This window comes from Chlorocebus sabaeus, chromosome 12, assembly GCF_047675955.1.
Source record: "Chlorocebus sabaeus isolate Y175 chromosome 12, mChlSab1.0.hap1, whole genome shotgun sequence".
In the NCBI taxonomy this organism is placed as follows: domain Eukaryota; kingdom Metazoa; phylum Chordata; class Mammalia; order Primates; family Cercopithecidae; genus Chlorocebus; species Chlorocebus sabaeus.
In genome coordinates, this window is record NC_132915.1 from 2,213,530 (window position 1) to 2,357,708 (window position 144,179).

The 144,179-nt window shown below is 40.4% G+C and overlaps 2 protein-coding genes across 13 annotated transcripts; both read right to left on the bottom strand.

Moving 5' to 3' along the window:
• Positions 1-21,090: 21,090 nt before the first annotated feature.
• Positions 21,091-98,539, bottom strand: ZNF782 (zinc finger protein 782). 11 transcript variants are annotated; one of them, XM_073021405.1, is made up of 12 exons: positions 98,053-98,185; positions 96,795-96,999; positions 76,100-76,294; positions 74,357-74,784; positions 73,523-73,596; positions 72,601-72,748; positions 58,269-58,874; positions 57,047-57,244; positions 56,142-56,200; positions 50,416-50,542; positions 30,516-30,617; positions 21,091-26,266 (listed from the first exon to the last, which is right to left on the bottom strand). In XM_073021405.1, exons 8-12 carry the CDS (start codon positions 57,186-57,188, stop codon positions 24,411-24,413), a joined length of 2,286 nt encoding a protein of 761 aa, XP_072877506.1. In that variant the 5' UTR covers positions 57,189-57,244; positions 58,269-58,874; positions 72,601-72,748; positions 73,523-73,596; positions 74,357-74,784; positions 76,100-76,294; positions 96,795-96,999; positions 98,053-98,185; the 3' UTR covers positions 21,091-24,410. The 11 variants fall into 11 exon arrangements, with proteins under 11 accessions (XP_072877506.1, XP_072877508.1, XP_072877507.1 ...); XM_073021407.1 differs by adding an exon at positions 69,968-70,161 and having other exon boundaries at positions 73,523-74,784; XM_073021406.1 differs by adding an exon at positions 69,968-72,291 and having other exon boundaries at positions 73,523-74,784.
• A 28,364-nt stretch (positions 98,540-126,903) lies between these two features.
• On the bottom strand, positions 126,904-133,303 carry CTSV (cathepsin V). Of its 2 annotated transcripts, none has more exons than XM_007969868.3 (8): positions 133,058-133,170; positions 132,103-132,238; positions 131,680-131,802; positions 131,436-131,582; positions 130,693-130,917; positions 129,666-129,831; positions 128,846-128,963; positions 126,904-127,317 (listed from the first exon to the last, which is right to left on the bottom strand). In XM_007969868.3, the coding sequence occupies exons 2-8, from the start codon at positions 132,226-132,228 to the stop codon at positions 127,218-127,220; spliced, it is 1,005 nt and encodes a 334-aa protein (XP_007968059.3). In that variant the 5' UTR covers positions 132,229-132,238; positions 133,058-133,170; the 3' UTR covers positions 126,904-127,217. The 2 variants fall into 2 exon arrangements, with proteins under 2 accessions (XP_007968059.3, XP_007968057.3); XM_007969866.3 differs by lacking the exon at positions 133,058-133,170 and adding an exon at positions 133,188-133,303 and having other exon boundaries at positions 126,905-127,317.
• Positions 133,304-144,179: the final 10,876 nt, after the last annotated feature.

The window sequence follows — 144,179 nt, forward strand, 5'->3', positions numbered from 1 at the left end:
AAAAAAATACAAAAAACTAGACGGGCGAGGTGGCGGGCACCTGTAGTCCCGGCTGCTCGGGAGGCTGAGGCAGGAGAATGGCGTAAACCTGGGAGGCAGAGCTTGCAGTGAGCTGAGATCCGGCCACTGCACTCCAGCCTGGACGACAGAGCGAGACTCCGTCTCAAAAAAAAAAAAAAAAAAAAAATTAGAAATGGCAAGTATGGCAAAATGTTAACAATATCTCCTTCTAGATTATGGACATGCTTATTGACTACTTGCTCTTTATGTGTTGGAAAATTTTGTAATACAAAGTTTATAAAGGGACAAATTTGGACTGTCATGTTGCAAGTGTGCCTTTTAGAGCTGCCACAAAAATATATAAACAGTTTGGTGACTAAAGCTGTAAAATGTAACAAATACTAGAAAATGGAATCCATTATTGACATAAAATAATAATATTTGTGATCCTGAGAGTTTATCTCTGGGGAAAAAAAAGAAAAAGCAAGTAAGCTGTTCAGTATTACATAATGCCTGAAGTACACACAATCCCAAATAAGAAAACCATTATCCACAAATTATGCATCTCTTAGAGATGAGCTTGCTTAAACTTTATGTGGTATGCTTCTGAAATCAGGAACAAAATTAGAAACCTCTCAGAACAGTATTTTATGACACTCTTTTTAGTAACACACATACACTCGCACGGTTGATACTAACAGGTTATTTTATATAGCAATGATAAGAATAAGTTCTGATTAGCAAGAAAAAAGATTAATGGTAACAGTAAACTAGTGCAGTATGTGTGAATCAAGGTATAAAACTACTGTTGACACTGAAAAACACTTTAATAGATACTGGAGGAAAAGACTAACATTTGTTTTTTAAAATTCTAATCATCCAGGTTTTCTAAGTATATCTTTTTCTTTTTTATTTTCATTTTTTTTTGAGACGGTCTCGCTCTGTGGCCCAGGCTGGAGTGCAGTGGCGAGATCTAGGCTCACTGCAAGCTCTGCTTCCTGGGTTCACGCCATTCTCCTGCCTCAGCCTCCTGAGTAGCTGGGACTACAGGCGCCAGCCACCACGCCTGGCTAATTTTTTTGTATTCTTAGTAGAGACGGGGTTTCACCGTGTTAACCAGGATGGTCTTGATCTCCTGACCTCGTGATCCGCCAAACTGGGAGACATCCCCCACTAGGTGCAGACCAACACCTCACACCTCACACGGCAGGGTACACCCCTGAGACGAAGCTTCCAGAGCAACAATCAGACAGCAACACTCGCTGTTCAGCAATATTCTATCTTCTGCAGCCTTCGTGCATTGAATTATGAAATTCTTGTAGTGTGTTTGCCAGCTCTATCAAGTCAGTTATGTTCTTTTCTATAATGGCCATTTTGCCTGTCAACTCCTGCACTGTTGTATTGCAAATCTTAGCTTCGGCTTCCTGAGATGGAGTTTCATCGTTCTCCTGAATGATCTTCATTCCTATCCATATTCCGAATTCTATTTCTGTCATTTCAGTCATTTAAGCCTGGTTAAAAACCATGATCGAGAACTAATGCAGTCGTTAGGAGGAAAGAAGATACTCTCTGGCTTTTTGAGTTGTCAGAGTTCTTGCACTAGTTCCTTCTCATCTTCATGGGCTGATGTTCTTTCAGTCTTTTAAGTTGTTGTCTTTTAGATTTTTTTCTTTTTTAAATTATACTTTAAGTTCTAGGGTACATGTGCACAACATGCAGGTTTGTTACATATGTATACATGCACCATGTTGGTTTGCTGTACCCATTAATTCGTTATTTACATTAGGTATTTATCTTAATACTATCCCTCCTCCATCCCCCTACCCCACCACAGGCCCCAGTGTGTGATGTTCCCCACCCTGTGTCCAAGTGTTCTCATTGTTCAGTTCCCACCTATGAGTGAGAACATGCCTATTTGATGACCTTAGGGGTTTGATTTTGGCATAAGGTGGGTTGAGTTGACTGGCTTTGTTACTGGAAAATTTTAGGGGACCAAGACTCACCTCAGGACTCCTGGACTGCATGCTGTAACTCTGGGGGACTTATATCAGGCCCTAGCTTTGTTCTCTGGCTCCTTGACATTTGGAACCTGCTGCGCTGGAGGGGTTGAGGTGCTCCCAGACCACAGGTCACAATACTCTGATGGGAGGTCCCAGCCAAAGCACTTTGTAGGGTGGTGGCAGCAGGATCCATCCTCATTTGCATGTGCTAGCAGCAGTGGCAGTGACAGCACAGTGTGGTCCATGCTCATCAGCTGCAGCATGGTGCCAGCGGGTGCCAGTTTGCGAGCGTCTCTGTGGAAATTCACAGAAGTGGTCATGGTAGTATGGTGTGGGGCTAGGGTGGAGGCCCCTGCCAGCAATTGTGTGCACATTCATGCCAGTTGTGGTGTTAGCACAGGGGTGGGATGCTGATGAGCACAGGACTGTGCACCCTCTGTGTATATTCATGCTGGTGGTGATGGCCACTCAAGGTGGGTGTATTAGTCTGGTCTCGTGCTGCTATAAAGAACTGCCTGAATACTGGGTAATTATTAAAGGAAAGAGGTTTAACTGACTCACAGTGTAGCATGGCTTGGGAGGCCTCAGGAAACTTACAGTTATGATGGAAGGGGAAGCAAACACATTCTTCTTTACATGACAGCAGGAAGGAGAAGTGCCAAGCAAAGGGGGAAAAGCCTCTTATAAAACTATCAGATATCATGAGAACTCATTCACTATCACAGGAACAGCATGGGGATAACTGCCTCCATTATTCAGTTACCTCCAACTCGGTCCCTCCCATGACACAGAAGGAGGAAGAGCCACATACTTTTAAACAACTAGATCTTGTGTGAACTCAGAGTAAGAACTCACTTATCACCAAGGGGATGGTGCTACAGCATTCATGAGTAATGTACCCATATGATCCAATCACCTCCCCCTCCAGGCCCCACCTCCAACATGGGGAATCACGTCACAACATGAGATTTATTTTATTTTATTTCTTGCTTATTATTCTTTTTACAACATGAGATTTAGAGGAGACAGACATCTTGACCATATCACAAGGTATGCCAATAACATCATCAGCAGAAATTTTGGACGCCAGAAGGCAGTGAGTTGATATGTTCAAAATGCTGAAGAAAAAAAAAAACTCTTTCAACCAAGAATCCTATATCTGGATGGAGATATGACAGAAAGATTAATGACTAGATGTTCCTGGTGCTTTTCCCAAAGAGGGAGCTGCAGCTGCACCCTTTCTCCATGGCCTGAGCCGTTATGGTGCCATGACATCTTAGAACTGGAGCCACTGCTGCTCTGTGCTCTACTTCAGGGACCTTAGAAGACATTGTGCCCTTCATTCCCGGGGCTTGCTGCCACTGTACCCCATACCCCCAGAACCTGGGTTGCACAGTGATGCACCATTTTTAAGCTGAGTTGCTGATGTACCCCACTCCCTGGGGCCAGACTACTACAGAGCTGCTCCATCCTCCTGGGTCCCAGTTGCTGCTGTGTCTGGCCTTTCTGGGCATGAGTGGAGTCAATGCCTTGCTGGGAATCAGAACTGTGGCTAAGTGATGCAGCTCCACTTCCTGGGGCTGAGCTGACACAGTGCCCCACCTCTTCAGAAATTGTAGCTGTGGCTATGCTGTGCAGCCCCACCTCCTGAGGCTGAAGTGTCATGGTACCCCATGGCTACCCAGAAACCAGAACTTCAAATGAGCTGTGCAGCCCCCACTCCCCAGGAACCAAAACTGCAGTTGTGTTGTGTGATGGCTCCTTAAGAACTAGAATCACTCCTTGCAATCTAAGCTGCTGAGGTGCTCCACATGGGGAATGGAGTCATCTTTGTGGCACCTGCCTCTTGGGGCATGAACTATAGCTGTGCCCTGCCACTCCTGGGTACTTGCCACCACTGTAGCCTGTCTACCAGAGCCTGGGCTACTATGATGTTCCACCATCCCAAGATTTGGAGTCACTATTGTATGGTGTCCTGTTCCCTGGGGCCTGAGTTGCTGCTGTACTCTGATGCTCCTATGACCTAAATTGATTCTCTGCCCCACACTCTGGGGCCTGAGCCTCTAAAGCACTTGTTCATTCCCTGAGCCATGTCATTACTGCACTCTGCCACCCAAAGTCAAAGTCAGAGCTCATAAACAATTAGAAAACAAAATACAAAATGGCAGCAGTGTATCTTCACCTATCTGTAATAACCTTGAATGTAAATGGACTAAATTCACCAAGCAAAGGACATAAAGTAGCTGAATGGATAATGAAATGAGATCAAACTATATGCTGCCTATAAGAAGCTCACTTTAGCTTTCAGGACTATTGTGTGTGTGTGTTTCTTCTTTCTAATTTGCTCTTGAGGTCTCTCTCAAGAGAGTTGATAGAGACTTTAGCTCTTTTATGATGGGACTTCAAAGGATTTGGTGATGGATGTTTACATTGTACTTTTCTTAGGATACTTCTTTACTCTGGCAGACAGTCTAATGCCTAAGTGTTTGACCTGTGGTCAGGTGTCCCTCTCACAGGAAACTCGTTTATACTGGCAGATGCTCTTGTCTGTCCTGTGTTCAGCTTATTCCTGCCAAGACAGCCACTCTCTAGGAGAGCCCTGACCAGGAAATAATTTATTTTACTGTGTGTTGGTTAGGTGAGACACAGAGGAGGCAACTCAACAAAACACAGGAAGTAACAGAAGTAGTTTATTACTTCCTGACCCCAGAGAGAAGAGGGAAGCATGCCTCATAGGACCAGTGCGAACTGGGGAGCCATCTGGGACATGCATATACAACCAGTAGGTGGGGAGCAAAAGAGAGACACATGGACCTGTGGTTTGAGTCATTTATTGGGGCCCACGGTGTTACCCAAGAAGTTTTCTCACAGAGACTTCTGTTAGGTATAGAGCAATCAGGTAAGAGTTCCACGGAGGAAAGTTATGACTTAGAGGTGGTCACTGCATATCTGTATGGTCCATATGGGGTGTAGGGGTCAGTGGTACAAAGCAAGAACATTGTATCTACTGTCCCGTAGGGAGGTGGTCACTAGGAGGTGGTTGTATAAGGAAGATACCTGTATCAACCATGATGAGGAACAATAAAGAGGCAGAGAACTAGAAATTGTTGCAGGGGTGACTGATGCCTGCTTCTAGTATGAGGAAGTCCAACCTAGATTTAGAATAAATGCCAAAGAAACATAAAATTACAAGAATTCACTAGAAGGACATACATAGGCTGAAAATGAAGGGATGTAAAAAGATATTCCATGCAAATAACAACCAAAAAAGAGCAAGAGCTGCTATACTAACATCAGACAAAATAGACTTCAAGTCAAAAACTGTCACAAGAGACAAAGAAGTTCATAACATAATGATAAAGGCATCAAGAGGACATAATAATTGTAAATATATATGTACCTAACATTGGAACACCAAAATATGTAAATCAAATATTAATGGACATAAATAGAGAAATAGCAATATAATGATAGTAGGGACTTGAATACCCTACTTTCAAAACTGGAGAGATCAACCAGACAGATGATTAACAAGGTAATATTGAACCTGAACTACACATTAGACCAAACAGACTGAATGGACATACACAGAACATTCCATCCAATAGTAGCAGAACACACACTCTTCTCAAATGAACTGAAACATTCTCCACGATAGATCATATGTTAGGACACAAAACATGTCTCAAAAAATTTAAGAAGACTGAAATTATATCAAGTATCATTTCTAACCACCATGGTATGAAACTAGAAATAACAGGAAGAAAACTGGAAAATTAATAAATCTGTGGAAATTAAACAACACACTCCCCAAAATCAATGGGTCAAAGAAGAAATCAAAAGAGAAGTTAAATATATCTTCAGACAAACAGAAATGGAAATACAATATATTAAAACTTACAGGATACCACAAAAGCAGTTCTAAGCAGGAAGTTTATAGCCATAAATGGCTACATTTAAAAAGAAAGATGGAGATAGCCTAACATTACACCTTGAGGGGCTAGAATAAGAATAACTAAAACCAAAGTTAGAAGAAGGAAAGAAATAATAAAGAGCAGAGCAGAAATAAATCAAATAGGAAACAGAGAAAGTATAGGAAAAAAAACCTAATAGCTGGTTTCTCTAAAAAATAAAACCAATAAATTCATAGCATAAGAAAAAAAAAGACTCAAGTAAAATGAAAATATTACAATGAATGCCTCAGAAATAAAAAGGATCACAGGGTATTATTATGAGCAATTACATGCCACCAAACTGGATAAACAAGGGAAAATGGATTAATCCTAGAAAAATACAGCCTACCAATATTGAATCAGAAAGAAATGAAAACCCTGAACAGACTGATAACAAATACAGAGACTGAAGGAGACATTAAAACCTGACAAAGAAAACCCCAGGACCAGATGCCATCGTGGCTGAATTCTACCAAACATTCAAAGAAGAATTAATACCAATCATTTTTAAACTCTTCCAAAAATATAACTAGAAGCAATACTACAAAATACATGTTTATGGTGCCAGCATTACCTTGATAATGAAACCAAAGACAGTGCAAGAAAACTATAGGCCTGTATCTCTGATGAGCATAGACGCAAAAATTCTCAATAAAATACTCACACACTGAATTCAACAATAGATCAAAATGATTATACAGCATGACCAAGTGGGATTTATCTGTGGCATGCAAGGCTGATTGAAGACATGCAAATCAATCGATGTGATACATCACATTAAAACAATAAAAAATAAAAACCACTTGATCTCAATTGATGCAGAAAAAGCATGTGACAAAATTCAATATAATTTCTTGATTATAAGCTCTCAACAACATAAGTATAAAAGGAAATTTCCTCAATATGATAAGGGAAATTTAGGAAAAGCCCATAGCCAACATCATAATCTATGGCAGAAAACAGATAGCTTTCCTCTAAGATTTAAGAAAGATTTCCTCTAAGATGAGGCTAAGATCTCAACACTTGTATTCAAGTAGTACTAGAAGTAACAGCAAGAGCAACCAGGCAAGAAAAATAAATAAAATGTATATAAGTCAGAAAAGCAGAAGCAAAATTATTTCTATTTGCAGTTAACATGGTCCTATACGAAGAAAACTCCAAAGATTCCACTAGAAAACTGTTAGAATAAACAAATTCAGTAAAGTTGCAGAATATAAAATCAAAATACAAAAATGGGTTGCATTTTTGTATACCACTAATGACCTATCCAAAAAAAATTTGAGAACACACAATCACTTAAAAAAGAAAAAAAAAAAAAAAAAAGGAATAAATTTAACCAAAAAGAGAAAGATTTGTACACTGAAAACTATAAAACATTAATAAAAGAAATTGAACACTCAAATGGAAAGATGTATTATGTTCCTGGTACACATACATACAATAGAATGTTATTCACGTTTAAAAAGGATCTTGTCATTAGCCATACATGAATACACCTCGAAGACATTATGCTAAGTGAAATAAGCCACACACAGAAAGAAAAATACAGCATGATCTCGCTTATATGTGGAATGTAAAAACAAAAACAAAAACAACACAGTTGAATACAAAGAGTCAGAGAATACAATGGTGGTTACCAGGGGGTTTCGAGGGGTGAGGAGCAAATAAGAGGAGGTAAGTCAAAGGATACCAAGTTGGAGCAATTAATACTGTTAAAGTGTCCATACTACTCAAAGCAATATACAGTTTTGACATAATCCTTACCAAAATTCCAATGTAATTTTTCAGAGACATAGTAAAAACAATTCTAAAATTCATTTGGAACCACAAAAGACCCCCACAGCAATTGAGAAGAAAAACGGATCCTTGTACCAGATGTTAGTGGAAAAGATTTTAGGTTTTTCCCATGGATTATTATGTTAGCTCTGGGTTTTTCATGAATGGCCTTCATTATGTTGAGCAACTTTTCTTCTATACCTAAACTGTTGAGAGTTTTTACTAAGAAAGTAAGCTGGACTCTGTCAGATACATTTTCTGTATCAATGGAGATGACTATGTGGTTTTTATCTTTCATTCTGTTATTGTGATGTATCACATTGATTGATTTACATATGTTGAACATGATTGCAAGCTAGAAAGACCCTGAATAGTCAAAACAATTCTGGCAAAGAAAGAAAAAGTCGGAGGCATCATACTTCCTGATTTCAAATTCTGTACAAAAGTATTGCAATCAAAACCACATGGAAACAGAAACATTGACCAATGGAACAAAATACAGAGCCCAGAAAGAAATCCAAATATATGTGGTCAACTAATTTTCAACAAAGTCCCCAAGAAATAAACAATGGGGAAAGGATAGTCTCCTTAATAAATGGTAACAGGAAACCTGGATATCCACATGCAAAAGAATTAAATCAAACCCTTACCATATACCATACACAAACTCAACACAAAATGGATAAAAGACCTAAATGGGATACCTGAAACCATAAAGGTCCCAGAAGAAAACAATGGGGGAAAGATTCTTGATAATGGCCCTGGAAATTTTTCTTTGGACATCACACCAAAAGCTCAATCTATAAAAGCAAAAATAAGCTCAATAATAGGCATAGCCAAAACAAACAAACAAAAACAAAAACCAAAAAAACCCCAAAACAAAACAAAACAAAAAAACCCAGCAAAATAAAAAGGTAACCTACAGACTCCAAAAAAAAAAAAAAAAACAAAAAACAAAAACAAAAACAAAATTGCAAACATACATTTGATAAGGGGTTAGTATTCAAAATATATAAAGAACTTGCAAACTCAAAATGAAAAGATAAAGAACCCAATTAAAAATGGGGCAAAGGACCTGAACAGACATTTCTCCAAAGACATACAAATGGCTAACAAGGATACAAAAATGTGCTCCACATCTGTAATCATCAGGGAAATGCAAATCAAAACCCCAATAAGATATCACCTCACACCTGTTAGAATGGTTATAATAAAAAAAGACAAGAGATAGCTAGTGTTGGTGAGGGTATAGATAAAAGGGAACTTCTGTGTACTGTTAGTGGGAATGAAAACTAGGGTAGCCATTACAGAAAACAGTATGGAAGTTTCGTTAAAAATTAAAAATAGAATTACCATTTTACCCAGAAATCCCTCTGCTTGGTATATACCTGAAGAACACTAAATCAGCACTTTGTAGAGATATCTGCACACCAACGCTCAATGCAGCATTATTCACAATAGCCATAATATAAACAATCCAAATGTCAATGGGTAAATGGATAAATTGTGGGATGTGTATACACATACATACAATGGAATATTAGCCTTAAAAATGATGCTGTCAATTGCCACACATGAATGAACCTGGAGAACATTATGCTAAGTGATATGAGCCACATACAGAAAGAAAGATACAGCATGATCTCACTCACTTATATGTAGAATGTAAAAAAAAAAGTTGAATAGAGACAGAGAATAAAATGGTGGTTACCAGGGGGTTAATAGGAGTGAGGAGCAAATGAGAGGAGGTGAGTCAAAGGATATCAAGTTTGCAGATATGTAGAATAAGTCTAGACATTTAATGTACAGCATGAGGAATACAGTCAATAATATGTAATCTATTCGGAATTTTTGCTAACAGAGTATATTTTAGGTGCTATTCCCACAAAAAGAGAGTATGTAAGATGATGGGTCTTTTAATTTGCTTGACTGTAGTACACATTTCACTGTATATAAAAAACCAGGTTCTGTATCATATATATACACACGTAAATAAACAAAAGCTAGAAGCATTTATTACAAATAGGCCTCCCTGTAAGAAATGCTAAAAGGAGTCTTTCAGGCTTAAATGAAACATAGTTAACTCAAAACCATATGAAGAAATAAAAATCTCTGAAAAAGGGAAATATACAGACAATCATACAAGTGTTACTATAACTTTGGTTTGTAACTGTTTTTGTTTTCTACATGACTTTTATGAGACTAATGTTTAAAAAATTACTAGCGTTTTTAGATACAAAATGCATAAATATGTAATTTTGTGACAGCAACAACTGAAAAGTAGTGGAAATAAAGCTTTATAGGAGAAGGTTTTTTGTATGTTGTTAAGCTGTTTTGTATGTATGTTAATTTACGAGTTATAACATTCTATATATTAGACTGTTATAAGCTTAGGAAGGTAATTGTAATGCCCATGGTAACCAGAAAGTAGGCAGAGAATGTCCACAAAGGGAATGAGAAGGGAATTTAAATGTCTCACTTCAAAAAAATTAACCCAAAAGATGACTAATGCAGGAAATGAGGAACAAAAAGCCCTAAGGTATATAGAGAGCAAGTACCAAAATAATAGAAGTTTCTCTTTATTAGTAATTACTTTATTATTTATTATTATTATTTTTGAGATAAAGTCTCTGTCGCTCAGGCTGGAATGCAATGGTGCAATCTCAGCTTACCGCAACCTCTGCCTCCTGGGTTCAAGCAATTCTCCTGCCTCAGCCTGAGTAGCTGGCATTATAGGTGCCCACCACTGTGCCTGCCTAATTTTTGTACTTTGAGTAGAGATGGGGTTTCACCATGTTGGCCAGGCTAGTCTCGAACTCCTGACCTCAAGTCCCTGCCTTGGCCTCCCAAAGTGTTAGGATTACAGGTGTGAGCCACTGCGCCTGCCTATTTGTAGTTACTTTATAAATGTATCAAACCCTCCAATCAAGAGACTTACAGAATGGATTAAACAAGATCCAACTCTATGTTGCCTATGAGAAACTCACGTTAGCTCCAAAGTCACAAACTGGTTAAAAGTGAGAGGATAGAAAAAGATATTTTATGCAAGTGGTAACTGAAAGATAGCAAGTAATATTATCACACAAAATAAAGTTTAAATCAGACATCTACATGAGACAAAGGAGATTATATATTAATAAAATGATTCAATAGAACAAGATGATATAAAAATTATAAACATTTATATACCTAATCACAAACCATCCAAATATATAAAGCAAAAATGGACAGAATTGAAGGGAGAAATACAGTTGTATAATAATAGTTGGAGACTTTAGTACCTTACTGTGAGTAATGAATAATACAACCAGACAGAAGATAAATAAGGGAGTACCTGAACATCACGATAAGCCAATTAGAGCTGACATATACAGAACACTATCCAACCATAACAGAATACATATTAATCTCAAGTGCACATGGGATATTCTCCCAGATGGACTATGTGTTAGTACCCAAATTAAGCCTCAATTAATTGAAAAAAAAAGTATACAAAACCTCTTCCAATACAAGTTAGACGTGAATAACAGAAGAAAAATGGGAATATTCACAAATTTGTGGAAATTAAAACAGCATGTCCTTAAGCAAGAAACAGGTCAAAGATGAAATTACAAGGGAAAATAGAAAATATTTAGGAGACAAATAGGCCGGGTGTGGTAGCTCATGCCTGTAATCCCAGTATGTTGGGAGGCTGAGGCAGGAGGATTGCTTGAGCACAGGAGTTCAATACCAGCCTGGGAAACAGAGAGAGTCCCAGTCTCTACAAAAAATACAAAAATGAGCCAGGCACCGTGGCACACATCTGTAGTTCCAGCTACTCATGAAGCTGAGGTGGGCGGATCACTTGAGCCTAAGAGGTCAAGGCTGCAATGAGCTGTGATTGTACCACCGCACTCCAGCCTGGGTGACAAGACAAGAGACGAGACCCTGTCTCAAACAAACAAACAAAAAAACAAATGAAGATGAAAAAAATTATAAACACTCATGGGATGCAGAAAAAGTAGTAAGGGGGAAATTTCAAGCTAAATAATACAAAAAGATTGGAAAGCATGCTGAAGAGTCTGGCTAAGCTGGACTTAATTTAAAAACTTGTATTCATTTCTTTCAAGAAAAAAAATAGAATAATATAAAAACAAATTACCAGTGTGTTCATTGGAAATGTCATTTGCTGACTCCTTTGTTTAACCAACCTCTATGGACCAGGTGTGACATGCCTGAGCTTAATGCAGGGTACAATTGGATGTGGTCCAGAGCTAAAGTCATACTTCATGTCTGCAGCTGCCGTCACTTACTCTCTTTCAGGCACTGAGGCCACTTTTGCTCTTGGAGACAACACAGAAGGGAAGGCAGGTGCTGAGAAGCACTATTTAGCAACTTCAGTGGTGTAACAAGCCCACCTGCAGAAGCACCTGCCATGATCTCAGGCCACTGCAAGTCCCTGACTACCACAACCACCTGCAAGATGGAGCCCCCTGAGGGGTCACCCTAGATGCCACATCCTTCCCTGTCCTGGACTGTCTCCAAGAAATCAGGTGGTACCAGAAATCCCACGGGCCTCAAGAGCCCTTTCCAGATATGGGTTCAGGAAGTTGCTCAAACACTATAATCTGATCTGCTTCTTTAGATCCTGGCTATTGAGGCTTTGCTGGCTACCTGGTTGGTTGGTTTGAAGACATCAATCTTTATGCTCTCCGTGCCAAGCAGTTACCATCTTGCCCAGGACCTGTGGCTGACATGGTGCTTCTGGAAGACAAGCACTTGGCCTGCAGTCCCAGCATCATACATTATTCATCCTCTTATGGTGATGAGAACACTCAATTTTGCTTTTTCCAAGGATACTACCAAAGCATATGATGCAAATGGAAAAATAAGAGGCTGAGTCCCCCACTCTCCATTAAAAAGATGTATACATAAAGTATTAGTGAGGGAAAAAGGTTTGACAGTTTAAACTGTTGGCAACTTAATGGTTTTTGTTGCATACTTATATATATACCTCAATATTTGTTTTCCTATATGTTGCGACTATTGTCTGTCTTGTCTAGTTTCAGTAATTTTGATATAAATAGAAATTATACTACCAATTGAAATATTGCCTATGTCTCATCACTCTGCTCAACTTCACCTCACCTCACCAGTACTGTCATATCCATATTACTGATAAAAATGTTCCCCTTAGGAATATGAAATGGCCTCTATGAATTGCGTTCAGTCTCCTCTCAGAATCCTTGTTAAAATTCTACACTAACCCAGAAGATGAGTTCTCAAGACCTGGCCCAAGTCATGCCCCCATGAACTCTACACACTGGCAGGTTCCCTTTACTACTTGAAATGATGGTGGTTATTTTTTCAGGCCGTAACATGTGTGAAGAATGCTGTTTTAGTCCATTTTGTGTTGTTTTAACAGAACACCAGAAACTGGGTAGCTTATAAAGAATAAAAGCTTATTAAAACACACACACACACACACACACACACACTTTTAGAGGCTGGAACATCCAAGATCAAGGGGCCACATGTGGTGAGAAACTTCTTGCTACATCATAACATGGCAGAAGGCATCACATGTGAGACAGTGCCCATGAGAGAGCATGAGAGGGCTGAACTGCTTTTATAACAAAGTCACTGTCTTGATAATGAACCCACTCATGTGACAGAGAAATTAATCCATTCGTGATGGCAGAGCACTCATGACCTAATCCTCCCTTAAAGGTTCCACATCTGAACACTGTTGCATTAGGAATTAAGTTTCCAACACATGAACTTTGGGGGGACACATTCAAACAACAGCTGATGAGGGCCAACTCAATTGCCAGTCTCTGAATCCTCTTTTATTTTAGAAGTTGTTGTGATGTGATTCTACTGCCTAGATAACTCAGAAAGCAGTTCCTGTGTAAAATGCATCAAGGGACACAACTGAAATCACCTCCAGTGTCGCAGGGAAACAGAACTCAGGGCAAGAGTGGCCATTATATGCTGAAAAAAGCAAACGCGTGGGTGTGTGCTATCATTCAATACCTGAAATGCTTTTTCTCTAGAGTATTTATACATCTGGTGTGTAACTTCTATCCTGGAGTGTAACAAAAAATACCCAAGGTTGACAGTACTCCAGCTTAGTTCTGGATTCTTAGAACTTCCAGGAGAGAAAGGCTGGGGGTGCACGAAGTCATACAGTAGCTTTTTGTGGAAAAGCAATTTACTGGGAACTCAACACTTACAAACTGGGTTAAGTCATGTCAGCCAGTCAACAGGAGAATAAAAGACTCAGCTTTAAAAATTTTCAGAAACGGTCTCATCAGAGAGTTAAAGAAAAACTGATGCTACTATAGTATGAGGAACTCACACACCCCCATCACATCACAGCTGTATCTCCTTTAGGCCTAATGTATCTTTTTATGAGTTACAATCTTTCTTGAGGTTCTTGTAAGGAACACAGGCCTTTATTTTGATTTTTAATACTGGTAAAATATATAATGGTGATAATTATTACCTATTGCTCACTTATTCTGTGCCACATATTAAGGAACGGACACAGATTAACTCAGAAAATTCTTTCAGAAAGGATTGTAGGTAATTACCATCATTATGGTGATGAGGAGACTGAGACATATTAAAGGAGAACTGACTTTCCAAGGTCACAGCCATAAGGGAAGAAAGGGAATGAACACTCTAGTGACGTCAATAAGCCATTTAGTAAATTGAGAATCTCCTGGGTCTCACAACGTACAGGGGACCCTAAACTCACTTTTATTATTTTAAAAGTTAACTGTATAGCGGTATACTTTATGCAAAGTAGACAAATTTTTAGTATATTTTGATGGGTTCTAAAAACTTGTACAGTTCTGTAAAGATCACCACCATTTATATATGGAACATTCCATCATAATAAAAAAAATCCCTTATTCCTCTAACCAGTGGATCCTCACACACCACTGCCCCCAGCCTTATGCAATGAATGGTCTACTTTCTTTCTATCCCTCTAGACTAGATGTCTTTCCTAGAATTCTATATAAATAGGATAAAATACAGCTCTACCCTCTTGTGACTGGCTTCTTTTGCTCAGCACAATCTTAAGATTTATCAATGTTGCTGCATGCATTAGTGGTTCCTTCCTTGTATAGCTGTATTCCATTATATGGTAATAGTACTGTTTATATATTTTTCTGTTAATAAATCCAATTATTTACAATTTGGGGTTACTATGAGTAAAGATTCTATGAACATTTGCATATAATTCTTTTTTAATTATACTTTAAGTTCTAGGATAAATGTGCACAATGTGCTGGTTATATATGTATACATGTGACATGTTGGTGTGCTGCACCCATTAACTCGTCATTTACATTAGGTATATCTCCTAATGCTATCCTTCCCCCCTCCCCACAATAGGCCCCAGTGTATGATGTTCCCCTTCCCAAGTCCAAGTGATCTCATTGTTCAGTTCCCACCTATGAGTGAGAACATGCAGTATTTGGTTTTCTGTTCTTGCGATGGTTTGCTGAGAATGATGGTTTCCAGCTGCATCCATGTCCCTACAAAGGACACGAACTCATCCTTTTTTATGGCTGCATAGTATTCCATGGTGTATATGTGCCACATTTTCTTTATCCAGTCTGTCACTGATGGACATTTGGGTTGATTCCAAGTCTTTGCTATTGTGACTAGTGCTGCAGTGAACATACGTGTGCATGTGTCTTTATAGCAGCATGATTTATAATCCTTTGGGTATATCCCCAGTAATGGAATGGCTGGCTCAAATGGTATTTCTAGTTCTAGATCCTTGAGGAATCGCCACACTGTCTTCCACAATGGTTGAACTAGTTTACAGTCCCACCAACAGTGTAGAAGTGTTCCTATTTCTCCACATCCTCTCCAGCACCTGTTATTTCCTGATTTTTTAATGATTGCCATTCTAACTAGTGTGAGATGGTATCTCATTGTGGTTTTGATTTGCATTTCTCTGACGGCAAGTGATGATGAGCATTTTTTCATGTGTCTGTTGGCTGTATGAATGTCTTCTTTTGAGAAGTGTCTGTTCATATCCTTTGCCCATTTTTCGATGGGGTTGTTTCTTTCTTGTAAATTTGATTGAGTTCTTTATAAGTTCTGGATATTAGCCGTTTGTCAGATGAGTAGATTGCAAAAATTTTCTCCCATTCTGTAGGTTGCCTGTTCATGCTGATGGTAGTTTCTTTTGCTGTGCAGAAGCTCTTTAGTTTAATTAGATCCCATTTGTCAATTTTGGCTTTTGTTGCCGTTGCTTTTGGTGTTTTAGACATGAAGTCCTTGCCCATGCCTATGTCTTGAATGGTATTACCTAGGTTTTCTTCTAGGGTTTTTATGGTTTTAGGTCTAACATTTAAGTCTCTAATCCATCTTGAATTAATTTTCATATAAGGAGTGAGGAAAGGATCCAGTTTCAGCTTTCTACTTATGGCTAGCCAATTTTCCCAGCACCATTTATTAAATAGGGAATCCTTTCCCCATTTCTTGTTTCTCTCAGGTTTGTCAAAGATCAGATGGCTGTAGATATGTGGTATTATTTCTGAGGGCTCTGTTCTGTTCCATTGGTCTATATCTCTGTTTTGGTACCAGTACCATGCTGTTTTGGTTACTGTAGCCTTGTAGTATAGTTTGAAGTCAGGTAGCGTGATGCCTCCAGCTTTGTTCTTTTGGCTTAGGATTGTCTTGGCAATGCGGGGTCTTTTTTGGTTCCATATGAACTTTAAAGCAGTTTTTTTCCAATTCTGTGAAGAAAGTCATTGGTAGCTTAATGGGGATGGCATTGAATCTATAAATTACCTTGGGCAGTATGGCCATTTTCACAATATTGATTATTCCTATCCATGAGCATGGAATGTTCTTCCATTTGTTTGTGTCCTCTTTTATTTCACTGAGCAGTGGTTTGTAGTTCTCCTCGAAGAGGTCCTTTACATCCCTTGTAAGTTGGATTCCTAGGTATTTTATTCTCTTTGAAGCTATTGTGAATGGGAGTTCATTCATGATTTGGCTCTCTTTTTGTCTGTTACTAGTGTGTAAGAATGCTTGTGATTTTTGCACATTGATTTTGTATCCTGAGACTTTGCTGAAGTTGTTTATCAGCTTAAGGAGATTTTGGGCTGAGACAATGGGGTTTTCTAAATATACAATCATGTCATCTGCAAACAGGGACAATTTGACTTCTTTTCCTAACTGAATACCCTTGATTTCTTTCTCTTGCCTGATTGTCCTAGACAGAACTTCCAACACTACGTTGAATAGGAGTGGTAAGAGAGGGCGTCCCTGTCTTGTGCCAGTTTTCAAAGGGAATGCTTCTAGTTTTTGCCCATTCAATATGATATTGGCTGTGGGTTTGTCATAAATAGCTCTTATTATTTTGACATATGTTCCATCAATACTGAATTTATTGAGAGTTTTTAGCATGAAGGGCTGTTGAATTTTGTCAAAGGCCTTTTCTGCATCTATGAGATAATCATATGGTTTTTGTCTTTGTTCTGTTTATATGCTAGATTACATTGATTGATTTGCATATGTTGAACCAGCCTTGAATCCCAGGGATGAAGCCCACTTGATCACGGTGGATAAGATTTTGATGTGCTGCTGGATTCGGTTTGCCAGTATTTTATTGAGGATTTTTGCATTGATGCTCATCAGGGATATTGGTCTAAAATTCTCTTTTTTTGTTGTATCTCTATCAGGCTTTGGTATCAGGATGATGTTGGCCTCGTAAAATGAGTTAGGGAAGATTCCCTCTTTTTCTATTGATTGCAATAGTTTCAGAAGGAATGGTACCAGCTCCTCCTTGTACCTCTGGTAGAATTCAGCTGTGAATCTGTCTGGTCCTGGACTTTTTTTGGTTGGTAGGCTATTAATTATTGCCTCAATTTCAGAGCCTGTTATTGGTCTATTCAGGGATTCAACTTCTTCCTGGTTTTGTCTTGGGAGAGTGGAAGTGTCCAGGAAATTATCCATTTCTTCTAGGTTTTCTAGTTCATTTGTGTAGAGGTGTTTATAGTATTCTCTGATGGTAGTTTGTATTTCTGTGGGGTCAATGGTGATATCCCCTTTATCATTTTGTATTGCATCTATTTGATATTTCTCTCTTTTCTTCTTTATTAGTCTTGGTAGCGGTCTATCAATTTTGTTGATCTTTTCAAAAAACCAACTCCTGGATTCACTGATTTTTTGGAGGATTTTTTGTGTCTCTATCTCCTTCAGTTCTGCTCTGAAGTTATTTTTTGCCTTCTGCTAGCTTTTGAATGTGTTTGCTCTTGCTTCTCTAGTTCTTTTAATTGTGATGCTAGGGTGTCAATTTTAGATCTTTCCTGCTTTCTCTTGTGGGAATTTAGTGCTATAAATTTCCCTCCACACACCGCTTTAAACGTGTCCCAGACAGTCTGGTATGTTGTATCTTTGTTCTCATTGGTTTCAAAGAACATCTTTATTTCTGCCTTCATTTCGTTATGTACCCAGTAGTCATTCAGGAGCAGGTTGCTCAGTTTCCATGTAGTTGAGTGGTTTTGATTGAGTTTCTTAGTCTTGAGTTCTAGTCTGATTGCACTGTGGTCTGAGAAACAGTTTGTTATAATTTCTGTTCTTTCACATTTGCTGAGGAGTGCTTTACTTCCAACTATGTGGTCAATTTTGGAATAAATGCGATGTGGTGCTGACAAGAATGTATATTCTGTTGATTTGGGGTGGACAGTTCTGTAGATGTCTATTAGGTCTGCTTGGTGCAGAGTCGAGTTCAATTCCTGGATATCCTTGTTAACTGTCTCATTGATCTGTCTCATGTTAACAGTGGGGTGTTAAAGTCTCCCATTATTATTGTATGGGAGTCTAAGTCTCTTTGTAAGTCTCTAAGGACTTGCTTTATGAATCTGGGTGCTCCTGTATTGCATATATTTAGGATAGTTAGCTCTTTCTGATGAATTGATCCCTTTACCATTATGCAATGGTCTTCTTTGTCTCTTTTGATCTTTGATGGTTTAAAGTCTGTTTTATCAGAGACTAGGATTGCAACCCCTGTTTTTTTTTTTTTTCCATTTGCTTGGTAGATCTTCCTCCATCCCTTTATTTTGAGCCTATGTGTGTCACTGCATGTGAGATAGGTCTCCTGAATACAGCAAACTGATGGGTCTTGACTCTTCATCCAATTTGCCAGTCTGTGTCTTTTAATTGGACCATTTAGTCCATTTACATTTAAGGTTCATATTGTTACATGTGAACTTGATCCTGCCATTATGATATTAGCTGGTTATTTTGCTCGCTAGTTGATGCAGTTTCTTCCTAGCATCGATGGACTTTATATTTTGGTATGTTTTTGCAATGACTGGTACCTATTGCTCCTTTCCATGTTTAGTGCTTCCTTCAGGATCTCTTGTAGGGCAGGCCTGGTAGTGACAAAATCTCTAAGCATTTGCTTGTCTGTAAAGGATTTTATTTCTCCTTCACTTATGAAACTTAGTTTGGCTGGATGTGAAATTCTGGGTTGAAAATTCTTTTCTTTAAGAATGCTGAATATTGGCTCCCACTCTCTTCTGGCTTAGAGAGTTTCTGCCGAGAGATCTGCTGTTAGTCTGATGGGCTTCCCTTTGTGGGTAACCCGACCTTTCTCTCTGGCTACCCTTAACATTTTTTCCTTCATTTCAACTTTGGTGAATCTGACAATTATGTGTCTTGGAGTTGCTCTTCTCGAGGAGTATCTTTGTGGCATTCTCCATATTTCCTGAATTTGAATGTTGGCCTGCCTTACTAGGTTGGGGAAGTTCTCCTGGATGATATCCTGCAGAGTGTTTTCCAACTTGGTTCCATTTTCCCTGTCACTTTCAGGCACACCAATCAGACGTAGATTTGGTCTTTTCACATAATCCCATATTTCTTGGAGGCTTTTTTCATTTCTTTTTACTTTTTTCTCTACACTTCTCTTCTGGCTTCATTTCATTCATTTGATCTTCAATCACTGATACTCTTTCTTCCAGTTGATTGAGTCGGTTACTGAAGCTTGTGCATTTGCCACGTAGTTCTCGTGTTATGGTTTTCACCTCTATCAGTTCTTTTAAGATCTCTGCATTGATTATTCTAGTTATCCATGCATCCATTCTTTTTTCAAGGTTTTTAGTTTCTTTGTGCTGGTTACGTAGTTCCTCCTTTAGCTCTGAGAAGTTTGATCAACTGAAGCTTTCTTCTCTCAATTCGTCAAAGTCTTTCTTCGTCCAGCTTTGTTCCGTGCTGGTGATGAGCTGCGTTCCTTTGGAGGGGGAGATGCGCTCTGATTTTTTGAATTTTCAGCTTTTCTGCACTGCTTTTTCCCCATCTTTGTGGTTTTTCCTTTGGTCTTTGTTGATGGTGACATACTGATGGGGTTTTGGTGTGGGTGTCCTTTCTGTTTGTTAGTTTTCCTTCTAACAGTCAGGACCCTCAGCTGTAGGTCTGTTGGAGTTTGCTTGAGGTTCACTCCAGACCCTATTTGCCTGGGTATCAGCAGCAGAGGCTGCAGAAGATAGAATATTGCTGAACATCGTGTGTTGCTGATTCTTGCTCTGGAAGCTTCGTTTCAGGGGTGTACCCTGCCGTGTGAGGTGTGAGGTGTGAGTCTACACCTAGTGGGGGATGTCTCCCAGTTAGGCTACTCAGGGGTCAGGGACCCACTTGAGCAGGCAGTCTGTCTGTTCTCAGATCTCAACCTCTGCGCTGGGAGATCCACTGATCTCTTCAAAGCTGTCAGACAGGGGCATTTACCTCTGCCAAGGTTTCTGCTGCTTTTTGTTTAGCTATGCCCTGTCCCCAGAGGAGGAGACTATGGAGGCAGGCTGGCCTCCTTGAGCTGTGGTGGGCTCCACCCAATTCGAGCTTCCTGGTGGCTTTTTGTCACCTACTTAAGCCTCAGCAATGGCAGGTACCCCTCCCCCAGCCTCACTGCCACCTTTCAGTTAGATCTCAGACTGCTGTGCTAGCAATGAGGGAGGCTCCATGGGTGTGGGATATAATCTCCTGGTGTGCTGTTTGCTAAGACCCTTGGTAAAGCACAGTATTAGGGTGGGAGTTACCTGATTTTCCAGGTGTTGTGTGTCTCAATTTCCTTTGCCTAGGAAAAGGAATTTCCTTCCCCCTTGTGCTTCCCAGGTGAGGTGATGCCTCACCCTGCTTCAGCTCTCCCTGGTCGGGCTGCACCCACAGACCAGCACCAACTGTCTGACACGCCCCAGTGAGACAAACCTGGTACCTCAGTTGAAAATGCAGAAATCACCCATCTTCCGTGTTATGCTGGGAGCTGGAGGCTGGAGCTGTTCCTGTTCGGCCATCTTGGGTGCACCCTTATCTGCATATAATTCTTTGTGTTTCTCTGGGGTAAATGCCTAGAATGAAAATTGCTGGTTGTAGGTAAGGTACTGTTATCTTTATAAGGAACTACAATATGGATTTGTATTGCTATCACATGAACACGCACTTTCTTGCTGACCAAAGCTTTGGACACTGTTTCTAGTATTTATTGGCCAACTATGTATCTTCAGTGAAATATCTATTTTAATGCTTTCCTTTTTTTTTGGTCCATTATAACTGCATTTTCTGTATTATAAACATTTTTTTTTTCTTTTAAGAGACAGAGTCTTGCTCGGTTACCCAGGCTGGAGTACAGTGGCATGATCACAACCCACCACAGCCTCAAACTCCTGGGCACAAGCAATCCTCCCACCTCAGCCTCCCAAGTAGTTAGGACTAGGACTACAGGCACATGCCACTATGCTTGGTTAATTTCATTTTTTGTAGAGATAGGGTCTCATGTTGTGCATGGTGGTCTTGAACTCCTAGCTTCAAGAAATCCTCCTGCCTTGGCCTCCCAAAGTGCTGGGATTACACAGGTGAGCCACCATATCCAGTCAGCTTCTTTTGTTTTCTATCATAAATTTTGTACTTTTAGTGATTTTGTTTGGTTCTGTGATTTGAGTAAGTTTTAAATTATGGTGTAAAGATCAAGTTGCATTTACAATATATAAGTATCATTATTGATACAGTTTGCCTGTGTCTCCACCCAAAACCTCATCTTGAATTGTAATCCCCATAATCCCCACACGTTATGGGTGGGACCAGCTGGAGGTAAGTGGATCATGGGGGGCAGTGTTCCCCATGCTGTTCTTGCGATAGTGACTGACTCTCATGAGATCTGTTGGTTTTATAGCATCTGGCATTTGCCCTGCTGCACTCACTATGCTGCCCTGTAAAAAAGGTGCCTGCTTCTTTGCCTTCTGCCATGATCTTATGTTTCCTGAGGCCTCCCCAGCAATGCAGAACTGTGTGTCAATTAAACCTCTTTCCTTTACAAATTACCCAGTCTTGGGGTTTTCTTCTTACTAGCGTGAGAATGGAGTAATACAATTATCTTAGCATCATTTTTGAAAGGAATTATCATTTTTCCATCAAATTACCCTGAAACATTTGTCAAAAAACAACTGATGACATTCAGTTACAACTCAGAGAAAGAGAGAGCAGGCAAGAGCACTGCTCTCTATCCATGAAACAAGAAAACAGTTGGGAAGGCTTTAACTTTTCTTCAATGCACCAGATGTCTGAGGCCACAGAGCAAAAAAGCTATCTGGAAAACTAGGTGGTTGTAGAGAAAAACAAAGATCCAAGCAGTTGTTTAACTGAGAGAAAGAATGCCAAATGCCATAGAAAGTGACTCCAGCGGGAAAACTAGACAACATGAAGTATCAGGTAGGTAACTGTGGCAGAGAGATAAAAACTATAACAAAATTAAAATGCTAAAAGTGAAAAACACAGTACCATAAATAAAGATTGCCTTCCAAGTGTCCATTATTGTACTCAACACTGCTAGGAAAGAATCAGTGATGTTGAAGATATATATATATATATTTGCTTGTGTATTTGTGTGTGAGACACACACACAGAAAAGAGAGAGAAATTTATTGGTTGACACTGGCTTCTTTGAAAGGAGGCAGTTTAGTAACAATGGCCTTTACTAGACAGACATGTTAGAAGGCAGCAGGAGAAAGGGAATGTGGTATCAGATATTTTCCATAAAAGGTTTGTTATTAATATTCATGTGGCAAATTGTAGCTGATGTCAAAGTAGTTATAAAGCAAGGGGAACACAATTCTCTTATAGTAATGTTGAGGTCTAAGAAACATATAAAACAAATACCTGGTAAGTACCATGCACATATACATACATAAACAATCAATAACTCACAAAACACTCACATATTTGCAACACTGTTTTTCAGTTTATGCAATTTATTTCTTGTTCTTTTTAAGCTTTTTATTATACTGAATGTCTATTAATCAATGTTACATTTCATTAAAAGTTTTGATATTCTATATGAAACAACAGTTCTGATATAGCAATATCTAGATAAAGGCTATTACTTACCTTTCTTAAATTGATAGATTTTCCCCTTGTAACAAGCTCTGATATAAAATATGATAATTTGTTGAAAATTTTACACATTCAAAATTAAATTATCAAATATTTAATGAGATTCTGGGTGTGTGTGTGTGTGTGCATGTCTGTGTGTGTGAAGAATTTCCTACATTTGTTAAAATGTCAGATTTCTGATGATATTACCTGTCCGATGAGGAAGACTTGGGAATAAAAGTCATGGTCATTCAGGATGCTGTCTGAGGTTTGTCATATGTGACTTTTCTGACATACACTGATTTCAGATGTCCTGAAAAATCATACTCGTGAGTTTTATTAGATGAGGGTTGTTGAGTTTCTGTCAGTATCAAGTATACCCAAACCTTTAGAAGTTCAGCAGAGAACACATTTATTTCCTCACTGCAAAAAATCCAACTGTGTACATGGAGGAGAAAACTCCATGCCACAGGGTCCTTCTCTGACCTTGGTTCCTACTATCTTGTATTTTCTATCATCAGAGCCTGAGTCCCAAGGTTTTCCTCCATTCCATTCTAATGAAGGATAGAAGAAAACATTGAGAATTTTGCTGATGTATTTAAGACCTGTCATTGACCTCCATATTCCACTAGCTAGAGGGTAACAATATGACCCCATTTATATGACAGAGCGGTTGAGAAATTTAGGTCAGGTGTGGCATGAGAGAGAAGTGAAAATGATTACTAGTGAACATTTCAATAGTTATTATGTGACATATAGGGATTACCTCTGTGTAAGTTAAAATGAGGGTTGACATGGCAGAAGAATTTCCCACATCCATTAACTTCATTTCTTGTTTAATATACTATGAGGTCTCCATCTTGAATGTATTTTCTGCCATACTGACTTTTCATTAAAGTTTATCACACACTTACTATATTCTAGCTTTTGTCATTGTGTGATTGATGATGAAAGAGTTTTGATTGTCGGCACAAAGTTTTCATTTTTATTACTTTCTCAGAGCTCTTCTGCAGCATGAGTTTTCTGAGGAGTGAGTTCACATGAGTATTTTCTATATTCATTATCTTTATAGGGTTTCTTTGCTGGGTGAGTTCTGTAATATCCATGGAAGACTGTGCTCTGGCTGAAAGAATGCCCATATAAAATACATTTCAACAATTCATCTTCTATTCTTTGACATTGGGTGGGGGCTGAAACTGTAGAGGAAATTCCAGTGCTATGTTAACAGTTCTCTCCTGTGTGTTAATTTATGTATTGTGGGGTTTGATTTCCAGCTCAGAGTATTTTCATATTCTTTATATGCATATGTTTAATCCCCTGGGTGGGCTTTCTGATGTTCTCTAAGGCTTGATTTTTGACTGAAAGTTTTTCCACATTTATCACATTTATAGGGTTTCTCCCCTGTGTGAGTTCTCTGATGTACTCTGAGATTGGATTTCTGACTGAAAGCTTCCCCACACTGATTACAATTATATGGTTTCTCCCCAGTATGAGTTCGCTGATGTTTCCTTAGGACCGACTTCTCACTGAAAGCTTTTCCACATTCATTACATTCATAGGGCTTCTCCCCAGTGTGAGTTCTCTGATGCCCTCTGAGATTTGATTTCTGCCTGAAAGTTTTTCCACACTCCTCACATTTATAGGGTTTCTCCCCAGTATGAGTTCTGTGATGTACTCTGAGGTTTGATTTCTGACTGAAAGCTTCCCCACAATGATTACATGTATAGGGTTTTTCCCCTGTGTGAATTCTGTGATGTCCTCTGAGTTGTGATTTCTGACCGAAAGCTTTTCCACACTGATTACATTTGTAGGGCTTCTCCCCTGTGTGTGTTCTATGATGCTTCCTCAGGCCTGACTTCAGTTTGAAAGCTTTCCCACATTCATCACACTTGTATGGTCTTTCCCCTGTGTGAGTTCTTCGATGATTCCTTAGGCCTGACATATGGCTGAAAGATTTCCCACATTCATTACATTCAAAAGGTTTCTCCCCTGTGTGAGTTCTCTGATGCACTATGAGGATTGATTTATAGTTAAAAGATTTCCCACATTCATGACATTCGAATGGTTTCTCCCCTGTGTGGGTTCTCTGGTGTATTCTTAGGCCTGACTTTGCACTGAAAGCTTTCTCACATCCATCACATTGATATGGTTTCTCTCCTGTGTGAGTTCTCTGATGTTTTCTTAGGCGTGACTTCTCACTGAAGCCTTTCCCGCATTCATGACATTCATAGGGTTTCTCCCCTGTGTGACTTTTCTGAGGCCAAATCAAGCGTGAATTAATAGAGCAGGATTTTCCACATTCATTATACTCACAGGGTTTTTCCCTTATGTGAACTTTCGGAGGTACACTGAAAGTTGACTGGTAGCTGAACGTCTCTGTACATGGGTTATAATCAGAGTATTTATCTGTTGCATGAGTTCTCTGATGCACTGGGAGGGTTGAATTATGGTTGAAACTTTTACCATATTCAAAGGGTTTCATCTCTATATGAACTCTATGACATTCTCTAATATGTGACTTTTGGCTGAAAGATTTCCCTCCTGTTGGAGTTTTGTGAGTGATCCTACAGAAACAATTTCCAGTATCATTAAATTCATAGTGACTCTTCTCTGGATGAATGTTCTGAGGAATAATAAAGGTTGATTTATCGTATTTGTTTCCCCCAAATTTATTGAAATTGTAAGATTTTCCTTTTGGGTAGGTACTTTCAGATGTAACAAGGGCAGCCTTTTCAAGAAAAGCTTTTCTACTTTCATTATATTCAAAATCTCGCCCCAAAGTCTGAATTGTCTGATATTGAATAACGTCCTCCTTATGACTGAGGGTTTTCACACTTTTACTATAAGCAAAAGATTTCTCTTGAGTGTTAGTTCTGCCATCCTTAATACTGATGAGCCGTTTGTCACATACATTATGCTCATGCGCCTTTTCTTTTGAATACTGACAGTATGGGGCCGTCGGGCTGAGACCCCGGTAAGCAGACCCCACAGTGTCACATTTACAAGGCATCATTCTTGCAGGAAAAATGTTTATGTCCCGATTATGTGGTTTTACTGAAATTTCTTGCTCTGTAGTCAATAATTTATTGGTGAATAAAACTTGCCAGAAATGTTTGCCTTGATTTTCTGGGCTCTTCTCTGAGATTTCATCAGGTTGGGAGTCTTCTAAAAATGATAAAATTAAACAAACTTTATGATATTTAATACATTTCTTATGGAATGGGACATACATGTATATATATGCCCTATTATGTATTTGATTCCTGAGTTTCTGGCTCAGTTTCTCAACAATAAAGTAATTTCAAGTATATTCCCTATATTCCCTTTTTAGCTTAAACTTTTTTGTAGTAGAAAAAGAAATGGGAAATGAATATACGTCTGTATTTGGCATCTTAAAATAAAAATTTCAAAACCGAATAGAGAAGAGGATATAAATCAACAAAATGACTGAAAATGGTGTATATGTAAAAGCACTGGATCCTGGGAACAGGAAAATCAGAGAATGGGATGAATAAAAAAAAGATTACCAAAATGAAGTAGATAACAACAAAAATCAATGGATTAGTGGTTTTATCTGAGACAAGGTTTGCCTTAGGAAGTAATGCTAGTCTAGATTCTTATACAAACATAAATTACAATGGTAGGATAATCATTAGCCTACAATAGTCCAGTTGGAGCTCCATTTCCTTTCTACATATCACAAAATAAATTTATAATGGAACCAATTTCCTCATGTTAAAAGAAATACTACTGTAGGCCACATTTTAATTCTGTCTGTATTATCATCAAAGGAACACAAATGTGTAAGTGGAAATGTAAAATTGATGGGAGTTAAAGTCATTTTTCCACCTAGGTTGGATTCACTGCTCTGCCCTAGCTCTGGTGACTTAGTTTATTGTATCAGGGTTGTTCAATAGCGAATTTTTTTTTTTTTTTTGAGATGGAGTCTCACTGTTGCCCAGGTTGGAGTATAGTGGTGTGATCTTGGCTCACTGCAACTTCTGCCTCCTGGGTTCAAGTGATTCTCCTCTCTCAGCCTCCTGAGTAGCTGGAATTACAGGCATGTGCCACCATGCCTGGCTAATTTTTGTATTTTTAGTAGATATAAGGTTTTGCCATGTTGGCCAGGCTGGTCTCAAACTCTTGATCTCAGGTGATCCACCTGTCTCGGCCTCCCTAAGTGCTAGGATTACAGGCATGAGCCACTGCACCTGGTCAATAGTGAATCTTTTTAGATCATCAAATCTTAACTTTTGTCTTTTCAGTTTGCTCACTCTTTTCCCTAAAACTAGCCTTGTCTTTGTCCAATCCTTAATTCTGTTTTCAATCTACTTTTTAACATTACTAGTTTTTATTGACTGTGAGAACCTTAAGGATCATATATTTTAATCTGGACTTAAAAACTTTACACGTATCCTTTATATTTATTTATCATAAATTTCTTGTGTATATTTGACTGCTACTGCCCTACTGCTACCCATATTGCATGCAAAAATGTCAGCCCCAAGGCTTTAAATACACTGCCTTAGTGTCCTAAGAGATATTCAGGAAAAGAAGATTTTACACTAACTGCAGGCTCATTACATGTTCTAGCTGTCACTGCAATAGCCCACAGTCTTTTCTGTTCTAGTCTCAACAGGATATCACCAGTAAATAGTATATTGTCAGCAACAGTCTTGTATTCTTTCTCTGAATCACTCTGCTTTTTAGCCTTAGACCTATGTAGATTCTAGATGCCTTTCAGGCAACGCAAAGCATTTCCCAAATTACATACATACAAAAGGTTTCTTGTGTCTTCCCACAAATGTAAGGAACATTTATTTACAATCTGAAAGTAGTTACTGTCTATATTATTCATTTTAACAAGGGATATATGGATAGTACTCATATATCTGACACTGATGATTTTTTAAGAAAGTTACCATCATTCAAATTAGGGAGTATTTTAAAACTTACCTCACGTCCACAGTTAAATGGCATTTTCTCTTTCTTAGTTGTACGTAAAGTAATAGTTCACTTTTTAATCAATAGCATTAATTATTTTATGCAGCTTTGTTCTCCTTTACAAAATATAACCTTCATTCTGATATACTTTATACCTCTCTGTAATATAAATGAAGACAGTGACTCTTAAAAAGCAGTGTGCCTCAAAATTACCTCCTCTTTCCTACACAAGTGCTCAGACCCAGTGCTAACCTACACCTGATTATTCAAAAGTCTCAGAAATTTGACTTGGGTGTTTGCATTTAGGGATAACGTTTTCTGAATGAATCAATAAGAAATACCTCTACCAAGTGGCTTTGAAGTTAATACACAATATTATTAAAAATACTTACATGTTATATTGCATGGACTCAATATATAGAAGAGTAAAGCAGAGACCATTCTTTTTAGTGGATTATAATCCAGGTAGGAATGGAGCTCATTCAGTAACTATGTGCTCTCTGGCACAGTGTTTCATTTTTTCTTTTTTAAACACATCTATCAAGTAGATTGTGAGTTTACAAAAAGAAGAGATAAGGCATACACTAAAGGATTTCAAACTATACCACAGAAGTAGGAATTTAAATCAAAACTTTAAGTGAGTAATAGTGCTTTCCCCCTTTTTCTAATTGAGATTGTCTATTTTATTCAGTTATTTTTATTGCAAGAACCACTTTTGGCTTTAAAATTTATACTAATATAGTCTTATTTTTATTACATCTTTTGCTTTGCTTAGTTTTCTTTGAAAACTTTCTCACTTTAAAAAACAAGTATATAAGACTAATATAAGACTAAAAGTTTTTTCTAAGCACTGCTTTATCTATATCCCAAAGGTTCTAATATGCATGTTTTTTACCTTTGAAATTTTCTGGATATTGGACAATTTTGATTTTCATTTACTCTTTGATTAAATATGTTTTTAAAGATATATAGTCCTTATTGATTTTAAGACAGACTTTAATTCTTCTCACATTGTTTGCAATTTATAGTTTTAGTGGACAATACTATCTTTACTTTGAGGAATTTATTGATGTTTGCACAAAATACTCTTATATTTCGTCAGTGTCCCATAATCATTTTAAAATGGGTTCATTCTTTGTTAACAGAGTAGAGTTTTGAAAGACACATCAGATTCATTTTTATAAAATATGTTATTTATAATTTTGAGAGCAGGAGTCAGTAAACTTTTTCTGAAAAGGCCAGAGAGTAAATGTTCTCCACTGGGCTGCTCATGTGGTCTCTGTTGCAACTACTCATTTCTACCTTGCAGCATTAGCACATAAATGAACAGCTATGGCTGTGTTCTAGAAAAATCTTTCCTGACCGAAATAGGGAGCAGGTAGAATTTCCCCTGTGTCCTCATTTGCTGAGCACTAGTCTAGGATCTCAGTTGTGATCCTCTGGTTCTGGTATGAAATCAAAAAGGTAAATTAAAGGCCATGCTACCTGTATGTTTCCGTATTTCCTCAGAACACTTGTGTTTTTTTGTTTTGTGAAACCCGATAATTTAGTGCACAAATATTCAAAACTCTTAAATATATTTTAAAGTTGTCTACTTTTAACATATCCTTTTAAAACTGTCTACTTTGGCATTATCAAAATGCCCTTTCTTTTCTCTATGTTTTGACCTGAATTTAACTTTAGTGTTATTGAGTTTACAAAAATAAGAGATAAAGTATAGGATAAAGTATTCCAAGATTATGCGATAGAAGTAGGAATTTAAAGCAAATAAAACCTGAATTATTGTAGTTTATTGCCTTAGCAATTCATAACTGTATTTTGAACTTCTCCAATTATTTTTTAAACATACCTCTTTAACAAAATCTAATAGAATTTTCTCTTAATAAGTGCATTTAATCCACTTACATTCGTTGATATGGTAAATATGTTTGTCTTAATCTATGTTATGCCAGGGACTTGCATAGGTTTTGTATAGACAAGAGTTGATATAGCAGGCCTGAGACTGCTACTCTTAAAAAGACTTTATTATTAGGTCTGCCCTTGGCTGGCATCTAGAAACAAGATTCCCATAACTGCTGAGGAGCTCACTGTGCCAGTCCTGTACAAACAATATGATAGAGAACACCGGTTTTCCATCTCAAAGTCTGGATTTTTGGTACATGCTAGACAGAGGGTGTCTACATGGTTAGCCCGCAACAAAAATCCTGGGCACCAATTCTGGGTAGACAACATTTACATGGGTTTTTGCAATTCCTTGCTTAGGGAACTGGGCTTAGGGAACTGTATGAACTCTCAGAAGCTTACGATTTGTTTCCTATGAACTTTGCCCCATGCACCTTTTATCTTTGCTGATTTTTCTTTGTATCTTTTCACTGTATACAATTCAACCATTATTATGACTATATGCTGAGTTGTGTGAGGAGTCCTAGTGAATCAGTGAACCTTCTGCTCATTGAATTCAGTAACTCACCTGGGGAGTTCCTGCTTAGAAATCCTCTCTCTTTCTCTAATAACCATGGATCTTCTCCTTGTTCCAATGTGAAGATCAGTTCTGGTTTTGTAAAGCAGTACCCTATAAATGGGAAATAATTTAGCATTTGCATTAGTTGCATAGGTTCTACTGTTTCTGAATGTGAAAAAGGTACAGTTTCAGAAGGGGCATATTTAGGGTGCTCACTGGACCTTCTTTGAGGAAGTAACCAAAAAAACCATTTTCTTTCTTTTCTTACTTTTTTTTTAGAGACAGGTTCCCTTTGTCACTCAGGCTGAAGTGCAGTGGTGTGACCATGACTCACTGCAGCCTCAAACTCCTGGGTTCAAATAATCCTCCTGCCTCAGCCTCCTGAGTAGCTGGGACTATAGGTGTGCACCACCATACTCGGCTAATTTTTTCAAGTTTTTTTGTAAAGACAGAGTCTTACTATGTTACCTAGGCTAGTCTCGAACTCCTGGCCTCAAGCAATTGTCTCACCCTGGCCTCCCAAAGTACAGTGGCGTGAGCCACTGCACCTGGCCAGAAAACATTCTCTTATTCTCATAAATGGTCAATCTCCTTGAACCCCTAAACTGCACACCTAAATAACATAAAATTCTAAAATGGCCAATGTCTTGGGTGTCAAGGAAGAGATTTCATGAGGACTTCCATATCTCGTTGTAACAGGGTAAAAGGAACTGACTTACTGCTCCATAACAGACAACTAAAAAACCAAACAAAATATAAAAAATGGTAATTAGGTTTTAGCCAAGAGGCAGCGCAGACAGGGATCCTTGAAAGTAGAGAAACAATGAGGTGAGCCCTGTGATTATCACAGGCTACTTGTGAGAGAGTTGCCAACCCAGAGCAGAAAAAGAGAACACCAAAACAGAGGCTGGCAGACTCGGTAAGCTGATGTGACAAAATTGGATGTTTAAGGAATCCCTGGCAACTAGAATTTGTGGGAGTAAATGCCAGTGAAGAAAGAGCTATACTGATATAAAATGTTGGAGATCTGCAGAAGGGTCTCCTGAGTACTGACTTGTATAAGCATATAAGAAAATCACTCAAGGTTAGGAAAAGACCAGTGAAAAAGAATAGGCTGAAAAATCGCTACAGTGTACCCAAAGGTAGGAATGATCATTCATACCTAGTAATTTTTTTATTGGGTATTAGATATTGTGAATTTTACATTGTGAGTTGCTAGATTTTGTTGATGATAGACAATGATCATCACCAACCAGGGTACAAAAACCTCCTAATTAATGACCAACAGGGTAGAATAACCAGAAGGGTACTGCTTTAGAAGAGGGACCAAATTAATTCTAGACTAAAGTGAGCTCCAACACAACAAAGCTTAAAGTGTATCTTGAAATGATCGAACTTATTCCAAGTAACTTAACTACATCCCAGAAAAGGCTCAGAAATACGTAAAAGAATACAACAAAATCTAGCAACTCACAATGTAAAATTCACAATATCTAGCACCCAATAAAAAATTACTAGGTATACAAGACTCTCATCAAGGAGAAAAATCAATCAGTAACAACCAAACAAGAAATGGCCCATATAGCCAGGCACAGTGACATCTGTAATCCCAGTTATTTGGGAAGGCGGGGCAGGAGGATTGCCTGAAGCTGGGAGTTCAAGACCAGCCTGGGCAACACATAGAGAGACTGGAAAATAATAAACAGAGTTATCTGTGATCTGTGGTTAAATAAATTTGTAGTCTAACATATATGTAATCAGCATTTCAGAAGAAAAAAAGGAAAGGGAGAGAAAATTTTGAAGCAACAGTGGCCAAAATTTGCCAATTGTAATGACCTATATAAACCTGCAGATCCAAGAAGCTAAATAAATGCCAAGAGGAAACATAAAATCACACCCATATACATTATAATCAAATTGCTAAAACCTGCTGAAAAAAAGTAAATTTTATGCAGACAGAAAAAGACATAATATGTGCAGAAGAACAAAGAAAATTAAAGCTGACTTCTTGTTAGAAATTTTACAGTCTGGAAGACAATGAAGTGACACTCTTAAAGTACTGAAAGAAAAAAAATCAACCTAAAATTCTATACTTAGCAAAGATGTTTCAGCCAAAAAAAAAAAAAAAAAACTGAAACAATTTATCAGCAACTGATGTGTATTACAAGAAATGTTAAATTTTCCCAACAGAAGAAAAATGGTACTATGAAAATTTTTGATTTATATAAAAAAATTTATAGAGATAAAGAGCACCATAAACTGGAAAAAAGAAGATGAAAATAAAATACACTTTTCTCATTCTTGGAATTCTTTTCTTTAAATAGAATATTATCTTTCAAGTTATCTTTTTAGACAATATTATTTATTATGGGTTTCATAATATATAAACAGCATACATAAAGAGAAATTCTGCATAATGATAAAGGGAATAATTAATCAAGAGGATATAGCAATCACAAATGTTTTTCCATCTTATAACACTACTTCAAAATACATAAAGCAAATCCTGATGAAACTGGAAGAATAACCAAATCCACAATTGTAGCTGCACAGTAAAACTCCTTTCTCAATAATTTATAGAAGAAGATTACAAATAAATAAGAAGGAGTACAGAAGACTTGAAGAATATTATCAACCAACATGACCTCCATTTATAGAACACTGATCCAAAAGGAAAACACATATTTTCAAATACGTATGAAACATTTAACCAGGATAAATCATATCATGGGCCCTGAAATGAGTTTAAATAAACTTTAAAAGGATTTTAAAAAATCTTGCTCTCCAAATATGAATTAAGTGAGAAAAGAGCAATAGTAAAAAAAAATTTTCAAAGAGCCAAAAATTTAAAATAAAAAAGCCATGTTCTATTAGAAATATGGAGTAGAGGTATTTCCTCCTATCTTTTCTGGTAAGTATAGCTAAAAACTATGGATATTATATATTTAAAAACATAAGATGCTGAAAGGTGGAGAGAAGACAGCAGATTGTTCAGGGACCTCAGGACTTAAGGAATGACAACGATATATTCCCAATTAGAAGCTGGAGAAGCTGGCCACAAGCAACATGAATGTGGAGACAGAAAAAACAAAACAAAACAAAACAAAACATAAAACCCAAAACTTGTACTCTCAAATCAGAGGTTCAGGAAAGAGGCAGCCTAGCAAGACTGAAAACTTTTAGACAACGATTGTTCTTATTTCAGCCAAACACAAAATAAAAAATACATTCTCCACCTCTACTGCTGCCATGAAAGGCCACGTGGGGAACTCAAATGTCTGTGCTCACCAGGCTGGAGGAAGGCTCCCTTACCGCTCCACCAGGGACATGTCAGAGAGGGCTGACTGGGGGCTGAGACATGTCTCCAAGTCAGGCAGTGACAAGGTCCCCTGCCCCCCAGTGTCACTCGAAGCCCCATGGGGAGGAGTAATGAGGTACTCCAGATCCTCCCATGCAGGGTATTATCAGTGAAGGCAAGATGGGGATCCTGAACTGCCACTACCATTCAGCAGTAATGACAACCCCTCCTCCAGGTGCCGACAGAGGCTGAGCAGGAGACCTGGACTTTCAGCCCACCTTTCAATAATAAGGCAGCACCCCCCACCTCCTCTGCCACAGTGGTGTCAGAGAATGCCTGCTACATGAGAAGATTTAATTAAATAAGACACAGATCTTATAATTTCCAAATAGGTTCAATCTAAAATCACTTGTCATACCAAGATCTAAGACAACTTCGACTTAAGCAAAGACAATCAATAGATGCCAACACTGAGATGGCACAGAGGTTAAAAATATCTGATAAAATCTTTAAATAAGCCATCATATAAATGTTTAAACAAACAGTAAGAAACATGAAGCAAAAATAGAAAGTCTCAGCAAAGAAAGAGAAGATATATGAAGTAGATATTTTAGAGTTAAAAAATACTCAGTGGATGGGTTCAACAGCAGAATAAAGAAGACAGAGGAAAGAATCCATGAATTGTAATACAGAAGAGTAGAAATTACCCAATCTGAACAACAGACAGCAAACAGACTAAAGCCACAGGGACCTGTAAGACTACAACGTAATATCTAACAATTGTGTCACACAAGTTTCAGGAGGGGAGAAGAGGGCGGGGCTGAAAAGCATTAGAAGAAATGATAGCTTACCTACTTAGTGACTACCATGAGTTAAGGGATTGTAAAAGGAATTGGGCTGACTTTATTAAAGGGGTAGGACAAAGCTCTTTGTGGTGACTGAATAGTTCTGCTGACTTGACTGTAGTGGTGGTTACACCAATCTATACATGTGATAAATAACACAGAACTATACACCTGTTGTGCCAATGTCAACTTCCTGATACTGACATTGTACTACAGTTGCATAAGATGTAATCTCTTGGAATGCTGAAGCATTTAGGATTTAAAAACTGCTCTTAGGCTAGGCGCAGTGGCTCATGCCTGTAATCCCAGCACTTTGGGAGGCCAAGACGGGTGGATCACGAGGTCAGGAGATTGAGACCATCCTGGCTAACACAGTGAAACCCCGTCTCTACTAAAAATACAAAAAAAAAAAAAAAAAAAAAAAAATTAGCCAGGTGTGGTGGCGAGTGCCTGTAATCCCAGCTACTTGGGAGGCTGAGTCAGGAGAATGGCGTGAACCCAGGAGACAGAGTTTGCAGTGAGCTGAGATCATGCCACTGCACTCCAGCCTGGGCGACAGAACAAGACTCTGTCTCAAAACAAAAAAAAAAAGAAAAAAGAAATTGCTGTCTTTTTGGCAGACTGACATGTAACATCACTCTGTATCAACAATTTTCTGTGCTCTGAAGTCTGCTTTATCTGATATGAACATAGCCAATCCTGCTTTTTTATGGTTAATGTTCCATGGTACACCTTCTTCTATTCTTTTACTTTCAATCTACCTATTATTTTTGAAGTGAATTTTTTGTAGATGGCATATATTTAGGTGAATTTTAAAAACCAACTCTTTCAATCTGTCTTTTAATTAGTGTATTTAGACCATTTAATGTAATTATTGATATGCTAGGGCTTTAATCTGCCATTTTATTTGTTTTCTGTTTCTTCCCTTGAATTTTTATTCATTTTTCCCTGATCTCCTCTCCTGAACATGTTTTTAGAATTCAATTTTTTACTTACCTATGTTTCTATAATATTTTTGAGTATACAACTTAAATTTTTTTTTAGTAGTTACTCTATATGTTAAATTATACACATATTACTTATCACAGTCCACTGTGATAAGTATCAATATTTTGCTAGTTCAGGTGAAGTGTAAAGATGAAGGGACTCTAAGTCCCTTATCTGCTTCCTGTTTATAACATGATAATCTTAAATATTTCCTCTGTATACACTGAGAACCACATCAGAGAATGTTACATTTTTCCCTTCAACCATCAAACGAAATTAGAAAACCCAAGAGGGAAGGCAAGTATATCGTATCTCCCAGCATTTTTACTCTTTCCATTGTTCTTTCTTCTTTCCTGATGCTTGAAAGTTTCCTTTTATGATTTCTTTTCTGTTCCAAGAACTTCCTTCCTTCCATTCTTTCAGGGTAGGTATGCTGGCAATAAACTCTTAGTTTCCCTTCATCTGAGAATGTCTCAATTTTCCCTTCATTTCCAAGAGATACTTACACTGGATATAGAGTTCTGTTAAAAATTCTTTTCTTTCAGCACTTGAAAAATGTGTTCTCGGGGGGCGGAGGAAGATGGCCGAATAGGAACAGCTCCAGTCTCCAACTCCCAGCGTGAGCGACACAGAAGACCGGTGATTTCTGCATTTTCAACTGAGCCTCTGCTGCTGACACCCAGGCAAACAGGGTCTGGAGTCGACCTCAAGCAATCTCCAACAGACCTACAGCTGAGGGTCCTGACTGTTAGAAGGAAAACTATCAAACAGGAAGGACACCTACACCAAAACCCCATCAGTACGTCACCATCATCATCAAAGACCAGAGGCAGATAAAACCACAAAGATGGGGAAAAAGCAGGGCAGAAAAGCTGGAAATTCAAATAAGAGCACATCTCCCCCGGCAAAGGAGTACAGCTCATCGCCAGCAACGGATCAAAGCTTGACGGAGAATGACTTTGACGAGATGAGAGAAGAAGGCTCCAGTCCATCAAACTTCTCAGAGCTAAAGGAGGAATTACGTACCCAGCGCAAAGAAACTAAAAATCTTGAAAAAAAAGTGGAAGAATTGATGGCTAGAGTAATTAATGCAGAGAAGGTCATAAATGAAATGAAAGACATGAAAACCATGACACGAGAAATACGTGACAAATGCACAAGCTTCAGTAACCGACTCAATCAACTGGAAGAAAGAGTATCAGCGATTGAGGATCAAATGAATGAAATGAAGCCAGAAGAGAAACCTAAAGAAAAAAGAAGAAAAAGAAATGAACAAAGCCTGCAAGAAGTATGGGATTATGTAAAAAGACCAAATCTATGTCTGATTGGGGTGCCTGAAAGTGACAGGGAAAATGGAACCAAGTTGGAAAACACTCTGCAGGATATCATCCAGGAGAACTTCCCCAACCTAGCGGCAGGCCAACATTCAAATCCAGGAAATACAGAGAACACCACAAAGATACTCCTCGAGAAGAGCAACTCCAAGACACATAATTGCCAGATTCACCAAAGTTGAAATGAAGGAAAAAATCTTAAGGGCAGCCAGGGAGAAAGGTCGGGTTACCCACAAAGGGAAGCCCCTCAGACTAACAGCAGATCTCTCGGCAGAAACTCTACAAGCCAGAAGAGAGTGGGGGCCAATATTCAACATTCTTAAAGAAAAGAATTTTAAACCCAGAATTTCATATCCAGCCAAACTAAGTTTCATATGTGAAGGAGAAATAAAATCCTTTACAGATAAGCAAATGCTTAGAGATTTTGTCACCACTAGGCCTGCCTTACAAGAGACCCTGAAGGAAGCACTAAACATGGAAAGGAACAACCGGTACCAGCCATTGCAAAAACATGCCAAAATGTAAAGACCATCAAGGCTAGGAAGAAACTGCATCAACTAATGAGCAAAATAACCAGTTAATATCATAATGGCAGTATCAAGTTCACACATAACAATCTTAACCTTAAATGTAAATGGACTAAATGCTCCAATTAAAAGACACAGACTGGCAAACTGGATAAAGAGTCAAGACCCATCAGTCTGCTGTATTCAGGAGACCCATCTCACACGCAGAAACATACATAGGCTCAAAATAAAGGGATGGAGGAAGATCTACCAAGCAAATGGAGAACAAAAAAAAGCAGGGGTTGCAATACTAGTCTCTGATAAAACAGACTTTAAACCATCAAAGATCAAAAGAGACAAAGAAGGCCATTACATAATGGTAAAAGGATCAATTCAACAGGAAGAGCTAACTATCCTAAATATATATGCACCCAATACAGGAGCACCCAGATTCATAAAGCAAGTCCTTAGAGACTTACAAAGAGACTTAGACTCCCATACAATAATAATGGGAGACTTCAACACTCCACTGTCAACATTAGACAGATCAACGAGACAGAAAGTTAATAAGGATATCCAGGAATTGAACTCATCTCTGCAGCAAGCAGACCTAATAGACATCTATAGAACTCTCCACCCCAAATCAACAGAATATACATTCTTCTCAGCACCACATCGCCCTTACTCCAAAATTGACCACATAATTGGAAGTAAAGCACTCCTCAGCAAATGTACAAGAACAGAAATTGTAACAAACTGTCTCTCAGACCACAGTGCAATCAAACTAGAACTCAGGACTAAGAAACTCAATCAAAACCGCTCAACTACATGGAAACTGAACAACCTGCTCCTGAATGACTACTGGGTACATAACGAAATGAAGGCAGAAATAAAGATGTTCTTTGAAACCAATGAGAACAAAGATACAACATACCAGAATTTCTGGGACACATTTAAAGCAGTGTGTAGAGGGAAATTTATAGCACTAAATGCCCACAAGAAAAAGCAGGAAAGATCTAAAATTGACACTCTAACATCACAATTAAAAGAACTAGAGAAGCAAGAGCAAACGCATTCAAAAGCTAGCAGAAGGCAAAAAATAACTAAGATCAGAGCAGAACTGAGGGAGATAGAGACACAAAAAACCCTCCAAAAAAATCAATGAATCCAGGAGTTGGTTTTTTGAAAAGATCAACAAAATTGACAGACTGCTAGCAAGACTAATAAAGAAGAAAAGAGAGAAGAATCAAATAGAAGCAATAAAAAATGATAAAGGGGATATCACCATTGACCCCACAGAAATACAAACTACCATCAGAGAATACTATAAACACCTCTACGCAAATAAACTAGAAAATCTAGAAGAAATGGATAATTTCCTGGACACTTACACTCTTCCAAGACTAAACCAGGAAGAAGTTGAATCCCTGAATAGACCAATAGCAGGCTCTGAAATTGAGGCAATAATTAATAGCCTACCAACCAAAAAAAGTCCAGGACCAGACGGATTCACAGCTGAATTCTACCAGAGGTACAAGGAGGAGCTGGTACCATTCCTTCTGAAACTATTCCAATCAATAGAAAAAGAGGGAATCCTCCCTAACTCATTTTATGAGGCCAACATCATCCTGATACGAAAGCCTGGCAGAGACACAACAAAAAAAGAGAATTTTAGACCAATATCCCTGATGAACATCGATGCAAAAATCCTCAATAAAACACTGGCAAACCAGATTCAGCAGCACATCAAAAAGCTTATCCACCATGATCAAGTGGGCTTCATCCCTGGGATGCAAGGCTGGTTCAACATTCGCAAATCAATAAACATAATCCAGCATATAAACAGAACCAAAGACAAGAACCACATGATTATCTCAATAGATGCAGAAAAGGCTTTTGACAAAATTCAACAGCCCTTCATGCTAAAAACGCTCAATAAATTCGGTATTGATGGAACATACCTCAAAATAATAAGAGCTATTTATGACAAACCCACAGCCAATATCATACTGAATGGGCAAAAACTGGAAAAATTCCCTTTGAAAACTGGCACAAGACAGGGATGCCCTCTCTCACCACTTCTATTCAACATAGTGTTGGAAGTTCTGGCTAGGGCAATCAGGCAAGAGAAAGAAATCAAGGGTATTCAGTTAGGAAAAGAAGAAGTCAAATTGTCCCTCTTTGCAGATGACATGATTGTATATTTAGAAAATCCCATTGTCTCAGCCCAAAATCTCCTTAAGCTGATAAGCAACTTCAGCAAAGTCTCAGGATACAAAATCAATGTGCAAAAATCACAAGCATTCTTATACACCAGTAACAGACAAACAGAGAGCCAAATCATGAATGAACTTCCATTCACAATTGCTTCAAAGAGAATAAAATACCTAGGAATCCAACTTACAAGGGATGTAAAGGACCTCTTCGAGGAGAACTACAAACCACTGCTCAGTGAAATAAAAGAGGACACAAACAAATGGAAGAACATACCATGCTCATGGATAGGAAGAATCAATATCATGAAAATGGCCATACTGCCCAAGGTAATTTATAGATTAAATGCCATCCCTATCAAGCTACCAACGAGTTTCCTCACAGAATTGGAAAAAACTGCTTTAAAGTTCATATGGAACCAAAAAAGAGCCTGCATCTCCAAGACAATCCTAAGTCAAAAGAACAAAGCTGGAGGCATCACGCTACCTGACTTCAAACTATACTACAAGGCTACAGTAACCAAAACAGCATGGTACTGGTACCAAAACAGAGATATAGACCAATGGAACAGAACAGAGTCCTCAGAAATAATACCACACATCTACAGCCATCTGATCTTTGACAAACCTGAGAGAAACAGCCATCTGATCTTTGACAAACCTGAGAGAAACAAGAAATGGGGAAAGGATTCCCTATTTAATAAATGGTGCTGGGAACATTGGCTAGCCATAAGTAGAAAGCTGAAACTGGATCCCTTCCTCACTCCTTATACGAAAATTAATTCAAGATGGATTAGAGACTTAAATGTTAGACCTAATACCATAAAAACCCTAGAGGAAAACCTAGGTAGTACCATTCAGGACATAGGCATGGGCAAAGACTTCATGTCTAAAACACCAAAAGCAACGGCAGCAAAAGCCAAAATTGACAAATGGGATCTCATTAAGCTAAAGAGCTTCTGCACAGCAAAAGAAACTACCATCAGCGTGAACAGGCAACCTACAGAATGGGAAAAAATTTTTGCAATCTACTCATCTGACAAAGGGCTAATATCCAGAACCTACAAAGAACTCAAACAAATTTACAAGAAAAAAACAACCCCATCAAAAAGTGGGCAAAGGATATGAACAGACATTTCTCAAAAGAAGACATTCATACAGCCAACAGACACATGAAAAAATGCTCATCATCACTGGCCATCAGAGAAATGCAAATCAAAACCACAATGAGATACCATCTCACACCAGTTAGAATGGCGATCATTCAAAAGTCAGGAAACAACAGGTGCTGGAGAGGATGTGGAGAAATAGGAACACTTTTATACTGTTGGTGGGATTGTAAACTAGTTCAACCATTATGGAAAACAGTATGGCGATTCCTCAAGGATCTAGAACTAGATGTACCATATGACCCAGCCATCCCATTACTGGGTATATACCCAAAGGATTATAAATCATGCTGCTATAAAGACACATGCACACGTATGTTTATTGCGGCACTATTCACAATAGCAAAGACTTGGAATCAACCCAAATGTCCATCAGTGACAGACTGGATTAAGAAAATGTGGCACATATACACCATGGAATACTATGCAGCCATAAAAAAGGATGAGTTTGTGTCCTTTGTAGGGACATGGATGCAGCTGGAAACCATCATTCTTAGCAAACTATCACAAGAACAGAAAACCAAACACCGCATGTTCTCACTCATAGGTGGGAACTGAACAATGAGATCACTTGGACTCGGGAAGGGGAACATCACACACCAGGGCCTATCATGGGGAGGGGGGAGGGGGAAGGGATTGCATTGGGTGTTATACCTGATGTAAATGACGAGTTGATGGGTGCTGACGAGTTGATGGGTGCAGCACAGCAACATGGCACAAGTATACATATGTAACAAACCTGCACGTTATGCACATGTACCCTAGAACTTAAAGTATAATAATAAGAAAAAATTTAAAAAAAAAAAAAAGAAAAATGTGTTCTCTGTGGTTTCTAATAAGAAATCCACTGGCATGCCAATTCTTTTTCCCCAGAAGCAATATATTGTTTCCCTTTTGTTGCTTGTCAGATTTTTTATCTTTAGTTGTCAGAAGTTTCATAATTATGCTTCTTAGCATGAATTCCTTTGGGTTTATCCTGTGTAGAATTTACTCAGCTTGTTGAATCTCTAGGTTTATGACCTTTGCCACACTTGGGAAAATTTTAGCCATTATTTCTTTGAATTTTTTTTAGCCTTTCCTTATGGGATTCAAATTACACAAACATTAGAGATTTTCTTTCAGTTTCTGGGACTGTTCATTTTTATTCAGTCTAGTTTTTTCTTTGTAAAGAGTGATTCATTTCTATCATTCTGTTATAAAGTTCAGCAATTCTTTTCTCTGTCTACTCTGCTGCTGTGCACATGTAATTACTTTTTAAAAAAGTTTTACTTTAGAATAACTTAGATTTACAGAAAAGTTAAAAGGATGGAAAGAATTCTTGTATACCTTGCTCCAAACTTCCTTCACTGTTACCGTCTGAAATTACCACAGCAGTTTTCTCACGTAATATCAGAAATTCCAATGGCAGTTTTTTCATAACATTATGAAATAAAGTCTACACTTTATTCAGAGCTCCTTTTTACCTAATGTCTTTTTCCTGTTCTACAACTTCATCCAAGATTCCACATTACATTTAGTCACCCTGTTTCCTTAGGCGCCTGTAAAGTAAGTGTTTTGAGGTATTTTGGATCACCTTGACAGTTTAAAGGACATTGTAGAATGTTCTTCAGTTTTGGTTTTTCTGATGTTTTCCTCATAACTGAAGTGGGGTTATGTATTCCTGGGAGAAAGACCATAGAGGTAAAGTGTCTACCATTCTCATCACATCTCATCAAGGGAATATGCCATCAACAGACTTATCACTGATGATCACTTTGATCACCCAGTGGAGGTAACAGATGCCAGGGTTTTCCATTATAGTTATTCCTTTTCTCCAGTATGCATATTATACTTTTTAGAAGACTGTCACCAGGCACAGCTCACTACAGCAGTGGAGAATTATGCTCCACTTCCTCAAAGAGGAGTAACTACACAAATTATTAGGAATTCTTCTATTTGAGAGATTTTCTATTCTCTCTTATTTATTCAATTATTTGTATCAATATGGACTCACGAGTTTTTCATACTTTGGGTTATAAACCAATACTATGTTGTTTATTTTATTGCTCAAACTGTTGCAATTTTGGCTACTGCGAGATCTTTCAGTTGGCTCCCGTGTTCTTTGACGTATCCCCTGCTATGGTTTGGGTATGGTTTGTCCCCATCAAAACACATGTTAAAATTTGATCCTTAATGCAGTGTTGGGAGGTGGGGCTTAGTGGGAGGTGTTTTGGTCATGGGGCTGCATACCTCATGATAAGATTAATGCCCTCTGACATGGTTTGGCTGTGTCCCCACCCAAATCTCATCTTGAATTGTAGTTCCCATAATCCCCATGTGTCATGGGAGGGACCAGGAAGAGACAATTGAGTCATACGGACGGTTTCCCCCATCATATTCTCATGATAGGGAGTTAGTTCTCACGCGAGCTGATGGCTTTATAATGGGCTTTCCCCTTCACTGGGCACTCATTCTCTCTCCTGCTGCCCTGTGAAGAGGTGCCTTCCACCATAATTGCAAGTTTCCTGAGGCCTCCCCAATCATGTGGAACTGTGAGTCAATTAAACCTCGTTCCTTTATAATTACCCAATCTCAGGTGTTTCTTCACAGTAGCATGAGAACGGACTAATACACCATCCCATGGGGGTGAGTTCTTGCTCTCACAGGAATGGATTAGTTCCTGTGACACTGAGTTGTTTAGAGAGTCTGGCTTCCTCAGTTTCACACTCCTGCTTCCATGCAATTTCTTTGCACATGCTTGCTCCCCTTCCACTTTCTGCCATGAGTTGAAGCAGCATGACGTCCTCACCAGATGAAGCTGTCCAATTTCGGACTTCCCAGCCACCGGAATTGTGAGCTAAATAAATGTGTTTTTTTTTTGAAATCACCCAGTCTCACGTGTTATGTTACAGCAACACAAAACAGACTAAGACAGAAAATTGGTATCGAGGAGTGGGTTGTTGCTTTACAAACACCTGAAAATGCAGAAGTAGCTTTGGAACTGGGTAATGGGTAGTGGCTGGAAAAATCTGGAGGGGCAGGCCAGAAAATGTCCATACTGCCATGAATGGAGCATTAAGGGTGATTCTACCTTAAGGGTGGCTCAAATGAAGACATGAAAACAAAGGAAAGTTTCAAACTTCTTACAAATTGGTTAAATGGTTGTGAAGAAAATGCTGATAGAAATATAAACAGTAGAGACCATTCTGCTAAGACCTCAGATGGAAATGAGGAAGCATGTATTACGAGCTGGAAAAAAGGCCATCCTTTTTACACAGTAGCAAAGAAGGTGGCTGCATTGTATCCATGCCTCAAGGCTTTATGGAAGGTAAAACTTAAGAGTCGTGAACTAATATAACTGGTGGAAGAACTTTCTAGGCAGCAAAGTGCTGGAGAAGCTGCATGGTTACTTTCAACAGCTTATGCTAGACTTATAGTAGCAAAGGGATAATCTAAAGATGGAATTGATAATTAAAAAGGAAGCAAAGTAGAAGGAGTACTCTGATACTCTAGGACCAGGGTGGAAGTCAGTTTTTGGTGATAGGAGAGAGCTGCAGGTTTTTTCCATAGTGGTTAGTTAGAGTAGGGCAGTTGTCTAAAATTTTCTCTTTCTGGGTGGTTGCATTCCTGTTCTTTTGTCTACAGGAAGCAGACTTTACTTGGGACTTTTTTTTTTTTTTTGTCTGTGCCAATTGGTGTTTCAGGCTGATACATTAGGCAAAAATAAAACTGAGAAAGAGGTGTCATTTCTTGGGTTCCAATGTCCCTAGCCTGTCTGTTTCCTTCTCTCACTGTTCAAGTCTTCTTAAGTTTTTGCAAATAATGCCTAGTGATTTTAGTTGTACTTAAGGAGAGGAACAGGAGGAAGTATCTGTAATCAATCTTATCTGGAACCATCAGTCTCTAAAACATTCACATTTAAGAACTACCTTTTAAATTTACTGTAATCTTTCAATGTGAAAAACATGCATGTAGTTCAAAAATCCAAACTGTATAAAAAGCATATTAAAAGTCCCACTTCCATTCCTGTTCCAATCACTCACCCTCCACCTGCTGTACTTTATTACTTTCTGATTTTTGTCCCAGTGTTTAATTTTTGCAAGTATCAACAATCACATATATTCCTCTCTTCTTTTCTTACTCAAAGATGGCTTTCTATGGACACGATTCTACTGCTTCTTGTGACTTAATATTTACGGAATATCACTCCTTATTTGTATATAGGCTCTCGCCCTTATGGTTGCATAGTCTTCATTTGTGTGTAGAAGTAACACACTTTTAGCCAATTAGTCAATGATGTACATTTGGGTTGTTGATATTCTATTGCTATTAAAACAATGCTGCAATGAATAACCTTGTGTATATAACATTTTGTGTTTACACAGGTATTGTTGCTGAGTATTGTATATGTTGCTGAGTAAAAACTAATGCACCTGTAATTTTTTTAGTGCCAAAAAATTACATTTCTTAGCAGATATGGTTGATTACTATTTTACTTAAAACCCTCAATGATTACTTATTGCTTAAAAACCAGAATATAGCCTCAATAATATATATTCACTTGGTCCACTTCCACATCCGTACCATATTCCTTCTTGCTTTCTTTGTTCCAGGTGTACTGGTTCTTTTTCAGGACTCTGTACTCACTATCTTCTCTTCTACCAGGGGTCTTTGTGCTTGTACTTTTATCTGCTTGGAATGTTTATATTTCCTTATTTAGCTTTTATTCCTAGACTTCCTTAGAGCTATTCTCAAGCACCACTTATCTTTTTCTTTGAATTTGAAAATTTTCTTTAAAAAAGTAAAAAGAGTTCAGTGAACCTTTCCCCTCATATATCCTTTACCCAGCTTCAAAAAATATCACAATTTTTTTAATAGAAAGGTTTTCTTGGCCTCAGAAACTCTTCAAATCACCCTATGAAAATTAAGGCTGTGCTATTAAGTAACTTGAGAACTGCACTGGTGTCTATCAAAGAGTGGATATTAACTAAACAGTTGTTAAGTTTTAATTGCATTTCTTCAGTCTCATACTGTATGATTGCGGGTTCAAAGAAGAAGAAATATGTCTTCTAGACATAAATAAGAGACATGTCTTAGTAACCTGACATGCAATTTGTGTGATGCAGCTAAAGCAATGCTGAGCTTTTTATGGCACTAAATGTGTACATCAGAAAAGAGGAAAAGTCTCAAATTAATAGTCCATGATCTCACATTTAAAAACTAGACAAACAGCACAATAATCCTAACAGAAGCAAAAGTAAAAAGTAGAAATCAATTAAATTAAAACCAAAAAACAAAAAGAAAAACCAATGAGAGAAAAAGCTGGTTGACTGAAAAGAGCAGTAACATTGTAAAACCTCTAGGAAGAGTGAATAAAAAAATAAGCGAGTAAGAAGACAGAAATGACCAATATAAAGAATAAAACAGGTCTATAAATACAGATCCTAAAGACATTAAAATGATAATAATGGAATGGTCTGAACATTTTTATACATATAAATGTGACAACTTATATAAAATGTACTAATTGTTAGAAAAGCAAAAATACCAGAATTCACCTAATAGAATTAATTTGAATATCCATATACATGACTTAAAGAAACTGATTTGTAAAACTCACCAAAAAGAAGTCCCTAGGCCCAGATGGTTTCACTAGATAACTCTACCAAACATGTAATGAAGAATAAACACCACTTCTATACAACCTCTTCCAGAAAATTGGAAGGAACACTTTCCAACTAATTTTATGAGGCCAGACTTATGCTGATATGAAAACCAGACAATGGTAGTACAAAACTACAGACCAATTTCTCTCATAAATGCAAAACTACTTAACAAAATATTTCAAATAGAATCAAATGATAAATAAAAAGAATTATATGACATTACCAAGTAAGGTTTATTCCAAATATGTAAGGCTGGTTCAATATTTGAAAACTAGTCAACAAAGTCTACTATATTAATGGAGTAATGAAGAAAAATCATGTAATCACAGCAGTATATACATAAAAAGTATTTGACAAGATTCAATATCCATTCATAGTCAATATTCTCAGGAAACTAGGAATACAGTAGAAGTTCCACCATTTGAAGAAGAATATCCACAAAGGACCTGCTAGGATCATTTGGTGAAAGAGATGCTTTCCCCTGAAAGTTGGGAACAAGGCAAGGATGACTACTCTCACCACTCTTACTTTAGACAGTATTAGAACTCCTAGCCAGTGTAATATGGCAAGAAAAGGAAATAAAAGGCATATAGATTAGAAAGGAAGATAGTAAAATGACCCTATATATAGATCACATGATAGCTTATGTTAAAAATCAGAAGGAATCTACAAAAAGCCTTCCTAGAAAGTTCAGCAAGATCTCAGCATAAAAGAACAAACATACAAAAATCAATTACATTTCTATAAACTAGCAACCTTTGCACGCAAACAGAAATTTAAAACACAATGCCATTAACAATTATCCAACCAAATGAAATACTGAGGTATACATATAACATGTACAGGACTTTTATACTGAAAACTACAAAACACTGAAGCAAGAAATCAAGATCTTTTTTTATTTTATTTATTTATTTTTTGAGACGTAGTCTCGCTCTGTCGCCCAGGCTGGAGTGCAGTGGCCAGATCTCTGCTCACTGCAAGCTCTGCCTCCCGGGTTTACGCCATTCTCCTGCCTCAGCCTCCTGAGTAGCTGGGACTACAGGCGCCTGCCACCTCGCCTGGCTAGTTTTCTGTATTTTTTAGTAGAGACGGGGTTTCACCTTGTTAGCCAGGATGGTCTCGATCTCCTGACCTCGTGATCCGCCCGTCTCGGCCTCCCAAAGTGCTGGGATTACAGGCTTGAGCCACCGCGCCCAGCCAAGAAATCAAGATCTAAGTAAATGGAGAAATATCTTGTGCTTATGGATTATAAGACTTAAAATAAGACTCAAAGCAGTAAAGATGTTAACTGTCACAAAATTGAAAATTTATAGCTTTAATTCCTGTCAAACACTCAATAAGATTTTAACATAATGAAATTATTACATTATGTATATGCAAAGGCGAAGTAACTAGAATAGCTAAAACAATATTGAAAAAGAAATATAATGTGGGAATATAACAGTCTCATACAAGTACAGTCAACTGATTTTTGACACAGGTGAAAAAGCTATTCAATGAAGGGTAATGGTGCTGCATGGAGCAAATGGATATCCATAGGCAAAAAAAAAAAAAAAAAATCTCAACTTACACTTCATGCCCTATACAAAAATTAACTCAAAATGCACTATAATTAAAATGTAAAATATATCACAGAATTTTTAAAAATAGGAGGAAATCTTTGGTCCAAAGACTTAGTGAAGAGTTCTTAGATACAACAAAATTTTTACAAAACTGATAAACTGGACTTCACCAAAATTAAAAACTTATGCTCTTCAAAACATCCCACGAAGACGATGAAAAGACAAGTTACAGATTGGTATAAAAATGTGCAAACCACACATCTGATAAAGAACTCATATCTAGACTATCTAATTTCTCAAACGTCAATGGTAAAACACACAAACTTCCAATTAAAAAATGGACAAAAGCCATGAACAGACATTTTACTAAGGATACACAGATGGCATGTGAACACATGAAAAGATATTGATTATCAGTAGCCATTAGGGAAATGCAAATTAGGATCACTATGAGATATCACTATATACCTATTCAACCACTAATATATAAAATAGCAACAATGCCTAGAACTAGAACGGATAGGGAATAACTGGATCCCTCATACATTGCTGGTAGAAATGCAAAATGGTACAGCAACTCTGGGAAATAGTTTGGCACTTTCTTAAAGAATAAAACATAACTTACCATACAATCCAACAATCACACTCTTTGGTACTTATCCCGGAAAAACTTACGTTCACAAAAAATCTGAACATGAATGTTCACATCAACTTTATAATAGCCCCAAACTGGAAACAAACAAAATGTCCTTGAATAGGTGAATGGCTAAACAATGATATTCATATAGTGAAATACTACACAGCAATAAAAGGAATGAACTATGGATACACAACAACATGGATCTCAAGAGCATTATGCTGAGTGAAAAAGGCAATCTCAACACATCAAATACTGTATGATTCCATTTATATAACAGTCTCAAAATGACAAAATTATACAGCTAGCAGATTAGCAGTTAGCAGAGATTAGGGAAAATGTGAGAGACGGCATGGGTGTGACTATGAATGAGTAGCACCAAAGAGATCTTTGCGCTGATAGAACAGTTTTGTATTGCAACTGTGGTGGTTACACCAATGTCCACATGTGATAAAATGGCACACAGCTATTCACACACATTGTGCCAGTGTCTACTTCCTGGTGTTGATACTGTAGTATAGTTATATAACATGTAACCTTTGGGGGAAACGAAGGTGAGGACACAGTTTTTGCTAATTCCCATAAATCTATAATTATTTCAATATAAAAAAAGGTTTCTTAAAATATATGCAAAAAATTAAAAACTGAAAACATTTTCTCTTTAAAAAGAGAAGTTAGAGATAGCAAGAAAAAGTCTATAAAACATATATCTAATAAAGGTCTGAACTTCTTCGGCTAAACAAACAAAAATACTAAAAACTAAATGAAACAAAAATGAGCTAAAGATTTGACTGGTCACTTAAAGAAGACTTATGAATGGCTGAAAAGCATATAAAAAGAGGTTCAATGTTGTTAGTCATCAGGAAAATGCAAATTAAAACCCAACTAGAATTGTTAAAAACAGTAAAATTTTCCAAATAATGGTAACCAAAGAGTAATGAGAACTCACAGACATTGTTCATGAAAATGAAAAACTGTGGAGCCAGTTTGAAAACATTTGGCAGTTTCTTATAAAGTTATAGACAGATAAACTTATCAGAAGACCTGGCAAGCCCACTCCTAGGTACTTACACAAGAGAAATGAAAACATGTTGACACAAAGACTTGTATGTGAAAGTTCACAGCAGCTTTATTCATAAAAGCACCAACTGGGAAAAAATTCCGTATGTTGACCAACTGATAAAGGATAACAAATTGCAGTATATGCCCACAAAGGGACACTACTTAGGATAAAATAATAAACCACTTATACACACATGTGCATAAGTTTCAAAAGCATTATGCTAAAGAAAACCAGACAAAAGGGAGTATATAATTTATGATTCCATTTATATGAAATTGGAGAAAAGGCAAAATTATTACAATCGAAAGCAGACAAATAGCTGCCAGGGGTTGTGGGGGAAGGGATGGAGGGAGGGGACTCACTGCAAAGGGCTACAAAGAATCTTTTGGGGGTGATAAAAAGATTCCAAACCATGATTTGGATTGTAGTAATCAATTGTATACATTTTTAAAAACTCATTGATTTGTACACTGAAAGGTTCTGAATTTTATTTTCTGTTAAATACACCTCAATAAAAGTAACTAATATAAAAAAGGAAAACCAGAATTGCACTGTAGAGGGAGTCACACGGTACGATACGGCGAGAGAGAAAGAGAGGAGAAACAGAACTGCCCTCTGGAGGGAACCTCATGGTAAGCTGTGCTCACCCACTGAGACGAGGTGGCTGTAGTTCTCCAGCATCACATCTCTGTACAGGGTCCTCTCAACAGGGCCCATGTGCTGCCACTCCTCCTGGGTAAATTCCACAGTCACGTCCTTGAATGACACTGATGCCTGTAACAGTGCATTTCTGATTAATCTGAGTGTTCAGAATCAGGGAAAGGAAAATGTTTTCGGAAACTAACTCATTATGTTTACTGTTGAGAATTTAAAACAAAATGCTACAAGGGATTATTATTATGGCCCTAATTCTGCCTTATTCTTTTGAAATGCATAATTAGCACAAATATTTGTTCTCATGCTCTCATTTGTATTTATTTTAAAATTATACACATACATTTTTATTTAATATACTGAGGAAGCTTAGTGCCCTTTTAGGTAAAATTATTATAAATATGATTCCTGCATACATTTCCCATGGTGCAATCTTGGCTGACTGCAACCTCCACATTCCTAGGTTCAAGCAATTCCCCTGCCTCAGCCTCCCAAGTAGCTGGGACTACTGGCGTATGCCACCACACTGAGCTAGCTTTTTGTATTTTAGTAGAGATGGGCTTCACCATGTTGGTCAGGATGGTCTCAATCTCCTGACCTCATGATCCGCCTGCCTCAGCCTCCCAAAGTGCTGGGATTACAGGTGTGGGCCACAGTGCCTGGCCGGGAAGTGAATCTTCACAGGAATGAAAATCTGTTCATTATTATCTCATGCAGCTATACACAGAGATGTGGCATGATATATAACACAAAAAAGCTCAAAAAGCTAAGAAAAAATAATTAAAAGAAATGAACAAAGTCTCCAAGAAATATGAAATTATATAAAATGACCAAACCTAAGAATAATTGATATTTTTGAGGGAGAAGAGAAAAAACTCTAGAAAAATTATTTGAGGAAATAATTGAGGAAACTTCACTGACCTGGCTAGATATTTACATATCCCAATGTAAGAAGGTCAAAGAACTCTTGGAAAATTCACGGCAAAAAGATCTTCACCAAAGCATATAGTCATCAGGCTGTCTAAAGCCAATATGAAGGAAATAATTCTAAGAGCACTAAGATAAAACCATCAGGTAACCTATAAAGGAAAATTTATCAGACTAACAGCAGACCTCTAAGCAGAAATCTTATAAGCAAGAAGGGATTGGGGGTCCTATCTTCAACCTCTTTAAACAGAGTACCTGTCAGCCAAGAATTCTGTATCCAGCAAAACTAAGTTCCATAAATAAAGGAGAAATAAAGTCATTTCAGACAAACACATGCTGAGGGAATTTGTCGTTACCAAACCAGCACCATGAGAAATGCTAAAAACCTAGAGGAAGTGAATAAATTCCTGGAAACATACAACACTCTGAAATTAAATCAGGAAGAAATTGAAACCTTGAATAGACAACAAGTAGAGAGATTGAATCAGTAATTAAAAAATTTGAAAATTGCCAACAACAACAAAAAGCCCGGGACCAGAAGGATTCACAGTTGAATTCTACCAGATATTCAAAGAACTGATCCCAATCCTCCAGAAACTATTCCAAAAGACTGCAAAAGAGGGAATCCTCCCTAAATCATTCTATGAAGCCAGTATCACCCTGCTAGCAAAACCAGGAAAAGATACAACAAAAGAAACAACAGACCAATATCCCTGATGAACACGGATACAAAAATCCTCAACAAAACACTAGCTAACTGAATACAATAGCACATCAAAAAGCATATCATGATTAGGTGGGTTTCACCTCAGGGATGCAGGGATGGTTTAACACATGCAAGTAAACAAATGTGATACATGACATAAAAACAACAAAAAACAAAAATCACATAATCATCTCAATAGATGCAGAAAAAGCATCTGACAAAATCCAGCATGCCTATATAATAAAAACTCTCAAGAAACTAGGCATAGCGGGAACTTACCTCAAAATAATAAAAGCCATATGTGACAAGCCCACAGCCAGCACCATATTGAATGGGGAAAAGCTGAAAGCACTCCCCCTGAGAACAGGAACAAGACAAGGATGCCCACTTTCACCACTCCTGTTCAACATACTTCTGGAAGTCCTAGCCGGAGCAATTAGTCAAGAGAAAGAAATAAAGGGCATCCAAACTGGAAAAGAAGAAGTTAAACTACTGCTGTTGGCAAATGATGTGATCACATACCTAGAAAATCCAAGACTCCCCTGAAAGACTCCTAGATTTGATAAATGAATTCAGTAAAGTCTCAGGGTACAAAATCAATGTAAACAAATCAGTAGCAATGCTATACCAACAACAACCAAGCTAAGAATCAAATCAAGAACTCATTTTCTTTGACAACAGCTGCAAAAACAAACAAACAAACAACAAACGAAAACAAAAAAACACCTAAGAAGATACTTAACCAAGGAGGTGAAAGATCTCTACAAGGAGAATTACATAACCCTGCTGAAAGAAATCACAGATGACACAAATGGAACACATTCCATGCTCATGGATTGGAAGAATCAATATTGTGAAAATGACCATTCTGCCCAAAGCAATCTACAGATTCAATGCAATTCTCATCAAAATACGAACATCTTTTACAGAATTAGAAAAAACAATCCTAAAATTCATATGGATAAAAAAGAGCCCAAATAGCTAAAGCAATCCTGAGCAAAAATAACAAATCTGGAGGCATCACCATACCAGACTTCAAATTATGCTACAAGGCTATAATTTCCAAAACAGTATGGTACTGGTATAAAGGCAGGCACATAGACCAATGGAACAGAATAGACAACCCAGAAATAAAGCCAACTGATCAGTTGACTGTACAAAACATAAACAGGGGAATGGACATCCTATTTCAGCAATCCCCAACCTTTTTGGCACCAGGGACTGGTTTCCTGGAAGACAATTTTTCCATGGACCAGCGGTGGAAGGGTGGGGATGGTTTCAAGATTAAACTGATCCACTTCAGATCATCAGGCATTAGATTCTCATAAGGAGCACGCAACCTAGATTCTTTGCATGTACAGTTCACAATAGGGTTCGCTCTCCTGTAAGAATCTGATGCTGCTGATCTGACAGGAGGTGGAGTTCAGGTGGTAATGCTTACTGGCCTGCTGCCCACCTCCTGCTGTGCCATTCCATTGCTAACAGACCAGTACCAGTCAGTGGCCCCGTGGATTGGGGACCCCTGACCTGTTTAATGGTGCTGGTGAAAGTGGCAAGCCACATGTAGAATAATGAAACTGGATCCCTATCTCTCACTTTATACAGATATCAACTCAAGATGGATCAAAGACTTAAATCTGTGACCTGAAACCATAGAAATTCTAGAAGACAACATTTGAAAAACTCTTCTAGACATCAGCCTAGGCAAAGAACTCATGACTAATACCCCAAAAACAAATGCAACAAAAACAAAAATAAATTAACTGGACCTAATTAAACTAAAAAGCTTCTACACAGCAAAAGAAATAATTACCAGAGTAAACAGCCAACCCACAGAATGGGAGAAAGTATTTACAAACTAGACATCTGACAAAGTATCCAGAATTTACAAGGAATTCAAATAAACCAGCAGGAAAAAAAAATAATCCCAACAAAAAATGGGCGAAGGCCATGAATTGTCATTTCTCAAAAGAAGATATACAAATGTCCAATAAACATATGAAAAAAATGCTCAACATCGCTAATCATCAGGGAAACGCAAATTAAAACCACAATGAGATACCACTTTACTCCTGCGAGAATGGCCCTTATTAAAAAGTCAAAACACAAGGGATATTTGCATGGATGTGAAGAAACGGGAATGCTTATACAATGGTGGTAGGAATGTAAATTAGGACAACTTCTATGTAAAAAGTATGGAGATTCCTTAAGGAACTAAAAGTAGATCTACCATTCCATTTAGTAATCCCACTACTGGGTATCTATCCAAAGGAAAAGAAGTCACCATCAATGAAAAAGAAACCAGCACACATGTTTGTGGCAGCACAATTCACAATTGCAAAGATGTGGAACCAACCTAAGTGCCCATCAACTAAGTGGATAAAGAAAATGTGGTACCTATACACTATGGAATACTACTTAGCCATAAAAAGGAATGAAATAATGTCTTTTGCAGCAACTTGGGTGGAGCTGCAATTCTAAGTAACACAGGAGTAGAAAACCAAACCATATGTTCTCACTTATAAGTGGGAGTTAAGTTATGAGTATGCAAAGGCATAGAGTGACATAATGGACTTTAGAGACCAAGAAGTGGGAGGGTGGGAGGCTAGGTAAAGGCGCTAGGGATAAAAAACTACCTATAAGGCACAATGTATACTACTTGTCAGGCCATGGGTGCACTAAAATCTCAGAATTCACCACTATAAAATTCATCCATGTAACAAGATGAATCCATGTAACAAGAAACCACTTGTACCCCAAAAGCTAATGAAATAAAACATTTTAAAGAAATGTTTTTAAGTATAAAGAAAAGACAGCATTCATTATGATTATTTTAGTCTTGCTCTTTCATTTTAGTTAAGGCCTGTCTTGACTTCTTTTACACCCTGGGATAGTAAAATACATAAAACAAAATGTAAAAGTAAAATGTTCAGAATCTTAGTTGAAAATTTCAAATACATTTTATGTTAAAATTGAAAATTTTTCTAGTTTTAGTAAACATACATTATGAAAACTTTTTCATCTTAATAAATATATCTAAGTACAGTGCTAAGTAAGAAGGCAAGTTGCATCTTCAGTGTCAAAGTGTATTAGCACGAGGATGGCAAGGTGGTGTGAAAATTATAATAAATTTTTATAATTTGTGTATGCAAGGTGGTTTTTAAAATAAAATATCTTAGTAGCTCATTTTATTTTCCTTTCAGTTTATACCGTGTCTCTGTACATTTATAAGTGAATGCATACTGACAAAGACAAATCTTGTTTGATAATGGTTAACCAACAATAAACACTTCCTAAATCTAAAAAAAATAAGCAAAAACACAAATATTAATGATTACAATTTTCTATGAAAATGTAATGACAAAAATTATATTGAGAAAGTACAAATCCAGTATAAGCTTATAAGAAGTTGAGTAATGAATTAATAAATTTATTCAATAATCAAAATCTTCCCATAGAAAGTCTTCACAAGGTCCAAATTCATAGGTGAGTTTCACAAAATCTACATATAACACAATTTTCTCATTTTTCTAAATTATTAGAAAAGAAGAAACAAGAAAAAGTGCCCCATTTCCTTTCATGAGACAACCATGGTACCCTAACTGAACAGGGAAACAGGAAAATACAGTTTAATCCAATTTGTGAACACAGAAATAAAAATCCTGCATTATTACCAAAAAGTGCTAGGAAAACATGTAAGCAGCAAGTTACTACACTCATTAGCAACTAGGGTCTATACAGGAATTCAAGTTACTTTTTGAAAATCCATTATATTATTCACAATATTTATAGACTCATTAAACGACATAGCTATAGATTTATTCTAATAGACATACAAAAAGCATTTAATATAATTCAATGTGCATTCATAACTAAGATGAGATCTTGGCAAACTGGTAACTGGAGGGAACCTACTAACCCTGACAAAGATTATTTACCAAAAGCTGACAGCAAACAAAAGAGTTCATGGTAAAACTGTATATATTTTCCCTCAAGATTTACTCGATCTATTTCTCCTTTTCCATTTAACGCAAGGACCTCATAAATCCATGACAATACAAAGTGTGGAATGAATAAAGAGCTTACCTGAAATGTGTTCATTTTCTGTGGCTCTTGGGAGAGTGTAGAGAACTGTGAAGCCTCAGCTGGGGGGACAGAAAGAGGAGGTCACACGGTCTGGCCTACCTCACAGCTCCTAGATTCACCTCCCCAAATCTCAGCAACCCAGTTGGGGAGCAGCCTTCCTAAGGTAACACGGCCTTTCAGGCCTTGAAAAGGCATGAGAAGCACCACGTAGAGTTGGCTGTCTCTACGACAACTCTGAAATAATTTTGGGGCTTAAACTTCTATTTTTTATTGAGTGAACATAAACTTTTCCCAGTTGATTTAACAATAATGCACATGTGCTTTTAACTCACACAAAGAAATAAAGACAATAGAGGATTAGTTGAACTAAAGTACACCACAGGATAAGACACTATTCTTTCACTAAAATTAACTTAGCAGGCACCATGGTTCACGCCTGTAACCCCAGCACTTTGGGAGGCCAAAGAGGGAGGATGGCTTGAGCTCAGGAGTTCAAGACCAACCTGGGCAACATGGTATGACCCTGTCTCTACAGAAAATAAAAACTTAAAAAATTAGCCAGGTGTGGTAGCATGTGCCTGTGGTCCCTGCTACTTGGGAGGCTGAGGCAGGAGGAGGGTCACTTGAGCCCAGGAGGTAGAGGCTGCAGTCAGCCATGTTTGTGCCACTGCACTCCTGCCTGGACAACAGGATGAGACTGTCTCTAAAACACTAAATTAACAGAAAAATATTCAGTGTGCATCATTTAATTATTTTTCTTAGTAATACTGTTTACCCTTGGTATAGACAACCCACAGAAAGTCTTGTAAAAGAGATGAGATACTTTAAGGCAAAGAGTTTTAGATGTTTTAACTGGGATGTATTTCTCAAAAGGCCCTTTGGATAAGATGTTTTTGGTGACTTACCTGTGAAAGAATGAACGGAACTGTTTTCCTCCTGGCCCTGCCACAAACGAGGGGTCCCTGGAAACTCACTGAACCTTTCATGCCCAATGTCTTTAAAGCTTTCAAAAGAATCAGAAGTAGATAACCACAGAAAACCCTTCATGTATGATCATTCTGGGATACTCCAGTGTCACATACGTGTTAACAGCAGTATGGCATCTGTAAAGAGTAGAGAACAAAGGGACTGGGGGCTACTTTGGGATCTGGGGACAGACTCTCTGGTTACCCCTACCCCCAGACCTCTGCAATGATGTGGCCTTTCCTGAGCAGCCTGTCCCTGGCCCCCACCCAGCTCATTTTGCTCTTCTCAAAGCTGGCCCAAACCACCCACTGTCACCCATTCTGTGGTGGCTTCTGGAGGCTTCACCACCAAGTCTGGCTCTATCTGGGAAGTAGGATCAAGAACTGCTTCTGACCATACACATCTAGGATCTGCTCCTCTGTGGGCTCTTCTGCCTCTGCTCTGAAGCTCGGGAGGAAGGTCTAGGTCTGAGAGGGGTTCTCTTTCAGGTAAAACTGTTCACAGAGGCCCCTGCTTCCCGAGTCGCAAAGGCTGCTCCGTTCAAGGAGCCTGCGACCTGACCTGAGAAACCATGTTAGTGCCAAAAATCTGACTCTTAGAATTCATTATATCAGACTTAAAAGAGAGACACCCTGACGATGCAGAAGGGGCCAAGAACCTGTCTGACCCAAGAGATCTGAGGACACACCAGAAATCCAGACGACATTTGACACATGGTAAGATTCCATCTACATCCACTCCCTGAGTATTTGGGGACATGCCATTCTGCTAAGTGCTGTGAAGGCTGCAATGCTGGTTATAGGCAGGTGTGATATTAGCGCCTGAAACGGGAAATAAATCACACGTGCCCTTGAACCCCAGCTCCCTCACTGCTAGCTTGTGACCTGAGCCTCAGTTGTTATATTTAATGCAGATGTGGTTGTGAGGTTTACATAAGGCACCCAATGAACAGAACAAAGTCTCTTCTAAATATAACAGCAGCAGTCGCTCATGGCTTAGCAGCCTACGGTCGGCTGTTTGCTTTACAGGTGGTGACATAAAGTTTTAAAACAACGCCATGAAGCAGTCATTATTAATACCCTCATTTTCAGATGAGAAACCTGACTCTCATCCAGGTCCCTGCATTCGCCTAGGCTTGCAGGTGACAGAGCTGGAACTTACCCGGGTTTTTCCAGCTCCAGAGCTCGGGGTCTCGATGCAGACGCACCGTCCGGAGATTTCGGGCACGTTGTCGCCTGCGTTACAAATGCGCTTTCCCCTCCCGCCGCCGCTCGCGCCAGGCTCCTGTCCCGCACACCGCGGCCCGCACCCGGCACCTGCTCCCGACCCGCGCTCAGCCCCAGCCGCCCCGGGAGCCAGTGGCCGGGGTCCCTCTCCACCGGCCGGGAAGGCCGAGGGCCCGCCCGGTCGCATCCACTGACACTGGGGGCGCGGATCCCACGAACTTCCCGCTTCCTCTCCCACTCCCGGGCACAAACGCGGCCCTCCCGCCCCAGCTGCGCCCCCTCTACTTTGCGAGCCGACCGCAGAGCTTCCCAAACCGCTTCCCGGGAGTCCCGAGAACTCAAATGAGGCGGCCGGGCTTCGGCTGCACAGGCGCAGAAGGAGCCCAGTAGCCCCATCCCAGAGTGCTGCGCGGCGAACCAGACTCGTTCAGGACTACATTTCCCATAAGCTCTTGCGTCCGCTTTCGCCATGACTCCTCACGTTTCGGCGATTCAGAACTGGCGGGGTGGAGTTTTTATGAAGAGTCTCCTCTCAGGCTCTCTAAGAACAGGGAGAAGTTAAAGGTTAAAACTTTAACGCTACTGACAAATATAAAGAGTAGCCCTCCATTGGTTCCCGGTTGAACCAGCATTTTTTTTTTGCATAAGACTTTCGGAGACAATTGGGAAGCTGAATACGGATTGGGAATTGCAAATATTGAAAAAAAGTACCATTACTTTTGTGAACTGTGAAAAAAGATTAAGAATTTTGCAGAAAAATTGATTTTTTTAAAAAAGGAATCACTACTGAAGTATTTAGCATTGAAATGATATAACTTTTAATTTACTTTACAATTTTATACATTTTCAACCTGGAACCTCCACCTTGTCTCTTCAGAGCCCACCGGACCCTGTCCTGGCGCCCCCAGGCGTGAGGGTTCTAAGGCGGGTCAAGCCCATTGCTGCAGGTGTTAGAGAAAAGCTTTTGGTTTTTTTCCCCTAACATTGCTTCTTGCCGAATTCTCTTATTGTTTCAATATATTTAAATTTAATGTTAATTATCTTAGGTTTCCATGCTCATAACGACTTTTCTTGCTTTTTGCTGATTTTTAAAAAAAAAATCTCCATTGGTTATTGGGGAACAGATGGTGTTTGGTCACATGAGTAAGTTCTTTAGTGGTGATTTGTGAGATTTTGGTGCACCTATCATCTGAGCAGTATACACTGCACCCTATTTGTAGTCTTTTATCCCTTGCGGCCCCCCCCCACCATTCCCCCCAAGTCCCCAAAGTCCATTGTGTTATTCTTATGCCTCTGCATCCTCATAGCTTAGCTCCCATTTACGAGTGAGAACATACGATGTTTGGTTTTCCACTCCTTAGTTACTTCACTTAGGATAATAGTCTCTAGTTTCATCCAGGTGGCTGCAAATGCCATTAATTCATTCCTTTTTATGGCTAAGTAGTATACCATCATATATATACCACAGTTTCTTTATCCACTTGTTGACTGATGGGTATTTGGGTTGGTTCCACGTTTTTGCAGTTGCAAAATGTGCTGCTATAAACATGCATGTGCAAGTATCTTTTTCATATAATGACTTCTTTTCCTCTGGGTAGATACCCAGTAGTGGGATTGCTGGATCAAATGGTAGTTCTACTTTTAGTTCTTTAAAGAATCTCCACACTGTTTTCCATTGTGGTTGTACTAGTTTACATTCCCACCAGCAGTGTAGAAGTTTTCCCTGTTCACTGCAGCCATGCCAACGTCTACTATTTTTTGATTTCTTGATTATGGCCATTCTTGTAGGAGTAAAGTGGTTTTGATTTGCGTTTCCCTGGTCATTAGTGATGTTGAGCATGTTTTCATATGTTTCTTGGCCATTTGTGTATCTTTTTTGAGAATTGTCTATTCATGTCCTTAGCCCACTTTTTGATGGGATTGTTTGTTTTTTTCTTTGATGGGATTGATTTGCTTGAGTTCGTAGTAGATTCTGGATATTAGTCCTCTGTCAGATATATAGATTGTGAAGATTTTCTCCTACTCTCTGTGGGTTGTCTGTTTACTCTGTTGACTGTTCCGTTTGCTGTACAAAAGCTATTTAGTTTAAGTTCCAGTTATTTATTTTTTGTTTTTATTGCATTTGCTTTTGGATTCTTGGTCATGAAATCCTTGCGTAAGCCAATGTCTAGAAGGGTTTTTCCGATGTTATCTTCTAGAATTTTTATCGTTTCAGGCCTTAGAATTAAGTCCTTAATCCATCTTGAGTCAATTTTTGCATAAGGTGAGAGATCAGGATCCAGTTTCATTCTCCTACATGTGGCTAGCCAATTATCCCAGGACCATTTGTTGAAAAGGGTGTCCTTTCTCCACTTCATGTTTTTCTTTGCTTTGTTGAAGATCAATTGGTTGTAAGTATTTGGGTTTATTTCTCGGTTCTCCATTCTGTTCCACTGGCCTATGTGCCTATTTTTATACCAGTATCATGCTGTTTTGGTGACTGTGGCCTTATAGTATAGTTTGAAATCAGATAATGCGATACCTCTAGATTTGTTCTTTTTACTTAGTCTTGCTTTGGCTATGTGGGCTATTATTTGGTTCCATATGAAGTTTAGAATTGTTTTTTCTAGTTCTGTGAAGAATGATGATGGTATTTTGATGGGAATTGCACTGAATCTTTCGATTGCTTTTGGCAGTAGGTCATTTTCACAATATTGATTGTATGCATCCACGAGCATGGGGTGTGTTTCCATTTATTTGTGTCATCTATGATTCCTTTCAGGAATGTTTTGTGGTTTCCAGCAGCATATCAAAAAGACAATCCACCATGTTCAAGTGAGTTTCATACCAGGGTTGCAGGGATGTTTTAACATATGCAAGTCAATAAATGTGATACACCACATAAACTGAATTAAAAACAAAAATCACGTGATCATCTCAATAGACACAGGAAAAACATTTGACAAAATCTGACATCCTTTTATGATTAGAACCCTCAGCAAAATCTGCATGCAAGGGATATACCTCAGTGTAATAAAAGCCATCTATGGCAGACCCACAGCCAACATAATACTGAATTGGGGAAAAGTTGAAAGCATTCCCCCTGAGTACTGGGATGGCAAGGATGCCCACTCTCACCACTTCTATGCAACATAGTACCGGAAGTCCTAGCCAGAGCAGTAAGATAAGAGAAAGAAATAAAGGACATCCAGGCTGAGCGCGGTGGCTCACGCTTGTAATCCCAGCATTTTGGGAGGCCAAGGCAGGACGATCACAAGGTCAGGAGATCGAGACCATCCTGGCTAACACGGTGAAAACCTGTCTCTACTAAAAATACAAAAAATTAGCCGGGCATGGTGGTGGGTGCCTGTAGTCCCAGCTACTTGGGAGGCTGAGGCAGGAGAATGGCATGAATCTGGGAGGTGGAGGTTGCAGTGAGCCGAGATCGCACCACCGCATTCCAGCCTGGGCGACAGAGCAAGACTGTGTCTCAAAAAACAAACAAACAAAAACAACAACAGAAAAAAACCCCAAAAAACAACAAAAAAGGACATCCAGGTCAGTAAAGAAGAAATCAAACTGTTGCTGTTTCCTGATGATATGATCGTATACCTAGAAAACACTATAGACTCCTCCAAAAAGCTCCTAGAACTGATCAATGAATTCAGCAAAGTTTCAGGATACAAAATTAATGGACACAAATCAATAGCTCAGCTCTACACCAACAGCGATCAAGCTGAGAACCAAACCAAGAACTTAAGCCCTTTTGCAATAGCTGCTAAAAAAATAAAATAAAACAAAACACTTAGGAATACACCTAACCAAGGAGGTGAAAGACCTCTACAAGGAAAACAACTTCAGTATTTTTAATGGGTTAAAATGAGAGGCAGCAGGTACAGTGGAAGAAGTCAGTGGGTAGGCATTGGTGTCCAACAGGTACTGGACCTTTGATGGTAAGGCATTGGTTTTGACTTACTAGATTACTAGGTATGATTATTTTCTAGTTTTTGTTATTAAACCTTAAGACTGCTAAGTAACTCCTTCCATTTCTTGTTAAAGATTGGAAAATTTCATACTCTGTTATCTACACTGACTGAATGAAGTTAGAGTATTTGTTCCTATTTTGTGACTACCTTAAATAATACCTATAAATAGTAAACTGTTAGTAGTGTTTTTGCTGTAATTAAATGTAGTAAGACTTATCTTCCAAAGTATAACTGAATTACTTTGTCAAACATTTGTTGAACTTTTTGATTTATCCAAAATTCTATGCTCTGCAGCTGGAGGTAGGAAGAGTAAGGGCCCTCCCTTCCATGGAGAGGCATACTTTCTTAAGAGGGGAACACTCTGCAAGAATTAGTATCATGTAACAGGTGGTGAATTTGACCAAATAGTGTACAAAAACCATTTTTTGGTGTGGCTCCTGGCAAAGAGATTCAAGAGGGTAGACGGAGTCAAGCTTGCTGAAACAAGGAAAGAGAAAAGAAGTATTCTAGGCAGAAAGCAGGAGTGTAGCAGGAAAATGCCTAGGTGCCGGTCAAATGATTCATAGAATGAAATTAATCAGTGTTTGAAATGAATGGAAAGTATTCTCTGAGAGTCTCACTTGAGTAATGTCATGGCAGTCTTATGTAAACATGAAGTGAAAGTTACATTTTTTAAGTTGTCTTTGTCATCTGTTTTTAGGGTGTGTGAGAGAATACTAAAGTGATACTCTTTTTATCCTCCACATAAGAAAACTGGACTAAAGAAACTGATGGCTGGCCGGGCGCGGTGGCTCAAGCCTGTAATCCCAACACTTTGGGAGGCCGAGACGGGCGGATCACGAGATCAGGAGATGGAGACCATCCTGGCTAACACGGTGAAACCCCGTCTCTACTAAAAAATACAAAAAACTAGCCAGGCGAGGTGGCGGGGCCTGTAGTCCCAGCTACTCGGGAGGCTGAGGCAGGAGAATGGCGTAAATCCGGGAGGCGGAGCTTGCAGTGAGCCAAGATCTGGCCACTGCACTCCAGCCTGGGCGACAGAGCGAGACTCTGCCTCAAAAAAAAAAAAAAAAAAGAAACTGATGACTTCCTCCCTTTTTGGTGATCTAGCAGCCCTGGCACACAGTGTCTCTGAATCTAAAACACTTGTTTTGTCACGATATCTCCTGAAATGATACACTTAGGATTGGTAACTTAGTAAATGCACTAGTCTTATATTCATTGCAATAAAATGCTCTTGTACCAATGTTATTTTACAATATTACATTTCATTGCAGTAAATCAACAGAAATAGAAATTCTCAGCTGATTTGTATTACTTAAGAAACAATGAAATCTAATTTTAAACTTTTCTCATTATTTATAAAGGGAATTCATAAAATCCTTGCTAGGTTTGATGATAGGTACCACATTAAGGGTAGCATTTTATAATAACCTTTTCTCAAACATCATCTGTGGAAGTTAAGAGCCTCCAATGGGTTTTCTATAGAGTGTACATGATACCACACTCAGGCAGTTCACGGAGTGTAAGAAATATCTTAGTGCTTTGTCATCTGACATTTTAACCAAGAAAAAAAATACATGTTGATAAGTTTAACTTCTACTTCCCTTTCCCTTCAGGTATCTACTGAGCATTTTTTGAAAAATATAGTTCATGCTCTACAATATTCCTTGATGACAGCACAGCCAGCCAGCCTCATCTTAAACAATGACAGTAAAATCGTGAGTTTAACTATAATGTCAAGGGACAGACCCCTTATTCTAAAATGATTTCAGCCATTTGGTTGTCCTTTTCAGCAATCAGTTTAAAAAATTGGAATCAACTATATATTGATATCTAGATTCTAAATATTAAGTATCAATTTCTCTTTTAATCTTAGATGTCATGGTAGAAGGAAAAATCGGTTAGCAAATAAGCCATCCCAGAAAAAGTGTAGCCATTTATTTGATACCATTTGCCTTAGACAATGTTGAACACAATGAGAAGGAGAGGTTCCCTTTGTGGAATTCTTTTTGTGAAAAAATAGTTTTTAAATGAATTACAGGCCTGAATCAATGTGTACGACTTTGGATACTAATCTTTGAAGAAGGAACAGCTTTTTCTCTTAGCTGGCACCATTGTGTACCTGCATTTGAATTTCTCTTCTTGTGCATGAGCACCTCATGGGCCACAATCAAAGGTGCACTTTGAGAGCACCCTCAGATGAAGTTTATTTTAAAAGGAACAACAACCAACAACACCGCCAGCTCCACTGGGGTTGTCCAGACTGTATCATCATCATCTCCTTGGATTGTGAGTGTTGATTTTTATAACACAGTTTGGAAAGTGGTAATTTAGAATATTAATGTCTTTAATTTTACTTTTCATTCTATGAACATAACAACTTATAAACAATTTTGTTCCTAATGCACTCGGTTTTATCTAATTCAATTGTCAGTAACTTTTACTTTAATTAAAAAATGACAAGTTTACACTCATAAAGTCACTTTCCTCTCTCACTTTTAACGATAGTTGCGATAAAATTGTGTTTCAGCAAAAAGTGGACTCAATCTCTGTCTCAAGTGCAGGGTTTTGGGACCTATTGAGTAATCACTAAATGTCTGTCTTCAGCCAGGTCTATAAATTCTTGTGGAAAAAAAAAATCACTCTACTTTGGCTAGAGTCCCTGGCTTCTTTTGAATTCAAAATATTTTGATATGTTAGTATATAATTCAAAAGTAGTTTTAAGGATTAATCTTGCTCAAATAAATTTCATGCTTTTATCTTCATTATTCTAATTTTTAGAAGTCCACTTTTGGAAGTAAAGTAAGTTTTAATTTGCCATCAGCAAATTTGAGAAGTGATCATTTGGTATATTGACTATTGATGAAATGAAGGTTTATCAAGCAAATTAATAGGGCAAAATGCCTTCAAGAAAAGATTCAGAAAAATGTTTATCACGGGTTAGTAGTGCATTGTTGTCAGTGGGACACGTGGAACTCACTGGGATCAGTTATGCCAGGTTTTTTCCAAATATATGTCTGCAAACCCATGTATGTTTCCACCTCCACCTTCCCTCTATCTCTAGGCACTGAGAAGTCTTTTAGGAAAAGAGGGATGGATGTGAGACATCTTTATTATTATTATTATTTATTTTTATTTTTATTTTTAGAGACGGAGTCTCACTCTGTCGTCCAGGCTGGAGAGCACTGGCGCGATCTTGGCTCACTGCAACCTCCGCCTCCTGGGTTCTAGCAATTCTCCTGCCTCAGTGTCCTGAGTAGCTGGGACTACAGGTGCACACTGCCTTGCCAGGCTAACTAGTGGTGGGGTTTCACCGTATTGCCCAGGCTGGTCTTGAACTCCTGAGCTCAGGCAATCCACCTGGTGAGGCATCTTTATATGGAGGAAAGCATCCCAGAAGATTCTGATTTTAATCCCAACTCAATCATTCCCAAACTTTGCTGTACATTGAAATCACCTGGGAAGCTTTTAACACCAACCCTGTGTCCAAGGTCATACCCAATGCTAATGAAATCAAAATGTCTCATGTTGAAAGTGAGGCAGTGACTAAAGCTCCTCAGGTGATTTTAATGTGCAGCAAAGTTTGAGAGCCACCACCTAATTTGAGTTTAGGATGACAAACTGCTCCTATTTGGTGGGACCTTGGGCAAGTCAGTTTTAAGGGTTGTTATCATTATCTGTAAAATGAGTGTGGATTAAATGTCATGTAAGGTCATGGGTCCTTTTCACCATTTAACATCAAATTCTGTGTTTCTAAAGTTATTTCAGAGATGAAAACTACTTGAAGTACTATAGACATATCCATCTTAAATGTTACAGGCTTTTTTAAAAGTGCTAATATTGTATAGACCTACTATTGAAATTCAGATTTGCCTTCCCTCAATTATTTTGAGCTTCACTCTAGATGCTGAGGGCAAATGGAAGCACATAACTTATGTAAGAGAACCTCTTGTTTTCTGATACAAAGCATCTGTGGATAACTTAGGGATACAGTAACATACCTGAAGAGTTGTATCTGTTCAGAAATATTTCACTTCAACTAATTGAAAGTACCTGCCATTAATATTATACTGTGTAGTGTTATACTGCTTTGTTAGCACTGCTTATTGTAGGATCGCTGTACCTATCGTTGATCTCATGCGTACTTAGGTTTACTAATACATGCTGGTTCCGACCCGCAGACCCTGGCTGAATGATGGATGAAGGAATGCACTCAGACACAGGTATCCAGTGAACGAGCGGGCTAGGAGACCAGGCCACTCACAGACACTGAGGAGGGTGCTGTAAAGAGTCAGCAGCCATGGCCATGACAAGCTGGCGCTACTGGCATTTATTCAGCACAGATTTAATGACAAAGGCTTTGAGTCAACACACTTGTGGATAATTAGCATGGTCACCCTCCGGGAGACAGCAGCCCTGCATGCAAATAATCAAAGGTCAGTCTTAGGACAACATGAGAAAACAAGCTATTTAGATAAACTCCTCTACCTTCCCTTGTTATTTGCTTTTTACTGTTAACCCAAGGTAAGAGGATCAGGTTGCCTTCAGCCATAACCCTTTCCTAAAGCTTTTGCAAAAACTTCTGGCCTTCCAAGAAGGTTTGCATTTTTCCTATAATTTTCTCTTATAATTTCTCCCACCACCCTGACTGAACTCCTACAAATACATTTACTAATAATTATACAAAAGTGATTTCAAATACTTTTATTTGTTATAAGTTACTTTTATTATGTATTTTTAGGGAAATAGTAAAAAATGAATGTTTAGGAGATAGTGAACTAAACTAAAATGCAGGGCCTAACATCTTAGAAAACATAACTGTATGGCTTAAATTTAAGCATATGTACACATAGATATAAATTACATGAGTGGGCATGGTGGCTCATGCCTATAATCCCAGCACTTTGGGAGACTGAGGCAGTTTGATCACTTGAGGCCAGGAGTTTGAGATCAACCTGACTGTCATGGTGAAACCTTGTCTCTACTAAAGATACAAAAATTAGCTGGGTGTGGTGGTGCACATCTGCAGTCCCAGCTACTTGGAAGACTGAGGCATGAGAATTGCTTGAACCTGGGAGACAGGTTGCGGTGAGTTGAGATTGTGCCACTGCACTCCAGCCTGGGCAACAGAGTGATTCTGTCTCAAAAAATAAATAAATAAACAAAATAAATTGCATGGCATGAAAGGTTTTGTAGGTAGAAGAACATATAACAGGGAAATATGTTACTGTTTATATATTATAATCATCAACAAAAACACGTCTTCTAACAGCATATTGCCTAGCATTTTGGTTCTCATATTTTTGCTAAAGCCAAAAAACTAAAACGGGAAAGTACCCTCATGATACTGTTCTGAACTAGAAGATTTTAATTTCAGGGCCACTAGGAGAGTTCTAAAAAACTCGCCACTTAAAAAAATGTCTTCAGGCCTAACAAATGATAACATCTATTGTTATGAATACTTTTTCTTTCCACAGTGTCACCATAGCAATACACTATTACATCAGATACAGGTGACCTTTTAAAAAACCTGTCTTGTTATTCCAGCTAATTACTTTGCATGATATCAAGCTCAGTGTTAAGTCACAGCTATAGACATCATCAACTGTATTGTGCCTACTAAAATATTGAAGCAAATTATTTGTGTTTTCTGTGGTCCTTAAGACTCTTTTAATTCTTAAATTATTGGGAAACCCAAAGAGTATGTGTTTATATTGATTATATTGATATTTATTGTGTGAGAAATATAAAATTGACTTTTTTCAAAATCTATCTTTGGTTTAGATTTCACAAGCTTACCACTATTGATATTATGAGCTAGATAATGCTTTGTTGTGAGGACTGTCCTTTGCATTGCAGAAAGTTTAACAGCACTGATGGCCTTTACCAACTAGATGTCAGCAGTAACCCATTACCCAGATTGTGACAACAGAAAATATTCCTTGAGAATGATATTGCTAACATAATTTTTTTAGGAAAAAATACTTTTCTTTAAACGTTGAGTAAAAAGTATGTCATGTATTTATATTATTGAAAATCTCTAATGTTGAGCTTAATAGAAGACAGCTGGATTCTCTTTCTTGGCAATTTGTTTCAAAGAAACAATAAGATGATGTGGCCTCGTGCAAATATGTAGTTGATAAAAGGTGTATTTTTAATTCTTTCAGACAGTTGTGGGTATTCTTTAATATTAAACCAAAACTTTACAAGTGCTAGTTTGTTAGAGTGGCATTTTACATATTAATAAATGTATTCCATCAATGTTCACTGATCTTTCTTGCACGATAAATGGATCTTTCCTTCCATATTTGCTTTTATAATAGTATGCATAAGTTATTTGGAAAATATTGGTTTATGTTTTATTGTGTCAAAAACTCACTTTTGTTAATATAACCACCAATCTTATTTTTAAAAGTCTAAGTATCGAGAAGCTGTCATGCTTACGGTTGAAGGAACAAGTTTTTCAAAGTCCTCATGAAAGCCTGAATTTTATCATTGGGAACAAAGACTTATTTTCCTTGGAGTGACAGCCTCATTTTGTTTTTGAGAATGATAGTTGTGCTTTTTTTTTAGACCAAGTCTCACTCTCTCCCTTGGCTAGAGCGCATTGGCATGATCTCAGGTCACTGCAACCTCTGTCTCCTGGGCTCAAGCAATCCTCTTGCCTGAGCCTCCTGAGTAACTGGGACCACAGCCGTGTGGCACCATGCCTGGCTAGTTTTTTTGGTATTTTTGGTAGAGACAGGGTTTCATCATGTTGCCCAGGCTGGTCTCGAACTCCTGACCTCAAGCAATCTGCCTGCCTTAGCCTCACAAAGTGCTAGAATTTTACAGGCATGAGCCACTGCGCTGGCCCAGTTGTACTTTTAAATAAAAATGATGTTCCATGAAAAAAGTGATTATTCAGTTCACAATTAAATCACAAATTCTTTTTTTAAATGCAAGCATACTGTAGTAAGCAGAAGTGCTTCTTGTTAACTTTCCACTTGTTTAGAATATTAAAAAGAAATGTTAAGATTTAACAACACCATTAATTTTTACTGCTTCATCAAAGATATTCTTAAGAAATTCAGGCTATCTTTTTTTTTTTTTTTTTAGCTGTAAGGGACAGTACAGAATAGAATGACTACTAGTACCACTGCCTTGATTTATGCTGAGAAACCAGCAGTTTTACACACTTTTGCTTTTATACAGTCACGGCAGCATCAGTGAAAAAGCAGGCAATGTCTTTGTATTACTTTCACAATTTAAAAAAGTTTTCTATTAGGTTTCTCAGGGTGAATTAATATTATTATCAGAACAGTTTTGACCTCTTAGGCTTTTGGAAAAGGGTCTTGGGGATCCCAGAGGTCCACGGAGCACATTTGGAGAACCACTGGTTTATCAAATAGGCACGATGCATTAGTTTTACAAAGTTTAAAGCTCATCAAAGACTGGCTTCTTTTACAATAAAAAAGCAGATGAGTTTTTAATTCAAACTACTGGAAATAAATAAATACTTCATGAGAATAGGCTACAGAGATCTAAGGAGAAAGAAAGCTAGGAAATCCGAATCACATTCACATTTATTAAAGTTCTAAAGACTTTATTGCCCACCACTACTGCTTTATAAAACGTTCTTGTGTTTCAATGTATGGTTAGAAGAGTGAAAAGAGATTTGGTTTACTTCTTTAGCATCCAGTTAGAGTTGAGGGGAGAAGGCACCTGCTGTGCACTAGAATCAAAGCCCTCAATGGGCACTGGACCAGATACAGTCCATTTTCCAACAGCTGCAAGTCATTTGGAATGCTAAGCACATGCTGGAGGGAAGCAGGAGTGGTGCTTCCAGATGCAGAGAGATAGATGATGCTGGAGGGAAAGCTGGATTGGAAAAGGGAGAGTTTTGAACATGGACATGCCTTTAGTCCTAGCTACCTGGGAGGCTGAGATGGAGGAATTACTTGAGCCCAGAAGTTTGAGGTCAGCCTGGGCCACATGATGAGACCTGGTATCTTAGGAATATATAAAATAAGGCTAGGTACAGTGTCTCATATCTGTAAACCTAGCACTTTGGGAGCCCAAGGTGAGAGGATTACTTGAGTGTAGGAGTTCAAGACCAGCCTGGGCAATAAAATGAGACCCCATTTCTACTAAAAAAAAAAAAAAAAAAAATCAAGAAATTAGCTGAACATGGTGGCACATGCCTGTGGCCTCAGGTACATTGTAGGCTGAGGCAGGAATATCACTTGAGCCCAGGAGGTGGAGGCTACAGTGAGCTGTGTTCATGTCATTGCACTCCAGCCTGGGCAACAGAGTGAGACCCTATCTCAGAAAAAGATAAAGTGAACCGAAAATGGGCCTGTAAGGACTATGATCATTGAAGGGACAAGCTGCCAGAGGAGTGGCTATGAGAGCAGGAGGAAGAAAAGCAGCAGAGGATGATAAAAGGAGAAAGAGTTCAAGATAGGAGAGGCTGTGGTCACAGAGCTAAATGCGGCTAAGAAGTGACTTATTTCCTGAACACTCACTGGATGCGGACTCTCTTCTAAGTGCTGGGGTAGAGGAGAGGACACGTGGATCACAGTTCTTGCTTTTATGAGCTTATGTTCTAGTAAGAACGAACTTAACTATTTTTTCAGGTAGTATCAAATAGCGGGATAAAGGGACACAGAGTGATTGGGGGCTATTTTAGGTGGAATGATAAGGAAGAGCCTCTCGGGAGAGCTGACATTTGAACAGTGACCTGACTGAAGCAAGGATGGGAAACAGTGCTGTCTTTACAGGCAAAAAGATGACTGCCAAGACAGAAATGCGTTTTCATGTGTGTTTGAGGAATCAACAGCAAGGTGACCAGCATGGTCAGAGTGAAGATTGAGGGGAACAGCAGAGATGAGGCCCCACAGGCGGTGCCATAGCTCATAGGGCCATTTGGCTTGCAGGCCACAGGAAGAAATTAAGGTTTTACTCAAACTCAGTTTGATGGGAAATTCATGGTAGATCTCGAGCAGGGGAGTGCCATGCTTTAAATGAGGAGGTTATGCTGACTGCTTTGGGGACTACAGGCCATAGTGGAGAGGCAGAGAAGAGGGTTAAGAAGCAGCTACGGTAATACAGGTGAGCAGTGACAGATTATGGCTCATGATCAGACCAGGCCGACGATCAATGAAGGTAGACATAACAGGCATTGCACACAGATAGGAGCAGGGTAACTAAAATGCAGGTATTTGGCCCCAGCACCGAGGCAAATGGCAATGTATGAAGAGCTCCAGTTTGTCAGCATGATGGCACCAGAGGCCTTGGCAGGAGGAGCCTTGAGAGAGTCATGTCAGCAGGGCAGGCAGTGGAGGTGAAGGAGAGATGGAAGCTGAGGAGCTGGCGTGAGGGCATGGTGCTGTGACACCAGTGAGAGGACACACTTAGAGAGTAGTGGGGAGTGGGATGGGAACAAAGGAAACACAATTTGGGGGAAATCTGTGGTAGAGACGAAGAAAATCTTCAGAAAGAGGTGATTGTGGGAACAGTGTTCTGCAAAAGTGAGGTGGGATCAACTGCACTGAGGGAAGAGTTGGCGTCAGTGGGAATAAAGAATTCTGTCTCAAACTGACACAGAAGAGCACATGGCATGGATGAGTGTCAGCAGGTCAGCAGCTTAGCAGGAAAGGGGATGGGAAGCAGAGGGCTTGCTAATGTTGTTCCAGTGCTCTCTAATTCCTGTACCATTGATCCCAGAAAGGGAGGTTCATTCTTGAAATACTTGAGCCAGATGTGGTGGCTCATGCCTGTAATCCCAGCACTTTGGGAGGCCAAGGCAGGCAGATCACCTGAGGTTGGGAGTGCGAGACCAGCCTGACCAACATGGAGAAACCCCATCTCTACTAAAAATACAAAATTAGCCGGGTGTAGTGGCACATGCCTGTAATCCCAGCTATTCAGGAGGCTGAGGCAGGAGAATCGCTTGAACCTGCTAGGCGGAGGTTGCGGTGAGCTGAGATCGGGCCATTGCACTCCAGCCTGGGCAACAAGAGTGAAACAGCATCTCAAAACAACAACAACAAAACAAAACAAAACAAAACAATACTTGACAGCACAGAGTTTGGGAGAAAGGGAGCAGAATCTCTGTAAAATGTATTTGTTTTTGAAAACATATTTGAGTTTGGTAGCTTAGATCTGGCAATGTTCTCCCATCTGATAACCACCAGACAAGAAATAAACTTGCTTAAAATAAGCTTTTTTCCTTTCGTTTTGACTTAAAGAGTTAAGTAGCTCATGGATATACGCCTCTGCAGAGCACCCTCTGAGTGGCAACACCTCGCAGCTCACCTTTAATCTTTACTCAGCCGTCCACTTTGCCCAGTTCTTTGTAGGGTAGATGTTTGATAGATGTAAAGTGATTCATGAGACTGTCTCACAAACTGCTTGGCAGGTTTAGAGGAATCCCAGGGACACAGACACTGGCAGCTGTTTCCACCTTAAAACCAACAGAATTGTGTAAGTTGCAGATGATGTAAGACAGAGCAATGTTTATGATGTGATCACGAAGATGTGAAAAATAGGGGCTGTGAGAAGGACCATTCTTTATATACGTGTGTTCCTTATCAAGCCAGCAACTGAATTTGGGGAATGTTTTACAATCCCAGAGACCTGCGCCTGCCGTGCTGCTCTGCACGGCAGCCACTGGGAGGCTCTCTTGACCAGCAGTTTAAGTTCGTGCTCTATATAGAAGGGTGTTTTTGTGAAAAGATCAACATTTGCTCACTATCACATGGGTTGAACATATTCAAGCTTGACGTACTTGTAAAGTTCCCATCTGCCTACCCGCTAGGTTGAGACATTACATGTGGTAGGTATTTGAGGATTTACTGAATGACTTTAGTCCACACTGGGCCCGTGTGTGTGCTGCCCTTTATGAGTGTGAGGGTGACAACACTGCCTCTTTTCATGACGCCCTTGGCTGAGACGTACCGTCATTCTTGTGACCAAAATTGGCCTGTACATTTCTATGGGCAGAGTAGGTAGCAGAAGTATCTGACCTATGATTGTGATTCGGCTTCTTGCTCTGCCTGATCAAGCAAAGTCTCTGGAGAACAGAAGAATAAAAGGCAGGTACTTTCTGGTCAAAACCAGAAGAAACTTGTCATTCCTAAGAGTTCTTACTACAGCACTCAAACTAAGCTGAATCAAAGGCCAGTGCTCTATTTTGCAGATTTACATAGAAAGATTTGTAAGTTATGCTGATACCGACATTTGTCCAGCCAACTGGAAGAGGATCGTCTCGTCAGCCATTTCTCTTGCTGTGGAGCGATGACCAGGAGGTTGCTGGGAGTGAGAAAAACCGCAGGCTCTCTGAGAACATTTCATCTGATGACACGTGAGTTTGTAAGGTTTCTGTGAACTTTCTGATCATTTTTCAATACTTCTTTTGCTCCCCTAAACTTAACACTTTAAGAAATAGTTTTAAAGGTTACGTTGTACAGATGATGGAAATGGACATAAAAACCACATCTTTCTATCAGCTTTAGAATAACAGTTCATATTTTTCATCGTTCATTGGTAGGTCTTGGTAAATTGCTCTTATAATAATCTGCTCATAAATTGAAAAGTATTTTTCTGGTGATTTTTGGCAATTATCTTCCAAGTATACTACCAGAATAGTACTGTAAATATCTTTATGGCTTTCTAGGGGCTATCTGCAAGTTCCGGTCTCTCTTTAAGGAGCACATGTCTGGCCTTTGAAATAATTGGCCGCTGACAGGTCTAGGGCCTCCAGACTATGAAAAATGTACAGCTTCACCGAGTCATACATTGTGTATTTGCTCTTGCCGGTGTTCCCCCTGCCTTTATCTGGAGATCTGCTTTATAGAAACCTTGACATACAGAATAGCCACAGATCCCTGTGCCCCTGTCCTCTCCCCCAGGAGTGTTGCCTGTGTTTAGAGATCAGGCTGATGAGTTAGAAGCTCTCCACAGGCAGTCTGAGAAATATTGCATTGCTGGACGTCACCCAATGCTCACCTCACTCAAGAGCTTCCTAGGGCACTCATACGACCACAACAGCCCTTTGGGGTCCTTGAGTTACCTGTGAGAGTGCAGGAAATCTTGCTGAGTCATGGGGTTGCTCACAGATATCACCAACTGGACACAGAAGCGTGAGCTTCATGGGGTCTTTCTTCCAGTCTGGCCTCATGACTGCTGTAAAGGGAAGGGCCTTGGAGCGGGCAGGCAGGGTGAGCCAGGGAGGCATTTTTAGCAAAGGCTCTCAGAGTGCCCACTGGACAGTGAGAATGGCTTTGTGGGTGCCGCTTAGGAAAATATGAAGGAACATCTCGTATGAAGATCAAGACCATGACAGGCAGTGGCACGAGGTTTTGTTTGTTTGTTTGTTGTACATTTGCCTGTAGGTAAAACTGTCGTTGAGAATGTATGCAGCCACAGAAGTGGAGCCTGATGGCTGAGTAGACATCTCTGCCAGTTGTGCTCGTCACAGGAATAGCCTCGGCAGAGGACCTGTGGCGAGGAGAGAGTCGCATGCTTGGTGGAGGGAGAGGTCAGCAGCTGTGGGACTTTGCCCTGAACGCAGTGCTGCCTTGTTGTAGCAGAAAGCAAAGCAAGGCTGCACTCATCCAGTGCTCACCCACGGAGGAAATATTTAGACTAGTGCTAGCCAGAAGGGAATTGTTTAATCCCAGTGGTTGGAACTTGATAAAGCTGATAAAGTTGTGGAAAGCCTGGCTACTGCAGGATAAAGTACTCTTGGTCCTTAATAAACCTGAAAGGCTGTCTAGGCCACAAGGACTGCAACTCTTAGGCAAGTCCTAGTGCTGTGCTGCGCTTGGAGCCAGTGTATTTGGGGGCATGTGACCTAGAGAGACAGCAGCTGGGGCGGCTATGGAGTGCTTGCCCACCCCCCCTCCAATCCTAGACAGTGCAGCTCGCAGCTCTGACAGCGACCTCCTCCTTCTGCTTGAGGAGAGGAAGGAGGAAAAAGGACTTTGTCTTACATCTTGGATACTAGCTCACAGTAGGAGCGGGCACTGGTCAGAGTCATGAGATCCCCATTTCAGGTCCCAGCTTTGGGATAACATCTCTAGACAAACTCTGGGCCAGAAAGGAACCTGCTGCCTTGAAGGGAAGGACTCAGTAATGGCAGGATTCGTCACTATCTGACTAAAGAGCCTTTGGGCCTTGAATAATCAGCAGAGGGAATCGGGTGGTACATGCCATGGGCCTCAAGTGAGACTCAGACGTGCTGGCATCAGGTGTCACCGGCACATTCCCAGCTGTGGTGGCTATGAGGAGAGATTCCCCTGCTTGAGAAAAGCCAAAGGCAGAGGAAAGAGGATTTTTCTGGAGCTTAGACACCAGCTCAGCTACAGTGGAGAAGAGCACCCCGTGGGCTGTTGGAGTCCCTGATTCAGGCCTTGGCTCTTAGATGGCATCTCTAGACTTAGCCTGGGCCAGAGGGGAGCCCACTGTCGTGAAGAGTGGGTTCCAGGCCAGGCAGTATTCGCCACAAGCTGACTGAGAGCCCTCAGGCATTAAGTGAACATCAGTGGTGAGCTGGCGGTAATCCACACGGGACTGTGATGACGTTGTAGGTGGGAAAAGACTACCCTGCCTGGGGAAAGGAGAGGGGAGAGTGGGAAGTGATTTGCTGGGTAGATTCAGTGCTAGCTCAGCCAGGGTAGAACAGAACACCAGGTAGATTTCTAAGGTTTATGACTCCAGCCCTGGCTTCCAGACAGCACCTTTGAACGCATCTAGGGACCAGGGGAGCGTACTGCACTGAAGGGAAGGACAGAAGCCTGGCTGGCTTCACTACCTGCTAATTGGAGAGCCCTGGGGCCTTGAGTGAAACAGGTGGCAGCTGGGTTGTTGTTACAGTGGGGGTCTTGGGCAGCCACAGTGCTGTGCCGGCTTCAGGTCTGACCCAGTGCTGTCCCAGTGGCCACAGGGGTGCTTGTATTGCTCCTCTCCCAACTCCAGGCACAGCACAAAGAGAGAGAGACTTCATTTGCTGGAAAGGAAGGGAAGAAGTGAGTCTCTGTCTGCTAATCCAGACAATTCCTCCAGGTCTGATCCAAGACTGCCAATGTGCAAAAAACAAACAAAACTGGAAGAATCACATTATCTTATTTCAAATTATACTGTACAGCTATAGTAACAAGAACAGCATGGCAATGGCATTAAAAATAGACACATAGACCAATGGAACAGAATAGAAAACCCAGAAACCAATTCATACATCTGCAGTGAACTCATTTTCAACAAAGGTGCTGAGAACATACAATGGGGAAATGACAGTCTTGTCAATAAGTGGTGCTGGGAAAACTGGATATCCATATGCAGAAGAATGAAACTAGGCCTCTATTTCTCATCTTATGCAAAAATAAAATCCAAGTGGATTAAATATTTAAATCTCGGCTGGGTGCAGAGGTTTACACCTGTAATCCAAGCACTTTGGGAGGCTGAGAAAGGAGGATTGCTTGAGCCCAGAAGTTCAAGACCAGCCTGGGCAATGCAATGAGATTTTGTCTCTATTTCTTAAAATTTTTTTTTAAAAAAATATTTAAATCAAAGACCTCAAATATAAAACTAAAATAAAACATTGGGAAAACTCTCTAGGATATTGGACTGGGCAAATATTTCTTGAATAATATTTTATAAGCACAGGCAACCAAAGCAAAAATGGGCAAATTTGGTCACATCAAGTTAAAAAACTTCTGCACAGCAAAGGAAACAATCAGCAAAGTGAAGAGACAACCCATAGAATGGGGGAAGATATTTGAAAACTATCTACAAGGGATTAATTACCAGAATATTTAAGAAGCTTAAATAACTCAATAGAAAAAAATCTAATCATCTGATTTTTAAAATGGGCAAAATATCTGAATATACACTTCTCAAAAGAAGACACAGTTCTCAAAAGAAGGCATGGGGGCATGGGCCTGTAGTTTCAGCTGTTTGTGAGAATTACGTGCAAACATTACTTAATCCCAGGAAGTTGAGGCTGCAGTGAGCTGTGCTTGTGCCACTGCACTCCAACCTAAGTGACAAAGTGAGACCCTGTTTCAAAAATAAAAAAGGCATACAAATGACAAATAGGTATATGAACAGATACTCAACATCAACATTATTGATTGTCAGAGAAATGCAAATCAAAATTACAATGAGGGATCATCTCACCCCACTTAAAATGGCTTTTATTCAAAAGACAGGCAATAGCAAATGCCGGTGAGGATGTGGAGAAAAGGTAACCCTCGTACACTGTTAGTGGGAATGTAATTTAGTACAACCACTGTAGAGAACAGTTTGGAGGTCCTCAAAACTAAAAATAGAGCTACCATATGATCCAGCAATCCCACTGCTGGGTATATACCTAAGAGAAAGGAAATCAGCATTATCAAAGAGATACTTACATTCTCATGGATATTGCACTAGTGTTCACAACAGCCAAGATTTGGAACATCCCGAGTGTCCATCAACACATGAGTAGCCAAAGAAAATGTACATATACACAATGGAGTACTTACTATTCAACCGTAAAAGAGAATGAGATCCTGTTATTTTCAGCAACATGGATGGAAATGTTAAGGGAAATAAGCGAAGAAAGACAAACTTCACATGTTCTCACTTACTTGTGGGAGCTAAAGTAGAAGAATTGTTAGCAGAAGCTAGTAAAGGTAGTATGGGCGATGGGGGAGTAAGGAGTAATGGTTAATAGGCACACACATAGTTAGAAAGAATAAATAAGATCTAGTATTTGATAGCACAACAGGGTGACTACTGTCAATAATTATTTAATCGTACATTTTACAGTACCTAAAATAGTATAATTGAACTATTTGTAAAACAAAGGATAAATGCTTGAGGTGTGATGGATACTTTATTTACCCTACAGTGACACATTGTAGGCCTGTATCAAAATACTTTATATACCCCATAAATATATATGCCTACAATGTACCCAAAAATTTTTTAGAAGACTGTCATTCAGAATTACCACACTGTGGGTTTACAACTGAAGCGAGGCTTCTTGTGACTAAGAAGAGACTAGTGACGGTTGGTTGCTGTTGAAATGGCTGCTAAATTACCACTTTGCTAATAGTATATAAACTGAATTGTCATGGTGATACTGCTAATAGCCATTTTAGCAAAGAACATAACAGCAAATGAATTTGAAACAAATAGAAGTACTTTGAAAGTTGCAGAAGCTAACATGCCTTTAATCACTACAGTTGTCATCAGTCTATAAACTGGTTTCTTGAAGGAAGCAAAATTCATAATTATGAAAACATAGCTCGCTGTAATGGCAGCTAAATTGTTCTCAAAACCTGCAACTAATCTGGCAGCAGGGGGTGACTCTAGCTCTAGTTACAAGGTCAGAAAATATACAGGGAAATGTGCAGGTTTCCATAGATGTGAGCTCCAGAAGCAGTGGTGGCAGAGGCCAGCTCCAAGACGCCCAGTTCTACACAATGCTGTTTGTGAATGCAGAAGCACCAGGAGCTATGCTCCGAACACGAGCAATGTTCATGATCTTTGGAAACTGAAAAGCATTACAACAAAGTACTTAACGTACATTTATCTTGTCCCTCTGCTGTTGATTATTTATAATGGTCTCTTTTTGACTGTAATTGAACCATTTAAAAATTAGTGTCTATCAGATTTTTCTTAAAACTTTTTGACATGTATTTGTCTTGTTAGAATATATTTTCTTTCAGGAACGTTACTAATTATCAGAGACATGCAACTGAAAACCACAATGTGATATGACCTTGCTCCTGCAGGAATGGCCATAGTTTAAAAATAAAAAAAAAAATACATGTTGGCATGGATTTGGTGAAAAGGGAACACTTTTACGCTGCTGAGGGGAATGTGAACTAGTGCAACCACTATGGAAAACAGTGTGGGGATTCTTTAAAGAACTAAAAGTAGAACTGCTGTTCAACCCCGCAATCTTTCACTACTGGGCGTCTACCCAAAGGAAAATAAGTCATGAAAAAGACACGTGCACATGCATGTTGATAGCAGCACAATTTGCAATTGCAGAAATATGGAGCCAGTCTAAGTGCCCATCAATGAAGGGGGAGCTAAAGAAAATGTAGAATATATATACCATGGAATACTGCTGAGCCATAAAATAGAATGAAATAATGGCCTTTGCAGCAACTTGGATGGAGCTGGCGGCCATTATTCAAAGTGAAGTAACTCAGGAATGGAAAACCAAATATCATATGTTCTCACTTATAGGTGGGAGCTAAGCTATGAGGATGCAAAGGCATAAGAATGATATAATGGGCTTTGGGGACGTGGGGAGGAAGGTTGGGAAGGTGGTGAAGGATAAGATTACATATTGGATACAGTGTACACTGCTCAGGTGGTAGTTGCACCTGAAGCTCCGAAACCATCCCTAAAGAACTTATCCATGAACCAAAAACCACCTGTACCTCAAAAACTATTGAAATAAAATTGAAAACCATTATTGGTAAAGAAATATATATATATATGCATACATACATATACACATACATACACACATACATATTTGTTTATACATAAATATATAAAATGTGTATATATATATTTGTATATATAAACACATTTAATTTAAACTGAGCAGCTCCTATTCAGAAAATTTGCTGTGCCTGTAAAGGGTATGCTATTCGGCCATGTAAAAAACAACAGAAAACTGAGAAGATGTATATCCTGTAGGCATAATGGTTTTCTTTGATAACTAAGCCTCTATTAATAAACATGATGATTCTATAAAATACTGTATTTTACACAATTAAAACATGTTTTTGGAAAAACATAAAAGAGATTATGAAGTACATATATTCCTATAGTAAATTAAGTCCTGATTAGCTGATTATGAAAACATTATGTGATTTACATTTCTATAGCCTTATGGTTATATGAATAGGAAATTAATGCTGGAAGGAGATTCAGTCAGGTTTTCAGTTAAATGAGAAAACCACATATCTGCTTATGTCTTAACTGCTCTTCATTACCAGAGAACATCAAACGTTTGTTGACTTAGCCAGTGGGTAAAACATTAAAACTTTAAAACCAAGAAACCAAATGTGCTGTTCAGGTATTAATTATTTTTATACAATTAAGTCTTTACAGGAATTACTGTGCAAGTGGTAAGATTACTCTAGTTTATATTTATTTAAACATTGGACAAAGTGCTGGATACAGTGACTCCCATCTGTAATAATAACAGCACTTTGGGACACCAAGGTGGGAGTATCACTTGATCACAGGAATTTAAGGCCAGCCTGGGCAAAAAGTGAGACCCTGTCTCTGCAAAAAGAATTAAACAACAACAACAACAACAACAACAACAACAACAACGACAAAACAGCCCAGCTCAGTGGCATGAGCCTGTAGTCCCAGCTACTTAAAAGGCTTAGGTGAATGGATCACTTGAACCTGTGAGTGTGAGTCTGCTGTGAGCTAGGATCACGCCACTGCACTTTAGCCTGGGTGACAGAGCAAGACCCTGTCTCTTAAAATTAAAAAAAAAAAAATGAGAAAACACCTTTGGCCAGGGCAGCTGAATAATCATGTGGCAGAAGGCTGCTCCCAGCCTATTCTTCTCTCACTGCATTCAACTCATCCCGACATTCTCTTCTGACCGGGGTGAGAGAGGCTGACCACCTTAGTTTCATTTCCAACTCAGGAGAAACATTGTGTGATACAGTTTGGCTGTGTCCCACCCAAATCTCATCTTGAATTTCCACGTGTTGTGGGAGGGACCCAGTGGGAAGTAATTGAATAATGGAGGCGGGTCTTTCCCATGCTGTTCTTGTGACAGCGAGTAAGTCTCATGAGATCTGACGGTATTATAAGGAAGAGTTTCCCTACACAAGCTTCACTCTTTGCCTGCTGCCATCTACGTAATGTGACTTGCTCCTTCTTGCCTTCTGCCATGATTGTGAGGCCTCCCCAGCCATGTGGAACTGTGAGTCCAACCAACCTCTTTCTTTTGTAAACCGTCCTGTCTCAGGTATGTGTTCATCAGCAGCATGAAAACAGACTAATACACGGTGTAAGTCCAGCACCCTACCAAAAGGCGTATTATAAAATGGGTGTAGTCTGGCCAAGATGTCTCTCTTTGATCTTTCTGCCTCCCTGAGTTTAAAGAGTATTCCTGCCCTGTAATAGTGACAGCTAGTAAATGGCATCCACCATTTCTGTCATCTGATCACTATTGTGGGGCCTTGTGAGTGAGCATGGGGTCTGAGTTGTGCAGCTGCACTAAGGGAACTCTGAAGAATGAGCCCTATATCAGCAGCACAAGTGCATTAGAGGCTGTCACCTTTCTGCTCATCCCAAACTTGGGGTGCTGGATGCAGAATGGACTGCAAGCAGCTGTGTGCCCTGTTTGGACATTAGTGTAGGAATCCAACTGCATAGCCTTCATTTGTTTCAAAGCAGAATTTAGAGCCATTCTAGTAGCTCAGCATGATATTTTTAAATAAATGGAGAAAAATTTTATTAACTGACTTAACAAAGAAATTACTGCCTATTAAACTCACATAGTATTGTTTAAAGGGTATCTACAAAATTCTAACCTCAATGTTTTCTTGCAAAAGAAGTGGAAATAAGTAGATAGACTCTCTCAAAGAATCGCTGAGAAACACAAAATATTCATAAGTAGTATAAGTTTTACATAGGTGCATTTTTGAAGATTATACAATAATCAGTTTGCATCAGCCCTTCCAGTTTAGGAATACGGATAGGATTTCCCTCCAGGGGCAGTTTTCACATAAATTTTGAAGACATTGTTAAAACTGAAAATTTTCCTGTATTTTGTAATCTACTGGGGTTCTAATCCAGTGTGCTTTCTTATATTTATAAGGCCCAACTACAATGTGTGTTATCATAGGTCTTGGAGCAAATATCACATAAATGAAGGCATTTCTGCATTCTATACGTTCATAGGTTTTATTTCAGAAATGAGTTCTTGTCTTCATGTGGAACTGGAACAACTGACGACCCTACCACATGTTTGTATTTATAAGGGTTTTCTCCCTTGAATCCTTTCATGTTTTCACAGAAATGAAAAAGCTGAAGCCTTGACCATGTTTCTTAAGATTATGTAGTTTTTCTACATATTAAAATTCAAATATGCCTTTGAAAGGATGTGGGAAAATCAAATTTTTTTATTTTTATTTTTATTTTTTTATTTTTTTTATTATTATTATACTTTAAGTTCTAGGGTACATGTGCATAACGTGCAGGTTTGTTACATATGTATACTTGTGCCATGTTGCTGTGCTGCACCCATCAACTCGTCATTTACATCAGGTATAACTCCCAATGCAATCTCTCCCCGCTCCCCTCTCCCCATGATAGGCCCCGGTATGTGATGTTCCCCTTCCCGAGTCCAAGTGATCTCATTGTTCAGTTCCCACCTATGAGTGAGAACATGTGGTGTTTGGTTTTCTGTTCTTGTGATAGTTTGCTAAGAATGATGGTTTCCAGCTGCATCCATGTCCCTACAAAGGACACAAACTCATCCTTTTTTATGGCTGCACAGTATTCCATGGTGTAAATGTGCCACATTTTCTTAATCCAGTCTGTCACTGATGGACATTTGGGTTGATTCCAAGTCTTTGCTATTGTGAATAGTGCCGCAATAAACATACGTGTGCATGTGTCTTTATAGCAGCATGATTTATAATCCTTTGGGTATATACCCAGTAATGGGATGGCTGGGTCATATGGTATATCTAGTTCTAGATCCTTGAGGAATCGCCATACTGTTTTCCATAATGGTTGAACTAGTTTACAATCCCACCAACAGTGTAAAAGTGTTCCTATTTCTCCACATCCTCTCCAGCACCTGTTGTTTCCTGACTTTTTAATGATCGCCATTCTAACTGGTGTGAGATGGTATCTCATTGTGGTTTTGATTTGCATTTCTCTGATGGCCAGTGATGATGAGCATTTTTTCATGTGTCTGTTGGCTGTATGAATGTCTTCTTTTGAGAAATGTCTGTTCATATCCTTTGCCCACTTTTTGATGGGGTTGTTTGTTTTTTTCTTGTAAATTTGTTTGAGTTCTTTGTAGGTTCTGGATATTAGCCCTTTGTCAGATGAGTAGATTGCAAAAATTTTCTCCCATTCTGTAGGTTGCCTGTTCACGCTGATGGTAGTTTCTTTTGCTGTGCAGAAGCTCTTTAGTTTAATGAGATCCCATTTGTCAATTTTGGCTTTTGCTGCCATTGCTTTTGGTGTTTTACACATGAAGTCTTTGCCCATGCCTATGTCCTGAATGGTACTACCTAGGTTTTCCTCTAGGGTTTTTATGGTATTAGGTCTAACATTTAAGTCTCTAATCCATCTTGAATTAATTTTCGTATAAGGAGTAAGGAAAGGATCCAGTTTCAGCTTTCTACTTATGGCTAGCCAATGTTCCCAGCACCATTTATTAAATAGGGAATCCTTTCCCCATTTCTTGTTTCTCTCAGGTTTGTCAAAGATCAGATGGCTGTAGATGTGTGGTATTATTTCTGAGGACTCTGTTCTGTTCCATTGGTCTATATCTCTGTTTTGGTACCAGTACCATGCTGTTTTGGTTACTGTAGCCTTGTAGTATAGTTTGAAGTCAGGTAGCGTGATGCCTCCAGCTTTGTTCTTTTGACTTAGGATTGTCTTGGAGATGCGGGCTCTTTTTTGGTTCCATATGAACTTTAAAGCAGTTTTTTCCAATTCTATGAAGAAACTCATTGGTAGCTTGATGGGGATGGCATTTAATCTATAAATAACCTTGGGCAGTATGGCCATTTTCACGATATTGATTCTTCCTATCCATGAGCATGGTATGTTCTTCCATTTGTTTGTGTCCTCTTTTATTTCACTGAGCAGTGGTTTGTAGTTCTCCTTGAAGAGGTCCTTTACATCCCTTGTAAGTTGGATTCCTAGGTATTTTATTCTCTTTGAAGCAATTGTGAATGGAAGTTCATTCATGATTTGGCTCTCTGTTTGTCTGTTACTGGTGTATAAGAATGCTTGTGATTTTTGCACATTAATTGAAAATCAAATTTATTAACACTTTTTTTTACATTCATGTTTTTTTCCAATACAAGTTTTTCTAAGTTTTCAAAGAGAACTGGGAAAGTTGAATGCTTTCTTGTGTTTCTTCCATTGATAGGGTTCTTTACAGCATGAGTTCTTTTATGTGTTCTAATAAACTAGAGCATGTGATGACTTTACCACATTTCTTACATGAGAATAATGTTTTTGAAGATAGCCCAGTTGACTAACATTGTCCTGTGTTGGTTTTGTTGTGTTTCTCCTTCCCTAGGCTTGAGTTGGGAAACCAATTCTCCCACTTAATTAATAATGATGTTGATGTTCCTGGCAGTGTTTATACCAAATGCTACTTTGACCTTCGTGCCTTGGCACACGACAGTAGCCTATATTTGCCATTTTGTCTTCTTGACATAGTAAGAGCATGGGAGCTGGAGGTAAGGCTATGAAGGTACTAAGTGGGCTTTCAGTCAACACCAATGCCAACATCTGCGACTAGATCATATTAAGTGATTATAAAAATGAAAAGCTTCAAAATTAACATACTGAAGAGCTTATTAACCTTTCTGCATTCTATTTTCTATGTATTTATGGTTTATACAAGGATTCACATTATTTAAAAGTTATAGATATCTCTTCTGAAACCATAATTCAGATTATTTTAATCAAATTTAATTCATTCTTGTTTTCCTTTTGAACCGCTACCCTTTCAAATAGTCATACATAAGTGATTTCTTGCAGTTGTATTCCTGATATCTACATATATAATGAACTTAACATTCTTGACTATTTTTATCATTTAGTTTGCAAATTTATGTCATTTTCTACTGTATATACCACAGTGCAGTGAGTCCCATGAGTTTGTTAGACAAAGCATTAGTCCCTAAGCCAAAAGACCTGCACTTAGACTGTATAAAGTATGCGGGTCTCAAGCACTGGATGCAGTAAGTACATGGGATTCTACCAGAAATAACTTTTATGGGGCAAAGTAATATTCATGGTTTGTGACTTTTGGTAAGTACAAAGCAAAATTACTCACAACTGACATGGATGAACATTTAAAATAGGCATTTTTGGTAGTACCTGGGAAGCATTTTAAAATAATACATTTTCTACCACGATTAATGTGCAAGTGAAGTAACACCTTTTGATGCTTTAGTCATTAGACTTATTTGACATTCCAATGCAGTCCGGCACATACCTGCCTCATTAAAATTTGCTTTGAATATATAATAACTACTACAGATTGGGTAGAATTTGAATACATTCATAAACTAACTTTTGCAAAAGTGTACGTTCATTATGTTTAAGGAACAAGTGCACAGGTAACAGATGATACTGTTGTTAGAAGCCTGTCACAATACTGTGACATCTTTGGGAGCCCAATTTTTAAATAACTTAATAAAACAAGTTCCCCCTTTGCTCCAGCAATCTAATTAGAGCCCTTAAAGGAGACCACCTCAGTGAGCTGACAGAACTTGGCAGTGTAAACCTCAGCCAAAGTAGCTGTTAGTGAACTATCTAAAGGAATCTGCATGTGTGGCTTATCATCGATGGTGATTGTTATAGGTTGGAACCCCTTTTGAAATTGTACCTCTTTTCTATTCGATTGTCTTTCTTAGGTTGTTTCAAGGTTGGACGACAAAGACTTTTATGGTACTGCCAACAAAAGGAAAAGGTCTTTGAGTGCTGATGATTTAATGGATCTTCAGTGCCTTAAGGCCATCTGCTCCTGAAGGAAGAAGTGAGGGGTTATGTAACATCTGAACCCCTCATCAAAAAAGACAGGAAAATATCACCTTTCCTGCTGAAGAACTAGAAAAGTACATTCAAAAGAAGAAACACCTAAAATTCAAGTTAACTCAAGGAAAACTAGGATTGCACTTCATAGAAAAGCATGGGACCTTGTCAATGCAGCAACACACTCTTGCACTCTTCTGTCCCTCTTAATGTAAAGAGAGTTATAAAATGCTGGGAACAGGCCCCCCAAAATCTGGCCATAAACTGGCCCCAAAACTGGCCATAAACAAAATCCCTGCAGCACTGTGACATGTTCGTGATGGCCATGATGCCCACGCTGGAAGGTTGTGGGTTTACCGGAATGAGGGCAAGGAACACCTGGCCCGCCCAGGGCAGAAAACCGCTTAAAGACATTCTTAAACCACAAACAGTAGCATGAGCGATCTGTGCCTTAAGGACATGCTCCTGCTGCAGATAACTAGCCAGACCCATCCCTTTATTTCAGTCCATTCCTTCGTTTCCCATAAGGGATACTTTTAGTTAATCAAATATCTATAGAAACAATGCTAATGACTGGCTTGCTGTTAATAAATACGTGGGTAAATCTGTGTTCAGGGTTCTCAGCTCTGAAGGCTGTGAGACCCCTGATTTCCCACTTCACACCTCTATATTTCTGTGTGTGTGTCTTTAATTCCTCTAGCACCACTGGGTTAGGGTCTCCCCAACTGAGCTAGTCTCAGCAAGTGGTGCCCACTTGTAGGGGCTCGAATCCAGGTTGAAGGGTTGCCAGAGTGACTGTTGGAGAATGTGGAACTAGCGGAAGGACACCTGAGTACTCTTAAAGCAATCCCCATGGTGAGTAAGAAGGGGAGCTCAGAAGCATCAGGGTATCAATGGAACAAGTGTGGGGTCTCCTTCATTCCACCCTGGAACTTTTTCACACTGATGATGAGGAGGAAGGAGAGTATAATGAAGTAACAGAAGAGATTACAGAGCAGATTTATTTGCCAGCTAAAGCTAAAGCAGCAAAGGAGGGAGAGGTTCATCCCTACCCTTCTGCACCTGCTCCTTATTATTTTGAAGAAAATGACCCTCCAGATCTTTCTTTTCTGGAGGACACTGGGCGAAAAGTAGTTGCCCCAGTGAATGTTCGAGCAGTGCTTTGAGCGACCGCTCTTAGTTCTATTCAGGCAGGAATTCAGCAAGGTAGACGAGAAGGTGATTTAGAGGCTTGGCCGTTCCCTGTTAGAATACACCCCCCAGATCAACAGGGAAATATACCTACATTTGAGCCTTTTCCTTTTAAATTACTCAAAGAATTTAAACAAGCTATTCATACTAAAAAGGAATGTAGAAATAATCAGTGAGTCAGGTCGCCAGATAGGGGAAAAAAGAAAACTGCTGAGCCCAAAATATGTCCAAAATGTAAAAAAGGAAAACATCGGGATAATCAGTGTCACTCTAAGTTTGATAAAGATGGGAACCCAATTTGGGGAAACACCATGAGGGGCCCATCCTGGGTCCCGTTCTAAACAGGGGCATTTCCAGCTCAGGCCATTTTCTGTCCCCCACCACAGCGGGTAGTGCCGCAGTAGATTTATGCTGCACAAAAGCTGTGAGCCTTCTGCCTGGGGAACACCCGCAAAAGGTCCCAACAGGAGTATGTGGACCCTTGCCAGTGGGGACAATAGGTTTACTTTTAAGAAGGTCTAGTGTAAGTTTAAAAGCGGTACAAATACATACAGGAGTCATTGATTCAGATTACAAAGGGGAAATTCAAATTGTTGTATCTACTTCTGTTCCCTGGAAAGCAGAGTCAGGAGAGCACATAGCACAGCTCCTGATTGTGCCATTATGTGGGAATGGGAAAAGTGAAATTAAATGAACAGGAAGATTTGGAAGCACAAATAAACAAGGCAAAGCAGCTTATTGGGTAAATCAAATTACTGATAAACGTCCTACCTGTGAAATAACTATTCAGGGAAATAAATTTAAAGGTTTGGTAGATACAGGAGTGGACATTTCAATCATTTCTCTACAGCACTGGCCATTCGTGTGGCCAATTCAACCCACTCAATTTAACACAGTTGGAGTTGGTAAAGCTGCTGAAGTATATCAAAGTAGTTATATTTTGCATCACGGGCCCAGTGGACAACCTGGGACTATTCAACCAATTATAACTTCTGTACCTATAAATTTATGGGGGAAGAGGTTTATTACAACAATGAGGAGCACAAGTTCTAATTCCAGAAGAATTATATAGCCCTCAAAGTCAACATATGATGGATGAAATGGGGTATGTCCCTGGTATGGGACTAGAAAAAAATTTGCAAGATTTGAAAGAACCACTTCAAGTGGAAAGACAAAGTTCCTGCCAAAGATTAGGATATCATTTTTGATGGTGGCCATTATTAAGCCTTCAGAACCTATACCTTTAAAATGATTAGCAGATAAGCCAATTTGGATAGAACAATGTCTGCTAAGTAAAGAAAAATTGGAGGCTTTAGAAAAATTAGTTATTGAACAATTAGAAAATGGGCACATAGCTCCAACATTTTCCCCTTGGAATTCTCCTGTTTTCATAATTAAGAAAAAATCAGGTAAATGGAGAATGTTAACTGACTTAAGACCAATCAATTCAGTTATACAACCTATGGGAGCATTACAGCCAGGATTGCCTTCTCCTGCTATAATTCCAAAAAATTGGCCTTTAATAGTCATAGATTTAAAAGACTGTTTCTTTACTATCCCTTTAGGTGAGCAAGACTGTGAATGGTTTGCATTTGCAATTCCTGCAGTAAACAACCTACAGCCTGCTAAGCATCTTCATTGGAAAATGTTGGCACAAGTCATTTTAAACAGTCCAACAATTTGCCAGACGTATGTAGGGCAAGCAATTGAACCTACTAGTAAAAAATTTTCACAGTGTTACATTATTCATTATACGGATGATATACTTTGTGCTGCCCCCACTTGAGAAATATTACTCCAATGTTATGATCACTTGCAAAATTCAGTTTCTCATGCTGGTTTAATTATAGCTCCTGATAAAATTCAAACTACTACTCCCTGCTCCTACTTGGGGACCTTAGTAAATGACACTACCATTGTGCTGCAGAAAGTAACCGTATGTAGAGATCAATTGAAAACATTAAATGACTTTCAAAAATTACTAGGGGATATTAATTGGATACGACCTGCTCCAGGCATTCCTACCTATGCCATGAGTAATCTGTTTTCTATCCTTAGAGGAAATCCTAGTCGCACTAGCCCTCGGCAATTAACAAAGGAGGCGGAGGCAAAGTTAAAACTAATTGAGAAGCAAGTCCATAAAGCTCAAATAAATAGAATAGATCCAGAGAAGACTCTAGATTTGCTAATTTTTTCAACTCAGCATTCACCTACTGGTGTTATTGGCCAAGAACAGGCCTTAGTAGAGTGGCTTTTTCTTCCACATAGTAATTCGTGGACTCTAACTCCTCATTTAGATCAAATTGCTACTATGATAGGGATTGGGAGAACTTGGATTGTTAAATTATATGGATATGATCCTGGAAAAATTATTGTCCCTCTCATGAGGGCACAAATACAGCAAGCTTTTATAAATAGTCTTACTTGGCAAACCCATTTAGCTGACTTTGTGGGAATTCTTGATAATCATTTTTCTAAAATGAAACTGTTTCCGTTTTTGAAATTAACTAATTGGATTCTCCCTAAAATAACTAAATTTAAACAATTGAAGGTGCTGAGAATGTTTTTACAGATGGGTCTAGTAATGGTAAAGCTTCTTATTCTGGCTCGAAAAGTAAAGTTTTCCAGACGCCCTATACTTTGGCTCAAAAACAGAACTCGTAGCTGTAATTGAGGTATTGACTGCTTTTGATACGCCTACTAATGTGATTTCTGATTCTTCATATGTGGTTCATTCCACACAGTTAATTGAAAATGCTCAGTTACGATTTCATACAGATGAAAAACTGATGACTTTATTTACCCAATTGCAAACAGCAGTTAGAAGTAGAATGCACCCTTTTTACATCACTCACATTAGGGCTCATACACCTCTTCTGGGACCTTTGACTGAAGGGAATCAAATGGCTGATCGCCTGGTAGCTAATGCAATACCTAATGCTAGACACTTTCACAATTTAACCCATGTTAATGCCTCTGGTCTCAAACGCAGATACAGCATTACCTAGAGAGAAGCTAAAGCTATTATCCAGTAATGCCCAACTTGCCAAATAGTACATTCCTCATCTTTTTCAGGAGGAGTTAATCCTCAAAGATTGGAACCTACCTCTCTTTGGCAAATGGATGTAACACATATTCCCTCATTTGGGAGACTAGCTTATGTACATGTATGTGTGGACACCTTTTCTCACTTTGTCTGGGCTACATGCCAATCAGGAGAGTCTTCCGCCTGTGTTAAACATCACTAGCCAAGCTCTAGTTACATATTTATCTATGTGGAATATTAAAAACATTACTGGTATCCCATACAATTATCAAGGACAAGCCATAGTGGAAAGAATGAATCTCTCCCTAAAACAGCAGTTGCAAAAGCAGAAAGGGGGGAAATAAGAAATATGGAACCCTACAGATGCAACTGAATATAGCATTATTAACTTTAAATTTTTTGAGCCTGCCTAAAGACCAGATGTTATCAGCAGCTGAACAGCATCTACAGAAACCAGCTGCAAAGACAGAAGCAGAAAAATGGATTTGGTGGAGAGATCTGATAACAAAAAGTTGGGAAATAGGTAAAATAATAACTTGTGGTAGAGGTTATGCTTGTGTTTCTCCAGGCCAAAATCAACAGCAGATCTGGATACCACCTGAAACCTTATCATGAACCAGATGCTGAGGAAGAGATTCTGGGAGGATCCTGAGGACCCCCCGGTGGCAACCATGTTGAGACTGATGCTGAGGAGGACCCCAACTGTCACGAGCAACACCCATCAAACCCACCTGGGGACAGATCAAGAAGCTGTCACAGATGGCAGCAAAAGAAAACCTGAGGAAAGCGGGACAACCAGTCACAATGAGTAATTGAATGGTAGCTATGATAACGGTGATCACCACTGCCGTGAGTATTCCTTCAACAACGGCTGACACAGAGAGCAATTATACTTGTTGGGCATATTTATCAATCTTAGCTGGTAATAATGCCTACATGTAATCACTCTGTGACACAGTTACACATGCTCTCTGATCTCAGTATTTACCATAATAAATCTGCTCCTATAATTGAGGCATACCGCCCCCAAAAACCTATTTGTAAACAAAATTGAACCTGGCCAGAAAAAATGAACGTACTGGTTTAGGAAGATTGCATTGCAGAACAGGCAGAGGTGCTGCACAACAATTCCTATGGAATCATTATTAATTGGTCCCCTAAGGGGATGTTTAGCTTGAATTGAACCTCTCAGTCTGCATGGCACGGCCACACTATGTTCAGCTGCTCTGAACAAAATGGTGAGATGGTAGAAATGATAAGAGGTATGGCAAGAGTTCCTATTATCTGGAACCATGACGGTATAGTGCCACCTCAACCTCAAATGATATGGCCCTTTGTAGGAGCTAAACATAAGGATTTGTGGAAACTATTAATAGCTCTTAATAAGATCAAAATTTGGGAAATAATAAAAAAGCATCTAGAAGTACACTCTACAAACTTGTTTTGGATATAGCAAAATTAAAAGAACAAATATTTAAAGCATCCCAGGCACACCTGACCTTAATGCCAAGAACTAGAGTGCTTAAAGGAGCTGCAGACAAATTGGCAGCTAGTAACCCATTAAAATGGATAAAAACACTTGGAAGCTCTGTGATTCCAATGTTGATTGTGCTTTTAATCTGTGTTGTTTGTCTTTGTATAGTCTGCAGATGTGGATCCTGACTTCTGCGAGAGGTAGCTCACCATGACAAAGCTGCCTTTGCTTTTATCAATTTGCAAATCAAATAAGGGGGACACGTTGGGAACAAGTCCCCCAAAATCTGGCCATAAACTGGTCCCAAAACTGGCCATAAAAAAAATCTCTGCAGCACTGTGACATGTTCATGATGGCTATAACGCCCATGCTGGAAGGTTGTGGGTTTACCAGAATGAGGGCAAGGAATACCTGGCCCGCCCTGGGTGGAAAACTGCTTAAAGGCATTCTTAAGCCACAAACAACAGCATGAGCAATCTGTGCCTTAAGGACATGCTCCTGCTGCAGATAACTAGCCAAACCCATCCCTTTATTTCGGCCCATCCCTTCGTTTCCCATAAGGGATACTTTTAGTTAATTGAATATCTATAGAAACAATGCTAATGACTGGCTTGCTGTTAATAAATACGTGGGTAAATCTCTGTTTGGGGCTCTCAGCTTTGAAGGTTGTGAGACCCCTGATTTCCCACTTCACACCTCTATATTTCTGTGTGTGTGTCTTTAATTCCTCTAGTGCCGCTGCATTAGGGTCTCCCCAACTGAGCTGGTCTCAGCAATAAAAGCCACTCCAAAGTGAAGGCTCCTTCTAGCCCATGCACAGATATTTGCTTAGTATATAGGCTGACAGCAGTGAACTATGTAAGGGTTTTAAAACAATGGTTTAAATTTTTATATTTTAAAGATAACTTTTCTGTTTCTTTCATATTTTTCTTTCCCCCAATATTGCTTCATATGCATTTAGCATCGATGCATATTACCATTAAAACATAGGACTCTCAACAAGTCAGAAAGCCACTAGGAGTAGGTGCAGCATTACCAGGTACTGAAAGGGCTCTTCCTTCCTACTCTTACAATCGAAGCTACTAGTTACCGGCAATCATTTTAAGGAAAAGCTTCTGGATAACGTTTGCCATTCATATCCTCTGTAGGCACTTCTTATTAGCAGTTAGCATGTTTGGCGTCATAAAAAGAGAAAATACTGGTTATTGATTATCTACTTTTATTAGGGTCTATGGTGTATTTCTTGTGAAATATGATGGTTCTCATTTGCTGATAAATTTTATTTTTTAAATAAAGGTATTAAAAGATATTTTCATAGTGCCAAGCAATATGGTGATGCAGTGGTAATAAAAAATAAACTATGAGGTGTCCTGAAAGTTTCAGGACAGTTTTTAGCTTTAACATAGTGTGCTTGTGCCCTCCAGAGCACTGCAGCATACATATACATGCTATAAACCTTTACAAAATATCATTGGAAAGTTTAATTGTATTTCTTATTCTTTTTTTTAAATAGACGTTGTGTCAGTATGTTGCCCAATCTACAGTGCAATGATTATTCAGCGGCACAGTCATAGCATACCACAGCCTGGAAATCCTGGCCTCAAGCAATCCTCCCATGTCAGCCTACCAACTAGCTGGGACTATAGGTGTGTACCTTTGGCTTCATTTTGCAGAATTTGAATATTAAGCATTTAACTTTTTGTCTCATCAATATCTGCTATTTTTAAGAAGGATTGAAACAAAAAGTTAAAGTGTTAAATTTAAGGGTTAATATTCAGGAGCTAGGCATGCCTGTAGTCCCAGCTACTCATAAGGCTTAAGCGGCAGGATCACTTGAAGCCTAGCATAGGAGGCTGCAGTGCACTGTGATTGTGCCTGGAAATAGCCATTACACTCCAGCCTTGGCAACATACTGAGACCCTGTCACTTTAAAAAATGGTAAAACTAAATACATGTAAAAGAAACGGGGGGTCGGGGGTGGTGGCTCATGTGTGTAATCCCAGCACTTTGGGAGGCTGAGGCAGGCGGATCACGAGGTCAGGAGATTGTGACCATCATGGCTAACACGGTGAAGCCCCGTCTCTACTAAAAATACAAAAAAATTATCCGGGTGTGGTGGCAGGCACCTGTAATCCCAGCTACTCAGGAGGCTGAGGCAGGAGAATGGCGTGAACCCGGGAGGTGGAGCTTGCAGTGAGCCGAGATCGCGCCACTGCACTCCAGCCTGGGCAACAGAGCAAGACTCTGTTTCAAAAAAAAAAGAAAAAAGAAATATAACAAACCTTTCAATGATGTTTTGTAAATATTTGTAGCATTGACACTTCTACAAGTATCAAAGCTTAAAATTACACTAAGCCTTTTGGAATTGTTGTATTTTTATAAAGTGCCCTTTTCTCTTTTGAAGTAGTTCTTTGCAGGGCTTTTATCTGCATTGATCACCAAAAATTATTTTCCAGAGATGTGATAAAGAATAGGATCAATTTTAATGCACATGTAACAAATTCGAAGGAATTAGACCTTAATAGTAGTAGATGATCTAATACATTTTGTTATCCCGCATGTTAACCTGGTGGCAGGTATCATATTTTATGCTCATAAACCTTAGGAATCTTACCTCCTAAAAAAATTATCATTTATGGAGTGCAGAGCTTAGAGATTGAAGTATTGACTGCAGTTTTATTTTCAAAACATAAATGCTACAATTTAGGTGGTTTTTATTTCTCATGCTGACATTAAAAGAAAACCTAATAAACTATTTTAATTAAAATGTGACTAGTGGGCCTGGCACAGTGGCTCATGCCTGTAATCCTGGTACTTCGGGAGGCCAAGGTGGGTGGATCACGAGGTCAGGAGTTTGAGACTAGCCTGACCAACATGGCAAAACCTCGTCTCTACTAAAAATACAAAAATTAGCTGGGCGTGGTGGCACACACCTGTAATCCCAGCTACTCTGGAGGCTGAGGCAGGAGAACGGCTTGAACCTGGGAGGCGGAGGTTGCAGTGAGCTGAGATCACGCCAGTGCACTCCAGCCTGGGCGACACAGCAAGACTCTGTCTCAAAAAAAAAAAAAAAAAAAAAAAAAAAAAGGGACTAGTGTGTTTATAACTCTTCTGTTCACATAGTGTTACATCTCTGCCTACCTTAAATGATTCAAGTCAGTCTTGATGTGTCTTAAAGCATTTTTATAAGTTGCCTTGACCATTCACAAGTTGGTTTAATCCATGCCTCTATTTAAGACATAATATTTGTTTTCTCTGGCTTAAGCTCTTTTCAATTTTAAGATAATTTATTACACTTAAACTCACTCTCTGGCCACAGTACTTAGTGGCATAGTGCATTAGATGGCATCTTTGAATAGTTGGTTATTGTGTCTGAGAGGAAAAAGTACATTAGAATATAAAATTAGGTCAATACACCAAAGAGAAAGGATTCCCAGGAATAGTGCAGAATTAGAACAAGGGTGTTCGTGGTTTTCAAACAGTTACACAGAAAAAAGCATGGAAGTACAGAAAGTAGAATTAAAGTTGCTATACAGAGATTATGAAATTATGTGGCTTAGACCACATAATTTGACTTTAGCACACCGCTTTCAAGCTTACATTTTAGTTAAAAATATATCTAATCACTGTTAGTTTTTTTTTTTTTTTTTAAGAACTAAGAGTCTAGCCACTCAGCTTCAGTGATTCTCACTAAATCCTAATAATATTGGTATATTTTCATCTACTTTAATTCTTTAGTACCTAAGATAAAATCTTTAAATAACTCATCACCTCATCTTGATCAATTGCAGACTAGAATCAGTGATCTGACTTAAAAGAAAAAGTCTATCATGAATCCCTGTTTACAAGATGCTTTGCACCATATAATATGCAATAACTAAGTAGAGGTCCTGATATATATGAGTGGTCAAAGGTTTAAAAACCAGTTTGAGAGAGGGGCACTGGACATAAACCCATGACTTCAAGAGTAAGTCAGGGCTGGGTGTGGTGGCTTATGCCTGTAATCCCAGCAGTTTGGGAGGCTGAGGCAGGCAGATTACTTGAGAACAGCAGTTTAACACCAGCCTGGCCAAGGTGGCAAAAACCCATCTCTACTAAAAATACAAAAATTATCCAAGCATGTTGGCATCTGCCTGTGGTCCTGACTCCTTGGGAGGCTGATTCATGAAAATCGCTTGAGCCTGGGAAGCAGACGTTGCAGTGAGCAGTGATCATGCCTGCACTCCAGCCTGGGTGACAGAGCGAGACCTTGTCTCAAAAAAAATGAAAAAAGAAAAAAGAAAAAAAAAAGAGTCAGTAGAATAAGGACTACTAACATTGCTTTCCCCTTTGGCTTGAATTCTAGAAGGCAATATGATCATTTTGATAAATGGAAAATTGGGTCAATTTAGAATAAGAATATAAATGTGATGAAAGTGGGCAGGTTCTCCGAAACTAAGTTGCTAGTAGGGTGGTAACTATGGCAATTTTCTTAGAGTTTGATATCTGGGAGAGATTTGCTGTCTAACATAAGACTATGAAAAAGATTATCTGACTACCAAAGCTCAATTTACTTTCATTTTTAGGGTTATTTCCACTTTTGTAATACAGACACCAGTGAAATTTTCTCTGGTATTGTGTGAACTAAAACTTTTACCTCTTCATTACAAGGAAAAGACAATAGATCACTATCCATCAATCCAAAAGAACAAGCTACGAAAACATGGATGACCTGGACCTGTGACAGACTAAATGGCACTGTGTTTGACTCGTGGATCTGACACAAACTAAGTGGGTCTGGATAATTCACGGACACTCGCAGGTCCAATCTCTTAATAGTTTCAAATGAGTCACAAGTAGATGACCATAAATACCTTTCGTGAACCATCACTGTGGAATTCTGTGAGGTTAAGATATCAAGACTAGTGTGACTAGTGTCGCATGTGGTTATGGACAGGTGTGAGAGCAGTGCAGTGTCTCTCAAGAGTGGGAGTTGTTTGGAGATGGAGGAAACAGGATTTCCACCCTCTGCCTGCTTACCTCTTACCCATAGACCTCCCCACAAGCTCTCCATTGAAGTGGCCTCCTGTCTCCCCTTGGTCTTCTCAAAGCAGGTTCAGGCATTCCACTGTCACAGACTCTTGTAGTTTCCGGAGATAGTGACATCACCAGATCCGGCTCATTCTGGCACTGTTTCTGGCTGTGCTTCCTGCTGTCTGGGCTTTTCTGCCTCTGCTCCGAAGCTCTGGAGAGTAGTAAGGTCAGAGGGGTGTTCTCTTTCCAGGAAAGATTCCTGTTCCCAGTGGCCCCCTGCTTCCTAATTCGCAAGAGCTGCTTTGCTTTCCAATGAAATTATTTCTTGGGAGCTGGAACCAAGGGCCCGGGAAACGAATTTTAGGGACATAAACCTGGTCCTCTGGAATTCAATACATTGGACTGAAAACATAGACAGCTTGGTAGTGCATGAGTGGCTAGGAGCCTTTGTGTGACCCAAGGGATCTGACCAGACCCTACCAGAAAGCCTAAAATATATGACACAAAGTAAGGTTCTACCCACATTCGCTTCCCATTATATCCCTGTGTATTTTGGGTCATGTCTCTGCTCAGTGCCGTAAAGACTGCAGGACTGGTTTTAGGCAGGTGTGATATTCGACAGCACCTGAGACCGGAAATAAATCACACCTGTCCTTGAACCTAAATTTCCTCACTGCTAGCTTGTGACCTGGGCGCACTGCTCCACCAACCTCAACCTCGGCTGTTATTTTTAATGCAGACGGTTATACCGGCCTCAGAGGGCTTGTGAGGTTTAGGTGAGTCATCCAATGAAAAGAACAAAGTGTCTTCTAAATACAACAGCAGCTGTCACTCACTCAGGGTTTAGTAACTGCACTTGGCTGTTTGCTTTACAGGTACGACTTAACTAAGTTTCAAAACAACGCCATGAAGCAGGCATTAACACCGTCATTTTCAGGCGAGAAACCTCTTACCCGGTCCCTGCCCTCGCCCCCGCTTACAGGTGACACAGGTGGAATTTGCCCAGCTCTTTCGGTCTCCACAACTCGGGGTCTTGCCACAGACCCGGCGCCCACGAGTTCTGGCACTTCGGTCAACGTTTAAAAACGGGCTCTCCTCTGCCGCCGCGGGCATGGGCTTTTCTCAAGGTTCGCACTGAGCACCTGTTCCTAAAGGGGGTGCAGCCGCACCTGCGTCCCCGGGACCTCTAGCATGGAGGGGGTCGCGCCTGGGGTCCACCCTGGCTTCCCGTTCCCACCCTCTGAATCACAAGCCCAATTCTCACTAGAAGTTGACAGGCTGTGGAGAGACCTGGTCTCCCTGCGTTCCACTTCACGTGCGCACCTTCCCGGCCTGCGACACCCAAAGGCCCCGGGGCCACCTCCCTGCCCGAGCCCGGCGGGAAGCAACGAGCTAAGCTTGCGCATGCGCAGATGTCATCCAGAGGACCCGTTCCTGGTGTGGCGCGCGAGCGATCAGGATTGAAGACTACGTTTCCCAGAAACCTCCACGCCACGACTTACTTTGCAGCGTTTTCTCTATTGGATGACTGGAAGATGTCCCTGACAGCCTCGCCTGCCCAGGTTCAGCCAGAGACCCTAGAGGTTATCGGTGAAGTTTGAACTTTGCTGGCAAATACAGTGCGTGGTCCTCCATCAAATCCCGAATGGAAAAACAGCTGCCAAACACGTTGGAAACAATTTGGGAAATTTGGATGTGTACTGGCAATTATAAATATTAAAGAACATTGCCGTTATGCTGAACTGTTAAGTGGAATTATATTGGAAAATACTAGTTTTTATAAAGACATGCACAGGGAAGCATTTAACATTGACAGGATAGTTAATTCACTTTACAATTTTTCAGCAAAAACTAACAAAGCGAATATGGCCAAAGGTTAACTTTTCTTACATCAAGGACGTGCATGGCTATAGATAGATGCTCATTTTACCGTTTCCTACGTTTCTGGGTGCTTACACATTTTTCAATACAAAGGAAGAAAGAAAGAAAAACAAGGATCCTCCCTCCATCAATTTGCCTTTTCAACTCAAAGCAGCCCCTAGACGTTAAGGTACACACTAATTTGTCTTGGGAAGAAGGCTGTGAAATGTGATTGCACACGGAGCACAGCATTACTACAGAAGAATAGTACCTGTGACCCTGACCAACAGGGCTTCAGGAAAGGGGAACAAAAGGGGAAAAAAAAAAAAAACCTTCAAAAATACATAATAAATGAAAATACACACAACGCAAAACGAGAAAAAATGGCTATGGCCGGGCGCGGTGTCTCACGCCTGTAATCCCAGCACTTTGGGAGGCCAGTGCAAGCGGATTGCCTGAGTTTGCTACCAGCCTGCGCAACACGGTGAAACCCCGACTCTATTAAAATAAAAAAAAATTAGCCGGGTGTGGTGGCGGGCGCCTGTTAGTCCCAGCTACTCGGGAGTCTGAGGCAGGAGAATTGCTTGAACCCAGAACTCCGTCTCAAAAAAAAAAAAAAAAGAAAAAAGAAAAGAAAAATGGCTATCAAGCAAATCATGGCTCTCCCAGGGATGTCCCTACTTAAACCTGACGTGAGCACTTGTTAATTTTTTTAACCAAACCAGGGAAATACGGTCATAATATCATAGGAACATCTTTTTACTAAATTATACATATTGAGCATTTATCCGCTCAATATTATTCCGTAACATCAATACTTTCTTCCATGAGATGATAAATGTAAATTGTAGAATCTATTCACCCGAGAGTTGGTCACGAAGTCAGTGCGATCCGGGTGAACACACGCGTGAAGCTTTGCTTCCCAACAACTTTCCCGGGGGACGTGGGGGAGGGAACACCCCCAGGTGGCGCCGCGCGAGGACAGGGGCCCTGACCTCTGAGTCTTGGCGGGGCACACAGGAGCCCGGCTTCGGGGTGCTTAGCTGGGCGAAGCCGCTCCAGGACCCGCGTGGCTCCAGCCTCCTGGGGGTACCTCGTGGAGCGGCTGCAGCGAGCGCCCTGCCCCGCCGCTCCCTCCGCGCGCCCCCCGCCTGGCTCTGCCAAGACTGAGGGCTTCGCCATACGCCCGCGACCGGGCGTGTCCCCCGGCTTCGCTCTGCGAAGGTCTCGGGGCCCGGTGGGCTGGGGTTCGGGCGGGGTCCGTTCCTTGTGGTCCGCGGCTTTCAGGCAATTTCCAGGCAAAGTCCGGGGACAGCGGGAAAGGAACTGGTCTTCCTGCCTAGGGTCGTTTCCGGCGGAAGTGCCCCTTCATCGGACGGAATTATCCGTCTGTGCAAAAATGAAGCTTACTCGGTATCATGCGTGCTTTTTTGGGGGAAGGACAAAATAATAATAAAAAAAGACTTATTTTTTATAAACAACTTAATTGTCTTATTAATACTCAAATCCCTTGCTTCTGTTTTATTAAATGCAGTTTTCCACATAAAAATCCTTGAACTTGTAATGCGAAGGCTAAAGGTAACAGTATAATAAACAGTCAACCCAACCATATTTGCTCGCTTTGTAATAAGCTTGGCAACTTGGCAACTTGTTATTTTATCCTCCTTAAGTTCTGTACTGAGCAAGGCTGTTAAATAAGCCGAATTTCGCTCTTGTTGCCCAAGTTGGAGTGCAATGCTGCGATCTCGGCTCACTGCAACCTCCGCCTCCCAGGTTCAAGAGATTTTCCTGCCTCAGCCTCCGGAGTAGCTGGGATTACAGGCGCGCGCCACCAGGCCCTGCTAATTTTTTGTATTTTTAGTAGAGATGGGGTTTCACCATGTTGGCCAGGCTGGTCTCCAACTCCTGACCTCAGGTGATCCGCCCATCTCTGCCTCCCAAAGTGCTGGGATTACAGGAATGAACCACCGCGTCCGGACTCCCCTGTTTATTATTTAAAGTAAATATATTTAAACATTTCTTTAAAAAAAATTTAGACACTGTATATTTGATTAAAACATAGCAGCGCATAAAGCTATAATGTAACTCCCCCTTCTAATCTCCAGCCCACCTCCCAAGTACAACCAATGTCCACTGATGCCTAACTCTAGACTTTAGGCTACAGCAAACAATGCATTTTTAAAAACGTGGTTACAGCTTCTTTATAATTTGCTTTTAACATGTGAAGTTGTCTCCTAGTGGAGTTATCTGGTCAGGCTATAGAGAATGAAATCATTCTGTTCCTTAACTACATTGTTAAGGGTATATCATGTTTATTTAATCAATTCTTTGTGATGGATGTTTAGTTTGTTTCCAGTTTTCACTATTATAAATAATATGTGGTAAATAGCATTGTTCTTGCATCTTTTGATATCTGTGAGATTATTTCTTTGCACAAGCGCCAAAATAGAATTGTGCCGTTAAAATGTGTACAAATGAGCGTATTACAGAGGCTAACAAATAGTCCTCAAAGAGGCTTTATCAGTTTATGCCGTTTCTTCACATCCACTCCAACACCAGATAGCATGCATTTTTGGTAACCGATTAATAGAAATGCTTAAGGTTAAACATCAAATGGTGCACCATAAATTTCTTTAAAAAAATGCTTAAAGAATTACTATTCGTGTTTTAATGGAGAGAAAGTGGTCCAAACATATATTCATTCTACAGACACTTATTGAAAACCTGCTGTGTGATGGGCATAATTGTAGATGCTGGCATAATAACAAGGAATAAAAGATAAAAATCCTCACTTTGGCATAGTCAATTGTTAAGAAACAATGGGATACTTAGGCCGGGCGCGGTGGCTCCCGCCTATAATCCCAGCACTTTGGAAGGCCGAGGTGGGCGGATTACGAGGTCAAGAGATCGAGACTATCCTGGCTAATACGGAGAAACCCCGTCTCCACTAAGAAAACAAAAACAAGAATTAGCCGGGCGTGGTGGCGGGCGCCTGTGGTCCCAGCTCCTCGGGAGGCTGAGGCAGGAGAATGGTGTGAACCCGGGAGGCGGAGCTTGCAGTGAGCCGAGATTGCGCCACTGCACTCCAGCCTGGGCGACAGAGCGAGACTCCATCTGGAAAAAAAAAAAGAAAAAGAAAAAGAAAAAGAAAAAAAGAAACATATGGGACACTTAAAGACATCTAATAAAAGGGACTTTTACAAAGCCTGGGCAGAGTTGGTGAGGCGCCCTGTGACTGGTGACAGTGGAGTCATTATCACTGCCAGGGTTGATGTCAGGGGAAGGAAATGTTACCAGAACCTGGCAAAAAAGACCATCCCAACAGGAGCTATGGCCTTAAAAAGAGGAACATTGTTAGATTTGTTTCGCTTTTTTGGAGCTATTGTAAGCTTATGTTTTTTATTTCAGTTTCCAACTGTTTTTGGCTAATATGTAATATGGTTGATATTTATGTGTTGACTTTGCATTCAGTGATCTTGCTTTACTCACTTACTAGTTTTAGGATTTTTTTTTTTTTTTTTAGATTCCTTGGGATTTTCTATGTAGACAACCATGCAATCTGCAAATAAGGATAGACTTATTTTTTCCTTTCTAATTTGCATGGCTTTTCTTTTCTTACATTATTGTAATGTCCAGGATTCCCAGTACGATGTTGAACAGTAGTGGGAAGATCAGACACCCTTACCTTGGTCCTGATTTTAGGGGAAAAGCATTTAGACTTTAGTCATTAAGTGTGATGTTAGCTTTAATTTGTAGTTCCTCGTTTTTTAGGTTGAGAAAGTTTTCTTCTAGCTCTAGTTTTCCGAGAGTTATGATTATAAATGGATGTTTGATCTGGTCAAATGCTTTTGCTGCATCAACTGGTATGATCCTGTGGTGTTTTATTTTTTCTTCAGTCTGTCAAAATTGCAGATAACATTGGTTGATTTTCAAATATTGAACCAGGCTTGCATCTGCTGAATAAACCACACCTAGTTGTAATGTATCTTTCTTTTTATGTATTAATAGCTGTGATTTACTGATATTTGTTGTAAACTTTTGTCTTCAGAAGGAGAATTGGTCTGTAGTTTTCCTTCTTTGTACTGTCTTTGGCTTTGATATCAGCATAATGCTGGCTTTGTAAAATGAGCTGGGACGTGTTCTCTCCACTTTTGTTTTCTGGAATAGTTTATGTAAAACTCATGTTATTTCATCTTTAAAAGTTTGGTATAATTACCCAAGGAAGACATCTATGCCTGGAGATTTCCTTTTCAGCATGTTTTAAACTATGAATTCCATTTCTTTAATATAAAACTACTTAAATCATCTATTTTATAGTGGGCGAGTCTTCTTTGTGTTTTTCAAAGAATTAGAATATTTAAGTTATTGAATTTTGGATAGACTTGTTCATATTATTCCCTTATTAAGCTTTTAATGTCTGTAGGTTCTATAGTTAGAACCCCTCTTTTCTGCCTAATGTTGGTAATTTACATCTTCTCTTCATCTTTGTCAATCTTGCTAGGTGTTTATCAATTTTATTTATCTCTTCCAAAACCTCCCACAACTTTTGGGTTGATTTTCTCTTTTGTTTTAATGTTTTCAATTTTCTTGATTCCTCATATCTTTGTCATTTCCTTTCTTCTTCTAGCTTTTAGTTTATTTTGCTTCCCTTTTTCTGTCTTGTAGTACAAACTTACTTTGTTAATTTGAGACTTTTCCTTTTCTAACATAAACATTTAATGTTCTAAATTTCTTATAAGCACAGCTTTAGGTGCATCCAATAGATATTATGTTGTAAATGATGAAAATTGTGAATGGATGAGTGATCAATCAATAGCTCTGCTGGTAATTGATTTACTTTTCTTCAATAAAGTTGCATAAACCAATGGAAAAAAATTAGACCATAATCCATTTTGTGTTAATTTTTGTGTATGATATGGAACATATAGTAAGGCTTGAGCTTTTTTTCCCTCTACGAATATCTAATTGTTCCATTACTATTTATGGAAAAGACTATCCTTCCCTTGTTGAGGTATCTTGGCACCTCTATAGAAAATCAGTTGTTCAGACCATAAATGTTCATTTTCTGTTTCTGGACTTCATATTCTCCTCCATTTATTTATATGTCAATTCTTATGCCAATATCACACTATTGTAAATACTGTAGTTTTATATTAATTGTTTAAATAAAATGTAACTCCTCTAGCTTTGTTTTATTTCATAAAGTTGTTTTGGTTATTTAGGTCTTTTGCATTTCCACATAAATGTTAAGGCTTCCTTGTTAATTTATACAAAAGAGATTGTATTGTATAAAATGAACTATTTTGGAAGTATGAGTGTGTGTGTGTTTGTGTACTCATTGTAACAACTTATTATCAGAAATCTAAAAAATAATATTAGAAAATAATATTTTAAATAAAAGTGTTCAGGCTTTCAATAGTTAACTATTTAATATTTATATAGATTGAGGTGACTAAAGAATGTGTTCACCAAAAAAGGCCTAAATTCATTAAGATAGTCTCTGTGAAAAAGGGGTGTTAAAGGTTATGAGAACAGTTACTAGATCTGCATTTTTAAAATAAAAATGACTTTCTGAGATATTGGAGAGAAGCAGCCTTATTTATTTGGAGGTCAGGCATACGTGTCTAGTATGATTCACAATAAAACCGTATTAACAGCCATCAGCCAGTACATTTCGCATTATTTCCTTTTGCATATTTAATATGATAAATTCATTTTAAGTTTGAGCACCAATTAAAAAATTAGGCATTTCTTTTAAAAAATAGTAGGCTTCCTTTAATCAGGGATTTTGAATTATCTTTTGATTCTCTTTTCCATTATAAATTAGTAAATTACTGTCATTATATTAATTTCTTATAAATGTACTCCCATTTTATTTAAAAAGGTGAGAGTATTACACATTTTAATCTCTACTCACTGTAAACTATGGAAACATCAAGCCTCTAATTGAAAAAAATTCCCAAAAGCATCAGTAGGAAAGAATCAATCTCTTGTTCTCAGTCATGTAGCAAGAGCATTCTATGATTGTTTTAACTGCACGCTTATGTATTTTAGTTATGCCTCACTGTAAAATGTCAATGCCATTATAGAAATTTTAAATTTAAACAGTACATCTTGTCCTTGGACACTGTGGCCTCAGAAGACTAGCTGAAGTTTTCCTTGACCTTAATTATCACTGCTGAACTTGTAGGAGGGGTGGTTTAAATGTGTCAGTGACTTAAAACAAGAATTCTCTCTTTGATTTGGATAACCTGTGAACACCAGTGATGTTACTTTATCACTGTAAAGGAACAATGCAGAGAAGGAACAATGAAGAGAAGGAACAATGCAGAGAAGACACCACTCTGGCTGTCGTGAGAAGAACGGACAACAGGAGACGAAGAATGAAAAGACGGAATTCTGGAAGACAACAGTGGCAGTGAAGTTGTTTAGTTTCTTTGCATTGCCACATTAAAAAAAAGAAAGACAAAGCAGCTAGGTATCGAAACAAAACACCAAACACCAGGGACAATATATTTTTTAAAAACACGGTGACAGCATGTTCTCATGAATCCCAAAATATGGGATGTGGATAAAAGCCACCTGACTACAAGCGACATCTTGTGTAGGAGGAAGCAAGGAAAGCGTTGGGGTGGGATGATTCCAGAACAGCAGCTCTAAAAGGAGGGGTTTGCTTTCTCCAATACCAGCAGGGCTCAAGGGGCTTGTGTAACATAAGCTGAAGGGGATGGAGCAGTGTAGCTCCTCCGAAATCACCTGCCAGGGATCCCTTTTAGGGCAGGCCCTACACTGAAGAGAGACTCCTAGTGGAATGAAAATCAAGCAGCATAGGGACAACAAAGATGACAGAGAGAGAAGGTTTAGACTAAAGGGAGGGAGGAGAATAAAGGCAGAACATCTCAGAAAGCCAAGTTGCCATATTTTTGAGTCCTAGACACAACCAATAGAAGGGAGGTCTGTGAAGTTTGAAAGGCTTTTCACATCTCTTTCAGAAAATTCAGAAACCTTCACATCTCTTTCTGAAAGTTCAGAGAAACTAACGACATGAAAAATAAAAGTCCTTCCTTCTACACAAAGAAATCTTTGGAAACAAAACAATAAACAAGCATAGCAAAACTCTGAAAAGATACATGGAAGAAGATGGGCTGTCCAGAGACATCAAGGGTTGATGAACTGCGGGGTGATGAGTTCTCTGTTTTCTTCTGCTTCTCGTATGCCATAGACAGGGCACTACAGAAACCTCCATCCCAGAACTACCAACAGGCACAGACAATGAAACAAAAACTTTAACAAAAGTGTGTTCTCTTTAGCCAAAGGTCTTGGAATGGATGGACTACGAATAGAAAACCTTTTAGCAATATCAGCCCTACACCAGCCAAACACCAACAGAAAAACTGTACTACCCTTTGCCCTGTCGAAGCAAGCAGGGGAACTCTGATTTCCCAGTCTGGTGATATTGGCAGGGCTGAGCACAGAGATAATCTTGCATCCCCTGCCTGGCAGAAGTGGGTGGCAGGAGGAGCTGAGATTCCATCCTCTGCCTGGAAGCAGACAGTGCTCTGATTCCCGCACAGGGGTGGTGTCAATGGGGTCAAACAGTGAGCGGAGCCTTCACCCCCACCCAGCAGCAATGACATTTGATGATGCGGTAAAAGGCAGAGCTGGTTACAACGAGGCTTCACCCCTCCAGGCCCTGTCATCAAGCTCCTTTGGGTGCTGACCCTTCACCTCCACTTGGCATCAACAAGGCAGAATAGGGTGCCATAAGGAAGGGTAGCTGATGCTCTGCTTCCCCCCTTTCCTGATATCAATAATATGCAGAGGGGAGCCGACCCTCCACCCCTACTCGTAGCAACAAGGTGGTGTGAGTCAGCCTTCTACCTTTCCTCCCTTCCCTCCCACCCCACAACCTTGAAGGCAGTGGAGCCAGTCAGGGAGCTGGTCACACAATCACACTCAGAGGCGACAAGGTGGTGTGAGTCAGCGTCCCACTTTGACAGGAAGATGAATGTGGGATGAGGAAGGACTTGAACTTTCATCCCACCCATCTGCAACAATGCAGTGTGAGTCAGTGCCCCATTTTTACCAGGAGGGTTTGGAGGAGTCTATTAGGAAGCTGACCAAACACACCCACCTGGCCCTGGCACTATACCCACTTAAAAGAAGGTTAAATAGGATTCACAGTCTCAAAATATACAAAATATCTGGGATACAATTTAAAAAAATGCTTGACATACCAAGAATCAGAAAAATCTCACAGAATGAGAAAAAAAAATTGCAGACACTAACACCAAGATAAATCAGATAGAGTGTTATCTAACAAGGGCTTTCAGGCAACTATCAAATGCCTCAACAAGCAATTGCAATTTTAAAAAAGATTAAGTAGGATTACATTTAAAGAAAAATTAAATAGGATTCACGGACTCGTAATATAGAAAATATCTGGGATACAATTTTAAAAATGCTTGACATGCCAAGAATCAGAAAAATCCTACAGAAATGAGAAAAAAAATAAGAGACACTAACACCAAGATAAATCAGATAGAGTATTATCTAACAAGCATTTTCAGGTGACTATCAAATGCCTCAAAAAGCAATTGCAATTTTTTGGAGTAAAAAATTAGAAAATGTCACCAAAGAAACAAAAATTACAAAAAGAAACCAAATGGAAGTTAGAGAACTGAAAAATATGATAACCACAATAAAAAGCTTGCTGGATATGCTCAATAGTAGAGTGGACATAAAAGAGGATAGAATCAATGAACCTGAAGACAGATCAATAAAATTTACCCAGGCCGGGCGCGGTGGCTCAAGCCTGTAATCCCAGCACTTTGGGAGGCCGAGACGGGCGGATCACGAGGTCAGGAGACCGAGACCATCCTGGCTAACACAGTGAAACCCCGTCTCTACTAAAAACACAAAAAACTAGCCGGGCGAGGTGGCGGGCGCCTGTAGTCCCAGCTACTCGGGAGGCTGAGGCAGGAGAATGGCGGGAACCCGGGAGGCGGAGCTTGCAGTGAGCTGAGATCCGGCCACTGCACTCCAGCCCGGGCGACAGAGCAAGACTCCGTCTCAAAAAAAAAAAAAAAAAAATTTACCCAACGTGAGCAGCAGAAAAAAGGAGGTTAAGAAAAGAGAACAATTACAGCATATCAGGGATCTATAAGACAATAACTACAGTGCTAACATTTGTGTTAACAGAGATCCAGCAGGAGGTGGGGGGGACTGAAAAAGTGTTTGAAAAAATAAAGGCTGAAATGTCTCAAATTTGGGAAAAGACATAAATCTACAGACTGAAGAATCTGAGTGATTCCCAAACATAATAAGCCCAAATAAACTGATGCCAAGACACATCACAATTAAGTTTCTGGAAACAAACAAACAAAAACAAAGAAAAAAATCTTGAAAGCTTCAGAGAGAAACAACACATTACTTGCAGAGCCCCAATTTAAATAACTTTCTTTCTCCTCTTTCTTTCTTCCTTTCTTTCTTTCTCTCTCTCTCTTTTCTTTTCTTTTCTTTTCTTTTCTTTCTTTCTTTCTCTTTCTTTCTTTCTTTCTTTCTTTCTTTCTTTCTTTCTTTCTTTCTTTCTTTCTTTCTTTCTCTCTCTCTCTCTCTCTCTTTCTTTCTATCTCTCCTTTCTTTTTCTTAGAGAGAGAGAGAGTCTCACTCTGTGGCCTAGTCTGGAGGGCAGTGGTGCAATCATGGCTCACTTCAACCTCAACCTCCCAGGCTCAAGTGATCCTCTAGCCTCAGCCTCCCAAGCAGCTGGGACCACAGGTACACGCCACCAAGTCCAACTAATTTTTGTATTTTTTGTAGGGACAGGATCTTCCTATGTTGCCCAGGCTGGTCTTGAACTCCTGGGCTCAAGTGATCCTCTTGCTTCAGCCTCCCAAAGTGCTGGGATTATAGGCATCAGCTATCACGTCTGGCCCAACATTTTCAATCTAAAATCCTGAAACTGGAAGAAAGTAGAAAGCAATTTTCGAGTACAGAAAAAAAAAAAACAAAACAAAAAACTGTCACCCCAGAATTCTACATCCAGTGAAAATATCCTTTAAGAATGAGGCTGGACACAATACAATAGCTCACAGCTTGAAGCTTAAGACAGGAAAGAGCATCAAAATGAGTAAAAATAAGGGCAAATATGAAAGACTATCCAATCTCTCATGAGTTTCTTAAATAATATTTGACTGTTAAAGCAAAAACTCTACACCTAATGTGGTGTTCAATGTATAAGGAGGAAACACGACAGAAATTTTATTTTAAAAGTGGAGAGAGTAAAGGGGTGTAAATGTAGGAAAGGTTGTTAAACCACACTAGAATTGGTTAAACATCAATATTAGTAGACTGTGATTAGTTACATATGTATATTGTTATACCTAGAGCAACCACTAAGAAAACTATCCAAAGCTGTATGATCAAAAACACTATAAGCCTGGGTGTGGTGGTGCATGCCTGTAATCCCAGGACTTTGGGAGGCCGAGGCAGGTGGATCACCTGAGGTCAGGAGTTCGAGACCAGCTTGGCCAACATGGCGAAACCTCATCTCTATTAAAAATACAAAAATTAGCTGGGTGCGGTGACATGTGCCTGTAGTCCCAGCTATTCAGGAGGCTGAGGCAGGAGAATCACTTGAACCTGGGAGGTGGAGGTTGCAGTGAGCCAAGATGCGCTACTGCACTCCAGCCTGGGCAACAAGAGCAAAACTCCCTCTTAAAACCAAAAAACTATAAATAAATCAAAATGGAATCCTAATAAGTATTCAGATAACCCACAGAGAGGCAAGAAATGAGAAACAGGAACAAGAAACATAGGAAACTGGTTGGATGCAGTGGCTCACACCTGTAATCCCAGCACTTTGCTGGGCCGAGGCGGGCGGATCACCTGAGGCCAGGAGTTGGAGATCAGCCTTGGATAACATGGTGAAACCCTATCTCTACTAAAAATACAAAAATTAGCTGGGTGTGGTGGTGCATGCCTGTAATCCCAGCTACTCAGGAGGCTGAGGCAGGAGAACTGCTTGAACCCAAGAGGTGGAGGTTGCAGTGAGCCAAGATTGCGCCACTGTGCTCCAGCCTGGGCAACAAGAGCAAGACTCCATTGCCGAAAGAAAATAGAGAGAGAGAGAGAGAGAGAGAGAGAAAGAAAGAGAGAGAGGGAGGGAGGGAGGCAGGGAGGAAGGAAGGAAGGAAGGTAGGAAATAAACAGAAAGCAAATAACAAAATGGCAGACTTCAGCCCTCATGTATCAGAATTGCTACAAGGCAATTCTTGAAGTGGTCTACATACAGTAATTAAAAGACAGAGATTGGCAGAGTGGATTAAAAAACAAAAAACCAAACATGATTCAACATTATGCTGGATCTACAAAAAACTCACTTGAAATACAATGACATAGGTAGATTGAAAATGAAAAGCACTAAAATAAGTGTACCATGCAAACATTAACTTAAAACTGGAAGTCACTATATTAATACTAATATAGTAGAACTCAGAGCAAAGAATTACTGGAGACAAAGAGGGACATTACATAATGATTTTTAAAAATTAATTTACCATGAAGACAAAATGATCTTACATGTGTTCACACCAAGAACAGAGCCTTAAAATGCATAAAGTAAAAACCAATAAAGTTGAAAGGAGAATCAACAAATCCACAATTGTAAGTTTGGACTTCAACACTCTTCTCAGCAACTGATAAAACTACTAGACGTAATTTTAAAAATTGTAGTAATTTATCAAACATGGAGTGAATACTATAAAAACAAATTAAGAGTGTGTTTGATTATGTCATTTGCAGACTCCTTCCTTTGGCAGACCTTGACTGGGCAGTTTGATGTGCCTGAACTTAATGCAGGATGCACTTGGATGTGGTCCAGAGCTAAAGTCTGGACTTTGTGTCTGCAGCTGTGGCCACTTTACCCTCCTTCAGACTCCGAGGCCACTTTTGCTCTCAGAGGCACACAGAAGAGCCATCGGGCGCATGGGAAGCACTGCTCAGCAGCCTCAGTGGGGCCCCAAGCACATTAGCAAAAGCGTCTGTCATGAACTCCAGGCCTCTGAAAGTCGCCGACCACCATAACCGTCGGCCAGGTGGATCCCACAACTGGGGAACACATAGATGCCACGTAATTCCTAGTCCTGGACTGTCTCTCTCCATGAAATCAGGTGATACCAGAAATCCCAGGAGCTTCTGATCCTCAAGAGCTTTTTCCAAAACTGGTCTGGGAAGTCATCCAACATTTGCGGCCAAGCCTGTGCTTTCAGGGCTTTGCACAACTGTGAGGCCTGCCCGATCAGTCTGTTTGATGCAAAGCAGGAATTTCTCTACACTATGCACCGCAAAGCTTACTTCTTTCTAGATTACTCCTCCTGCCATGCATCGGTAAGCCCACTCCCTTCACCAAGCGAAATGCTGTCTTCTCTGGATGCTCAGTAGCACCCTTCCTAAAACGCAGCTTTCAGGCCTGGACAAGAAATTCCAGACATGATACCAGGAAGCAGGCATTCACGCCACTATCTCTTTCTCTATCCAGTCATTTAATGCCATTATTGCAAACTTTTGGGGTGCCCAAGTCAGGTTGTTAATAATATTGAAATTATTGGTATCCCAAAACTCAATTTTTTTTTTTTTTTGAGACGGAGTTTTGCTCTTGCTGCCCAGGCTGGAGTGACACGGCACGATCTTGGCTCACTGCAACCTCCGCCTCCTGGGTACAAGAGATTCTCCTGCCTCAGCCTCCCGAGTAGCTGGGATTACAGGCGTGCGCCACCACGTCTGGCTGATGTTTTGTATTTTTGGTAGAGACGGGGTTTCTCCACGTTGGTCAGGCCCGTCTCAAACAAACGACCTCGGGTGATCCGCCCGCCTCGGCCTCCCAAAGTGCTGGGATTATAGGCGTGAGCCACCGCGCCCAGCCCCAAAACTAAGATTTTTAAAGAGTACTATTAATTTCTTCTTCATCCTGTACTTGTGTCATATATATGTATGTGTGTGTGTATAAATAAATATATATGTTTAAATAAAATTTAACTGATACATATAATCTTAACAAAGAGCTTTACATTTATACACAATACGTTTCATTCTATTAGTTTTAAACTTTCTAGAGTTTGGAAGTCCTTTTCTTCCTGTCTCTTTTTAAAAATCCAAATTCTTTTATTCAGAGTACACACCCTCTGTCATGGGCATCTGCTGCTCTCGCCTCTCTGGAGAAGCCATCCTGGTTTTCTTGTAGAACATCATCCTTCACGTAGCAATCCGTGTGCTGTGGCTGGGCTGACCGTCCTCCACATCCCGAGGCAGGTGTGTGACCCAGGCAGGGCCAAGCAGCACCAGCCTGCTACTTTCCTCCAAGGACGATAGGGATGAGCCTGGCTGGGCGGGTGTGCAAGGCAGAGGACAACAGGTCCCGCAGGGGAAAGAGACAGAGTGCTGATGATGCTCTGTGAGCCCTGCATCCAGCCAGGCCTGCGCCACCCAGGTCCTCCTCTCGTATACGCAGTTCAACAGTGGTTTCTGCCCCTTTCAGCTGACAGACTTGTCTAACAGCATCTCTCCAATTCCGTCACTGTGGCTTCGACTGTCATCTTCTTACAGGATGGGCTGGTGGTGACAAGGGGTCCAGGGGGTTTGTTCCAGGGCTGTTCCCTAGCAAGGATAGTTTTTGTGTTTCATGTGTGTTTGGGTGGCTTAGTGGGGTGCACTGGATTTGTATGTGTTCATGTGTTAAAGTGTCCTCCAGCCTCCCGCCAGTGTCACCACCATCATACTCGTTCAAATGACTGAGAAGAATCATTGGGAGATCCAGTCAAGGACATGGCTAGATTATTTGCCACTAGAAACCAGACGCAACTGGGCAGTAACTAACAGTATTTTATTTAACTGGGTCTTAGCCACCTTTTATTCAAGTCCTACTGCTGGTTTGGATGTAAAATGTTACAGCTTTGTGGAAAACAGTTTGGCAGTTCCTTAAAAAGTTAAATGCAGACTTATTATATGATCCAGCAATTCCCGGGTATTTGTATATCGGTGTTCACAGCAGGGTTATTAATAATAGCCCAAAGGTGGGAGCAACCGAAATGTTCATCAACAGATGAATGGATCAACAAAATGTGGCCTACGCACACAATGGAACATTACTGCACCAGAAAAAATCAAATTCTGATACATGTAAAACATGAATGAACCTTGAAAATATGCCAAGTGAAAGAAGCCAGACACAAGAGGATAAATAGTGTATATTCCACTTATATGAGGTACCTAGAATAGGCAAATTCACGGAGGGAGAAAGTCGAGTGGAAGTTACCAGAGGGTGGGAGAGAGGAGGATGCAGAGTTATTGCTCTTTGGGTACAGAGCTTCTATTTGGAATGAGAATTAAAAAATCTGTAGATATGAATAAATGTGATGGTTGCACAACATTCTGAGTGTATTTAATGCCACTGAATTGTACACTTAAAAAAATACATTTATGTTATGTATATTTTACCACAGAAAATTAAAAAAAATTCTTTTGTTTTGCAGACACTAGTACTTCCTCTTAAATACTCTAGCATGCATATATTTGCTCAAAATTTGTTTACAACATTTTAATTTTTTTAATTTTTTAATTTTTATTTATTTTTTTGAGACGGAGTCTCGCTCTGTCGCCCAGGCTGGAGTGCAGTGGCGCAATCTCGGCTCACTGCAAGCTCCGCCTCCCGGGTTCACACCCTTCTCCTGCCTCAGCCTCCCGAGTAGCTGGGACTACAGGCGCCCGCCACTGCGCCCGGCTAATTTTTTTCTATTTTTTAGTAGAGACGGGGTTTCACCATGGTCTCGATCTCCTGACCTTGTGATCCGCCCACCTCGGCCTCCCAAAGTGCTGGGATTACAGGCGTGAGCCACCGCGCCCGGCCAACATTTTTATTTTTATGTAAAATTTACATATAATGAAACGCACACATCTTGAGTGTACATGCTTTGAATTTTGACAGATGCATGTACCTGTATAACTCAAGTCCTTATCAAGATACAGAATGTTACCATTACCCAGGTGATGTCCCCTCATGGCCTTTCCCCGTGAAATGCTCTGTTAAGCTTTTTTTTTTATTTTTTGAGATGGAGTCTTGCTGTGTCACCCGGGCTGGAGTGCAGTGCGCGATCTCGACTCACTGCAATCTCTGCCTCCCGGATTCAAAAAATTCTCTGCCTCAGCCTCCCGAGTACCTAGGATTACAGGTGCCTGCCACCACACCCAGCTAATTTTTGTGTTTTTAGTAGAGACGGGGTTTCACCATCTTGGCAGCATGGTCTTGGTGATCCACCTGCCTCGGCCTCCCAAAGTGCTGGGATTATAGGCATGAACCACTGCAGCGGCCTCTGCTAAGATTTTCAAGAGCAGAATCAAGAAATTGAAGGATTTGCTGTTACTCCTATCTGCATTGCACTTCCCCCGGGTATTGGGTGAGTAGCAATCTGTTACTGTTTCTCGGTGTGGAGGATGAGGAAAGGGTTGAGAAATTCAGCGAAAGGACACTTCTGTTAATAGCTCAATCTGCTGCCCATGGTTGGGATAAGGGGAGTATGTGGTGGTGGTTATGGGCAATCAGGGAAGCTATAGGGAACAAGTGTTCGGATTCTGAGCAGAAGCACTCTGTGCTCTCAGTAAAGCAGTCATGGTAGAACACTGCCCCTGGGTATATGCCCTTGCTGTCCATCCCTTTTTTAGTTCTTAGCAAAACCGTCTTCCTATTTCTTTGCCTGGGAATAGTAAGTTGGAGCCAATAGTTCACATCCTCATGAAGGTTCGTTGTGACTGTCATGCGTGGACCACGCTGGAGTCCAGCTGGGCAGTGGCCCTTCCTCATGCGTGTGCTGTGTGATGGACCGGATGAGCAGCGTGAGTGTGGAACTTAGGAACATCAGTTCCCAAACGGGAGACACGCCTTTACCATGTTTCACACTCTCTTCCTCCTTCTCCTTTACCAGTTCTTTAAATTTTTTTCTTGAACTGTATTCTTCTGAATCTGTTATCTCATGAGAATTATGCATATTAATTATTTTTTTAAATCGAGATAATACAGCACAAAAAGAAATACCTTTTTTCAAGCACCTCTTAGAAATATATCTAGTTTATATCATTCGTGAACATTTTAAAATGCACATGCAGGAATTGTGCCTGTCTGTATTTTTAAAAATTGTACTAAATTATTCAAACTTCCCTATGAATTGCTTTTTTTTAAACCTGAAAAATTACAATTCATGGCAGGACTCTGTTTCTTCTGCCACAATATGATCAATTGGGTTTGAGACAATGACTCTCATAACACCCGCGGAGCTCTGTCTCTCTTTTTAAAGAGTTTATTCTTTTCAAAGTTGTGTGGATTAATTCCAGCATGTCAAGTCAACCTTTGGTTATAAAATGACATAGTTGACCAAGAAAAACACTTATGTGCTCACAATTTTCCACCCAGTGACTTCTGAACATTTTTAAGAAGACTCCCTGCCCCGACCAAGTCCTGTTTTGAAAATCGCTTAAACAATCTATTCAAGAAATCATACCGAGCCTTTTCTTTACTGGGGATGGGCAAAAAAGAATTAGAACACACAACAAAGCAAGGAAGAGAAACTTTGAACTTTCTTATCATATCAGAAGCAGCAAATTCCAACTCATAGTTAAAAAATAGGAGGCCATCAAAGAAACCAATAAAGAAATTAGCCGGGCGTAGTGGCGCATGCCTGTAATCCCAGCTACTTGGGAGGCTGAGGCAGGAGGATTGCTTGAACCCAGGAGGCGGAGGTTGCAGCGAGCTGAGATCATGCCATTGCACTCCAGCCTGGGCGACAAGAGCAAAACTCTATCTCAAAGAAAAAAAAAATAGGAGGCCCTAATCCTGACTTTTTCTGGAGTCTGTTATCAAATAAAATTATTAACGTAAAGCACTTTGTCATCCTCCATGATTGTTAGGTATTGTATTATTGCTTTAATTATTATTTTGGGAAGCCGTCTTAGATTGGGGAAATAAACCCTAGATTATGGAAGGTTTGGTGACGAAGAGGCCTTAAACCTGAAACTTGAAACCCTGAAGATACTTCTTGTTAAAAATCGCAGGGTGAGGAGAACTACACTCTATAAAAGGCATTCCATAAAAGGCATTGAGGAAAAGAACACCTTCCCCCAGACTGTATTAATTAGACTTGAGCTATCTAAAGTGTCTACTTGAGCTATCTAAAAAGGATAGAAAATAAAAAGAACAAAAAATGTTTTCAGAGTGTGTATGTGTGTTGAGGGACATAAGGTGGGAATGACAGCAAGAGAAGGAACAAGTGGGAAGGTGAGGAAGGGACCACTGGGGAGGGAATGCATCAAGGAGAATGCTCCTGAGATGATTACATTTTATGTGTCAAACTTCACTAGGCCGTGGTCCTCAGTGATTTGGTCAAACACCAGTCCATATGTCACCGTGAAGTATTATGTAGATGTGATTAGCATCTACAATCAGTTGACTTTGTATAAAGCAGATTTCACGCCATAATGTATGTGGGCCTCACCAATCAGTTGAAGGTATAGAGTGAAAACTGAGGTTTCCTGGAGAAGAAGGAAACTGCTTCAAGACTACAACCTAGAGTTGCTAGAGTGTTGGTCTGCCCTACAAATTTTGGATTTGTCAGCACCCACAATCCTATGAGCCAATGTTTTAAAATACAGATTTTCCTACTCACAGTGGTTCTAGAGGAAAAGAAACTGAAGACTGAGTTTTCTGAATTGGTTCTGGAGTTTCTGAAATGGATTATCTAATCTGATTAAATCTAAAGGCAACAATGACTCTATTTCCAGTGGTAAAGGGAGCACAGATAGTTCATGGTGTGATGTGATGCCAAATATTACCATTGGATATTCCTAATCAAATACTTAGGAGAGGCACATTTCAGGGTGACCAGTATTTGATACCTTAGAACACTTTTGTTAAACTAACCAGTATGAGAGTAGCTGGTTGCTTGTAACTGCAGTGGACAAAGTAGGGAAAGAAAATAATCAGCTCAGGACTTGGCTCAAATGCCACATAAAATGACCTGAACATTTCTATATATGCTTTGATAAAATCATTAACACTTGTAGCCACAGAGCCAAGATTTCTGAAAACCAAACCCAAAGTCTTGTCCTGTGAGTGGATGAATTACAACACAAACTGAATCCCTAATCTCACAGGGTGTGGGTTGTTAAGGTGTTTGGAAAGCAGTGGCATGCTGGAATTTGGAATGGGGATTTATGGGCATATTCTGATGAAGCTGGGGACATTGAATCCCTAAACTCTCCTGCATCTTCTTTTCCAGAAGGAGCCTTTCCACTTCTGTCTGAGGAGGTTAACCTGCTTTTACTGAGAATCTGTAATGGCCTCCTTTTGAGCTGCCCTGCAAGACACTGCCGATTCTCTTCAGTGCCTTCCAGACCCCTCTTTGTTTCCAGACTCATTACTAGATTAAAATCCCAGCATGTTCTTAAAGGCGAAGTAGGAAGTGTGCCCCATGAAGATGTGAACCAGATGCCAAAAGAACTGCAAAATTTTTCTAACTTACACATCATAAATATGAGGAATAAGAATAAAAATGGATATTAAGGTGTGAGACGGTGGAAAGAAGACAATGTTGGATCAGACTAAATTTATTGCTATGGGCTCATTAAGCAGAGATTATTTGTTCAGTATTGTAGCTTGAGGAATTAGAAAGGGCTCTGGCAATTTGGTTGGTAGGTTGAACCACAGACCCAAAAGTGGCCTACACTAAATTAGCTGAGATGCTGGCACTGCCTTTGGTATACCATAGAAGGTATCCAAAGGCTTTGGGAGATTGATATGTGAGAGTGAATTTATAAGGTAAGACCTGCTCACTCACCCAATGAGGGTACAGGGTGACAAAGATCCTCTGCTTGACCAAACTTTAGTCAGGCTTCTGAAACTTCACCTAGGCCCATCTGTGCACTTCCTTGGAAAATTCAGTTTTAGAAAAGAACCCTGCTGGCTGGGCACAGTGGCTCACACCTGTAATCCCAGCACTTTGGGAGGCCCAGGTGGGTGGATCACCTGAGGTCAAGAGTTTGAGACCAGCCTGGCCAACATGGTGAAAACCCGTCTCTACTAAAAATACAAAAATTAGCCAGGCGTGGTGGTGCACGTCTGTAATCCCAGCTACTCAGGAGGCTGAGGCAGGAGAATTGCTTGAACCCAGGAGGTGGAGGTTGCAGAGAGCCGAGACTGCGCCATTGCACTCCAGCCTGGGTGACAAGAGCAAAACTCCTTCTCCAAAAAAAAAGAAAAGAAAAGAGAAGAAAAGAACCCTGCTAAGTCAGTTTAGAAAGAATCCCCATGCTCTTGGGCAAGGACTTCATGACTAAAACACCAAAAGCAATGGCAACAAAAGCCAAAATTGACAAATGGGATCTAATTAAACTAAAGATCTTCTGCACAGCAAAAGAAACTACCATCAGAGTGAACAGGTAACCTACAGAATGGGAGAAAATTTTTGCAATCTACCCATCTGACAAAGGGCTAATATCCAGAATCTACAAAGAACTTAAATTTACAAGAAAAAAATCAAACAATTCCATCAAAAAGTGGGCAAAGGATATAAACAAACACTTTTCAAAAGAAGACATTTATGCAGCCAACAGACACATGAAAAAATGCTCATCATCACTGGCCATCAGAGAAATGCAAATCAAAACCACAATGAGGTACCATGTCACACCAGTTAGAATGGCAATCATTAAAAGGTCAGGAAAAAACAGGTGCTGGAGACAATGTGGAGAAATAGGAACACTTTTACACTGTTGGTGGGACTGTAAACTAGTTCAACCATTGTGGAAGACAGTGTAGTGATTCCTTAAGTATCTAGAACTAGAAATACTATTTGACCCAGCGATCCCATTACTGGGTATATACCCAAAGGATTATAAATCATGCTGCTATAAAGACACATGCACACATATGTTTATTGTGGCACTATTCACAATAATAAAGACTTGGAACCAACCCAAATGTCCATCAGTGATATACTGGGTTAAGAAAATGTGGCACATATACACCATGGAACACTATGCAGCCATTAAAAAAGGATGAGTTCATGTCCTTTGTAGGGACATGGATGAAGCTGAAAACCATCATTCTGAGCAAACTGTCGCAAGGACAGAAAACCAAACACCACATATTCTCACTCACAGGTGGAAATTGAACAATGAGAACACTTGGACACAGGGCAGGGAACATCACACACTGGGGCCTGTCGTGGGGTAGGAGGAGGGGGGAGGGATAGTATTAGGAGATATACTTAATGTAAATGACGAGTTAATGGGTGCAGCACACCAACATGGCACATGTATACCTATGTAACAAAACTGCACGTTGTGCACAGGTGGTGTCTCAACACCCCAGCCTGTTTTCAGCAAGAATCCTGTTAGGTCAGTTAAGCCAGAATCTTTCCTTACCCTTGAAGTTTCCTCTTAGTAATTTTCAATCCACTGACCCCCACCCTACTCCTTGGCAATGAGTTCCCACTTACCAAGCTGCATTCAGAGTTGAGCCCAGTATCTCTCCTCACTGTAAAATGCTATTGCGGTGGTCCCTGTATCTATTCTGATGATCTTGAAAAAGTCAGCCTTACCGTCCTCGAACCAGTGTCATTGAAAAGTCTTTTCTTTAACAAGAGGACATGCTTTCGTTTTCTATTTATTACTATTTTTTAGAGTCAGGGCTCACTCTATCGCCCAGGCTGGAGTGCAGGGGTGTGACCATAGCACAGTGTAGCCTCAAACTCCTGGGCTCAAGGGGCCCTCCTGCCTCAGCCTCCTGAGTAGCTGGGACATATGCACCATCGTACCTGGCTAATTTTTGAAATTTTTATAGAGGCAAGGTCTTGCTATGTTGCCCAATCAGGCCTCAAACTCCCGAGCTCAAGCGATCCTCCAAAGTGCTGGGATTATAGGTGTGAGCTACCACATCGAGCTCAGGACACACTTTCTGTCGTGACTACGAGAAATACATTTGTGAGGGAGTTTGTAAATATTTGTAAAGAGCTCTGTGGTTGCTCTTCTCTCTAGGTCAGAGATTACAGTGGGAACTGCTGCCATTGAATGGGATCCCTCAGTACAAGGAGAGTAACTGGATCCCAGGATGGCAGGCGCCAAGTGCAGCGTTTAGTCACCAAAGACAAGATGAACGTGGTTACTGTAATGGACAGTAAAGTCAAAACTATAGTTAAAAAGTCTGATTTACAGAGACTTATGGCATTGGCTAGCTGGTCATAGTATCCACAGAAATAAAATAGATGGAAAGCCTACTAAATTCTTATTTGTTCTGTATAAAAAGAAGAGTCAAGTGAATAAAAGTCTAACTTGAATCAAAAAAATGGAGTCACAGCTCCTGATCAATTCCAAGACTTGGACCAGTTTGCAGACCCACATCTCCTTAAATAACGAGGAGGCTGTGTCCCCACTGCACTACCAAAATTGTATACTGTTCATTTTTCTCTCAGCCTTCCCCAGAGGGACCCACAGCACTTTACCAAGATGACTATGCACTGGGACAAAGGGAAGAATCAGACTTTGGGGGAGTTTTACCGGACATTGGTTCTGAACTCAGACTCAGAGGACCCCAGGAAAACTGGCACATCACTCGGGTCCACACGCGAGAGTAGGGGCTTAGGGCGGTTAGGTGATCAGTGGAGTTTTAGTTCGGGTCTGTCTCGCAGTGGGTCCAGTCTGGTTATCTCTGTAGCTGCAGAAGTAATAATTGGAATAGACATACTCATCAACTGGCAGAATCCCTACACTGTTTTCCTGACTTGAGGAGTGAGGGCAATTATGGCAGAAAGTGGAAGCCACTTAACTGCCTCTATCTAGAAAAACAGCAAACCAGAAACAATACTGCATTCTTGTAGGGCTTGCAGAGATTAGTACCACCATCAAGGACTTGAAGGATGCAGAAGTGGTACTTTTTATCACATTCCCATTCTACTCCCCTGTTTAGCCTGTGAAGAAAACAGATAGATCTCGGAGAATGAGAGTCAATTACTGGAAACTTAATCAGGTGGGGACATCAATTTCAGCTGCTGTTCCAAACGTAGTTTCATAGCTTGAGTAAATTAATACATCCCCTGGTACCTGGTATGCACTTATTGACCTGGCAGATATTTTTTTTTTCCTGATGTCTGTTAGTAGAGACCACCAGAAACAGTTTGGTTTCAGATGGTAAGCCCGCAATACACCTTCATTGTCCTACCTCAGGTGTATGCCAACTCTCCAGCCCCGTGTCATAATTTAATCTGAAGGGATCTTAATTGCCTTTCCCTTCTGTAAGATATCAATCACACTGGTCCATTACACTGATGACATGATGCTGACTGGAAGCAGTAAGAAGTAGCAACTATTCTACACTTATTACTAAGACATGTGTGCATCAGAGGGTGGAAAATAAATCCTACAAAAATTCAAGGGGCTTTCACTTCAGTGAAATAAGTTGTTGCATCTAGCTCCATGTACAACCAAAAAAAGAGACATAACACCATTAGTCCCTCTTTGAATTTTAGAGGCAACATATTCCTTAATTGAGTGTGTTACTCTCTGACCTATTTACCCACAAAGCTGCTAGTTTTAAGCCCAGGACAAGGGCAGGCTCTGCAACAGGTCCAGGCTGCTGTGCAAGCTGCTCTCCGACTTGGGCTTTATGTTCCAGGAGATCCAATGGTGCTTGAAGTGTCAGTGGCAGACAGGGACACTATCTGAAGCCCCTGGCAGGCCTCTACAGGCAAATCAGTGTGGACCCTAGGACTCTGGAGCATGCCATCTTCCGCCGGTCACTACTTTCCTTTTGAGAAGCAGTTTTGGCTTGCTCCTGGGCCTTAGTGGAGCCTGCTCAATCATGGGCCACCTAGCTATCCTGCAACCTGAGCTTTTCATCATACATTGGGTATTGTCTGACCCACCAAGCCATAAAGTTAGGCGTGCAGAACAGCACTCCAGCATCAAATGAAGTGGGATACAGTTGGTCCTCTGTATCCCTGGGTTTTGCATCTGTGAGCCCTTGCAGTTCAAACTGCGTGGGATGCAATCAACCTCAGATAGACTATTTTTTTTTTTTTTTGTCTTGCTCCACCACCCAGGCTGGAGTGCAGTGGCGCGATCTCGGCTCACTGCAAGCTCTGCCTCCCTTGTTCACGCCATTCTCCTGCCTCAGCCTCCCGAGTAGCTGGAACTACAGGCGCCCCCCACCATGCTCGGCTAATGTTTTTGTATTTTCAATAGAGACAGGGTTCACAGTGCGAGCCAGGATGGTCTCGATCTCTGACTTTGTGATCCGCCCGCCTCAGCCTCCCAAAGTGCTGGGATTACAGGCGTGAACCACTGTGCCTGGCCCAATTTTTTTTTTCTTTTTTTAAAGGATAGTCTGTGCTGAATATGTACGGGCTTCTTTATCTTGTCATTATTCCCTTAAAACATACAGTATAACAACTACTTACACAACACTTACAATGTTCTAGATATTATAAGGAATCTGGAGATAAAGTATAAGGGAGGATGTGGTAGGTTATATGTAAACACTACACCATTTTATATGAGGAACTTGAGCATCTGTGGATTTTGGTATCTGCAGGGGGTTGTGGAGCCAATCCCCCATGGGATATCAAGGGATGACTGCATGCGTGATGGGGCATGAGGAGGCCCTGAAGGTCAGTTACAGGAAGAAGCGGTGGGAACACTGACGGTCCTAACTCCTGCTACATCATGTTTTCTTTCCTAGCCCACATCTATGGCCTCATAGGGAGTTCCCTAACATCAACTGGGTGAGGAAGAGAAAACTTGGGCGTGATTTATAGACGGTTCTGTACAATATCCAGGCACCAACCAGTGGATGCTGCGGTATTAGAGCACGCTGGAAGAACGGAGGTGAAGGGAAACAAAACTTTCCGCAGTGTACTTGGTTGTTCATTTTGCTTGGAAGAAGAAATATCCAGGTGTATGATTATACACCATTTCACGGGCCATGGTTAATGATTTGGCTGGGTGGCCACAGAGTTGTAATGAACGTGATTGTCAAATTGGTGATAAAGGGGTCTGGGGAATGCATATCTGAACAGACCTCTCTGAATGGGTAAAAAAAAAAAGTGAAGATATTTGTATCTCATGTGAATTCTCACAAAAGGGTGACCTCGGCAGAGGAGGACTTTAAAAACTGAGTGAATAGAATGATCTTTTCTCTGGACACCAGTCAGCCTCTTTCCCCAACCACCCTGGGGTTCATGAACAAAGTGGCCATGGTGGCAGGGATGGAGGTTATGCATAGGCTCAGCAACATAAGAATGTAAGCTCCAAGGGAAGGAGTGTGACTATTTGCTTCATACTTGTGTCCCCAGAGCCCAGCACAGCGCTACTGCATAGGAGCCCAACAAATAGTAGACTCTTGAACAACATGGGTTTGAACTGAGGGTCCACTTACAGACAGATTTTCTTCAGCCTCTGTACCCAAGACAGCAAGTCCAACCCTGCTTCTTCCTCCTCCTCCTCCTTAGCCTATTCAATGTGAAGACGACAGCGATAAAGACCTTTATGATGATCCACTTTCACTTAGTAAATATAATTTATCTTCCTTGTGATTTTTTTTTTTTTTTGAGACAGAGTCTCGCTCTGTCGCCCAGGCTGGAGTGCAGTGGCGTGATCTTGGCTCACTGCAAGCTCTGCCTCCTGGGTTCACACCATTCTCCTGCCTCAGTCTCCTGAGCAGCCGGGACTACAGGCGCCCACCACCACGCCCAGCTAATTTTGTTTTTGTATTTTTAGTAGAGACGGGGTTTCACCATGTTAGCCAGGATGGTCTCGATCTCCTGACCTCGTGATCTGCCTGCCTCAGCCTCTCAAAGCGCTGGGATTACAAGTGTGAGCCATTGTGCCCGGCCATGATTTTCTTAATGACATTTTTTCTTTAGCTTGTTGTAAGCATACAGTATTTTATAATACATAGACAAAATATGTGTTAATTGGCTATTTATGTTATCAGCAAGGCTTCTAGTCAACAGTAGGCTATTAGCAGAAAAGTTCTGCTAATTAACTTTTAATTAATTAGCAGGAATTAATTAGGAGGAATTAAAGTTATATGCAGGTATTTGGCTGCACAAGGGTTGATGCCCCAACCTCTGCGTGGTTCAAGGATCAACTGTATCCGAATGAATAAATACACTGCAGAACAAGAACATGTTGCAGCTTATTAACAGTTTTACTTATTAACTTACTTAAAAAGAGATAGTGAACATTTGTGAAATTGTTTACAATTGAGATATCCATACACACAAGTCATGTGCTACGTGATGTTTTGATCAGTGACTAACTGCATATATGAGAGTGGTCCCATAAAATTATGATCCTATATTTTTACTATACTTTTCTCTGTTCAGATATACAAATACTTACCACAGTGTTACAACTGTGTACAGTATAGTGATGTGCTACACAGGTGCATAACTTAGGAGCAACAGGCTGTACCACATGGCCTAGGTGTGTAATAGGCTCTACCATCTAGGTTTGTGTCAGTGTACTCTATGATGTTGTTACGATGAAATCACCCAAGACACATTTCTCAGAATGTATCCCCATCATTAAGCAGCACAAGACTGTATATATACATTTGCTAATGTTTGTTATTTTTAATAGAGAAGTTTCTTCTTTGCTTTTTAGAAATTTTATATCAGTGAAAAGGGAAATACACTTAGAAAACAGTTTCAACTTTCATAGGCAAAACACACACGTGAAACACACATAGGACTGAGTGGATGTTTGCTAATTGCTGAGTCCATGGCCTATAGTATGAGGCACTAGTGTCATAACTACACTCCCACATCAGCAAACTCCTCCCTCTTAATATGCTCAATCATTTCTGTCTCACTCTTTCTTACCTCCTTTGCAACTCAAGTAAGAAAACAAACAATTTAGATGTTTGAGTATAGGAAATAGTTGCTGAGACCAGCTCCGTTGGGGAGACCCTAACCCAGTGGCGCTAGAGGAATTAAAGACACACACACACAAACTTAGCGGGTGGAGTGGGAAATCAGGGGACTCACAGCCTTCACAGCCGAGAGCCCCCAACAGATATTTATCCACATATTTGCTACCAGCAAGCCAGTGATATGCATTGTTTCTATAGATTATAGATTAACTAAAAGTATTCCTTACGGGAAACAAAGGGATCAAAACGAAGAGATGGGCTCTGGCTAGTTATCTGCAGCAGGAACATGTCCTTAAGGCACAGATCACTCCTGCTACTGTTTGTGGCTTAGGAACGCCTTTAAGCAGTCTTTCCCCCTGGGTGGGCCAGGTGTTCCTTGCCCTCATTCCAGTAAACCCACAACCTTCAGTGTGGGCGTCATGGCCATCACAAACATGCCACAGTGCTGCAGAGATTTTGTTTATGGCCAGATTTAGGGGCCTGTTCCCAGCAAATATTGGTTAAGTCTGTGCTTCAGACTAGATTTTTCAAGTCTACTGGCTTGTTTGAAAAATGCTTTTAGACAACACATCAGGTTTGTAACTTTTCACAAGTTTAAAATGTTTCAAAGGTCTTTGAAAATTATAAAGTCTTGAACTATCTCTATTTTAGTTTTCTGAGGGGTGCTGTTTTGACAGATTGGAAACTTTTTTATTTGAATAAAAAGCCATCACTCTTTCATTCAATTCAGTGCCTAGATGTTTCCTAAGGGCCTCGGGTAGTTGTGCCAGGAATCTGTGGCCAGTACTGACTTAGCCCACCGCTGCAAAGACAAAGGAATCCTTTCTCAGAAAAAACTCAAGACTGAATATGGTACACTGGATTTTCCAGAGACGGCTGTGAACAAGGCCTTTCGAAGGGTTTTTGGGATACACAGTCCCACATCCCCCTTCCCTCCCACTGCATTCACAATGGATCACCTCTCAATTAAATTTCACCAGCTCATCACCTGTATTTTTTTATTTGACTGGAAACACGGGCTTTTTAAACACACACGGGGCTCTCCTTTAGCCTACAGAAAGTGGGTATATCTTCACTACTTTTTCTTGCTCATAAAAATACATGCTTTCCACTAAACAAGTTAAATAATCACCCATAATTCACCCACAGGTTTGGTGTACTTTCTTCCAGTATTTTAAATATGCGAAGATACTGTTTTATTTGTATTTACTACCTGTGTAACTATATGCTTAGCCTTTTTCCCCCGCATTTATTTTTAATTCAGGGACTAGGTAGCCAGAGTCTGGCCTAGTGACTTCCGACCTTTCACTTGTGATCTCTTATCCATCTTCGGCCAGAGGCCTCTTTTTGTGGCCCAGCCTGATCTCTTGCGGACCTTGAACAAATATCTCCAGCTACTGCCAAATGCCTGAGATTTGTTAACCACACCATTACATTTATTTTTGCTAACACTACTTAACAAATAAGCTTTTCTAGAAGAGCTAGGGGGAATATGTCATCAGAGACTTGGAATGAAAACAAAATAGCCTTGGTAACCTACTTGTACCTGAGTCTTCCTCAGACTGCAAAGTGGCCACCAGCAATTCAGAGAGAGGCTCCAGTAAAAAAAAGCTTCACTTTTTATCACATAACCTAACCATCTTGAGGTTATGTGTCAAAGGAAGAAGACGTCTCCTTTTCTACCTAAAACCTACGAATCTGTGCCTATTCACTTTTCTAAAAAGTCAACTGCTTTCTTCTTTACTAAAACAATTTAGAGGCCGGGCGCAGTGGCTCACACTTGTAATCCCAACACTTTGGGAGGCTGAGGCGGGTGGATCACGAGGTTAGGAGTTCAAGACCAGCCTGGCCAAGATGGTGAAACCTTGTCTCTACTAAAAATACACCAGGTGTGGTGGCACGTGCCTGCAATCCCAGCTACTCGGGAGCCTGAGGCAGAGAATTACTTAAACCGGGGAGGCAAAGGTTGCAGTGAGCTGAGATCATGCCACTGCACTCCAGCCTAGGCGACAGAGTGAGACTTCGTCTCATTAAAAAAAAAAAAAAAAAAAAAAAAAAATTTAGGTTTGTCCTTCCAAATTGTTTATCAAATTGTGGTAGATTCAGGAGTTGGGTTACACACAGTAACTGGGCAGCTGATAAAAATCTGTATTTTTATAACTAGAAGAGCTAGGAAGTCAGCTTTCTGCTAGCATCTTTCTCCTGATATACCACTGGCACATGAAGCTATTATTTCAGAGCTCAATTATATTTCCTGACTACACAAAAAGTCAATGCATTAAAAAAAGAAAAGGCCCCCCTTTATATACGAATTAAAGTTTATTTTAAACTGTTTTATACATCTTTTTAAAAAATGAAAATTCAAAAGTCTTAGAATTAAGCAGTGAGTCTTTGATATCATAAAGCTGTGTATAACAGTAATTAAAATACTGGTAACATTTTACCCTTGTAAAAATGTCACAGAATTCAAATCTCAACTTGGATCCTCAATGATTCAAGTGGTTTATCTTACACAATAAGCATCTGGTCAGTTTCAAGATAAAATTCCCCCAGACATGCTTTCCTTACGTCCTTCCTCCTCACCATCCATCAGTTCACACAGTGGGGTAGCTGGCTGCTGTGGCGATTCCACAGTGGTTGTTCTTGTCTTTGGCTATTTTTACATAGCCATTCGAGCCCCATTCTGGACCCCAGCTGAAAGAGGAGCAGGTTTTCCATTTTATACAAAGAATCAAGGGAAAATTGGCTCCATTAATAATAATAGCTAATACTTAAACAGTGCTTTCCATGTGTCAGGCACTATTCTAAGTGCTGTTAATATCCATTTATAAATGTCTGGAGGCTGGGTGTGGTGGCTCACGCCTATAATCCCAGCACTTTGGGAGGCTGAGGAGGGTGGATCACCTGAGGTTTCAGGAGTTCGAGACCAGCTTGATCAACATGGTGAAACCCTGCCTCTACTAAACTTAAAAAAAAAAGTTAACTGGGCATGTAATCCCAGCTACTTGGGAGGCTGAGGCAGGAGAATCATCATTTGAACCCAGGAGACAGAGGTTCCAGTGAGCCAAGATTGTACCACTGCACTTCAGCCTAGGCAAGAAGAGCAAAACTCCATCTCAAAAGAAAAACAAACAAACAAAACCCCACAAAAATGAGCCCGATGTGTTGGCATATGCCTGTAGCCCCAGCTACTTGGAAGTCTGAGGCAAGAGAATCACTTGAACCTGGGAGGTGGAGACTGCAGTGAGCCAAGACTGAACCACTGTTCTCTTGCCTGAGTGACAGAGCAAGACTCCATCTCAAAATAAAATTGGCTGGGCATGGTGGCTCATGTCTGTAATCCCAGTGCTTTGGGAGGCCGAGGTGGGCAGATCACATGAGGTTAGGAGTTCGACAGCAGCCTGGCCTACATGGTGAAACCCTGTCTCTACTAAAAAATACAAAAAAAGTTAACTGGGTATGGTAGCACACCCTTGTAGTCCCAGCTACTTGGGAGGTTGAGGCAAGAGAATCACTTGAACCCAGGAGGTGGAGGCTGCAGTGAGCTGAGATCGCGCCACTGCACTCCAGCCTGGGTGACAGAGTGAGACTCTGTCTCAAAAAATAAATGAATGAATTAATGTATTGATTCTTGTGGGTCCTTAACTTTTTAAGAATACCGAGGCAGAACTGGAATTCCGCTGCAGCAGTGTGTCTCCACACGCTACCTTATTTCACATCTCAATTAAAGAATGCTAATTGTGAGAAAATGGATTCTCACAACCTTCAAAGCCTGAGAGCTAGGGAGTGAAATTCGATGACAAGGCATCCAATGACAACAGAAGGATGCACACAGACCACTGGACTCCCAGATGATCTTTTAGACTCAACAAAGAACCAGCAAAGGCAGATGTTTCTGTTTACTATTCTTTGTTGAAAAATTAGAGACAGAAAAAAGCAATCAGCTCTCAAACCTACAGGTCCACAATCCTTCGTCTGAAACCCTTGGGGCCTAATGTGTTTCAGAATTTAAAAATTTTCAAAACTTAGTAATAAAATATTACAAATACATAGCAGTAACTCCAAAAAGCTTGGTACGGAATCTTCTAATCAAACCTTAGTATTTCTGTGTTCACTCTAAGTAGAAGAAAGACTTCTGGAATTTCAAAATTGAGCTTTTGTGAACCTGTATCCAAATACTGATTTGAAACAAAGATTTCCTTTTCAATTTTGAGTTTTATACCTGTTTTTGATGAGCCAATACTTGTTGTTATCTGAATTTGCTCCTTCAAAGCCGTAGCCAACCACCAGAACACCATGATCCAGGTTTTTGCTGCTGCAGTCTGGTTCAAAATAAATGCCTGGGAGAGTGAAATCAATGCTGGGGTGAGAAGCTCCAAGTGACATGTGACAGTAACCCACCCCACCACCCTCCATAAGGGAGGCATCTCTAAATTCAGTGAAATGTCATAAACAAATGCCAAATAAGGACCCAAACAATACTGACCAGAAAATAGTAATGGCTGATAAAGGAAAAAAGTCAACCTCAACTCACTAGAAATCAACTAACTTCAACCAAAGTTCAAGATATTTTCTACCTAAGAAAAAGAAAATCCAATAGATAAAATCTATTGTTTACAGCTAAGGTAATTTAGATACTTATCTCTGATCCCAAATACCAATTAGCATAATCCCTTTCTACTCCTAGGATGTCAGTCTAAAACAACACCAAAATAAACAAACAAAAACTTGAAGGGGGTTCTGGGTTCTTTACAGTTTTTTACTAATTACAGTAGTAAAAAACTTTTGAGAAAAAAAGACCCAATAACCGGAAAATAGTTTGGAAAATTAGGTTGTCTCTATATAATTACATAGCCATTTAAAAACATTTACGAGAAGTGTAACATAACTAAGCATTTTCTCATGGCAAATGCAAATATCACCATGTTAAATGCACACTCTCAAAATACTACATTCCTGCAAAGCAGGACTTCATATCAAAGAATCAATCATGGTGATGTTTCCCAATTCTGCCTAAATTTCTATAATAAAATGACACTTGCCTGATTTGTAGAACTGAAAGGACGAATGGCCTGCATCCATAGCAACAGAGATGGGCCCCACAGTTGCCACTGCTTTCATCAGGGCCTTCTCCTTTCCAGCTGGGACCACCTGGAAGCCGGTGTCATTAGCAACAGAATTCTCAGGTCTGTACTTACAGATTCCATCCTTTTAAAGTTAAAGGGGGAGAGACTCGATCACTACCATCTACCACCTGGGTAACATTAGTTCTAGAACCAAAACACTCGGCAATTTGCAACCTAGGATTTCCAAATTAACACCCTTATAAATCGTCCCATGAAATAAAATGCTATTCATTGATTTAAAAATGAAAAATTAGTCGATATTTCTTCAACGAGAACCCCTATGTCAATCTGTCCATAAAAAATTTTCACAATGGATCAAGTTCTATTATATGTAGAATGGTTTGCTTACTCTCCATGTTATGCAGAAGCAAGAACACCTATGTGTTAACCATCTAATGTTACTTATATGTTAACCATTAGCTGTTGACCATCTAATCGGAGAACTGTGCAAAGGCTAGTAATTTTTTTTTTTTGAGACAGAGTCTCGCTCTGCCACCGAGGCTGGAGTGCAGTGGTGCGATCTTGGCTCACTGCAAGCTCCACCTCCCGGGTTCACGCCACCTCCCGGGTTCACGCCACCTCCCGGGTTCACGCCATTCTCCTGCTTCAGTCTCCCGAGTAGCTGGGACTACAGGCGACCGCCACCAGGCCCAGCTAATTTTTTTTTTGTATTTTTAGTAGAGATGGGATTTCACCATGTTAGCCAGAGTTGTCTCAATCTCCTGACCTCGTGATTCGCCCATCTCGGCCTCCCGAAGTGCTGGGATTACAGGCGTGATTCACCATACCTGGCCAAAGGCTAATAATTTATAATGACAATACTCACAGTTTGCAGATGTAGACTCTACCATATAAAATGTGAATTCTGAAAAAAGTATCTGTTATCTCTGAAAGGGTTTCACCTTCCAAAAGCAGAGCACGAATGACGAGGAGCTCCATTTACCATTGCTACATATGGATAGGATTCCTCAGAGTCCAGGCCTCCGTTCTCCTTGACATACTGGAAGGCGCGATTCATGAAGCCACCATTGCAGCCCTGATTGCCTTGAGGACGCGAACAGTCCACCAGATTCTGCTCGCTCAGTGAGACAAGTTTCCCAGTTTTCCGGAACATCTGTCCTTCAAGAGCACCAGTCGCACTAAAAGCCCAACAAGAACCACACTGTTTCTAAAAAGGGGGAAAAAAAGCTGTCAATGTACAAGACCAATATAAATACAGTAGCCCATATATTTGAATTATCTGAATATTCTTTTAAAAAAACAAAAACCAAAAAACCCATCACCACCCTTTGGGAGGCCGAGGCGGGCAGATCACTTGAGGAGAGCAGTTTGAGACCAGCCTGGCCAACATGGTGAAACCCTGTCTCTACCAAAAATACACAAAAATTAGCTGGGCATGGTGGTGAGCACTTGTAATCCCAGCTACTCAGGACGCAGAGGCAGAGGCAGAATTGCTTGAACCCAGGAGGCAGAGGTTGCAGTGAGCCGAGACCATGCCATTGCAATCCAGCCTGGGCAACAAGAGCAAAACTCTGTCTCAAAAAAAAAAAAAAAAAAACACACCAAAAACCAAAATACAAAAAAACCCATCATCATATGTTGTGCCACCATCTACCACAGCAATGACACCAATTCCTTCTTGGCTTTCCAGTAGAGACGGGAGGTCTGAATCTGACGCTGCCTCACCTGATTCTTCACTGGCGTCACGTAGCCTTTCTTTCTCCAATCCACAGATTTGGGAAGATCAAGAAACAGAGGCTCACGGAACAGTTTCCCCTTCCTGAGTTTCTGGTTTCGAAAGCAACCCATCACCTGCCTGAATTCTTCATTGGTCTTCAAGGAGAAGTAAATAAAATGTTAAAAGCAAGACTATTTCGGTGAAGAACTGAGGAGAAGCAGCACAGAGTTCAGCAATCCTCGCCACACTCACCATGTCACCAAAAGCATTCATGGCCATTGTGAAGCCATGTTTCCCTTGGCTGTATTCCCCATTGTGCAGTTCAATCATTTTCATATTCTTTTCCCACACTGCTCTCCTCCATCCTTCTTCACTCTAGAGGCAAACATACAGCTGATGGACTTTATGTCTACTTACCCAATCCATGTTCACCCAGCCGATTTGCAGGCAGAAATGAAGAGAAACCATGGCCAGGGATGGCTTGATACATCTCTGGGAGCTGCTCTCCAAGCAGAAACACAATGGAGATATATGCCCATACTGCATCTATAATGGGTGCTGTTAGGTTATTGCCTGGTAAGGTCTGGCCTCTAGAAGCTACTCTCTGGCTATCAACTCCCAACAGCAAGGACCATCTCTATAGAGTCCCTCTGGACAGTTTCAGATGTTACCAACCGCGCCATATAATCGTCTATGTGTTGCCTTCCACTGGTACCACTTTGTATCCAAATTTTGGTCAAATTTTGGAACAGCGGAGGCTATTCCCAAGCAAAAGGCAGCTAGGACGAGCGAAAGATTCATGTTTCAAAACCTAGAAAGGGAAAAGAAATGAGTATCTGATTAGACCAATCCTAAAAAGCCATCTTACAGCCCCGGTGGAATAAAAATATTTCAATTATTCTCCCTGGCATTTCCCCAAGGACTGTGGAACAGGCTGAAACAGGCCTACTGGAGGTATTTGATGGGCCCATCAAGATGAAAAGCAGCCTGCGGAGTTGGAGGTGTTGAAACAGCATATGCGATAATTCAGGGTATGAGAAGGGTGTGAAGATACCTGACGGGTGAGAAGCTTAAGGGGAAAACTAGGAAACAGCTGGTCCAGCTTTTGCACCAATTGTACTGAGGTCATCCAGGCAAAATGTCACTAATGAAGACATACCATCCCAAGTAGGTGCAAGCGGATCCCCAAGGAACACCACCTCACACCTTCTTGGCTGATACACAGCAGGAGATGCTATGTCTTCCAACTTCTCCTTTTGGAATAAAACCTTTGTGGAATCCCTTTCCAGGAGACACTGGGAAGGAGAGCACCCACTACTTCCGCCGTCCCACACCTGGGTCTCTGCGTCTCGTTCCCCTAAACCCGGGCAGGGTCAGGCAGCTCCCGGGGCTCCGGGCGGGCCAGGGCCACGGCCGCGCCGCCTGCTCTCGCCCTCCGCACGCGCCCGCCGCGCCCCGAGAATGTTTGCGTCGGCGCACGGAGCCGGGGCTCCGCAGCCGGGATGCGGGGGTGAAGCCGCCCGGTCCGGCTCGGCTTCAGCCCGCAGGGTGACCGACCTGCACCGCCTGGGCCCTCCCAGTGGTCCCGGCGCCTCCCGGGGGTCCCCAACCGCCCTCCCCCGTCCCCCACCTCGAGGCTGGCAGAGCGCTGGGCAGCAGCTCTCACTCTCAGGGGTCGCGCCCGCCTCCTCTCAGTGTCCCTGGGTTCCCTCCTCCAGTCCCCCTTCGCCCTGCCCCTCGGTCTGGCGGGGGGCGCTCACCAGCAGCCGTCGCAGCTGCGCAGGCGCCCTCGCTAACAAGCCTCGGGCTAACACACCTCCGCGGCTCTGGAGCAGGGGCGCCCGACTCGGGATTTAAGTTTCCAGGCGGCCTTCCCCGCCCCCACCGCCTGCCCGCGCTGCGATTGGCTGCGCCGGCCACTGGGCGGGGCCCCGGGCGCTCGGAGCCCGCACGTGACGCAGCCCGGTCCCCACCTGTCTCAGGTCTGGGCGCGCCTACCTCGGTGAACCCGGACTGCGGGGAGCGGAGCCGGGCCCCCGGGGGCTGCGCGGAGGAGCGGGAGGCGCCTCCCTGAAGGGCTCAGATCTACCGAGTATCCCAACTTACTGCGCTGAGCAGCTTGAGAGTGGAGGAAATTGCTTTTACTTACCTACTGTCAGATTGTGGATTACAACGTCTCTTCCTCAGTAGTCAAAGTGTGCTTCTTTTGAGATTGAATAACTTTACTTTAAAAATATTTAATATCGGCCGGGCGCGGTGGCTCACGCCTGTAATCCCAGCACTTTGGGAGGACGAGGCGGACGGATCACGAGGTCATGAGATCGAGACCATCCTTGCCAACATGGTGAAACCCCGTCTCTATTAAAAATGCAAACATTAGCTGGGCGTGGTGGCACGCGCCTGTAGTCCCAGCTATTCAGGAGGCTGAGGCAGGAGAATTGCTTGAACCCGGGAGGCGGAGGTTGCAGTGAACTGAGATCGTGCTACTGCACTCCAGCCTGGCCACAGAGTGAAACTCTGTCTCAAAAAGTAAAATAAAATAAAATAAAATATTTAATATCAGGGTTGAGGTGATGCAGTTTGAGGAACTGCTCTTTATGGAGAAATATATGTAGCTAAAGATTTAAGGAAATCAATAATTCAGAAACGTTTCTAATTCCTTTTAAAGTTATATAAAACATCCTTTATAAAAAATATGTTTTAGAAAATAAACGTCCCTTGTCCCCTCTCCATAACCCTTTCCTAGGCATATCTTTTTTTTTTTTTTTTACAAAATGAAGTTATAATGCATATTGATTAATAAACTCTTAAAGATTAAATTGAATAATATGCACAGTTTTTACTTGTTAATTTGAAAATTTGTTAAATCAAGTTTAGCCTAAAGCTGCCTCCCTATATTATTTACATTTGGCCTGAAGGTTTCTCTGTACATAGCGAATTGTCACCTAAATGGAGGTGTAAACAGACTGTAGCCTGCTCTTGTGCCCATCCCTGAAGTTCTGTGAATCAGAGAGGTTCAATTGTTCAAACCATGTTCAAATAAGGCAAACATGAAGCTGTAACCAATCCTGCAGTTTCTGTGCCTCACTTGCCCTTTTCTGTCTATAAATCTTCCCCCATGTGGCTGTGCTGGAGTCTCTCTCAGCCTAGTCTGGCACCAGAGGCTGCCAGATTCACGAATCGTTCTTTGCTCAATTAAATTCTCTTAAATTTAATTTGGCTATGGATTTTCTTTTAGCAAATTAAAAACAAACCGACAACTTCTCAGAAGCACCATCAGGCAAATACATGCTTTTAAAAATGAATTTATTAATAATTATATGTCCTTCCTTTAAAGAAATAGCAGCTTTTCCCTCTCAAACACAACTAGGGGCCAAAGCTCTCAGGTGGTTATATAAAAAATACAAAAGTATATTGTATTGCAGGCCAAGGTAGGTGGATCTCCTGAGCCCAGGAGTTTGAGACCAGCCTGGGCAACATGGCGAAATCACACCTCTACCAAAAATACAAAACAAACCAACAAAAATTAGCCAGGCATGGTGACGCAGAGCATGCGCCACTGCACTCCAGCCTGGGATACCGTCTCAAAACAATAACAAAAACAAAAACAGAAACAAAAACAAAACAAAACAAAAGCGTGTTGTACTGCAAATAGCTGGAGTTTTTTTTTTTCTTTTTTAAAAATTAGTCATTGTGTTGAACACAATCACCATTCACATGTGGAAATAAATGAAGACCACCACATAAGAACACACAGAGGCCATATATTCAGAACTTGCTATGACAAGGGAGATAATTCAAAGACAAGGGAGAAGAAAAGCTTTAGGGGAAAAAGGGGGCAACTTCAGATATGTCCTCTTTGCAGAGTGTCATCATGGAGAAGCTGGAGGAGGGATAACTAGAGATGGAGCATCTTATGTGATTTGTTTGTGGAGCATGTTTGGGTTTTCTGGTTTGTCCTGGGTTGGAAGCAGAGGCAAAAATGAGGAAGTTGTCAGTCACTGAGTAAGTCCTGACTGTTCTGAGTGGGTCTCTGCAGATATTATGCTTCATTTCTTCCGTGGGTCAGAGGTCTATTGCCATATACTGTGACCATTGTCTATTTGTTTACTCAGTCTATCACAAGAAAGCTAAGTTATTCTAACACGTGGGTTTTACAGTTGCCCTTGGGCCACAGCTCCCTAAGATCGTAGGGTGGAGAAACCTGCCAGGCCATGAAGATCTGCGCCTTAAGCAGTAGCCTGACAGCAGACGAGTGGCAGGTGCTGCCCTGAAGAATGGCATCCCCTTGGTTTTTTGGAATGTGAGACAAATGTAGTGGAGAAAACATAGACGCTTTTCAAACCAAGTGTGCTCAAAATCTAAAATTATACCAGAAATATGTAAAAGCGGAAGAAATATGGGAGAAAGCCAATAAGCAAGATGCTGGAAGACGTTATGGCTTCAACTTAGGACACCTCTTTGTATCTATTCATATCTGTAAAAAAATGCATTACAGAAATGTGGTATTACTAGCCAGGACAGATATATTTAAATATTTGTTTCTTTCTTTACTCATCTCTTCCTATTTCTTTGCAAAATAATTTTGATGAGTGATAAATTTTAAAATGGTCACATTTTAGTGAAGCAACCGAGCCTTGGCTATGCCTTTACTAAAATGGAGTTGGCAGAACTTCCTGATTCCTATTTAAAACGCAGTGCCTGTGAAAGTATATTCTCACGTGCATCTGTGTGGCTTTCTTTTACTCACTATTAAAAGAGGATATAGGCCAGGCATGGTGGCTCACGTCTGTAATCCCAGCACTTTGGGAGGCAGAAGCGGGTGGATTACTTGAGGTCAGGAGTTCGAGACCAGCCTGGCCAACATAGTGAAACCCCATCCCTACTAAAAATACAAAAAACAATTAGCCGGGTGTGGTGGTGCATGCCTGTAGTCCCAGCTACTCGGGAGGCTGAGGCAGGAGAATCGCTTGAACCCAGGAGGCAGAGGTTGCAGTGAGCCGAGATTGTGCCATTGCACTCTAGCCTGGGCAACAGAGTGGGACTCTGTCCTAAAAATAAATAAAGAAATACATAAGGATATAATTCTTTACCCAGTCTTTGGAAGTTTTAAACCGTAGGGGAACTGGTAAACTTAGTGTGGTGGCATTCAAGACCCTGACATCACTTAATACCTCTCCCCAGTATAACCCCCTCCGATTTGTTTAAATTCACTGAGCCAAGAATTACTTGTAAGAAGCATTATCCAGCAAACTGCCTACTTGCAAAATGGTTTATCACCATTGATAATCCTACAACAAACAGCCTGTTTATGATTTGAGGTTCATATGAAACCACTTATGAAATAACTACTTTTCTGGGTTACTGCAACTGTGCTTTTCCTGTAGAGTGCAACTATCAGCCAATTCATCGAGCACATAGTAAATCAATCAATGAGAATTCAGCTCTTACTTGGTACCAGTTCTCCTCTTCTGGTGTAGCATGAGCATTCACTTCCACATTCTTAGCTTTCCTAACAGCTTTCTGAGGTTCAGCCTTTCCATATTTAAATATGTGGTTCACTATAGTAATTTCAGTTCTACAGCAAATCGAACAGGACAGATATATTTAAATGGAACTATGGTGAAGCATTTTTGTGTAGTAGGTAACAAGGAAACCAATTCACAAGAGAAATGGTGGAATTTCTCTCCTCCTCTAAAAGAGTAATCCACAAACTCTCAGCCAAATCTAAAAAATTCTTCAAACCTCAAAAAGTCTTTTCAAGAAACAAGGTGTATTCATTTCCTGTGTCTGCTGTAACAAATCCCCACAAACTTGGTGGCTTGAAACAGGAGTCCTTTATTCAGTCACAGTTATGGAGGCCAGAAGTCCTAAATCAGCATCACTGTGCTAAAGACCAGGTGTGATAGGGCTCCCTCCCTTCCTCCCTCCTGAGGTTCTAGGGGAGAATCTGGGCCTTGCCCCTCCCAGCACTGGTGGTTGCTCGCATTCCTTGACTTGTGGCCGCATCACTCCAATCTCTATGACTACATTGCCATCTCTTCTGTCTGTGTCTAATCTCCCTCCCATCTCTTCTGTCTGTGTCTAATCTCCCTCCCATTTCTTCTGTCTGTGTCTAATCTCTCTCCCTCTTATAAAGACACCTGTGATTGCATTTAGGGCTCACCCAGGTAACCCAGGATAACCGTTCCATTTCAGAACTCTTCATGGATTCACATTTACAAAGTCTTTGCTGTATAAGATAATAGCTTTAGGGGCCAGGAATTAAGACCTATTGTTAGTAGGGGCTATAAACATCCTGCTACACATGGCATAAATAAAAATCAGTTTCTTGACAATGCTGATGAAAACTTTGTGTTTATTATAACTCGAGGCTGGCTGGGCGCAGTGGCTTGCCTGTAATCCCAACACTTTGGGAGGCTGAGGCGAGCAGATTACTTGAGGTCAGGAGTTTGAGACCAGCCTGGCCAACATGGTGAAAAACCATCTCTACTCAAAACACAAAAATTAGCCAGGCGGGGTGGCGAGTGCCTGTAATCCCAGCTACTCGGGAGGCTGAGGCAGGAGAATTGCTTGAACCCTGGAGGCAGAGGTTGCAATGAGCCAAGATCACGCCACTGCACTCCAGCCTGGACAACAGAGTGAGACTCTGTCTCAAAATTTAAAAAAAATTTAAAAATTAAAAAAAAAAAACAAAACTCAAGGCTGGCTTGACTAGACAGTTGGGCCCTACACTCCCTGGGAACTTCCCACACTGTGACTTCTTTGCTCCATCTCAGCCTCAGATCCCTGCCTCAGGTACCTGAATACTGGCAACATTTCCTGCCTTGCGTTTCCCTTGCAAAGCTTGACACAGCCTTTTAAGTTTCAAGACCCTGGCCAGGTGTAGTGAGTGGCTCATGTCTGTAATCCCAGCACTATGGAAGGCAGAGGTGGGAGGATTGCCTGAGGTCAGGAGTTCGAGACCAGCCTGAGGAACACAGGGAGAACTTGTCTCTACGAAAAATAAATAAAAATAGCCAAGCATGGCGGTGTATGCTGTAGTCCTACCAACTTAGGAGGCTGAAGTGAGAGGCTGGCTTGAGCCCAGGAGGTTGAGGGTGCAGTGAGCTATGATTGTATCACTGCACTCCAGCCTGGGCAACAGAGGGAGACCCTGTCTCAAAAAACAAAAAAGTTTCAAGATCCCCACACAGCAGCTTTTACCACCCCTCCTTACTCTTTTCACAGCCAGCTGTCCCATGGTCTCTGCGCAAAAAAGCATTGCTCACCCACCCTTTTCCTGAGATACTTCTGGTTTCGGGTTTGAGCATCTCCTTGTTGCAATATCTTGCATTAATAAAGCCTTTCCTTACTAATGTAGGAACTTGCATTTTTTCCGCTTGACACCCTGCGTCACTTTAGTGAGTGGTGAAGACAGAGAAGGCTCTGTGCGGTGAGAGGCTCGGCCTGCAGATGCACTTGTCCTGGGGTTGCTCCAGAGGAAGAGTGTCTCTGTCTGTGACTTCCTGGGTGTCCAATAGCTAAGGAACTCTTAGGCGTGGGCACTGTTCTGAGTATTTCACACGTGCTCCTGAGGTCATCTTCCCAACAACGCTATGATGCTGCGTCTCAAACTCCAGCTTTATCAGAATCACCTGGAGGCTCCTGAAAGCTCAGGTTGCTGAATATAACCCCAGTTTCTGATTCAGTAGGTCTGGGACAGGGTTCCAGAATTTGCTTTCTAAAAACTTCCCAAGGTGGGCCGGGCGCAGTGACTCATGCCTGTAATCCCGGCACTTTGGGAGCCCAAGGCAGGCGGATCACGAGGTCAGGAGCTCCAGACCAGCCTGGCCAACATGGCAAAACCCTGTCTCTACTAAAAACACAAAAATTAGCTGGTGTGGTGGTGCACGCCTGTAATCCCAGCTGCTCGGGAGGCTGAGGCAGGAGAATTGTTTGAACCCGGGAGGCGGAGGTTGCAGTGAGCCGAGATCACGCCGCTGCACTCAAACCTGGGTGACAGAGCGAGACTCCGTCCCCTGCCCTACCCCACACAACAACAATAACAACCCACACAAAAAACAAACAAAAAAACAAAACTTCACAAAGGATACAGGGGAACCCATTTTGAAAATCACTGCCCTAGGAGATGGGGGCTCTTCTACGCCCCATTTTACAGATGAGGGTGGTCAGGGCAGTGGGAGGTACAGAATCAAGGGTGGGGACAGGCTCTTTTTGTGAATAAATAACTTAAATGCACGTTAGGCCAGCAGGGCTTAGTAAAGGAAGCTGAGCTTTTGGGCTCTTGCCTGGTCCCTCCCCCAGTGCCCATCGCTTGCTTGGCAAACTGCACTCTGGGAGCCAGAGGGTACTAGGAGAACTGGAATGTGAGCACCAAGGCCGTGCAGATAAAACCCCGATGCTCCCTAGGGCAGTCTCTCCACTTCAGTGTGAATGAGGCTCAGCTGGATTCACACTGAAAGAAATAAAAGGCAGGTGAGTCACGCAGCAGGCAGGTTGCCCGGGCAGGGCTGGGCCTCCACACCTTCCTACCCCACCATTTTCCAGGAGGGCGTTTTGCCCGGTGCTTCGTGGGTGCTTTTGTGCTTGATCATTTCTAGGAGACAAAGGCTCTGGCTCTTACCTGTGCTAATTAAATGTCAGATTTTACGCCTGGCTCCAGTGATAATACATCAGTGACTCATGGTTCTGAGAAGCCCAGGTATAAAAAGTGAGGTCTATTCATTCACCAATTTTAAAAACAAACACATAAAATATTCTTTTAAAAGAATTTGAGACCACAGAAAAGAAATAGAACCAGATAATCAACCCTCCCTGATTATCTGTATGATCCGCTTAAAAACCAAAACAGGGAAATCTTCTCCATATAAGCTCGAAAGTTTTTCTGAGCTATAAACTCTGCCCTGGTGGTTTTATTTGTTTTTTTATGTTCCTTGTTTTCTCCTTCCCACCTCCCCACACCAGAGTTGCTTCCCCCTTGTTTTGGTTTTCTTGTCCTCAAATCAGACCCACAGCTATGGTCCCAAGCACTTCTAAACTTCATTCTCAAATCCAGAGGATCCACTGAGGACCCAGATTCTCCTTAGGAGAACTAGCCCACCCTCTGCAAAAGGAATCTGATCGTTTTTTGATCATTGCTAAAATATAAAGAGGAAACAACATGTAACAGTTCATATAAAACTCACAGTTCTGATCTGAGGAGGAGCAATTGCTTGATTGATTGATTGATTGAGATGGAGTCTGAGTCTGTCGCCCAGGGTGGAGTGCAGTGGCGTGATCTCGGTTCACTGCAACCTCTGCCTCCTGGGTTCAAGCGATTCTCCTGCCTCAGCCTCCAGAGAAGCTTGGATTACAGGTGCCTGGCACCGCAACTGGCTAATTTTTTTGTATTTTTAGTGAAGACGGGGTTTTGCCATGTTGGTCAAGCTGGTCTCGAATTCCTGACTTCAGGTGATTCGCCCACCTTGGCCTCCCAAAGTGCTGGGATTACAGGTGTGAGCCACTGTGCCAGGCCTCAATTGCTTATTTTAAATGCATTTTCTGTTCATAAGATCCTCTGTCCAGTTGCTTATCTCCCACTCTAGGAGAAGGAGTTGGGCGCTGGCAGAAGGCACAGATCTCCCATGTTCGCAGTCACACTCCACAGTGATTTGGCAAGGCTTGGAGTTGGATGGTTCTGACTGTATTCCCTCGGCCAGCACCTCCGGTTTGCTATCAATGGAGCAAGGACCATACAAGCTGAACTTTCCCAGGCTAATTAGCCTCTACACTGGGGATATGGCCTGACTGTCCTCTCAATCCACCCACACCTCTGCACAGCACCCTTCTCCTCATGCACACTTCCCCAGCTTCTAAATTTCCATGTGCTCTGTATAGAAAGTTGCTGATACGCAACATTCATGAGTTAGCCTCCAGTGATGGTTGCATGGCTCTGAGGAAACTAAGAGAAATTTGACCAAGAAAAATTAGAGAGTGGTAAAAAAAGAGTTTTTCCCCAAGTTCAAAGGGAGAAATGGAACAAAATGATAACTTGAATGATATAAGGAAAGTGTTTTAGTTATACCAGGAGGACAAGCAAAACTAAGTTGCATATTCTTTCTCCTTAACCAAGTGAATTGAAGACAAAGACTTTGTTTTATAGAAGTGGGGACCCCAGTGTATGATAGATGCCCAGTAAATAGCATCGCAGAATGGCAATTTTTAGGCTAAGAGACGAGTTGTTGCTAATTTGGCTACAACTTTATGGAACCTGGCACTTGGCCTAGAGCTCAGTGGGTCTCAGGTGGACTTGGGGAACTTCTTCTGCCCCTACAACACACAAATCCTAGACTCTCCTTGCTGTCCTTTAGATGCTTAGAAATGCCTCAGGGAGCTTTGAAGTCTCTGTTTCTTTTTCTTTTTCTTTTTTTCTTTTTTTTTTTGGACGGAATTTCTCTCTTGTTGCCCAGGCTGGAGTACAATGGCACGATCTCGGCTAACTGCAACCTCTGCCTCCCATGTTCAAGCAATTCTCCTCCTGCCTCAGCCTCCCGAGTAGCTGGAATTACAGGTGTCCTCCACCATACCCAGCTTATTTTTGTATTTTTAGTAGAGGTGGGGTTTCACCATGTTGTCCAGGCTGGTCTTGAACTCCTGACCTCAGGTGATCTGCCTGCCTCGGCCTCCCAAACTGCTGGGATTACAAGTGTGAGCCATGCATCAGGCCGATGTCCTCTGTTTCTTAGAGAGTCCCCACAACCAGGAGTCAGACAGTATCTTCAGCAAGCGTCCTGCACGGCCTCACCCCCATCCTCAGGAATATGCTAGAACTCACCCCCCATCCTCAGGAATATGCTAGAACTCACCTCCCTATCCTCAGGAATATGCTAGAACTCACCCCCCATCCTCAGGAATATGCTAGAACTCACCCCCCATCCTCAGGAATATGCTAGAACTCACCCACCATCCTCAGGAATGCTAGAACTCACCACCCCATCCTCAGGAATATGCTAGAACTCACCACCCCATCCTGAGGAATATGCTAGAACTCACCTCCCCATCCTCAGGAATATGCTAGAACTCACCCCCCATCCTCAGGAATATGCTAGAACTCACCTCCCCATCCTCAGGAATATGCTAGAACTCACCCCCCATCCTCAGGAATATGCTAGAACTCACCCCCCATCCTCAGGAATGCTAGAACTCACCCCCCATCCTCAGGAATGCCAGAACTCTGCCAGAGTCCACAAGGCCAATGCAAGAGGCCCGTAGAGGTGACTTCTCAGGATGACCAGCCAGGGGGCCCCCACTCCTGCCTGATCCCAGCAGTTTTCACCCAGGGAGGTGGGATTCTCTTCTGCTGCTCCTACCCCAGAGCACCCTGGAGGGATATTGAGAAGAAAACAGTTTGGGATGCTGAAGTTAATGGTACAAATGAGCACAGAGGCTACTTAAGGAAAGACACTTCTTAACCTAGTGTCTGATCTAGAGACATCCAAGAATATGCAGCATAATAAATCCATCTGAGATAATAATGTTCCATTTCCCCTAGGATCTAGGAAACCCTGGGGCATTACACCCTAGGCAACAGAGATAGAAGCTTTGTACCCAACAGGCAACCAAGCCTTTCTGTGAGCGCAAAGGGGAGTTACCATCTGAAAATGGATATTTGGTTATTTTGCCCAACTGATGAAGGAGAAGAAAATTGGGGACTTGTGTGATCTTTCATTTGATTTTATACTTTTGTTTTTTTCTTTTGGATTGGAAAAGCACTGAAAAATAAATCATGAATGCTATCCCTTCTTTCTATTTATTATTTTGATTGTGGTAATAAAAGAGTGAGTTGATAAATAAGTGTTTGCTGGAAATACCAAACTTGGATAACCAAACTGACAGAATATCCAAAAGCTTTCATTTTAAAATCTCTCCATGTTACAGCAGACGCACCGAAACAGTGACATCACATTGTACACCTTGAATAGATACAATCTTTATCAATTAAATATTTTTAAATGAAAAAAGCTCAGTGGTTAGTCTGAACCATGTAAAGCAATTAAGCTTCAGGATCTCCTGCAAAGATGAGGCTCGAACCAGGAACTAGGTGCTTTTTGATGTAAACCTATAATTTTGTGAAATGAAATCAAAAGATAATAATAAAAGTAGCAATAGTAAGTGAAAAAAAAAAGCTCCGTAGGAAATGACTAACCAGTAGGAGCAACAATTATCAGTACCCCTTGACCCAAATTATCACTGACTTTGGAATGTAGCTATTTCCAATCCCATTTCTAGCAGGCATAAATTTTGTACAACTGACTTACTTTCTCAGAGCTTTGGTTTCATCCACTACAAAATGTGGACAATATCAACTACCCCATGAGGTAGTGTTAAAAATTAAATGAGAGGCCAGGCATGGTGGCTCACACCTATAATCCCAGCACTTTGGGAGCTCGAGACAGGTGGATCACCCGAGGTCGGGAGTTCGAGACCAGCCTGGCCAACATGGTGAAACCCTAAAAATACAAAAATTAGCCAGGCATAGTGGCACGTGCCTGTAGTCCCAGCTACTCAGGAGGCTGAGGCAGGAGAATTGCTCGAACCTGGCAGGCAGAGGTTGCAGTGAGCTGAGATCGTACCACTGCACTCCAGCCTGGGTGACAGCAAGACTCATGTCTAAATAAATAAATAAATAAATAAAAATTAAGCGAGAGAACACAAGTATTGATATAGTCAGCCATCTACAGAAATTTCTCCCCTAAAAATTGGCATATCGT

What these genes read in the sequence shown, in the direction of transcription:
- ZNF782 (XM_073021411.1), bottom strand. Translation starts at nt 57,188, where the DNA reads ATGAAGGGTTTTCTGTGGTTATCTACTTCTGATTCTTTTGAAAGCTTT. An exon ending in TTCCGTTCATTCTTTCACAG is followed by an intron (nt 56,201 to 57,046) that starts GTAAGTCACCAA and finishes CTGTCCCCCCAG; the next exon opens with CTGAGGCTTCACAGTTCTCT. An exon ending in AGAAAATGAACACATTTCAG is followed by an intron (nt 50,543 to 56,141) that starts GTAAGCTCTTTA and finishes GCACTGTTACAG; the next exon opens with GCATCAGTGTCATTCAAGGA.
- CTSV (XM_007969868.3), bottom strand. Translation starts at nt 132,228, where the DNA reads ATGAATCTTTCGCTCGTCCTAGCTGCCTTTTGCTTGGGAATAGCCTCC. An exon ending in TGACGCCAGTGAAGAATCAG is followed by an intron (nt 130,918 to 131,435) that starts GTGAGGCAGCGT and finishes CCCCCTTTTTAG; the next exon opens with AAACAGTGTGGTTCTTGTTG. An exon ending in TATTGGCTCATCAAAAACAG is followed by an intron (nt 127,318 to 128,845) that starts GTATAAAACTCA and finishes CTCCTCTTTCAG; the next exon opens with CTGGGGTCCAGAATGGGGCT.